We start from the raw sequence: 142,499 nt of genomic DNA on the forward strand, positions 1-142,499 counted from the left end.
AAACTTAACCCTAACCCTAAACCTAACCCTAAACCTAACCCTAACCCTAACCCTAAACCTAACCCTAAACCTAACCCTAACCTAACCCTAAACCTAACCCTAAACTTAACCCTAACCCTAAACCTAACCCTAAACCTAAACCTAAACCTAACCCTAAACGTAACGCTAACCCTAACCCTAATCCTAACCCTAACCCTAACCCTAACCCTAACCTAACTCTAAACCTAAACCTAAACCTAAACCTAACCATAAACCTAACCCTAACCCTAACCCTAACCCTAACCTAACCCTAACCCTAACTCTAAACCTAAACCTTAACCTAACCCTAACCCTAAACCTAAACCTAAACCTAACCCTAACCCTAACCCTAAACTGACCCACAGCTGACTTTCGACCATCATTTGTCAGCTGTGACCAGGGGGGCATTTGCCCAGGTTCGCCTGGTCCGCCAGTTACGACCCTACCTGAACCGGGAGGCCCTCGCAACAGTCACTCGAGCCCTTGTGACCTCTAGGCTGGAATACTGCAATGTGCTCTACATGGGGTTGCCCTTGAAGTGCATCCGGCGACTGCAGCTAGTTCAGAATGCAGCTGCGCGAGTGATAGTGGGCGCACCGCGGTTCGCCCACATAACACCCATCCTCCGCGAGCTGCACTGGCTACCTGTTGATCTCCGGGTGCGCTTCAGGGTACTAATGACCACCTATAAAGCTCTCCATGGTAGTGGATCTGAGTACTTGAGAGACCGCCTCCTGCCGATTACCTCCCTCAGACCAATTAGATCGCACAGACTGGGCCTCCTCCGAATTCCATCCGCCAGTCAATGTCGACTGGCGACTACACGGAGGAGAGCCTTTTCTGTAGCAGCTCCGACCCTGTGGAACGACCTCCCTGTCGAGATTCGCACCCTCACCACCGTACAGACCTTCCGCACAGCCCTCAAGAACTGGCTCTCCCGTCAGGCCTGGGGATAAGTTCCTAATTCGCCCCACCCGAGTGTTGAATGTTGAATGCAAGTTGTGTTTTTATTGTCTTATTTTATTCACTTACTGTTTTTGTTTTTGTATTCGCCCCCCCCCCCTCCCTTTTTGATTGTAAGCCGCCCTGAGTCCCCTCAGGGAAAAGGGCAGCCTATAAATTCCAATAAAATAAAATAAATAAAAATAAATAAACTTAACCCTAACCCTAAACCTAACCCTAAACCTAGCCCTAAACCTAAACCTAACCCTTACCTTAACTTAAATCGATGTGCTGTTGTAAATCGTCCTTCTGTCGCCGCGCTGTTGTCGCCATGTTGATGACGTCGCGGTTTTAGCGACACGGTTTTGTCGGTGCACTTTTGTCGTGCGCGCTTTGGTCGGGTCAAGATTGTACTGGCGCTACGTGTTATCATATATGGTGGACTTGTAAAAAAGTTAAAGCATTTTGGATAAAAATATGGTGGATTATTCAAAATATTCTTAAAAAGAGGATAAAGTTCACTCCCCAGCTGTTCTTGCTAGGTATAATTACAGACTGTGCAGTTACAGAGACTAATTTGATTCTGAACTTAACAATGGCAGCAAGATCGTTGGTGGCGCAGTATTGGAAGAAGGAAGAATTGCCTACTATTCAAGAATGGACGTTAAAGGTAGTGAACTTAGCAGAGATGGCCAAAATCTCAGCATATTTGAAGGATCATTCAGATCAGAAATACAAGCTGGAATGGAGAAGGTGGATTGACTACATTCAAAATAAATATCGGGCTAAGAAATTTCAATTAGTTTATGAATGGATGAACAAGGAATGTTACAATTTATCTAATGTTAGCTTAATCAAAGGGGAGTTAAAGTACAAGAGGGAGGTAGGATGCTACAGTTAGTTCGCTTATCTTAGAGTATGATTGTTAAATGTTTATACCCTGTATTTTGCTCTGGGAGTTTGGGGGTGGGTAGGTTTGGAGGGGGGGTAGGGTTGGGGCAGGGGGAGGGAAGGAGAAGGGGAAACATTTATAAAGTCTATTAAAACTCTTTAATAAAAAAAAAGAATAACAGAGTTGGAAGGGACCTTGGAGGTCTTCTAGTCCAGCCCGCTGCTCAAGCAGGAAACCCTCTACCATTTCAGACAAATTATCTTGATTTATGGACCAAATGGAATCAGAAGTCAAATGCCTTTTTTCCCCCCCTCTTTTTCCATTTTCCCTACAAATTTTCCTTCCCTTTTCCCTCCCTTATTTTTCTACAATTTTCTTTCGCATTTTGTATTATAAACTAATACAGATCCACATGATTGTTTTTTTTTTCTAAATCAACATCTAATTTTAACTGCATGACCAAGCAACCAGTTTGCTTATTATTATCATCATCTTCATTATTTTGACTGTACTAGCAACAAGGAAGGCAGCCGAGTTCTTAAGGATAATGCTGTTACTATGATGAGGGACTGTTGCTAGCACCTTTGAGGAATACAATCAAAGAGAAACAAAACTGCATAAACCTGATCATGCTTTTAACAATTCAAACGGTGCTAATGTCAGTCTTAATTTGGGAGAATAAGTGATGCCAAAGCTGCTGTTTGTGTTTTACTGGGTTGTTGATGGTTTTTTTTCAGCTGAGTTGGTCTCTTTTTTGTGTGAATGAAAATGGAATTATTTATTTATCACACTGTTTTCCTCGTGTCCTGCAGCCAAAGAGAGAGAGAGAGAGTAAGAGAGACGGAGAGTGAGAAGAGACAGGTAGAAAGGGAAAGAAAGAGAGAGAGAGACAGAGAGAGAGAGAGAGACAGAGATAGAGAGAAAGACAGAGAGAGAGACTCATAAAGAGAGAGAGAAAGACAGAGAGAGAAAGACAGAGAGAGAGAGATTGTGCTTTTAACAGTTCAAACGGTGCTAATGTCAGCCTTAATTTGGAAGAATAAGTGATGCCAAAGCTGCTGTTTGTGTTTTTCTGGGTTGTTGATGTTTTTTTTCCGCTGAGTTGGTCTCTTTTTTGTGTGAATGAAAATGGAATTATTTATTTATCACACTGCTTTCCTCGTGTCCTGCAGCCAAAGAGAGAGAGAGACAGAGAGAGAGTGAGAAGAGACAGATAGAAAGGGAAAGAAAGAGACACAGAGAGAGAGAGACAGAGAGAGAGAGACACATGAAGAGAGAGAAAAAGACAGAGAGAGACAGACAGACAGACAGAGAAAAAAGACAGAAAGTGAGAAAGAGAGAGAGAGAGAAAGAGAGACAGAGAGAGAGACAGACAGACAGACAGGAACAGACAGAGAAAGGCAGAGAGAGTGACGGAGAGAGATTTAGAATTTACAGATACGATCCACAAAGAAATCTCTGTTTTTTTTCCTGCTTACATTTTAAAAGGCACAACAGGAAAGAAAAGGGCAGGGGGAAAAAGGCTTAGGTTTACTTCCTTACATTTCTTTCTTTCTTTCTTTCTTTCTGGAAGGAAAAACAATGCTCCCTTTTCACAAATGCCGGTGACCCTGCAATGATAGAGGTTGTTTTAAAAACAAAGGCAATTGTGCAATGGAGACACACCTTTCTTTTACACATGTTGAATGGGCAAAGTAGCTAAATCTGAATAATAGAATTGGAAGGGATCTTGAAGTTCTCTTAATCCAACCCCCTGCTCAGGCAAGAAATATTATCCCATTTCAGACAAATGGTTCTCCAGTCTCTTCTTAAAAACTTCCAGTGTTGGAGCATTCACAACTTCTGAAGGCAAGTTGTCCCACTGATTTATTGTCCTCGCTGTATTTCTCCTTATTTCTAGGTTGGTTCTTCCTTTGATTAGTTTCCACCCATTGCTTCTTGTCCTGCCTTCAGGTGCTTTGGAGAATAGGTTGATCCCTTCTTCTTTGTGGCAGCCCCTGAGATACTGGAAGACTCCTATCATGTCTCCCCTAGTCCTTCTTTTCATCAAACTAGACCTACCCAGTTCCTGCAACCGTTCTTCATATGTTTCAGCCTCCAATTGCCCTAATCCTCTTCGTTACTCTTACAATACAATAGCAGAGTTGGAAGGGACCTTGGAGGTCTTCTAGTCCAACCCCCTGCCTAGGCAGGAAACCCTATACCGTTTCAGACAAATGGCTATCCAACATCTTCTTAAAGACTTCCAGTGTTGGGGCATTCACAATTTCTGGAGGCAACTTCTGTTCCACTGATTAATTGTTCTCACTGACAGGAAATTTCTCCTCTGTTCTAGGTTGCTTCTCCCCTTGATTAGTTTCCACCCATTGCTTCTTGTCCTGCCCTCAGGGGCTTTGGAGAATAGGTTGATCCCTTCTTCTTTGTGGCAGCCCCTGAGATACTGGAAGACTCCTATCATGTCTCCCCTAGTCCTTCTAATTAAACTAGACATACCCAGTTCCTGCAACCTTTCTTCATATGTTTTAGCCTCCAGTCCCCTAATTGTCTTTGTTGCTCTTCTCTGCACTCTTTCCAGAGTCTCAAAATCACTTTTATATTGTGGTGACCAAAACTGGATGCCGTATCCCAAGTGTGGCTTTACCAAGGCATTATAAAGTGGTATTAAGACTTCACATGATCTTGAGTCATGGGCTCATACATGAGGGAAGACATGATTGCAGTATTCCCATATTTGAGGGCCTGCCACAAAGAAGAGGGAGTCAAGCTATTCTCCAAAGCCCCTGAGGGCAGGACAAGAAGCAATGGATGGAGACTAATCCAGGAGAGAAGCAACCTAGAACTAAGGAGAAACTTCCTGACAGTGAAGAAGACAAATTAACCAGTGGAACTACTTATAGCAGTTAGACTTACGGTATATACCGCTTCATAGGGCTTTCAGCCCTCTCTAAGCGGTTTACAGAGTCAGCAAATTGCCCCCAACAACAATCCGGATCCTCATTTTACCCACCTCGGAAGGATGGAAGGCTGAGTCAACCCTGAGCCAGTGAGATTTGAACAGCCGAACTGCAGAACTGCAGTCAGCTGAAGTGGCCTGCAGTGCTGCATTTAACCACTGCACCACCTCGGTGCACCTTATTACCTCCAAAATTTGTGAAGGTTCCAACACTGGAGGTTTTCAAGAAGAGACTGATTTTGTCTGACAGTGTCTCCGGCTTGAGTAGAGGGTTAGACTAGAGGACCTCCAAGGTCCCTTCCAACTCTGTTATTCGGTTATCTGTTGCATATTGGACAATAGGCTTGAAATTAAACGACTATGGACACTAGGGGGCAGTCTGCCCCTATATCTTTAAATTGCATTGGCAAAGGAACAGACATTTGAAAAAAAAAATCTGGGAAACACTTCCCACTTTGTGTGTGTGTGTGTGTGTGTGTGTGTGTGTGTGTTTTCTTGCAAATCAAAGGGAGACTTTTCTCCAGACGTTCTTTGAACCGGAAATCCAGTTTGTTTGCTTGACAATAGAGGAGAAGCAGAGCCTGGCTCGATTCCCGAAACACGCTTAGCCCCTTTTTACTGAATTACCATTTCTTAGCTTTCGCAATGGATGGCTGTGAAGGTTGGACCATAAGGAAGGCTGAGCGCCTAAGAATGGAGGTCTTTGAACTCTGGTGCTGGAGAAGACTCCTGCACTGAGTCCCTTGGACTGCAAGGCCATCCAACCGGTCAGTCCTAGAGGAGATTAAACCCTGACTGCTCTTTAGAAGGTCCTAAATCCTGAAGAGGAAACTCAAAGACTTTGGCCACCTGATGAGAAGGAAGGACTCCCTGGAGAAGAGCCTCATGCTGGGAACGATGGAGGGCAAAAGAAGAAGAAGGGAACGGCAGAGAATGAAGCGGCTGGATGGTCCCCGAAGCAGCCAGCGTGAGCTTAAATGGACTCCGGAGGATGGCAGAGGACAGGAAGGCCTGGAGGAACGTTGTCCATGGGGTTGCGATGGCTCAGACCAGAGGTGGGTTCCTACCAGTTCGCACCTATTCAGTAGAACCGGTTCGTCAAATCTACCGAACCCGCTAGAAGAGGTTCCACCAGTGGACCCGGAAAGCAGGCCACACCTACAGGAGAGGTTCCAAAAAAATTTGAAACCCACCATTCACACAAACACACACACACACACACACACACACACACAGACTGACACAGAGAGAGAGAGAAAGAGAAAGAAAGAAATAAAGAAAGAAAAAAGAAAGAAAAAGTGTGAGAGAGAGATGAAAGAAAAAAAGAAAAAAGGGACAGAGAGACAAAAGGAAGGAAAGAGAGGGGGGGAGAGAGAGAAAAAAAGAGAGAGAGAAAGAAAGAAAACACATGGCCGGCAAGCCACTCCCACCAGGTCACATGGCCAGCAAGCCACCTCCCACAAAGGAGGCCACACCCACAGAGTAGGTTCCAAAAAATTTTGAAACCCACCACTGGGTCAGACACAACTTCGCAAGTAACAACAAAGCTTTTGCACAAGACATCAAATCTTAACATTAAACCAAGGCTTGGATTCACATCTTTCGTTCATTTAATGTTACAAAAGCACTGAAAAACATGACCTTTTTTCACACTTACGACCATTGCAGCATCTCCATGGTCACAGGCATCCGAAAATCAACTGACTCGTATTTATGACGGTCACAGTGTCCCTGGGGGGCGGGGTGTCACGTGATCCCCTATGGCGACCTTCTGACAAGCGAAGTCAATGGGAAAGCCGGATTCACTTAACAACCGAGTGACTCACTTAACAACAAGCAGGGATTCACTTGCCACCCGTGCCAAGGAAGGTCGTCAAATGGGGCAAAATTCGCTTAACAAATGTCTCACTTAGCGACAAAAATTTGGGGCTCCGTTGTGGCCCTTAATCAAGGACTAGTCTTTGACTTACGACCCCAATTTCTGTTGCTAAGTAAGGCAAAGGGAGTTGCACCTGATTTATCACCTCTTTTGCCACGGTTGGTAAGCAAATCATTTCGGTTGTTAAGTGAATCACGGGGTTGTTAAGTGAATCTGGCTTCCCCTACTGGTTTTGCCGATCGGAAGCCAGCTGGGAAGGTCACTGCAACCGTCATAAGTACATGCCAGTTACCAAGTGCTCGGATTTTGATCATATGACCATGGTCATAACAGCGAGGACCAGTCCTAAGTCCCTTTTTTTCAGTGCCATTGTAACTTCGAACTGTCACTAAATGAATGGTTGCACCTCTAGGTATTAATGCAATAGGACCACCAGGGGGCAGCAAAGCAATACCGGTCCTTGCAAATCTGGTACTCATCCTCTTACCACTCTATCTATAAACCCGCCTCAATTCTGGGACTGCTATGATGTCACATAGCTTCTGACCAATCACTGTGCAAGGAAGGGAAAAAGTCTTTTTAGGGCTCCATTCAGAAAATTATTGGATCCCATTGAGTTTCATTTGGAAAGAAAAGCAAAATGGCCGAAGTTTTCTGCAATGGAGAGTCAAGGCGGTGTTTTGGCCTGGCGGAGTGAAATGCATCGTTTCAAGTCTCCTCCCACCCCAAATTATGATTTCTCTCCATCAATTCTCTGCACAGATACTTCCCTCTGCAGCACTGTTTGCCAACCGGCGACTTTTAAGGAATATGGACTTCAACTCCCAGAATTCCCCAGTCATCCATCCATCCAGCCATCTCCATCCATCCATCCATGCTTGCTGGTGAATTCTGGGAGTTGAAGTCCACTTGTCTTAAAATAATGGAGGTTGACAAATACAGTTCTATAGACGTTGTCACTTAGCCATGGTCTTCGTAGGTAGCCAGGACTTTAGCCTCCTGCTCATGAAATAGAAACCAAGGGTATTCATTTGGCTTGCTTCTCTCTCTAACCAGGTTTGTGCCCTATTCGCAGGGAAAACATTTTATCTGGAGAGAAATTCCACATCCTGATGTAGAAAAGTTAGCATCCACCCCTCTCCTAGGAAAATGAAATGTTTTAGGGAATATTAAAAGGGCAAAATGAAGGAGAGAAGGAGAGAAGAAAGGAGGGAAGGAAGGAATGTAGGAGAGAAGGAAGGGGGGAAGAAAGGAGGAAAGGAAGGGGGAAATGAAGGAGAGAAGGAGAAAAGAAAGGAGGGAAGGAAGAAAGGAAGGAGGGAAGGAGAGGAGGGAAGGGGAAGGAGGGAGGGAAGGAAGGAGGGAAGAAAAGAGGGAGGGAGGGAAGAAGAAGTAGGACCGTTGTAAGATAAGATGGATCTATGGTATGTTAAGAAAGCAATCTTCAAGTATATTGTCAACTGTAGGGAAAAATTGTTATAAATACATATTATTAATAACAGTTATGAGATCATATAATTGTGAATGTATATATGAAATTGATAAAATAAAATAAAAAAATAAAAAAATAAAATAAAAGGGCAGAATGTTTTCCCCTAAAAGGGAGGCACAAACTCACCCCTCCAACTTTTGTCAATGGGCCATTAAGGCCCGAGCCGGTCTATTCTATATAACAAAGATCTCTCTCCTTCAGGCAGAACATTAATAGGAATCCCAAAGCCCCTTCATTGCATTATCACTCAGCAAGCGTCAACCAAGCTTGGGGAAAGTGACTTAGGATTGTTTTTCACTCTTACGACCGGTGCAGCATCCCCACGGTCATGTGATCGGAACTCAGATGATTGGCAACTGACTCATATTTATGATGGGCGCAGAGTCCTGGGGTCATGTGATCCCCTTCGGTGACCTTCTGGCGAGCAAAGTCAGTGAGGAAGCCAGATTCACTTAACAACCATGTGACTAACTTAAAATCTGCTGTGATTCACTTAACGATGGTGGCAAGCAAGGTCGAAAAATGGGTCAAAACCCACTTAACAAATGTCTCACTTAATAATGGAAATTTTGGGTTCGATTGTGCTCGTAAGTTGAGGACTACCTGTATTCCAAATTTGGCATTTCAAATTTCAAAGAGTCTGCACTAAAACCTACATGGAATATTCTCCCTCTACCAAGATATTCCATCGCATTCCCATTTTTTTCCACCAAGTTTCCCATTACGACCCCAAATTGAGATTCAGTGAGATTCTACACACACACAAACACAGAAGGGCAAAAAGGGAGTTAATTTTTCCATAAAGATTTTCCTTTTGCACAAAACACAGGAATTTGGATTTTTCTGTCCGCTGCATCGCCATTTTCAGCTTCATAAAGATCGAGAAATGCAGAACAAAGACAGGAGCAGAAATCCATAGCAGATTTAAACAGAGCCATTCACACACACACACACCCAAAAAATCCACCCAGCTTAATCTGTGAAAGCAATTTACTTGCTATTTTTATTATATTTATATTTATTGCATTTATACAGAGTCCTGAGTTATGTTCAGGAGCTCAAGGCAGCATACAGGAAAGGGGGTCCCTGACTTACGACCATATTTCAGGGCAGAATTTCCATTGCTAAGCAGGAGTTGTTAGAGCAAGACTGGAACTCCCAGTCTCCTGGTGATTGGCCCAAAGTCACCCAGCTGGCTTCTGCCCCTAAGGGAGGACTAGAATTCACAACCTCCTGGTGATTGGCCCAAAGTCACCCAGCTGGTTTCTGCCCCTAAGGGAGGACTAGAACTCACAATCTCCTGGTGATTGGCCCAAAGTCACCCAGCCGGCTTCTGCCCCTAAGGCAGGACTAGAATTCACAATCTCCTGGTGATTGACCAAAGTCACCCAGCTGGCTTCTGCCCCTAAGGGAGGACTAGAATTCACAATCTCCTGGTGATTGGCCCAAAGTCACCCAGCTGGTTTCTGCCCCTAAGGGAGGACTAGAATTCACAATCTCCTGGTGATTGGCCCAAAGTCACCCAGCTGGTTTCTGCCCCTAAGGGAGGACTAGAATTCACAATCTCCTGGTGATTGGCCCAAAGTCACCCAGCTGGCTTTTGTCCCTAAGGCAGGACTAGAACTCACAATCTCCTGGAGATTGACCAAAGTCACCCAGCTGGCTTTTGTCCCTAAGGCAGGACTAGAACTCACAATCTCCTGGTGATTGGCCCAAAGTCACCCAGCTGGCTTTTGTCCCTAAGGCAGGACTAGAACTCACAATCTCCTGGTGATTGGCCCAAAGTCACCCAGCTGGCTTTTGCCCTTGCGGCAGGACTAGAACTCCCAGTCTCCTGGGAGTTCAGCCAACTTTCATGCCTAAGGTGGGACTATTACCCCCAGTGTCACAAAACCAACCAGGACTAGAACTTACAGACCCCAGTTTTTTCGCCGGGTGCCTTCACCCTTAGATTAGACCAAAGTGCTTCGTTCCGAGGTAGAGTACCGTTGCACATGGAGGCTCTACCCACATTTGAGAAGGGCAAGAATTGCCCTGCGGGATGATGCCAGCCGAAAAAGAAAGCCATTTTCTTTTCTGGGAAAGCATTTCTGACGGCATCGTCAAGGGGTTTCCTCCCCTGCCCACTTAAATACTTTATAAGGTAAGGCTGAGAGTAAAAGAGGCCCTGGGAGACGATTGTCCTTGTCCTTCCCCACTCTAGTCCTCCCCCCTTTTTAAAGGGTTACTCAAATCCCAGACCTCTAATAGTTCCAAGGTTAGCTAATTATCCTCTCCAATCCTTTAGCTGTTAAGCTGCTCCATCCCCTCCCACTTGGAGAATTAATTCCCTTCCCCTCCAGCCCTTTTAAGCTTTAAATCCCCCCTCCCCTCCCCTCCCTCTGCCTTGGGAAAGAGCAATGCTTCCCCCCCCCACCCCTTTTTAAACTCCACACCCCACTCCAGATCTGCCCCCCTCCACTTCTTCCCTGGGGGTTAAATCAATTCTCACCCCCCCTCCCGTTTCTTTCCATTCCCAGCTTCAGCCCTCCAGACCTTAATCCAATTTTCTTCCCCAGTCCTATTAAATCAATGCACGGAACAAAGGCACTAGTCCTTTTGAGGCGGCCAATCTTCCCTCTCTCTCTCTCTCTCTCACACACACACACACACACACACACGCACACGGACACGGACACGGACACACACAAATAACACAGTTATTTGGAGCCTTAAAAAAACCAGAAGGGTCCAGCCAATTCAGCCGGCTCTTGGCTGTTCAGGGGACGCAGGCAGCCCTCGACTTACAACCGTTCGATTTAGTGACCGTTCAAAGTTGCGACAGTTCACTGAATGACTGTTCAGACTTATAACAGTTCATTTAGTGACCCTTCAGAGTTACAAGGGGCACTGAAAACAGGGACTTGTGACCGGTTCTCACACTTATGACCGATGTAGCATCATCACGTGATCAGAATCCAGACACTTGGCCACGGACTCGTATTTATGACGGTTGCAACGTCACGGGGCTGCCCTTTTGCTTCTTCTGACAAGCAGAGTCAATGGGATAGCCAGGTTCGCTTAGCGACCGAGGGACCAACTGCAGTGATTCATTGAACAACTGTGGCCAGGAAGGTATGGGGCAAAACTTGATGCTTAGCAACAAAACACGATGCTTAGCAACAGAAACTGTGGGCTCAATAGTGGTTGTAAGTCGAAGACTTATGGTAGCTATATGCTTGGAATCCCTGGCCTTACACATTGAAATGGCAAAGAAATAATCTCTCTCTCTCTCTCTCTCTCTCTCTCTCCCCCCTCCCTTCCTCCATCTATCTCTATATCTCTATCTCTATCTCTATCTCTATCTATCTATCTATCTATCTATCTATCTATCTATCTATCTATCTATCTATCTATCTATCTATCTATATCATCTATCTCTATCATCTATCTGTATCTATCTATCTATCTATCTATCTATCTATCTATCTATCTATCTAACTATCTATCTAACTATCTATCATCTGTCTATCTATCTATCTATCTATCTATCTATCTATCTATCTATCTATCTATCTATCTATCTATCTATCTATATCATCTATCTCTATCATCTATCTCTCTCTATCTCTATCTATCTATCTATCTATCTATCTATCTATCTATCTATCTAACTATCTATCATCTGTCTATCTATCTATCTATATCTATCTATCTATCTATCTATCTATCTATCTATCTATCTATCTATCTCTATCATCTATCTCTCTATCTCTATCTCTATCTATCTATCTATCTATCTATCTATCTATCTATCTATCTATCTAACTAACAACTAACTAACTAACTAACTAACTATCTATCATCTGTCTATCTATCTATCTATCTATCTATCTATCTATCTATCTATCTATCTATCTATCTATCTATCATCTGTCTATCTATCTATCTATCTATCTATCTATCTATCTATCTATCTATCTATCTATCTATCTATCATCTATCTAATTTATCAGCAGATCAATTGAAGCTCCCCAGGATTTGAGTCCACCAGGGTGGGTTTTTCCCCACCCACCTCGATTTTCTACATTGTGCTCATCAGAACAACCTACGCATGATTGTGTGAGTCTGTGGTTTTCCGAATTCATCTAGTCCAGGGGTCGGCAAACTTAAACATTCAAAGAGCCGTTTGGACCCATTTCCCACAGAAAAGAAAACACCGGGAGCCACAAAGGTCCTAACCGGAAGCCCCTGTTCAATTCTGGAGCTGACCGGAAGTTCAGTTCCCCCACCATAGAGTCTCCTCCTAGCGCGGCGTCCTTTTTCCTCTACCTGTCATAAGCCCTATCGATTGTGGAGACAACTGGAAAACTCTCCCCTTTGCCATAGAGTCTTCTCCTGGTGCACTGTGCTTCTGTCCGCCCCGCCGGCCACCGGAAGCGCCTCTCAAAATTGTGGCACTGACCGGTGACGGAGCTGCAGCAGAGGGAAGAAAGAGCCACATGCGGCTCCGGAGCCGCAGTTTGCTGACCCCTGACCTAGGGCAGTGTTGGCAAACCTTTTAGGCACCGAGTGCCAAAACGGGAGCCTGTCTGGGTGTGTGCCGTGAACCAGAAAACCAGCCGCCCGGTGCACATGCGCGCACCAGGAAGATGAACTTCTGTTTTCTGGCATGTCCCTATGCATTGACCAGCTGGTCTCCGTGTGCACATGCGCATGCCAGAAACTGGATGAGCATCTTTCCAGCCTGCGCATGCACACCGGGCGGCTGCTTTTCCAGTTTCCGGCACTCCCGCGCGCATGAAGACCATCTGGTCTTCAGAGCAACGGGTGACAGCTTGCGTGGCCAGAGAGATGGCTCTGTGTGCCACTTCTGGCACCCGTGGCCAAGTTCGCCATCACAGACCCAGGGATCGCAATTGCAATTTAGGCCAGCCTGTCTTATAAACCTGCCAATTTCATTCAGGGAGATGATAGAACCAAGCAAAGCGCACTTCGTCCTTGTCTTACACAGCAACGCTTGGGCCCAAAATTTCTGCCGCGAAGCGAGATGGTTGTTAAGTGAGTTTTGCCCCCTTTTACGACTGTCCTTGCCAGAATTGTTAAATGAATCCACTGCCGTTGTTAAGTCAGTAACACAATTGACAAGTGAGTCTGGCTTCCTCATTGGTTTTGCTGGCCAGAAGGTCACAAAAAGGTGATTGCATGACCCAAAGACACTCCTGTTGTGGCCCGCCAGCGGATCTGGCAGCAGATTCGGACAGTGAGGAGGGTTGGGGAGGAACCTGGGCCAGTCCTGGAGTCTGGGGAAGGCTCTGATGAGGGCTCTGTGTTGGAGGCAGAGAGGGGACCAGAGCCATCTGACAGTTCTCAGCTGCCTTCGGAGTCAGACATCAGTGAGGCAGAAGAACAGGTGGAGCCTGTTCCCAGTGTGCGCATGCACAGAGTTGCCAGACGAAGGGAACAGCTAAAGAACAGGAGTCGACTTGGGAGTAAAGGCACAGGTGGACGGTGAATGGCCCCTCCCAGAGGGAATAAAAGAGGAGCGAAAGGGGAGTGGAGTTTGCAGGAGACAATTCGTTCATTCCTGCATTCTTGCCAAGTATTGCGGAGGCGTCTGAAAGATATCGGCCTGGCCTCTCTCCAAGCCTGATGAAGGTCGGGAATTGTGGACTATCTTGAAAGACCGTGGGAGTGGAAAGATTTGGCTGGAGAGGAATCCACTGTCAATGAAATAAAAGGGATTTATCGGGATGAGGACTTGGCTTCGCGCTGCTGGCGAAGCCTCAGTCAGAACAACTGCAACCATCATAAATGTGAGTCAGTTGCCACCTGAATTTTGACCACGTGACCACGTGGGATGTTGCAACGGTCATAAGTGTGAAAAATGGTCATACGTTACTTCATTGTCATTGTAACTTTGAACGGCCACTAAATGAACTGTTGTAAGTCAAAGGCTACCTGTAGATCTCAGACTATATATTTGGGGAATAGGTTTAGTTCTTCTGAAGAAGGATTAAACAAATCTTCCAATCTGTTTCTCAAATTTTCCTGCATCAACACAGCCCAAAAATATACAGCGTTTTTGTCATTTCCAAGATTCTAGTCCTTAAGCTGCAGTCACTAATTTAAGTGGGGATGTCTGTTTCTCCTTGCTCTGAGGGCTTTCAGATTCAATTCTACTTTTTTGTCCAGATTGAATTTTATTTTATTTTATTTTTCTATGAGAAAATATATAAGACTATCTGGATACCTATGCTCCACTACAAAACTATGTGATCGGGCTTGATAAATTGACACTTACAGCTTGAAAATTAATGAGTAGTTATGACCGGCCTCTCCCCTCCCCATCTCTCCCTCAGGCTTGCCCCACAGAGGCCTCTCGATCCTATCCCCTTCTCTCCCTCAGTCTAACTCCTTAGCATTAGAGTGTTTTTCAGAGGGTTGAGGGGGAGTAGAATGTCTAAAGAGGAGTCACATGCTGGCCATGCCCAAGCCCAAGTGGCAGTTGGAACAGAATTCTTTTCAGGTGGGGAGGGGGAGTAGAACGTCTAACTCCTTAGCATCAGAGCATGTTAATAATAATACTAATGATCTGATGGTTGTTTCAGAAAATCCTTTCTTAGTGAGCACCTAGAAGCCAAGAGGAACATACGTGCCATATTTCAAGTTTGTAGACTTTACGGTTCTGGAGATTTAATGATGATGCGTGAGTGGTATTTCGCTTTTATATACTGTACATAGATTGAGGGTTGGTCTGGTTTCCCACTCATCCATTAGTCTCTATTTCAGTGGTGGGTTGCAGGCGGTATGCCCCGGTACGGGTGTACCGGAGCCTGCCCAGAGGGCCCAGAGGGCCCGCCTGCCTGAGCTCCTTACCTGTCCTTTAAAGCCTTCGGCACTTCCGCGCACAGGCATGGTGCGTACAGTGCCTGCACGACGCTCCACCAAGCAGCTGGAGCGTTGTGGAAGCTTGAAGATGCGTTGTTGGCAGGTACGATGCATGTGCGCGCCACTCACGTGTGCGCGTGCTCTGCACGCCTCCCTGTGGGCGACGCCGGGCCCGTTCCAACTGTATCGGTTGGAACGGGATCCGGAACCCACCACTGCTCTATTGCCGCGTTTCTCATCCTAGGACAGTGTTTCTCAACCTTGGCAACTTGAAGATGTCCGGACTTCAACTCCCAGAATTCTGGGAGTTGAAGTCCGGACATCTTCGAGTTGCCAAGGTTGAGAAACACTGTCCTAGGCCATGTTAAGCCGTGTAGACTTCAACTCCCAGAATTCCCCAGCCCGCTTGAAGTCCACACCGCTCTAATAAATTTAATTTTTACTCCCTTTTTCATCCATAATTCCTTCTCACCCTCTGGACAGGTAAGAGTTAATCCTTCTGGGAGATCTTGGAAGGGTTAACCTGGTTGATCTCCTTCTCATTCCCCTGGCCTTGGGGGATTCATTTACCTCCCCCCACTTTATTTCCCCCCCTTTTTCCCCTTTAATCCTGTTTTTTCTGTCTGGTTTGTCCACCCTCCCCCCCCCCATTCTTGATCAAACTGAATCCACAGAGCCCAGCTGTTTGAGAAGCTTGCTGTCCCATGCCCCACAGCCCTTTGGCTTGCACTGGTTTCCTTCTTCTTTCCTTTCCTTTTCAAGGGTTAAAAAAAAAATCACCTTCCTTCCCTAAGTCCAGACTTTGCAGAGTTCAACTGCTCCCCCCTCCCCCCCTCCCCGCTGCTTTTGTCCTGGAAGCTTTCTGGATCCTGAAGGGTTAACTCTGTTCCACATTGGCTTGACCTGTGTCAAGTGAAGCCGAAGGGTCTTTTCCCCTCCTGTTAAGAAAAATCTCTCTTCCTTCTCTCTGCCCTCTTTTCCCCTGTTCCCTGCCCCCCCTTTTCTCTTTGTCCCCTTTCCCCTGCCCCCTTTTCAGCTTCTGTCCCCCTTTTCCCTCTGTCCCCCCTTTTCCCTGTCCCCCTTTTCTCTCTGTTCCCCTTTTTTCCCTTTCCCCCTTTTCACCCTCTGCCCCCTCTTTCCCCATCCCCTTTTCTCTTTTCCCCCCTTTTTTCCTCTGTCCCCACTTTCCCCTGTCCTCCTTTTCTTTCTTCCCCTTTTCCCTGCCCCCACTTTCTCTTTGTCCCCCTTTTTCTCTTTCCCCCTTTTCCCCCTCTGTCCCCCCTTTCCCCATCCTCCTCTTCTCTTTATCACCCTTTCTCCTCTTTCCCCCTTTTCACCCTCTGTCCCCCCTTTCCTCATCCCCCTTTTCTCTTTATCCCCCTTTTTCCCTCTGTCCCCGCTTTCTCTTTGTTCCCTTTTTTCCTGTCCCCACTTTCCTCTGTTCCCCTTTTCTTTCACCCCCTTTTCCCTGCCCTCACTTTCTCTTTGTCCCTCTTTTTCTCTGTCCCCCTTTTCACCCTCTGTCCCCCCTTTCCCTATCCTCCTTTTCTCTTTATCCCCCTTTCTCCTCTTTCCCCCTTTTCCCTCTGTCCCCACTTTCCCTCTGTCCCCCTTTTATCTGTCACCCTTTTCTCTCTGTTCCCCTTTTTTCCCTTTCCCCCTTTTCACACTGTCCCTTTTCCCCATCCCCCTTTTCTCTTTATCCCCCTTTTCCCTCTGTCCCCACTTTCTATTTGTTCCCCTTTTTCCCCTCTATCCCTACTTTCCCCTGTCCTCCTTTTCTTTGTCCCCCTTTTCCCTGTCCCCACTTTTTCTTTGTCCCCCTTTTTCTCTTCCCCCCTTTTCCCCCTCTGTCCCCCCTTTCGCTATCCTCCTTTTCTCTTTATCCCCCCTTTCTCCTCTTTCCCCCTTTTCCGTCTGTCCCCATTTTCTCTTTGTCCCCCTTTTCACCCTGTCCCCACTTTTCCCTGTCCCCCTTTTCACCCTTTGTCCCCCTTTTTCCATCTGTCCCCCCCTTTCGTCTTTCCCGTCCCCCTTTCCCCATCTGCCTTTTTCCCTGCCCTCCTTCTTCCCTTGTCCTCTTTTTACCTTCTGCCCCCCCCCGTTTTCCCTGTCCCTCAATGTCCCCATTTTTCCCTCTGTCCCCCCTTCCCCTGCTCTCTTTTCACACTCTGTGCCCCCCCTGCAGCCCCTCTCCCCCCTTTTCCCTCGGCCCTCCCTTTCTCCTTCCGTCTCCCCTTTCTTCCTCTGCCCCCCCTTTCTTCCTTTCCCTCCTCATCTTAAAAGGGTTAAAACAAATCTTCTCTCCCCCCCCCTTGCAACCCTTTTCCCTCCCCCCCCTCTCAGCTTTTCCACCCTTAACCCCTTTCTCCACTCCTTCCCCCTTTTCAAGGGTTAAACCAATTTTCATCCCCGCCGGCACTTCAAGGGTTAAGCTTAAAAAAGAGAGAGAGAGAGAGAGAGAGAGAAAGAAACGGGGGGAGGCGAAAGAGAGAGAGAGAGCGAGCGCTTCCCTTCTCTCTCTCCCCCCCCCCTCCTCCTCCCCTCTCGGCTACTTCGCGTTCTATCCAGATTGACACATTTGCTACGGGAAGCCGCGCCGGACCAATCAGGCGCGTCCTGGGGTTTTGTGGCTTCCCCCCCCTTCTTTTCCCCCCCTCCTCCTCCCCCCCACGTGGGCCGCGAGCGCCTTATTTATTTCTTCCCTTCCCTTCCCTTCCTTCTCCTCCTCCCCCCGCCCCTCTCCCTCCCCCCCTCCCTTCCCGGCGCTCTGATTGGCTGCGGCGCGTTCGACTGTGGCGAAAGAGAAAGCGGCAGACCCCACGTGGAGCTGGCGGGCGTTCCATTGATCGCTTCTCCCCCGCAAAGCTGCCGCGGGGGGGCGTAAAAGAGAGAGAGAAAGAGAGAGAGAGAAAGCGAGGAAAGGAAGAAGGGGCGTTGAAAAGAGGGGGGCTTCTCTCTCTCTTTCTCTTTCTCTCTCTTTTTTTTTCTTTCTCCCTCTTGCAAACACCCCGACAGGGCAGCCCTGACCCGGAGCCACCCCGCCCACGCTCTCCCTTTCCCCCCCCCCCCGCAAAGGAGGAGGCGCGGGCGAATCCTGCGCCCCCGGGTGAGTGTTTCTCCCCCCCCCCACGCCCGCTCTCGCGCGGTGGAGGTAGATCTCCCCTGTCTCCTTCGGGTCCGTCTCCCCAAAGGGGCTGGGTGGGTGCAGCGCTTTCCAACGGTAGGCGGTGGGGTTTAGGAAAGGGAAGGGTGGATCTCTTTCCTGCTGGGGGGATCTACTCGGTCGTACCTGCTGCTGGACTATTGTTAGGCTGGGAGAAATCATTTGGGGGGGGGGCGATTTTGTATCCGGGACTTGTCTTTTTTTTTAAAGAAGGGCAAGTGGGGGGGCTTCCTAAATCGGATAAGGCGCGAGTTCCTTATTCGTGGGAAAATAGGGGGCGATGGTTAATTGGGGTGCTTGGTGTGTGTGTGTGTGTGTGTGTGTGGTGGGGAGTGCTGTTCCTGTTATTTCTTTCTTTAATACAAAGAGGCATCTGGGGTTAGAAACCCCCCCTCCCCATCCCCCTTGTTTTATCTCGTGCAGCTCCCCTTCCTCTCCAAATACCCACGAATTAAACTGTGATTAATGTTACTTTGCTCCTGGGTTTTTCCCCCTCCCGTTAAGCTGGGTTTCCCTGGGAAGCAAGCAAGAGAGGGCTGGTTGCCAGCTCCAGGGGTGGCAGCATCTCTCTCTTAAGTCCTTGAAATCTCAGCCCAGTGCCTATATTTTTATTTAAATTTTTATTTCCTCCCCCCCCCCCACTCCTCGTGGCACAAGGGATAATAGACCACCCTGAACATGTGCCCAGTGCTTTTTCCTGGTTCCTGAAAAAAGAGAGCCAGTTCTAGCTTCCCACCCATAAGGATTGGATGGATAGGTTGGGTGGGTGGGTGGGTGGGTGGTTGTTGGGACAGGGTGGTGGTGCAGGTTTTAAGATCCTTTAGTCAAGATCCGTAGAGAGGGTTTTGTTCGATGTTGTATACCAGTTTGCAAGAACTTTGGAAAAAACAAGCTTGTATTGTTAATTACCCCACCAAAGACCCCACTGGGTAAGATCAAATCTTAATAGGCGGGCTACACGCATTTTCTGGAAGCTAACATCTGGTGGCCCACAACGTGGTTAGATTGGAGGTTGAGGGTGGGGGAGCGTATTCAGACAATACAGGTAATTCTGGACCTACAATTAAGCCCCCAAATTTCTGTTGCCAAGTGAAACAAACGTTGGTGAAGTGAATTCGATTTTTCTCGCCGCTCGTGTTGTTAAGTGAGTCGCTGCTGCCATTGTTAAGTTGGTAAGACGGTTGTTAAGTGAATCGGGCTTCCCCAGTGAACTTTGCTTCTAAGAAGCTTTGCAAAAGATCACACGGTTCCGGGACACTGCAACCATCGTAAGTATGAGTCAGTTTGTTGCCAAACATCTGGGTTTTTGGAGGCATGTGACCACGGGGATGTTGCAATGGTCGTAAGTGTGAAAAACAGCCGTACATTTGGTTTGTTGCAACGCCGTTGTCACTTTGAATGGTCGCTAAACGAGCTGTTTGTAAGTCGAGGACGTTTAGCTTGCTTAGAGAAATGAACTTTTAGTCTGTTTGTGTGCTTAGCGAATGCATTGATTTTGTTAGGCGGGATTTGCCCAGCAGACAAGAGAAGACTAAATCATCATTAAAGGCAGACTGTCTGAAGCCCACTTTGTTTTCAGATGCTTTATGAGTTGTGCAAATGCTTCCTTTTCAATAATTGTACCTCTTTCCTCTAAATTGGGGGAGAGTAAGATGTGAAGTTTCCATTTGTTGGAACTTTTGGCCTGGGAGATGGAGACTCCAGATGCAGAAGCAGTCTATCTCCCACCCTTTCACTTCTTTTCCCCAATCTGTCCATGCGCCTCCTTATTTTAGTCTCAAATTTCTAAGTTGTAGACAAGATTATGACCAGGGCTGATTTTTTATATGCCCATCTGTTTTTTTCCCCCCCCAATCCCAATTTGGGATTCCAGCTTTTTTATTTCAAAAATTCATTAAGATACGAGTTTTTTCCCATTTGAAGGACAGCTACTCCTCAACTTACAACAGTTTGTTTAGTTACAATGGCACTGAAAAAAAAAAAGACTTAGGACCAGTTTTCACACTTAACGACCGTTGTAGCATCCCCATGGCCACCTGATCAAAATTCAGACCCTCGACCTCGTATTTATGACGGTTGCTGTGTCCTGGGGTCACCTTGGCGACCTTCCAACAAGCAAAGTCGATGGGGAAACCAGATCCACGGAACAACCCTTTAACGACGGCAGTGATTCACTTAACGAAGGCAGCGAGAAAAGGCGTAAAACAGAGCCGAACTCGCTGAAATGTAGCAACATACATTTCGGGGGTCGATTGTGGTCGTAGGTAGAGAGGACGGCCTGTCTGCTTTATCTGCAGGCGACATCTCGCTTTCTGACTGCATCAAAGTTCCAGTTTCAGGTGGTGGTCGTATGTCGAGGATCGCCCCCCGTTCCTGCACGTAGTTAATAAATCGGTGAAAATAATTTGAGTTTAAAACTGGTTTATTGTGGGGGTGTTTTTGTCGTTGTTGTCTGGTTGTTGTTGTTGATTTTTTTAAGGAAAACCCTGCTGGCAATCCCAGTTTGAGCGTCCTTACACACACACACACACACACACACACACACACCTTCCCTTCCCCTGGGGCTGATTTTCAGTTTTTGCACATCCTTCCTGATAAAAGCTGGCTTTGATAGGAGGAATTGGGGAAGGGTGTGTGTGTGTGTGTGTGTGTGTGTAGTGAGGAAGAAGCTGCAGCTGGGAGATTTTTATATCCTTACCTGCGAAGCAGGCAGTAACTTGTGGGGGGGGGAGACGTTAAAATTAATCGAGGGGCGCGTGTAAGGACAGCTGAAAAGAGGGAATGGCGTGTGACATAAAACAAAAAAAAAAGAATTAAATGGAAAAGAGCCGCGTGGGGTCGGGAAGGTGGGAGGTCTCTTTCTTCCTGGACCCTGGAGAAATTAAAAAGGAAAAGGGGGGGGTGAGTTGTGGCTCCTCCTCTCCCCCCCAACCCCTCCCCAGTCACACATGTGTTAAAAAGGAAATTTATGCTTCCTGAAGTCTGCAGCCTTGGGAATTGGAAGCGGGAGGAGGAAGAAAAAAAAATTACACGCCCTTGACATGCCCAGAGGAGGCCTTGTTCGCCCTGTAATTTCCTTTTCAGCAGACAGCCAATATCCTTCCGGTCTGCGAAGGGCCTTGGAGCGGTCAGCATCTCTCAAACCGATGATGTGTTTTGGGTTTTTATCCGGTTAGGGCAAAAAAAAATTAAAAAAAATCTAGCAGGGTGGCTTTCCAGCCCTATCTTTGGAGGTAGTCCTCGACTTACGACCGCAGTTGGGACCAGAATTTCCGTTGCTAAGCAAGGAGGTTGTTTAAATGAGTTCACGCTCGATTTCACAACCTGGTTGTTGTTTTTTGCCTTGGTTGTTAAGTGAATTGGTTGTTACGTGAATCGGGTGGTCGTTAAGCGAATCCGGCTTCCCTCCCCATTGACTTTGCTTGTCGGAAGTCGGACGGCAAGGTCATCTAAATGGCGATCGCGTCGTCATAAATGCAAGCCGGTTGCGAAGCTCCCAAATTTTGATCCTGTGATTGGGGGGGAAATGCTGCAGTGGTCGTAAGTGCGAGGACTGGCCATAAATCATTTTATTCAGCTCCCCCTGTTCAGTCACTAAATGGATGGTTGTAAGTCGAGGACTACCTGTAATTGCTACAGGCCTCAGTGGACACAATTTAGGTTGCTGAAGAAGGGGGGGTCTTGTAATATTTTGTGGCTTGTGGATCTTATTGCTTTTGGTTGTTTTATTGCTTTTAAAAAATAGAGCATTTTAGTGATTTAAACCCCAATTTTCCCCCACGATGGGTTCCTTATTGCTATCCTAAATCAGGATTTAAGCCATGATTGCAAAGAAGAGAATACAATGGATAAACCAGAATCAAATGGTGTAGAAGGGCTTCCTACAAGAGGCGATGACCCCCCCCCCCATACTTTGGAAAGGAGAAGAGAAACGTGTGGCAGGCTTTCTGGGGCGCTAGTCCTCATGAAGCTCTTGTTTTCCCTCACAAACAGAAGGATGACGCTCATCCCCAATACGTGACTTCTGGGTTTCTTTTATTTCTTATTCATCTGTCCCCGTTCGCTTCGACGATGTGGTGTAAAATAAATTAGGTGTAAAATAAATGGATGATGCCGATAGGCAACCCTGTTCGGTCCCAATCACGGCGCATTTTATGACTGCTGGAATAACATTCGCAGCTCATTTTGAAAATCCGGTCCGCCATTTCTAGACTGCTTTTTGCTTATAGCTTTGTACTTAAAAGGTGCTTAAAATTCAGAGTTTCACAACCTTGGCAGGTTTGAAGACGGGTGGACTTCAACGAACAGAATTGCCTCAGACGGCATGGTGGCTGTGGGGATTCTGGGAATTGTAGTTCGGCCATCTTAACATGGCTGAGATGCTCATAATTTCTGACCTTGGACCAGGTCAAGATAACGCATGCTTCCAATTTAACCATCTAATGTCTTATTCTCCCTAGGTTAACCCCAGAACGTGGGTTTTCCCCAAACCGGAGACGTAGTGGCCTTACCTAAAATCACAAACCTATGGTTGATTTACAAGGATGTTCTCCCAGAATCGGCCCCCGGTAAGTTATCTCTGAGTTGTTGTTTTTTTAATTATTATTATTTCCCTTCCACCTCCAATCTTTAGGTTTCCAACTCCATCCGGAAAAATTAAAAATATACTTTATTTTAGGTTGATTTAACTCCTTATCCAAATGTCAGTGCTTCAATGATGTGTTTCAGACGGTTGGGATCTTTAAAAAAAAAAGTTTATTTAATTCAGGTCCCTCCTTTATTACTTTTTTGTTTTAATAAATAACTCCAGCCAGCCAACATCCCCAATACTCTTTCTCTCCTCTCTCTCTCTCTCTCTCTCTCTCTCTCTCTCTCTCTATCTCTCTCTCTCTATCTATCTATCTATCTCTCTCTATATATCTCTATCTCTCTATCTCTCTCTCTCCTTCCCCCCCCCCCCCCGGTTTTCCTCAGCAACAATAGGTGGGACAGACCCAACTGCTTTCAGGGCTAAGGTGGGACTAGAACTCACCATCTCCTGGTGATTGGCCCAAAGTCACCCAGCTGGCTTTCAGAGCTAGGGTAGAACTAGAATTCACCATTTCCTGGTGATTGGCTTAAAGTCACCCATCTGGCTTTCAGGGCTAAGGTGGGACTAGAATTCACCATTTCCTGGTGATTGGCCCAAAGTCACCCAGCTGGCTTTCAGGGCTAAGGTGGGACTAGAATTCATCATCTCCTGGTGATTGGCCCAAAGTCACCCAGCTGGCTTTCAGGCTAAGGTGGGACTAGAACTCACCATCTCCTGGTGATTGGCCCAAAGTCATCCAGCTGGCTTTCAGGGCAAAGGTGGGACTAGAACTCACCATCTCCTGGTGATTGGTCCAAAGTCACCCAGCTGGCTTTCAGGGCTAAGGTGGGACTAGAATTCACCATCTCCTGGTGATTGGCCCAAAGTCATCCAGCTGGCTTTCAGGGCAAAGGTGGGACTAGAACTCACCATCTCCTGGTGATTGGCCCAAAGTCACCCAGCTGGCTTTCAGGGCTAAGGTGGGACTAGAATTCACCATCTCCTGGTGATTGGCCCAAAGTCATCCAGCTGGCTTTCAGGGCAAAGGTGGGACTAGAACTCACCATCTCCTGGTGATTGGCCCAAAGTCACCCAGCTGGCTTTCAGAGCTAGGGTAGAACTAGAACTCTCCATCTCCTGGTGATTGGCTCAAAGTCACCCAGCTGGCTTTCAGGGCAAAGGTGGGACTAGAACTCACCATCTCCTGGTGATTGGCCCAAAGTCACCCAGCTGGCTTTCAGAGCTAGGGTAGAACTAGAACTCTCCATCTCCTGGTGATTGGCCCAAAGTCACCCAGCTGGCTTTCAGGGCTAAGGTGGGACTAGAACTCACCATCTCCTGGTGATTGGCCCAAAGTCAACCAGCTGGCTTTCAGAGCTAGGGTAGAACTAGAACTCTCCATCTCCTGGTGATTGACCTAAAGTCACTCAGCCAATTTTCAGAACGAAGGTGGGAGTAGAACTCACCATCTCCTGGTGATTGGCCCAAAGCTCAGGCTGTGTTTTTAATTGGGGGAGGGGGTGGGCAGAATGAGAATTTAACTGATGACTTTATTTAGACAGGAAAAATAAGCCTTTCATGAAGACTCAACCTTCTGAAATACATGTAGTCCTCGATTTACAACAGTTCATTTATTTCAAAGTTACAATGGCTCTGAGCAGAGTGACTTATGACTGTTGGTCACACTTACGACCATGATAGCAACCCCATGGTCACATGATCAAAATTCAGGCACTTGGCAACCGACTCATACTTTACGACGGTTGCGGCGTCCCGGGGTCACGCGATCCCTTTTTGCGACCGCCTGATGATGAGCAAAGTCAATGGGGAAGCCAGATCCACTTTACCACGAGGTTGCTGATTGAACGCCCGCAGTGATTCACTTAACAACAGTGGCAAGAAAGGTCGTGAAATGGGGCAAAATTCACGTAACAAATGTTTCGCTTAGCGACCGAAATGTTGGGCTCGGTCGCGGTTGTAAGTCGAGGACTACCTGCAGTTTGCTTTGATTGATTGATGATTCATTGATTGATTATGTGCATTGAGCTAGGGTTGACTCTCAGCTCTCGGCTCCACTGTGCATGTGTGCGCCTCCTGCTGGCCAGCTGATTTTTGGGTCTCTGCCGTGTATGTGTGTGGAATGTGTGGGGCGCCTTCGGGAGACATGCGCAGGAGGGCTGCGGGGATGCGCACGCATGCGCGGGTGATGGGAGGAGTGCGGCCTGTTTTTGGTCCCGGGAGGCTGCAGAGATGCTTACTAGACCCAAAATGGGGCGCAGAGGGTAGTCGTGTATGTGCAGGGAGTGGGGAGGTGCGGTCCCCCCCCCCCCACGGCCTGTTTTTTGTTCCAGGAGATCCAAAACGGATCATGGGGGTGTGTATGGCATCCCCCCCGGTGGCTCGTTTCTGCTCCCAGGAGGCTGCAGGGAGGCAGTATTGCACGAGTATTACCTTATGGGGGGTGGAGGCACGCCTTCACCCCGCGGTGACCAAAAATGGGTTATGGGGGTGTGTATGGCATCCCCCCCCTCCCGTGGCTCGTTTCTGCTCCCAGGAGGCTGCAAGGAGGCAGTGTTGTAATATAGTTCCTTGTGTAGGTGTGTGTCACCCATGGCCCAGTTCATACCAGGGCATGCAGAGCCACGCTGAACCACACAGGAGAAAACAAACTCCTAAAACTCCATAACATCCTGATAGTTCATAACATAACATTCTGAGATGTGCCCTACCAATGACGCCCAGGATTTGACCATATATAGACTGAGCAGTAGATTAGAAATTGTACTTTTACAGGCTGTTTTTACTCACATGCTATTGCTCCTCCTGCCTTTGTCCTATCTCAATAAAAGGGGCTCTCAGACCCCCAATCTGGGTCGCTCCATCCCGAGAAAGGTTGTGTCCTGTCTTTTCTCAACATTGGCCTCATGGGCGAACCATGAGTATTACATTATGGGGGGGGGGGGTGGAGGCGCGCCTTCACCCCGCGGTGATCAAAAGGTTCGCCATCACTGACATAGACACATAAACTCCATGAAGATCTCCATATCTGGTCCTTCAGATCTTCCACACCTGCCCACCTTGCCCCTGTAAATCAAGTCCATTCCCCTTGATTCTGACCCTCCTCCCCTTCTTCTTTTTCCTTCCCTCTTTCCCAGGATCAAAACCTTCTGCAGGGAGTTGAGCTTTTGCATCGATTGACCAATTAACTGCATACTAACAAATCACTGTCGGCTCTTAGTGACCAGATAGATGGATTCTGTCCATGGAAATCTCCCTCCAGCCTGGTTCTTTCGGCTCCTCCGATGGTGCCTCCATTTTCACTTTCCTTGTACTGGTGGCCCTCCTCCTCCTCCTCCTTCTTCTTTTTTCCCTTCCACCTTTCCCAACATCAGAGCCTTGGCCAGAGAGCAGAGTGGTCACTTCATATGGCTGAAAACGTAAATAGGAGCCTGTTCAGTGCTGCTGCCACATAGAATTGTTCTGTGCTTTCTTGACTGTCCATAGAATAGAAGAATAGAATAACAGTTGGAAGGGACCTCAGAGGTCTTCTAGTCCAACCCCCTGCTTAGGCAGGAAACCCTACATCACTTTAGACAAATGGTTATCCAACATCTTCTTAAAAACTTCCAGTGTTGGAGCATTCACAGCTTCTGGAGGCAACTTCTGTTCCACTGATTCATTGTTTCTAACTGTCAGGAAATTTCTTCTTAGTTCTAAGTTGCTTCTCTCCTTGATTAGTTTTTACCCATTGCTTCTTGTCCTGCCTTCAGGTGCTTTGGAGAATAGCTTGATTATCTCTTCTTTGTGGCAGCCCCTGAGATATTGGAAGACCTCTATCATGTCTCCCCTAGTCCTTCTTTTCATTAAACATTAGACATACCCAGTTCCTGCAACCGTTCTTCATATGTTTTAGCCTCCAGTCCCCTAATCCTCTTTGTTGCTCTTCTCTGCACTCTTTTTTACATCGTGGTGACCAGAACTGAATGCCGTATTCCAAGTGTGGCCTTACCAAGGCATTATAAAGTGGTATTAACCCTTCACGTGATCTTGATCTTATCCCTCTGTTGATGCAGCCTAGAATTGTGTTGGCTTTTTTGGCAGCTGCTGCACATGGCTGGCTCCTATTTAAATGGTTGTCCACTAGGACAATAGTCTTCTCAAGAGTCTTCTCCAACACTGCCTTCAAAGCCATCAATGTTGTTGTTCTCCAGCTTCTTCAAAGTTCCACTTTTAATTCCATAAAAAGTCGCATGGAAGATCCTATCTTGCACAGTTCTTTATATCTTTGTAGGTATAAACTTTGCTTTAAATCCATTGCAGATTTCTTTTTTCTACAGTGCTTCAGAGGGCATAGAAATAAAAACAGAACGAGCTTGTGGCAAAATAAATAAATAAATTGGCATGTCAATTGCGGATAGTCCTTGACTTACAACCATTCATTTAGTGACCGTTCAAAATTACAACGGCACTGACGGTCATCGCAGCACCCCCCGTGGTCACGTGATCAAAATTCAGACATTTGGCAACCGACTCATATTTATGGCGGTTGCCTGTGTCCTGGGGTCGTGTGATCACCTTTTGTGACCTTTTGACAAGCAGATTCACTTAACAAACATGTTACTGACTTAACAACTGTAATGATTCACTTAACAACTGTGGCAGGAAAAGTCATAAAATGGGGCAGAATTCACTTAGCAATAGCACTTATCTACTGCTTCGCAGTGCTTTTCACAGCCGGTTTACACAGTGAGCCTCTTGCCCCTTCCAACAATCTGGCTCCTCATTTTAACAAACCTCGGAAAGAGTTAACCTTGGACTTAACAAATGTTTCACTTAGCAACAGAAATGTTGGGCTCAACTGTGGTCGTAAGCCGAGGGCTACCTGTATTATATACCTTGCGGTGTAAAGATTTCTAGTGGGAGAACTCCAATGCTTGGAAATTCTTTGTTATGAACTGCCGAAGTGGCAAATGTTTAAGTGGCTGGGATGAACTCATCCCTTAAAGCCAAGCAGAGTTCATTTGGTGGCGCTTGGTTCGTGGGAAATCACCTCCGAGCTGATTGGAACGTCAAAATTAAAAATGTCTTTTGCATCGTTTTGAATGCTGAAAATTAGCCCAGGACATCTGGAGCAGAAAGCAGAGTCATTCATGCACAAACGGTGGGGATGAGTGATGTGCCTTGAAAGCAAATTTTCTGGTGTGGGTTGGTTAAAGCAGCGGTCACCAACTGGTGATCCATGGACCACTGGTGATCCTCGAGAAAATGTTGGTGGTCCACAGACAAATTATTTACATTTTTTTATATTGCACTAAATCAGGGGTTCGTCAAACTACGGGCCCTGGGATGGATATGTGCAGGGAACGCTTGTGTTGCTGCAGAGAGTCTCCCCCTTCGGGATATTTTGGTGTGGATCAGAGAAATTCCGACTTGGGGTCTGCTTCAGCCTCCTGGGGGGGGGGACTTTGGCCGAAGACTGGAAGGAAGCACAGCTGGTGGCAAAGAGCCAGAGGGCCTCGTTCCGATGGGACTGCATCATGGCCTGGAACTGGCTGAGCCTCCAGGAGCCGATACCTGGCCTTGCACTCCCACCAGGTCTTCCCTCTGCTTGGAAAGCCCACGCTCCTAGTCCTCAGTGAGATGCTTCTGCTGAGCCTCCTTCTCGATCAGATCCAATTTGAACTGAGCTGTTTTGACAATTCTTTCTCGTGGGGGCTACATAGCTCCAGCAACTGCTTCCTGTTGGGGCCCTAAGGAGCCCGGGCGAGCATGTGAGGAGAGGCTGGTGAGGGGCCCCTTGATGTGAGTGACATCAAGTTGGCCACACCTACCCAATCACGTGACCACCTAGCCACACCCAGCCAGCCAGTCATTAGGCAGATCATTTTAGTGGTGCGCAAGATTTAAAATTATGAATTTAGTGGTCCCTGAGGTCCGAAAGGTTGGTGACCTGTTCTGGCCCCACTCCATCCGGTAATGAACGCAGACACAGGCTTAGCTGTTTGCCACTCTTTATTCACAGCAATTATAATCCTGTTGGCTGAAAGCCCAGACACGACTCACTGGCAAGACGTTGGCAGTAACCCAGACTCCAACAGACACAGGAACACAAGGCAGATCAGACAAGGAGTTCTCCAGATTATTATGAACGGTTGTGTCCTGCAAAAAGACTCCTCCCAAAGTCTCCTCTTATATAGTCTCTTGGGAGGGGCCAAGCCACAACCACCTGGGCTTGATTATCTCGTATGAGTCTGTCTCCGTAACTGTTGCCTCCATTTCTCTGCCCACCGTTGCCTGGCGTCAGGGACAAACTCCCTTTGATCTTCCCCACTGCTCCATGCCTCAGGTGCCTCCTGGTGGCCAACCAGCCTCTCTGGTCCCTGCTCTGAGTCTGAACCCTGCCCAGAGTCCTCCACATATTCCATAGCAGACTCATAGGGGTCCTCCCTATCGGAGTCCATTGGCAGCTCCAACGGCTCCTGCTGGGCCACAACAGTGACCCCCTGGGTTAAAGCATTTCTAGATTTAAAAAAGTTTTCCTCCAAGCAATTCTTTCATCTCGGGACGTCGAACCATGGCAACTTTTAAGTCTCATGGACTTCAACTCCCAGAATTCTCCATCATGGTTATGTGAATCCAGGTCATGAAGTGACCCCCATTGTTCGCAACGGGCCGATTTGCAGAAGAATTGCATAGGATGCTCCTTTAACAATCATTGTGCGACCGGACAAATGGATGGCCACTTTTATTGCAGTGGTCATTAAGCGAATCACCCTTGGGAAAGAGGGAGGGAGGGGAAGAGGGGGCAGGCAGGCCTCTTTCCAAAGGGGACAACGGAATGGGAGGGGGGAAACGAGGGCCGGCGCATGATGCTTGCTCTGCCGTGGGTCATTTTGCCACTGTCTCTCGCCGTCTCTCTCCCAGGCTCACCTGCAGACGCCGCCTATGGCCACTACGGCTGTTGCCGCCACGGCTGCCGCCAGCGTCGTATCCACCACCCCTCAGTCTTTGAAACTGACTTACCCGGAGATTTTGGACCGGATCAAAGAAGAATTCCAGTTTTTGCAGAACCAGTACCACAGGTAAAAAAAAACAGACGGCCGTTTTCCCAGGGGATATTGAGCTGGATGGTGGGGCTTCTTCCTTTGATCCTGGTGAGTGTGTGCCTGTCCGTGTGTGTGTGTGTGTGTGTGTGTGTGTGCGCGCGTACACACCGAAGCCAGCCTTTCAATTCCTAATTTAATCCTCGGAGCTACCGTGAAGCGTTTGGATGGTTTTGGTCCCTCTGGGTAAGGAGCCTTTTGCAATCCAAAGAGGCTGTGGTCTTTGATTTTAGCAACCACAATTGAACCCTAAATTTCGGTTGCTAAGCAAAACTGTTGCTAAGCAGGTTTTTCCCCGTTTTGTGACCTTTCTTAAAAGGTCTAAGGGACGCGGTGGCTCAGTGACTAAGACGCTCAGCTTGTAGATCAGAAAAGTCGGCCGTTCGAAAAGAGCCAGCGCTGTCCGAAGACGTCTCCGTGGTCATGTAGCTGGCATGACTCAATGCCGAAGGCGCATGGAATGCTGTTCCCTTCCCACCAAAGGTGGTTCCTATTTTTCTACTTGCATTTTTTACATCTTTTTGAACTGCTAGGTTGGCAGAAGCTGGGTCAAGTAACGGGAGCTCACTCCGTTACATGGCGCTAAGGATTCGAACCGCCGAACTGCTTTCTGATCAACAAGCTCAGCCACTGAGCCCTGATTTAATTCATTGATTTATTCATTGTATGTGCCACCCATCTCACCGTTGGAGAGACTCTGGGCCACTTACAAGAGGCTTCAATGCTAAATATCAAACCGGTTAAGCTGAATGAAATTGAGAGTTTTTAAGCTGTTCAAGTTTCTAGGACTCATGACTGCGCATGGTGCGTGAGGACACCGGACAGTGCGAGGAGGGTAGCTAAAATGGGATGAGGGCCGTGGTGGCACAGTGGTTAGAATGCAGTATTGCAGGCAAACTCTGCCGACTGCCAGCAGTTCGATTCTCACTGGTTCAAGGTTGATTCAGCCTTCCGTCCTTCTGTGGTCGGTAAAATGAGGACCCAGATTGTTTGGGGCAATATGCTAACTCTGTAAAGGAGTGGTGTGGTGGCTTACTGGTGGAGCTCTTGTCTCACAATCAGGAGGCTGTGAGTTCACTCCTAGGTAGAGGCAGATATTTCTCTCTCTGGGCGCAAAGGGAATATATCTGCTGGACAAAACTCCGCATTGGCGACAGGAAGGGCATCTGGCCATTAAACATTGTGCTAGCTCCATTCAGTTGCTCAGACTCCACCCCGCAAGGGATTATGGGGTCTTTAAATGATGATGGTGATAGGCTGACTCTGTAAACCGCTTCGGGAGGGCTGCAAAGCACCGTGAAGCTGTATATAAGTCGGAAGCGCTATTCCTTTTGCTTCAAAGCAATTTTGGGGAACGCGGCTCTCTTTGCTGAAGCTGTGAATAGATTATGCAAACTAGACAGGGGCTAGAATACATTATGCAAATGCGGATCTGTATTTGCATGATTTATGCAGGGAACCGCATCGAGGTTTTCTTCCCTGGGAAAACGGTATCTTTGATCGGCACCGTTATTTTGAGTTTTTTTTTTCTAAAAGGGAAAGACAATTTAGCAGGAATGGGGTACAAGGTTAGGCTGGGCTTGTGTGAACCGGGCCCCCTCAAGCGCCTAGAGCAGGGTGTCAACCCTGAAGCTGACCTGACCAAAGCCATCTTGGGGCTTTATTGTTGCCACACTGGAGCCGAGGTATGGGGGGGGGGAATAGAGATAACTGGGGTTTTGTAGCCAAAATGAAATACTTTCTCTTGGGAACCAAGGACATTCTCACCCCTGGGCAGAGGAAGGAGGAGTGATGTCCCCAGGCAACCAGCCAGCGCCTTGATTGGACCACGTGACCGGATTGTTTGGGGTTGAGGGGAAAACTTTCACTTTTAATTAGGTGGAAACCGCGGGAACTTTCAGAGTCGGTTTTCATCAGATCTGCGCCAATAGTTTTTTGGGGAAATAGTGGAAGTTTTTAAGAAGATGTTGGATAGCTATTTGTCTGAAGTGGTGTAGGGTCTTCTGCCTAAGCAGGGGTTGGACTAGAAGACCTCCAAGGTCCCTTCCAACTCTGTTATTCTATTGTAATCTATTGAATTCTATTGTATGCTACCCTATCCTATCTTTATTCTCTATTCTACTCTACCCTACCTGACCCGACCCTCTTGTTCTGTTCTATTCTACTCTACTCTACTCTACTCTACCCTACCTGACCCTCTTGTTCTGTTCTACTCTACCCTAACCTACCCTCTTGTTCTGTTCTATTCTACTCTACCCTACCCTGCCCTGCCCTACCCTACCCTGTTGTTCTGTTCTACTCTACTCTCTTGTTCTGTTCTATTCTATTTTATTCTATCCTACTGTATTCCACCCTACCCTCTTGTTCTGTTATATTCTATTCTACTCTACCCTCTTGTTCTTATCTAATTCTATTCTACTCTACCCTACTCTCTTGTTCTGTTCTATTGTATTCTATTCTACTCTACCTCTTGTTCTGTTCTATTGTACTCTACTCTACCCTACTCTTGTTCTGTTCTACTCTACTCTACCCTCTTCTGTTCTATTCTATTCTATCCTACTCTACTCTACCCTACCCTACGCTCTTGTTCTGTTCTAATTCTGTTCTACTCTACTCTACCTCTTGTTCTGTTCTATTCTACTCTACCCTACCCTACCCTCTTGTTCTGTTGTACTCTACCCTAACCTTACCCTCTTGTTCTGTTCTACTCTACTCTCTTGTTCTGTTCTATTCTACTCTATTCTATCCTACTCTACTCTACTCTACCCTCTTGTTCTGTTCTATTCTACTCTATTCTATCCTACTCTACTCTACCCTACCCTCTTGTTCTGTTCTATTCTACTCTATTCTATCCTACTCTACTCTACTCTACCCTACCCTCTTGTTCTGTTCTATTCTATTCTATTCTATTCTACCCTCTTCTGTTCTATTCTATTCTATCCTACTCTACTCTACCCTACCCTACCCTACCCTCTTGTTCTGTTCTACTCTAATTTACTCTACTTTCTTGTTCTGTTCTATTGTATTCTACCCTATCCTACTCTCTTTTTCTGTTGTATTCTATTCTACTCTACTCTACTTTCTTGTTCTGTTCTGTCCTACCCTACCCTACCTACTCTCTTGTTCTCTTCTCTTCTACTCTATTTTATCCTACTCTACTCTACCCTACCCTACCTCTTGTTCTGTTCTATTCTACTCTACCCTCTTGTTCTGTTCTGTTGTATTCTACCCTATCCTACCCTCTTTTTCTATCCTACTCTACCATACCCTCTTGTTCTGTTCTAATTCTACTCTACTCTACTCTACTGTACTCTACTCTACTCTATATATCCAATAATGCTATTCTTTGAGAAATCTAGCTGCCTTGGAGTTGTGCTTGCTATGCATCTATTACTTGACACCCTGACACAGGGGTCCCCAAAAACCAGGCGGTGGCACGCCAAAAAACCCGGGCCATGCAAACAAGTGAAGTCCCATCCGCGGGATGCAAGCAGCACACGAAACCACGTCCCCTCCGGTCCATGGGAAAATTCTCTCTCTACGGAACCGGTTCCTGGTACCCCTAAGGTTGGGAGGCGGGGATGTATCTGGCTTAGAGGCTCATCCAGACACCTCTGTTTCTTTGAAGGAGCTCGAAGGACGGTGCAATCTGTGGTCTTCCTTTTATCTTCACAGCTTGAAGCTTGAGTGCGAGAAACTGGCCACGGAGAAGACAGAAATTCAGCGACATTATGTCATGGTGAGCAGCTTTTATGGTACTGATTAAATGCCAGGCTGAGCTTGCCAGGAAAGGGAGTTTTAGAGCCCTCCCTCTTGCCTCTTCATTGGCCTGTAGTTGAGGATGATGGGAACTGTAGTAGAAAGCTATTCTGACCCCCCTCGTCCCACACCAACACACACTCCAAGCCAAAGATAAGTTACGGCATTTAATTAACAGACAGACAGGTCCTTGACAGCAAACCGGCACAGATAAGCCTTGGCAGCAATCCAGCCTGCCAAGCTCACCATAATGTTCTCCGACATTCGTTCCTGCGTTGACTTCTGCAAGAGGGGCATGTGCACAAGCAGTCTTTTTATAGTCTGGAGAGGAGCCTAATGACCACCAGCTGAGTGCAATTACCTCCTGTACTTGCGCAACTGTTCCTGACGCCTATTAGCTCTTTGGTGCCGGGCATCCAGGAACAACTCACTACTTCGACTATTCTCCCTTGTCTCCTCCCCACTGGTCCAAGGCTCAGGCGCCTCCTGGTGGCCAACCAGCCTCTCTGCGCCCTGCTTGGAGTCAGAACCCTGTCCAGGGTCCTCCACATCCTCCAGAACCGATTCATAGGGCCCCTCGCTGTCAGAGTCTGGTGGCAGCTCCAACCTCTCCTGCTGGGCCACAACAGAAAACTGTCATCAGGGGAGCGAGTGGGAAGGTTTGGCACTGCTGCCGGGTGTATTTTCCTGTTTTTTGGGGGTACAAGTGCTACGTTTTTCCAGCTGAATCTGTTCTGACCCAGCTCCCCAAACACAACAAACCGTCTGATGTGAACTCAAAAGATTCCTAGATTTTGCCCGAAGCCCCAGGAAAAAGTTTATCTGTTACCATAGGCTAACAAGTCCATCTGGCAAGAAGATAAATAGTTGTCTGCCACCTCTATTCATCTCCGCCCTCTGCCTTTTATCCCCAGAGTTAGGATAGGGCCTTGCTAGCAACGGTAGCTCTTCTATCCCAAGGACCGGCCCATGGATTTCCACTGCTCTCCTCTCCTTGGCCTTCTGCATATCCGTGCATCGGGCACTGGTCCCAGCTGTTCCTCCTCTTCCTCATCAGTCACCTCCAGATTTGGGGGCTGTTGACTCTCCCTCTGAGGGCTGACGGACAGCCCAGGCACCGCCTCTGTCTCTCTCTCTGATGGCTCCATTCCCTCTTCCCCCTCGGAGGTCTCAGGTTGTCTTGATGCCCTCCCTGACTCCCACACCTCCTCCTCCTCCGATTCGGCTGCTGGAGGTGCCGGCGACCGACACGCCCCAACACAGTCATCCCCGACATACGATCACAATTGAGCCCCAAATTTCTGTGGCTAAGTGAGACGTCTTTTAAGTGAGTTTTGCCCCGTTTTACGACCTCACCGGTCACGGGTGCTAAGTGAATCTCTGCAATTTTTAAGTTAGGAACACGGTCGTTAAGCGAATCTGCCTTCCCCCTCGACTTGGCTTGTCAGAAGGTCTCCAAAGGGGATCGCGTGACCTCGGGGACACTGCGACCGTCATAACTACGAGACAACTAGGAGTAAATCACGTGACAGCGGGGATTTCGCAACAGCCGCGAGAGTGTGAAAAACTGTCCGAAGTCATTTTTTTCAGTGCCGTTGTAACTGTGAACGGTCGCTAAAATGAACCGTTGTAAGTCGAGGACTATCTGTGCTGTGTTTGCAAAAAAGGAGAGTAAAGTAGGGCGGGGGGGGGGGACGGGACTGGCTGTGGAGCTCAGTGCTCCCCGGCTTCTCCATCTTGACCCTCCCTTCCAGAAATAACGGTCCTCGACTTACGACCACAATTGAGCTCAACATTTCCGTTGCCCAGCAAGATAGTTGTTAAGTGAGTTTTGCCGCTTTTAACGACCTCTCTAGGTGTAAAAGGAGTCCCTGAAAGTTTGATTTGATTTGACACCTGCAGTTTAATAGGGGTGGGAAACTGGCCTCTTGGCGTTTCAAAATCCTTTATAGAAATTCCATGGCTAACCTTGGGTTACTTTTGTCTTCCAGTATTATGAAATGTCCTACGGGTTGAACATCGAAATGCACAAGCAGGTAAGTGGACACGCGTGTTGGAGGCAGGCGTCGGGAACCTCTTTTACTGCGACGGGGAGTCCTCAACGTACGACCACAATTGGAACCAGAATTTCGGTTGCTAAGCAAAGTATATACCGTATTTTTCGGAGTATAAGACGCACCTTTTTCACCCCAAGAGGGTGAAAATCTGGGTGCACCTTATACACTGAATTACAGTATTTTTGGCCACCCAAAACCCTGCCCTCTTCACAAAACTGGACGTGCAGAGGGTTTGGGAGGCCTGCAAAGTGCTCCTGGGGGCTGGGGAGGGCAAAAACGAGCAGAAAACGTGCCATTTTTTGCTCTTTTGGGGGGGGGGCAGTCCTTAGGAGCACTCTACAAGCCTCCCGAAGCCTATGCATGCCCTGGTTTTTTTTGCAAAAATGGACTCGTTTTTTGCTCTTCTATGCCCCCACTCCCAACCTATAGGATCGCTTGGCAGGACTCTCAAACTCTCTACATTCCGCATTTTTCACAAAAAAGCAAGGCGTGCAGAGTGCAAAAACTTTTTCTTTTTTAATTTAACTCTTCAAAATCTGGGTGCGTCTTATATTCCGGTGCGTCTTATAGTCTGAAAAATAAGGTATATATATAGAGAGAGAGCTGTTAAAGGAATCATGTTTGAATTTACCACGTTTTTCGCCATGGCTGCTAACCAAAACGCTGCCATTGTTAAGTGAATCACACAGTCGTCAACAGTTCATTTAGTGACCGTTCAAAGTTGCAGCAGCACTGAAAAAAAAGGGACTCATGACCATTCCTCATGCTTATGACCGTTGCAGCACGCTCCCACGGTTGTGTGATTTACATTCGGATGCATGACAACTGACTCACATTTATGACGGTTGAGTGATTCCCCTTTTCTTTACGGCCTTCTGACAAGCAAAGTCGAGGGGGTAATGGGATTCACTTAACAACCGGGTTACTAACCTGCATGCCAAGCGCCCCAATTTTTACCATGTTACCCCAGGGAACGCTGCAACGGTCATAGGGGTGAGGACCTGTGTCGTAAGCCCTTCCTTCAGAGCCCTTGTAACTTTGGACAGTCGCTAAATGAATGGTTGTAAGTCAGAGATTTGTCTGAAGTGCTGTAGGGTTTCCTGCCTAAGCAGGGGGTTGGACTAGAAGACCTCCAAGGTCCCTTCCAACTCTTGTTATTCTAAATCAGTGTTTCTCAACCTTGGCAACTTGAAGATGTCCGGACTTCAATTATGGGAGTTGAAGTCCGGACATCTTCAAGTTGCCAAGGTTGAGAAACACTGTTCTAAATAGAACAATGGAAGACTGCATCTATTCTTTTGTTACGTTCAAAATGGGGATGTTTTAATTCCGAACGAGGGACTGTGGCAACTCACCCGATTGGAATTTTCATCCTGATTTGTTCCCCCCCCCCTCTTTTTTTCTCTCCATTTGCTGCAATTTAACCTTTAAAGGTGCAGTCGGGGCCCCCATGCCGGCTTAGCAGCTCGATTTAGATTAATCCTCTCGCCAGTCTGTCGAAAATCACCCCCTCCCTCCATAAATGTGACAGGTTCCGAGGAGCAGAGAAAGGGCATTTAGCCCCCACCCCTCCCCTGTCCGCCGTACGAGAGACAGGCGAACCCAGGTTTTGACTGCATCTGTCTTCCAAATCTGAACCAGCCTCCTGTATGGGGCTTCCCTCTTCCCATCTGGGAATCCCGATGATCCACAGCTGTGATGGATTCTGGATCCCGTCGCAACTGGTACGCTGCGCACGGGGCCGGGCGTCCTAGTTGGGCTCCATGCGACACGCAGCTGCTCGGCGGAGGTCACGCAGGCGCCGAATGCTGTGCCCGTGTGCACAATTGCCCATTTGCATCAAAAAACAGTATGGAATGTGGGCAGGCAGATGGGCCAAACGAGCCTCCGGTACGTTGGCTGCTGCTCCCAGCTACCACTGGTACTCCTGTACCGGGCCGTACCACCTGGATCCCACCACTGAGTCGGAAGGAACCTTGCAGATTTCCTAGTCCAGTGATGGCAAATCTTTTCGGCACCTGCCGAAAAGGGAGCACTTCACACTCATCTGGGCCGCGACCAGGAAGAGGAGCTGCCCAGGAGGGGAGGGATGCGCGTGCTGGAAAATGAACTTCCAGTTTCCGTCACGCGCATGTACATCGGCCAGCAAGTCTTCCGGTTACTGCCGCGCATGCTGACACAATGATCAGCTGGCTGGCGCACATGCTCATCCAGAAACCAGAAGACCAGCTCTTCTGGTTTCCGGCACTGTCGCATGGACAAAGGCCAGCTGATCGTTGCATACACATGCGCACCAGAAACCTGGAAGAGGAACGGATGCCTCCGCACATGCCAGGAGACATGGCTCCATGTGCCACTTTGGGCATGCGTGCCATGGGTTCGCCATCACGGTTCTAGTTCAACCCCCTGCTGAAGCAGAAAACCCTAAATTGTTTCAGACAAGGGGCTGTCCAACCACTTCTTAAAAGCCTCCAGCGCTGGAGCATTCACAACTTCTGGAGGCAAGCAGTTCCACTGGCTAATTGTTCGAACTTTCAGGAAATTTCTCCCTAGTTCTAGGTTGCTTCTCTCCTTGATTAGTTTCCACCCATTGCTTCTTGTTCTATTCTCAGGTGCCTTGGAGAATAGTTTGACTCCCTCTACTTTGTGGCAGCCTCTGAGATATTGGAAGATTGCTATCATGTCTCCCCTAGTCCTCCTTTTCATTAAACATTAGACATACCCAGTTCTGCAACTGTTCTTCATATGTTTTAGCCTCCAGTCCCCTTATCCTCTTTGTTGCTCTTCTCTGCACTCTTTCGAGAGTCTCCACATCTTTTTTTACATTGTGGTGACTAAAAGTGGATTCCAAGTGCGGCCTTATGAAATGATATTAAAAGCCGATGTTCCATATCCGTATCCTCCCTCCCTCTCCCTCTCTCTCTCTCTCTCTCTCTCTCCTCCTGTGTGTTTCCTTGTGATGTTGTGTGCTGTTGCATGGCAGGATTTACAACCAACTTCAGGTGCTGCTGGCCTGGCCAGTTGCCAGAAAGCTGTCACGGCTTCCCTTCCCTCCCCCTGTTTTATTTTAAGGAGAAACTCATAACTCCGGGCTGTGACAGCCTCCAGGTGACAAATGAGAGCAGGCCTGATGTATAAGCTTTGTGGTTATCCCCTCGGCCGGCTGGCCAGCCCGTGCTGCTCGATCCCTTCTCCCCTTTCTCTATTAGAGACCCCCCCTCCTCTCTCTCCCCCAAAGGCTGGCGCCTCCCCTTCGATTAGATTTGCCCAGCAGGTGTCTTTTTAATGTTATTCAAGCCCCCCCCAGACCCCCCCTTTCCCTCATCACCTGCTTTATTGCCAGCATAAAAAGGTCACACCATTCAGTTTGATCCCGGGCGAAGCCTCCTCTTAGAGTTAGCTGCTTGGTGGTCGGGTTGCGGTGGTGATGTGGGTTTCCTGATCTCCACTCCACCCTTCTATTTCTTTTCTTTTTCTTAATTATTTTTCCAAAAGACTCTGCCTTCCTGTCAGGGAAAATGGTGCTCAGGGATGTGCGTAGGCAGGAAAACAGCCTGATGACAAAATATAAAAGAGGGGGAGAGAGACACACACAGAGAGACAGACAGACACAGACAGAGATAGAGGGGGGGACAGAGATAGACAGAGAAATAGAGGGGGGACAGAGACAGACAGAGAGAGAAAGAAAGACAGAGAGAGACAGAGAGAGACAGAAAGAAAGAGACACAGACACACACACACAGAGAAAGAGACAGAGACAGACAGAAAGAGAGAGAGAGAGAGAAAGACAGAGAGAGAGAAAGACAGAGAGACAGAAAGAGAGAGAGAAAGACAGAGAGAGAGAAAGACAGAGAGACAGAAAGAGAGAGAGAAAGACAGAGAGAGAGAAAGACAGAGAGACAGAAAGAGAGAGAGAAAGACAGAGAGAGAGAAAGACAGAGACAGAAAGAGAGAGAGAAAGACAGAGAGAGAGAAAGACAGAGAGACAGAAAGAGAGAGAAAGACAGAGAGAGAAAGAAAGACAGAGAGAGACAGAAAGAAAGAGACACAGAGACACACACACAGAGAAAGAGACAGACAGACAGAAAGAGAGAGAGAGAGAGACAGACAGAGAGACAAAGACAGAGACAGAAAGAGAGAGAGAAAGACAGAGAGAGACAGAAAGAGACAGACAAAGAGACAGAGACAGAGAGAGTCAGAAAGAGACAGAGAGAGACAGAAAGAGAGAGAGACAAAGGGACAGACAGAGAGACAGAAAGAGACAGAGAGAGACAGAAAGAGACAGAGACAGAAAGACAGAGAGGGAGAGACAGGCAGAAAGAAACACAGAGACAGACAGAGAGAGACAGACAGAGAGAAAGAGAAAGAGAGACAGACAGACAGAGAGAGACAGAGAGACAAAGACAGACAGAAAGAGAGATACACAGAAAGAGACAGAGAGAGAAAGAGAGAGAGACAGAGAAAGACACAGAGAGGGAGAGACAGATACACAGAAAGAGACAGAGAGAGAAAGAGACAGAGAGACGGAGAGACAGAGACAGACAGAGACAGAAAGAGAGAGAGAGACAGACAGACAGAAAGAGACAGAAAGAGAGAGACAGACAGACAGAGAGAGACAGAGAGAGAGACCGACAGAGAGAGACAGAAAGAAAGAGAGACAGAGAGAGGGAGACCGAAAGAGACAGAGACAGATGCAAATGAAAGGAATCTCTCTTTTTTGAGAAATGAAAGCTAGGAAATTGAGGGAGGGGTTGTTGAAGTGGTTCTGTTAGCAGAAAATAGGAGAATTGCAATGGGAGAAATTGTCATTCTTAAGGCAAGAGCCTCCGCCCCCAAAAAGGTAAAGGTTCCCCTCACACATATGTGCTAGTCCTTCCTGACTCTAGGGGGCGGTGCTCATCTCTGTTTCTAAGCCGAAGAGCCAGCGCTGTCCGAAGATGTTTCCATGGTCATGTGGCCAGCATGACTAAACGTTGAAGGCGCACGGAACGCTGTTCCCTTCCCACTAAAGGTGGTCCCTATTTTTCTACTTGCATTTTTTACGTGCTTTTGAACTGCTAGGTTGGCAGAAGCTGGGACAAGTCATGGGAGCTCAGTTTAGCCATGGCCATTCGTTAAGCCATTTGGTGTTTAGTCATGCCGGCCGGTTCCACCACAAAACCGCGTTCGACTAAACAGCGCTCGACGAAACCGCGTAGCTGACGTCATCAACAGGGCGACAACAGCGCGGAGACAGAAGCATGCTGTAAACGCTAAACCTAAAATTAACCCCTAACCCTAAACCTAACCCCCCTAAACCTAATCCTATACCTAACCCTTAACCTAACCCTAAACCTAACCCTAAACCTAACCCTAAACCTAACTATCTAGACCCCTTCCAGTCAGGCTTCAGACCCGGTTACAGCACAGAAACCGCTTTGGTCGCATTGACCGATGATCTCTGGAGGGCCAGAGATGGAGGACATTCCTCCATCCTGGTTCTCCTCGACCTCTCAGCGGCTTTCGATACCATCGACCATGGTATCCTTCTGCGACGACTGCGGGAGGTGGGAGTGGGAGGCGCCGTGTTGCGGTGGTTCTCCTCCTACCTCTCGGACAGGTCGCAGTCGGTGTTAGTGGGGGGGCAGAGATCGTCCCCTAGGCCCCTAACTTATGGGGTGCCTCAGGGCTCGGTCTTATCCCCCCTACTATTCAACATCTACATGAAACCGCTGGGTGAGATCATTCGCAGGCACGGGATTAGATACCATCAATATGCGGACGATACTCAACTGTATCTGTCCGCCCCGTGCCAACTCAATGAAGCGGCAGACGTGATGAACCGCGGCCTCGAAGCTGTTATGGACTGGATGAGGGTTAACAAGCTCGTGCTCAACCCAGAAAAGACCGAGTGGCTGTTGTGTTTCCCTCCCAGAGATTCGACCAATATTCCATCACTCAGGCTGGGGGGTCAAATTCTACACCCCTCAGAGAGGGTTCGCAACTTGGGAGTCCTCCTGGACTCACAGCTATCGTTTGACCACCATTTAATGGCTGTGACCAGGGGGGCATTCGCCCAGGTTCGCCTGGTGCGCCAGTTGCGACCCTACCTGAATCGGGAGGCTCTCACAACAGTCACCCGGGCCCTTGTGACCTCTAGGCTGGAATACTGCAACGTGCTCTACATGGGGCTGCCCTTGAAGAGCATCCGGCGACTTCAGCTAGTACAGAATGCGGCCGCGCGAGTGATTGTGGGTGCACCTCGGTTCACCCGCATAACACCTATCCTCCGCGAGCTGCGCTGGCTACCTGTCGATCTCCGGATGCGCTTCAAGGTGCTATTAGTCACCCATAAAGCCCTACATGGCAGTGGATCTGGATACTTGAGAGACCGCCTTCTGCCAATTACATCCCTGCGACCAATAAGATCACATAGATTAGGCCTCCTCCGTATACCATCGGCCAGCCAGTGTCGGCTGGCAACTACAAGGAGGAGGGCCTTCTCAGTAGTAGCCCCGACCCTTTGGAACGAGCTCCCCGTAGAGATTCGCACCCTCGCCACCGTCCAGGCCTTCCGCACAGCCTTGAAGAACTGGCTCGCCCGTCAGGCCTGGGGACAAGGATAATTCCCCTCCCGAATGATGAATGTATGTTGTTTATTATTTTATTATATGTCTTATCTTAATGTCTGTATCTCCCCTTCCCTTATTTTATGTGAGCCGCCCTGAGTCCCCTCAGGGAAAAGGGCGGCCTACAAATATTAATAAATCTCTAAAATCTCTAACCCTTACCTTAAGTTGAATCGGCTTGCTTTCAAAGCACTATTTAAAGCGCCCTTCTTTCTCCGCGCTGGCTGTTGTCGCCCTGTTGATGACGTTAGCGACGCAGTTTAATCGGGCACGGCTTAGTCGAGCGCGGTTTTGTCGTGCCACGAGGCCGGCCACATGACCACGGAGACGTCTTCGGACAGCGCTGGCTCTTCGGCTTAGAAACGGAGATGAGCACCGCCCCCTAGAGTCAGGAACAACTGGCACACGTGTGCAAGGAGAAGCTTGACCTTACATTTAAAGATGTAGCTTGATATGGGTGTTTTTTAAAATTTCAGTATAGGTAGTTTTGACTTAGAACCAATAATTAGCCCAAAATTCCTGTTGCTAAGGGAGACCGTTGTTCAGTGATTTTTGCCCCATCTTATGACGTTTTTTGCCACCTTTGCTAAGTGAATCACTGCAATTGTTAAGTTAGTAACGCCCTTGTGACTTTGCTTTCCAGAAAGTTGCCGTTAGGGGAATCACGTGACCCCCCTCCCAGGACACTGCAACCGTCGTAAATGTGAGTCAGTTACCAAATGTTCTAATTTTGATTGTGACCCTTCCAAGTTACAGAGTCCTGTGAAAAGTGACATTACGACCGTTTTTCACACTTAACGACGGTCGCAGCCTCCCCAAGGTCACGTGATCAAAATTCAGACGCTTGGCAGCTGACTTGTATTTATGACGGTTGCAGTGGTTTGGGAATCAAGTGACCCCCCCCCTTTTGCGATCACCTGACAAACAAGTCAATGCGGTAGCCAGATTGACTTCACAGCGACGTGCCTAACTTAACGACCGCAGCGATACCCTTAACAACTGTGGCCAGGAAACGGAGCAAAAGCCCCTTTGCTAGTGTCCCGCTTAACATCAGAAACCTTGGCTTCAATTGCGGTCGTAAGCTGAGGACTACTTGTATTCCAGGAAGGAGTTAGGACATTTTTTTTGGGGGGGGGGAGTGGGGATGGAAAGGAATCCAGAAAGAAAAGTATTGTGTATATATTTGTGTGTTCCTTCTCCTTCGCACACTGGAAGGGCGGATGGATGGATGGCAAGCAATTTTAGGCCAGGAGCAGGAAATCTGGGCAGGCGGTTTGATCGTTTCTCATCCGGGCAAGCGTTAAAAGGCCACTAAATTGAACATTAACGAGCTGAAAGTGAATTGGAGACAGCTTCCACCCCTGCGCCCCCTCCCCTCCACCGGAGGTGCCTGGCCACAAGTGCATTAGAAAGGCAAATCCATTAAGCAGCCCCCAGGAGAGAATTAAATTTTTCCCAGAAAGTACTTACTGTCTCCGTTTCTCTCTTTTCTCCTTCTCCCTCTCTCTCTTTCTCTCTTCCTTCCACCCTCTCTCTCACTCTCCCTTTCTCTCTCTCCCCCTTTCTCTCTCTCTCTCTCACTCTCTCTCTCTCTCTCCCTTTCTCTCTCTCTCTCATTCTCTCTCTCTCCCTTTCTCGCTCCCTTTCACTCTCTCCCTTTCTCTCTCTCCCCCTTTCTCTCTCTCTCACTTCCCCTTTCTCTCTCTTCCTCTTTCTCTCTCTCTCCCTTTCTCTCTCTCTCCCTTTCTCTCTCTCTCTCTCTCATTCTCTCTCTCTCCCTTTCTCTATCTCTCTCTCTCTCTCCCTTTCGCTCTCTCTCTCTCCCTTTCTCTCTCTCTCTCCCTTTCTCTCTTTCTCTCTCTCTCATTTTCTCTCTCTCTCTCTCTCTCCCTTTCTCTCTCTCTTCCTTTCTCTCTCTCTCTCATTCTCTCTGTGTCTCTCTCTCCCTTTCTCTCTCTCTCCCTTTCTCTTTCTCTGTCTCTCTCCCCCTTTCTCTCTCTCTCTCTCTCTCTCATTCTCTCTCTCTCTCCCCCTTTCTCTCTCTCTCTCTCCCTTTCTCTCTCTCCCCCTTTCTCTCTCTCTCTCTCTCCCTTTCTCTCTCCCCCTTTCTCTCTTTCTCTCTCTCTCTCCCTTTCTCTCTTGCTCCCTTTCTCTCTCTCTCCCCTTTCTCTCTCCCTTTCTCTCTCCCTCTTTCTCTCTCTCTCTCTCTCTCATTCTCTCTCTGTCTCTCCCTTTCTCTCTCTCCCCCTTTCTCTCTCTCTCTCTCCCCCTTTCTCTCTCTCTCTCTCCCCCTTTCTCTCTCTCTCTCTTTCCTGGCAAATGCTATCTTTTTTTAAAATAACAAACAAACTAGCTTTATATCCCTGCCAAAATGAATGCCGATGCTAATGGGGAGGGGGAATATTTTTAAAACCTTGCCCTTTTCCTGACCAGTTTTCCATGCGTTGGGGGGTTCCCATGGCGAAATGAGAGTGAGGCTCTCTGTGCATTCTCAGAAGTCCTCTTACTCCTTAAATCACTGAGGGCGATCCCGTTTTTGCCTTTTGGAGAACTTCAAAGCAGTAACATGCTTCTCTCTGGCAAGGGGGCGAAATACAGGGAGTCCTCAAGTTACAACCGTTTGTTTAGCAACCGTCCGAAGTCACAACGGCACAGGAAAAAGTAATTTATGACCGTTTTTCATGCTCGCGACCGTTGCAACATCCCTCTCCGTTGGCCACGCGATGAAAATTCAGGCGCTTGGCCACTGACTCATACTTATGACGGTTGCAGTGTCTCAGAGTCGTGGGATTCTCTTTTTGCGACCTTCTGACCAGCAAAATCAATGGGGGAAAACTGGAATTTGCTTTACAACCATATTACTAACTGAACGACTGCAGGGATTCACTTAACAACTGTGGCAAGAAAAGTGATAAAATGGGACAAAGCTCGCAAATACAGGTAGTCCTCAACTTATGGCCGCCACAATGGCTGTTAAGTGTCTCACGTAGCAACAGAAAGTTTGGGCTCCATTGTGGCCGTAAATTGAGGACTACCTGTATTTGCAAGATTTGGGGATTAGAATATCATGGAATTATAGAAGTGATACAGATCTTGCAGGAAAGCTAGTCGTTTGATGTGCATTTATTCGTGGCACGACAAAACCACGCTCGACTAAGCCGCGCCCGATTAAACCGCGTCGCTGACGTCATCAACAGGGCGACAACAGCGAGCGCGGAGAAAGAAGGGTGCTTTAAATAGCGCTTTGAAAGCAAGCCGATTCAACTTAAGGTAAGGGTTAGGTTTAGGGTTAGGTTAAGGGTTAGGTTAAGGGTTAGGGTTAGCTTTAGGGTTAGGTTAAGGGTTAGGGTTAGGTTAAGGGTTAGGATTAGGTTTAGGGTTAGGTTAAGGGTTAGGTTTAGGATTAGGTTTAGGGGGGTTAGGTTTAGGTTTAGGGATTAATTTTAGGTTTAGCATTTACAGCGTGCTTCTGTCTCTGCGCTGTTGTCGCCCTGTTGATGATGTCAGCTATGCGGTTTCGTCGAGCGCGGTTTCGTCGAGCGCGGTTTTGTGGTGGAACCCGTTTATTTCATTTTCATTTTTGACGATTTGAATTTTGGAGCTGACCAACGCTGGCGTTGTTTATTTCAAACTAATTTAATTTCAAATAAATTTAATTCAATTGATTTCATTGGAAGGAATCAAACTGCTCGCTACACGGGGCTTGTAACCCTTGCCTCAGAATCTGCGCTTGGTGGCTAGCCAAGGCTCGTGAAACCGCAGGAAATAGAAACAGCCGAGATCATAAAACCTGTCCTCCAATTATGACCGTCAACGGACTCTGACCACTGTGGTTATTTTATAGCCGTCATGACTTAATGACCTTCGCGGGCGGGCTTCCATGACGGTCGTAATTTGAGGAGTACTGGGAAGTTGAACCCAAGATCCCGGAGAAAGGCAGTGGGAAGGCTGTTTTGTCAGGTTGGCGAGTGGGCGAAAGCGTTGAGGTGAATGAGCAGGAGGCTTAGCCTGATTTCAAAAGCAGAAAAATGCAAAGGACGGGTTGTTGCGTTACACTCCCTGTTAGGAATATAATTCTAACGGTTGGGTTGGCAATATATAAATCATGTAACAATGCTATACCTGTTTCTTTAAGTCATACTGTAAAATGTGGATTGGTTGCTGGATTTTCAGATGGCGGGATCAAACTTTGAGGGAAACAAAATAGTCCGTGGACATGTTAAAGTTTAAAAGCAGAAAGTTCTGCATGAAAAGCAGATAAGCACTGGGATCTAAGGAGGATTTTTCTGACAGTGAGAACAATCAAACCATGGAACAGAAGTTGCCTTCGGGGTTGTGGGAGCTTCATCCCCGGAAGCTTTCGAGAAGAGGCTGGACTGCCCTCTGTCAGAAATGGTGTAGGGTCTCCCGCTTGGGCGGGGGGTTGGACTAGATGACCTACAAGGTCCCTTCCAACTCTGTTGGTCTATTCTGTTCTATTCTTTATTTTCTATTCTATTCTATTTTTTTATTTCCTATTCTATTCTTTATTCCCTATTCTATTCTATTTTTTATTTCCTATTCTAGTCTATTCTATATTCCCCATTCTCTTCTATTCTTTATTCCCTATTTTCTTCTATTCTTTATTCTCTATTCTATTCTATTTTTTATTTCCTATTCTATTCTATATCTCCTTTTCTATTCTTTATTCCCTATTCTATTCTATTTTTTATTTCCTATTCTAGTCTATTCTTTATTCCCTATTCTCTTCTATTCTTTATTCCCTGTTCTCTTCTATTCTTTATTCCCTATTTTCTTCTATTCTTTATTCTCTATTCTATTCTCTATTCCCTATTCTATTCTATTTTTTATTTCCTATTCTATTCTATATTCCCTATTCTATTCTCTTCTTTATTCCCTATTCTATTCTATATTCCCCATTCTCTTCTATTCTTTATTCCCTATTCTATTCTATATCTCCTTTTCTATTCTTTATTCCCTATTCTATTCTATTTTTTATTTCCTATTCTAGTCTATTCTTTATTCCCTATTCTAGTCTATTCTTTATTCCCTATTTTAGTCTATTCTATTCTATTCTATATTCCCTATTCTATTCTATTCTTTATTCCCTATTCTATTCTTTATTCCCTATTCTATTCTATATTCCCTATTCTATTCTATATCTCCTATTCTATTCTTTATTCCCTATTCTATTTTTTATTTCCTATTCTAGTCTATTCTTTATTCCCTATTCTAGTCTATTCTTTATTCCCTATTTTAGTCTATTCTATTCTATTCTATATTCCCTATTCTATTCTATTCTTTATTCCCTATTCTATTCTTTATTCCCTATTCTATTCTATATTCCCTATTCTATTCTATATCTCCTATTCTATTCTTTATTCCCTATTCTATTTTTTATTTCCTATTCTAGTCTATTCTTTATTCCCTATTCTAGTCTAGTCTACATTTCCTATTCTATTCTATTCTTTATTCCCTATTCTATTCTATATTCCCTATTCTATTCTATATCTCCTATTCTATTCTTTATTCCCTATTCTATTTTTTATTCCCTATTCTAGTCTATTCTTTATTCTCTATTCCTATTCTATTATTCCTATCCTATTTCTATTCCGTTTTGTGGGAATTCAGACGGATGCACTGTAATGGCGTCCTCCCTTTCTCCTGCCCTCTCCCCCCTCCCCTTTCCCCCTTGCAGACGGAGATTGCCAAGAGGCTGAATGTCATCTGTGCTCAGCTCATCCCCTTCTTGTCTCAGGAGGTGAGTGTCACGATAGGTTTATTCCTTTCTCCCGTCCTACTTGCAGAGAGGATGTAAGATTTTCAGCTTTAAAAAAAACAAAACATACAGGAACCAGTTTGGTCCAGTCATGAAGGCACCAAAGCTAGAAAAAGGGAGGTGGAGAGCTCTAGTCCCATCTTAGCCATGAAAGCCAGCTGGGTGACTTTGGACCAATCACAAGGAGACGGTGAGTTCTAGTCCCACCTAATGCACAAAAGGCAGCTGGGTGACTTTGGACCAATCACGAGGAGACTGGGAGTTCTAGTCTCACCTTAGGTATGAAACCTCTCTGGGTGACGTTGGGCCAATCACCAGGAGACTGGGAGTTCTAGTCTCACCTTAGGTATGAAACCTCTCTGGGTGACTTTGGGCCAATCACCAGGAGACTGGGAGTTCTAGTCTCACCTTAGGTATGAAACCTCTCTGGGTGACGTTGGGCCAATCACCAGGAGACTGGGAGTTCTAGTCTCACCTTAGGTATGAAACCTCTCTGGGTGACGTTGGGCCAATCACGAGGAGACTGGGAGTTCTAGTCTCACCTTAGGTATGAAACCTCTCTGGGTGACTTTGGGCCAATCACCAGGAGACTGGGAGTTCTAGTCTCACCTTAGGTATGAAACCTCTCTGGGTGACTTTGGACCAATCATGAGGAGACTGGGAGTTCTAGTCTCACCTTAGGTATGAAACCTCTCTGGGTGACTTTGGACCAATCATGAGGAGACTGGGAGTTCTAGTCTCACCTTAGGTATGAAACCTCTCTGGGTGACTTTGGGCCAATCACCAGGAGACTGGGAGTTCTAGTCTCACCTTAGGTATGAAACCTCTCTGGGTGACTTTGGGCCAATCACCAGGAGACTGGGAGTTCTAGTCTCACCTTAGGTATGAAACCTCTCTGGGTGACGTTGGGCCAATCACCAGGAGACTGGGAGATCTAGTCTCACCTTAGGTATGAAACCTCTCTGGGTGACTTTGGGCCAATCATGAGGAGACTGGGAGTTCTAGTCCTGTCTTAGGCACAAAAGTCAGCTTGGTGGCTTTCGACTTGTTTAATTTCAAGTTTATTGTCAAATACATTCTTGAAACAATTACTTTATTGCTGGGTTTTGTCCCAGATCCAACCTGGTCCAAACTCAGCATGCAGGTTCCTAGTTCGGTACAGTAATTAAAACACCAGGCTACAAAGTGAGAAATCATGAGTTCAAATCCTGCGTTAGCCATGAAAGGTGGCTGGAGGACTTTGGGCCAGTCACCAAGAGACTGTGAATTCTAGTCCTGCCTTGGGGGTGAATGCCTGTCAGGTGACTTTGAGGCAATCAGCAGGAGGCTGTGAGTTCTAATCCCGCCTTAGGCATGAATGCCGGCGGGGTTACTTTAAGCCAATCACCAGGAGGCTGGGAGTTCTAGTCTATGAAGTGATTCTGGGCATCTTGGACGTAAAGAGGAAGATAAATCCAGTATGACGATGATTTAAAATAGACCCAGAGTATCCAAAGTTTTGTAAATGATAATCATATTTCTCACCCCCCTTTTGTTTTTTCGGTAGCACCAGCAACAAGTAGTCCAGGCGGTGGAGCGGGCGAAGCAGGTGACGGTGGCAGAACTGAATGTGGCAATCGGGGTATGTAGGACTCTCTTTTCTGTCTCTTGTTGAGGTTTTCTTGGTGCCCAGAAGGACTGTGGTGGTTTCTGGTGAATTTGGCATCTGGTACGCTTCTCTGGGTTTAAGGAGAAACTTCTCATTGCCGGGAGTTGTACAAGATGACGCAACTTTGCTTCTAGGCGTTGGGAGTTCACCACCTGTGGTGGTTTTGAGGAGACAGACGGACACTTCTCAAGGGTGACGGAATTGTTTTCTGGGAAGCGCAAAGGTTGGACTAGCCCAGTGGTCAGCAAACTGCGGCTCTGGAGCCGCATGTGGCTCTTTCCTCCCTCTGCTGCAGCTCAGTCACCGGTCGCATGACAGAGAGAGGGGGGAGGGGGAGCTCTCAGAACTCTGTGTGTGTGTGTATGAGAGAGAGGGAGAGCGTGATCGGGGCATTCAAGCTGCTGCAATGGCGGGAAGGTGGAAGGAGCCACCTGAGCAGCCATTTCCCCCTCCTAGTGTGGCAAATTGCTTCAGTCAGGGCATTTAAGCTGCTGGTGGCGGCAGCCACCTAAGCCAGGGGTCAGCAAACTGGCTCTGGAGCTGCATGTGGCTCTTTCTTCCCTCTGCTGCGGCTCCGCCACCGGTCAGTGCCACAATTTTGAGAGGAGCTTCCGGTGGCCGGGGGGGGGGGGGGAAGCACAATGCGCCAGGAGAAGACTCTATGGCAAGGGAGGGTTTTCCAGTTGTCTCCACAATTGATAGGGCTTTCGGTTATGACAGGTAGAGGAAAAAGGATGCCGCGCTAGGAGGAGACTCTATGGTGGGAGAACTGAACTTCCGGTCAGCTCCAGAATTGAACCGGGGGCTTCTGGTTAGGACCTTTGTGGCTCCCGGTGTTTTCTTCTGTGGGAAATGGGTCCAAATGGCTCTTTGAGTGTTTAAGTTTGCCGACCCCTGGACTAGGTGATCTTTAAGGGTGCCTTTCAGCTTCACTATTTTAGAATTCTGGTTTTTTTATTCTACACACCCCTCCCAAGGGCTGCACTAGATGATCTTTAGGGAACCTTCCAACTCCACAACTTTAGAATGGTTTTTTTCCCCTGCATAGTGCAGAGGGTTGGGAAAGGATCAAAAATTGGCTGGAGGCAATAACAGGGGTTAAAATAGAATGGAAACCTGAAGTTTTTTTATTAGGAATGATGTCTGCGAAATACAAAAAAGAAATCCAGTATTTAATACTACATATAATTACGGTGGCAAGGATTGCCTTTGCCCAGAAATGGAAAAACAAATTAATTCCAGCAAAGATGAAATAATAAGAAAAGTTATGGATTGTGCTGAAATGGACAAACCAACTAAAGAAATCCAGGGGAAAGAAGAATCAGAATTCTACCAGATATGGGATAAATGGTATAGGTGGATGGAGGAAAGAAACAGGAATCAATGAAGGAATGTAACAAAACTCAAAAAATAATAGTTATGAGTAAAATAAGAGGGTTAAGAATGGTGAAATCCAAATGGAATACAATAGAAGGGGAAATAATATAAGGTGAGTGGTATGGATTGATAATTGCTATTAGAAAGAACAGGAAGCTCCTGTTCGTATTGTATTGTGTAAATGTGGTGTACGTCTAGGTTTTGTGTGTGTGTATTTTACATGTTTGTTAATAAAAAACAATTTTTTTCAAAAAAAATAGATCAGGGGTGTCAAACTCAATGCCCGCGGGCCGAATCTGGCCCACGATGACGCTGAATCCGGCCCGCGTGGCCCTCCTGGAAGCTGTAAGGGTCCAGCCCGCCTCACTTCGGTCTGGCTCACACCATCCCAGCGTGCATGCGCGCGGTCAGACCCAGTAAGAGCCAAGGTGGCGCAGTGGTTAAATGCAGCACTGCAGGCTACTTCAGCTGACTGCAGTTCTGCAGTTCAGCGGTTCAAATCTCATTGGCTCAGGGTTGACTCAGCCTTCCATCCTTCCGAGGTGGGTAAAATGAGGACCCGGATTGTTGTTGGGGGCAATATGCTGACTCTGTAAACCGCTTAGAGAGGGCTGAAAGCCCTATGAAGCGGTATATAAGTCTAACTGCTATTGCTATTGCTATTGTCCTCCATTGCTGCGTGCAGAGCAGCTAGTCTCTGGGACTACGATAAAAAAAAAAAAATAGTTCAGACCTTCCAAAGTCGCGAGATTATTATATTTTTGTGAGAAGTTGGAAGCTCTGAGCTATTTTCTTTTATCGTAGCCCCACAGAGTATTTTAATTGCTCAGCACGTGGCAGCAGCGGAAAGAGCTGTTAGTGAAGGGATGTGGCTGCCTTGTGAAGGGGGGGTGGGCAAGGATTTGGGCTGGCTGAAGGGCCCACGGGTAAGCTGTGGGGGGGTGGTGGTAGGGCATCTCTGCACCACCACCCCCGCCTCACTTCGTTCTTTGCCACTTCTTCTCATTGCTTGCTGCCGTAACCTAGCAAGGGGCTGAGGAACGCACTGGTGCGACAGTCAAAAAGCGAGGAAATTGGGGGGGTGGGAATATGAAGGAAGGCGGTGGAGGGGTGAGGAGCTTCCCTTCCCCCCCCCAATGCCCTGCAATGGCTTATCTGAGCATCCCACCAGCCTGTCACTGAAGCGCCACAACTGCTGTTGCCACATGGTTAGAGAGAGGGGGGAGCTCTCAAAACTCTGTGTGTGTGTATGAGAGAGAGGGAGAGCGTGATAGGGCATTTAAGCTGGTGGCAATGGCGGGGAGGGGGAAGGAGCCACCTGAGCAGCCATTCCCCCCCCCCTCAGTGTGGCTAATTGCTTCAGTCGGGGCATTTAAGTTGCTGGCGGCGGCAGCCACCTAAGCCAGGGGTCAGCAAACTGCGGCTCTGGAGCTGCATGTGGCTCTTTCCTCCCTCTGCTGCGGCTCCGTCACTGGTTGGCGCCACAATTTTGAGAGGAGCTTCCGGGGGGGGGGGAGAGAAGCACAGTGCGCCAGGAGAAGACTCTATGGCAAGGGGAGGGTTTTCCAGTTGTCTCCACAATTGATAGGGCTTTCGGTTATGACAGGTAGAGGAAAAAGGACACCGCGCTAGGAGGAGACTCTGTGGTGGGGGAACTGAACTTCCGGTCAGCTCCAGCATTGAACAGGGGGCTTCCGGTTAGGACCTTTGTGGCTCCCGGTGTTTTCTTTTCGGTGGGAAACGGGTCCAAATGGCTCTTTGAGTGTTTACGTTTGCCGACCCCTGACCTAAGTGGCCATGATTGCTGCCTCCCCAACCGGCCAGCCAGCCCCACCTGACTTGCTTCCTGCCTGGCCAGCCAGCGCACAACCTCGCCGTTCTCCTCCTCATCGTCGTCCTCCCTCCGGCAGTGGGTTCCGCGGGACAGGCCCTCATTCCTGCTCCAGCGCAGCAAACTCCGGCGGGCTGGATGCGGGTGGGAAGGGCCTGGCTCCACAGTGCTTCCTCGCTCCATTGAAGACTTTGTTCAGCCTTCAAACAGTAAGCCTGGCCCACCTAAGCGAGCAGCGCAACAGGGCCATGGACAGTGTTAGTGTTCTGATCTAGGCTTCCCAGTGGCCTGAAGCCAAGTCCTCGTCCCGATAAACCTCTTTTATTTAATTTACAGTCACAGACCTTATCTAGTTTGGAGAGCTGCCAGGACGATATCTTCAAAACTTGGCCAGGAGTCTCGGAGAGTCAGGAACCAATTAAGCCAACTAATTGTCTCCTGCAAACTCCACTCCCCTTTCGCTCCTCTTTTATTTCCTCTCGGAGGGGCCATTCATTGCCTACCTGTGCCTTTACTCCCAAGTCAACCCTTGTTCCTTAGCTGTTCCCTTCGTCTGGCAACTCTGTGCATGCGCACACTGGGAACAGGCTCCAGCTGTTCTTCCGCCTCACTGATGTCTGACTCCGAAGGCAGCTGATAACTGTCAGATGGCTCTGGCCCCCTCTCTGCCTCCGACACAGAGCCCTCATTAGAGCCTTCCCCAGACTCCAGGACTGGCCCAGGTTCCTCCCCAACCTCCTCACTCTCCAAATCTGATGCCAGCTCTGCTGCCTGTTGAGGGGCCACAACACCCAGTTCCTGCACCCGGTCAATTCCAATTCCTCAGTTGACCATAAACATGAGCGAAACTCACAACCAATTTCTCACTTAGCAACATTACTTTTTGGCCTCGGTGGTGGTCGTAGGTCGAGGGCTACCTGTAGAGAATAGTTTCTGGCGAAAAAGGTTGCGATTCATGATCACACAACGGTGGGACGCCGCAAAGATCAGGGAAGGCAACCTGGTTTGCCGAGTTGCCGAAATTGTAATCCTGTGATGACACGGACGGTTGTTGGTACTTCAAATCTGGGTTGTAAGTAGAGGCAGACCTTACAACAAGCCGTAAGTCGGGGTTTCCTGCTTGGGAGAAAAGGAAATTGTTGATTGCAAGCCCAGGCAGCATTTTCTGCGTTTGATTTCTTTACTTCTATGCTGTCCATCTTGCCCAGAAGCAGTTCTGGAAGATTTACAAACAATAAAATAAAAATTTTCAGTAGGGAAAGCTGTATTCACTTAACAACCGCATGATTCATTTTACAACCGCACTGATTCGCTTACCACCTCTGGCCAAAAGCTCGTGAAATTGAACTCCTCTCACTTAACAACCGCCCTGCTTAGCAACAGAAATTTAGAATGGAATGGAATAAGGAATAAGGATAGAATAGAACACTGATGGCTAATCTTTTCTTCACCAAGTGCCAAAAGCACCCGTGCACCCATAACGTAATGTGCGTGTGCCCCCCCTGTATGTACACCCCCCATGCACCCATCCTCCACTTCTGAACATGTGTATGTGACCCCCATGGAAGCGCAACATGGGGATGGCGTGTGCAAGCCCCGTGTGTGTGCCCCACCCCTTGCAGATGTGCAGCAGAGACCCGGAAACCAGCTGGCCGGTGGGAGGCGCTCGCACATGTACAGTGGAGCTGAGCTGGGGTGGCAGCTCGCGTGCCCACAGAGAGGGCTCTGCATTCCACCTGTGGCACATCTGCCAATAGGTTCACCATCACCGGAGTAGAATATGGAATGGAATAAGGAACAAGGATAGGATAGGATAGAATAAGGAATAAAATAAGGATAGGATAGAATATGGAATTAGGATAGGATAGAAAAAGGAATAAAATAAGTAATAAGGATAGGATAGAATATGGAATTAGGATCGGATAGAATAGAATAAAAATAAGGATAGGATAGAATAATAAAATAAGGAATAAGGATAGAATTGAATATAGAATAAGGATAAGGATAGGATAGAATAAGGATAGGATAGAATATGGAATTAGGATAGGATAGAATAAGGATAGGCTAGAATATGGAATTAGGATAGGATAGAATAAGGATAGGCTAGAATATGGAATTAGGATCGGATAGAATAGAATAGAATATAGAATGGAATAAGGAATAAGGATAGGATGGGATAGAATAAGGAATAAAATAAGGATAGGATAGAATAGAAAAAGGATAGGATAGGAGAGAATAAGGAATAAAATGAACAAGGATAGGATAGAATAGAATATAGAATAAGGAATAAGGATAGGATAGAATAAGGAATAAGGATAGGATAGAATAAGGAAAGGATAGGATAGAATAAGGATAGGATAGGAGAGAATAAGGAATAAAATGAGGAATAAGAGGATAGAATAGAATAGAATATAGAATAAGGATAGGATAGAATAAGGATAGGATAAGATAAGGATAGGATAGAATATAGGCTAAAGAAGATAGAAGGATCTAGAAAATCCAGAAGTTAGGCTAGAAGATCCAGAAGATAGGCTAAAGATACAGAAGGATCTTGACAAACGTGATTGGGCACTATCTAATAAAATGAAATTCAACGGCGAGAAGAGGAAGGTTCTACATTTAGGCAACAAAAACGAAATGCACAGGTACAGTATAGGTGGTACCTTGCTCAGTAGTACTAACTGTGAGAGGGATCTTGGAGTCCTAGTGGACAACCATTTGAATAGGAGCCAGCCGTGTGCAGCAGCTGCCAAAAAAGCCAACACAGTTCTAGGCTGCATCAACAGAGGGAGAGAATCAAGATCACGTGAAGGGTTAATTCCACTTTATAAGGCCTTGGTAAGGCCACACTTGGAATATTTGCATCCAGTTTTGGTCACCACGATGTAGAAAAGATGTGGAGACTCTAGAAAGAGTGCAGAGAAGAGCAACAAAGAGGATTAGGGGATTGGAGACTAAAACATATGAAGAACGGTTGCCGGGACTGGGTATGTCTAGTTTAATAGAATGGAATAAGAATAAAACAGAACAGAAAGCAATAAAAATGGAATAGTAGAATAGGATAGAATAATTTTATTGTCACTTTGAATGTACACTAATCAACATGCATTGAAATGAAATTTTGTGGCGTACAGCTCTCAGAGGGCCACCACTTCCAAAACGTACACCACCTACTAAATTCCGACCCCCAATTGTGGTCGCAAGCCGAGGACCTTCCGTATTTCTCCGCCTCGTTCACTTGTGCAAAACGCTTGCAGGGGTGCGAGGAACGTCCCTCGCATCAGCTACCTTGGCAATTTCCGGGTGCTTCAAACTTCCCCCCCCTTTTTGGAAGTCTTAAAAATGCCTTGTATTTTTGAACGCTCTGCCTGCCTACCTGTTGTACAGGGGAAGAAGAAGGAGGAAGGTTTCTATGCCCTTGGAAATTGCCAACGTAGCTGGCTCCAGCTCAATTGCACCGAGGCCTTTGTGGCGACTCGATTGCTTCTTTTCTTTAATATTTGATTTGAGGGCCGTAATTCGAGGGCGAGAGGTGGCTCGGCTTGGATCCTAATGGATGTCTTGCTTCTTCCTGGCTCCCCCCATCCCCCTCCTCGCCCGATTTGCTGCAAATTCGGGCTGAGCCTTCCTCTTTCTCCCCCCCCCCGTCCTTTTCTTTTTGCAAGCTTCTTTTTGAGATCATTCATTATTTACCGAGCTGAGCCTCTCGTCTCCTGCAAACTTTGATGGATTTTGCTGCGTTTCTCGGGAATTGTATTTTTTTGTTGTTGCTGTTCAAATCGTCTTGGCCTTCATTTTCGTGTCTTTGCATCTTTTATGGGGGATGCACGGGCCGGGTTTGGGGAGGGGGGGGTGTAACTCTCCCTTTGCAGGAAGGTAACTGCAAAATTTAGGGTGGGCAAGTGCAAGTGTGGCCCATAAGCCCCAGCTGGGATACGTAACGGGAGAAAGAAGACACAGCTGTCTAACAGCTAGGTATGAATTCAGTCAAAGGTATTTTGATTTGTGGCATCCTTGGTGGTCTCTGAGCTTGGTTGTTTTCTTCGAGGCGTTTCATGACCCAATTAGGTAACATCATCAGGGCGAGAAAGGAATGGGGTTTGTGCAGAGGAGGAAGAGGACTGTTCTGACCCAGGCTTCCCAAAAGCACAAAGCCGACTCCTCGGCCTGATAAAACCCCTTTTATTGAGTTTAAAGGGAATTCCTCTCCAGCAAAGTCCCGGCCAGGAGTCTTTCAAGAGATTTCACAACTACAGACTTGGGGAGCTGCCAGGCCGATATCTTCCAAACGCCACTCTGTAGCAGGCAATACTTGGCAAGAAGTCAGGAACAGATCTTCACCCTAAGGAATTTGTTAGGGTAAGCTCCCCGTTGGGGGAGCGAGTGCGTTCAGAGAAGCGTTGTGAAGAGTTGTGTCGGAGAACACACAAACCCGCATACAGAGACCCTGCAGTTTAAATAGGCTTTTACTTTCGTGGAAATAGATATATCAGAGTCCATCAAACAGTCCAAGTCATACACGGATAAGACAGTCAGTCATCAGTGTCTTTCAGTTAAGGGATAATCCAAATAACATAGTCCAGTATCATATAATCAGTCTGGTACTCAAAGATTGCTAGCAGTTGCAAAACTTACAATAGCTCATGGCACTTTCTAACAGCCAGCTTCCAAAACACTCAGATCAGATCAGCCCAGCATCTAACAAACAGAGAGCTAACAGTCATTCTGGCTCCCTCTTATGGCCGATTAAAGAAACAGCAGCCAATCACATTTTACAGCATGATTTAAAGAAACGGGTACAGCATTGCTATATGATTTATATATTGCCAACCTAACCATTAGATTATATTCCTAACAGAATTGAACTAATTGTTTCCTATAAACTCCCCTCCTCTTTCGCTCCCATTTATTCTCTATGGGAGGGGCCATTCACTGTCCACACGAAGCCTTACTCCTGAGTTGACCGTTGTTCCTTAGCTGTCTGGCAATTCTGCACATGCGCACACTGGGAACAGGCTCCACCTGTTCTTCTGCCTCACCTGATGTCTGACTCCGAAAGCAGCTGATAACTGGCATACGGCCCTGGCCCCCTCTCTGCCTCCGACACAGAGCCCTCATCAGAGCCTTCCCCAGACTCCAGGACTGGCCCAGGTTCCTCTCCAACTTCCTCACTCTCCGAATCTGCCGCCAGATCCACTAGTGAGCCACAACAAGGACAGCTGTGGGGTCCTTGGTGCTCTCTCTACAGCTGGTTGTTTTCTTTCAGACATTTCATGACCCAACTACATAACATCATCAGGGCTAGTGGGGAGATTAACATTAGCTTGATAATTAAGAAGCGAACAACATCCCAGTCAAGGAATTGCCAAACAAGCCAGCAGTAAATATCCCAACCAAATACCACTCCCACCGATGCTGGCAGGGAGAGCCACTGGGATATAAACTGAGAAGCAAACCCCACTCTCTACTAGCACTGATGATGCTACCTAGTTTGGTAAGGCAACGTTTGCAAGGAAACAACCAAGCTCAGAGAGCACCAAGGACCCCTCATTTCAACCCTAACCTGCAAATGAGGTCGTCCCCGACTTACAACAGTTCCTTTAGTGACCGTTCAAAGCTACAGTGACACTGAAAAAAGTGACTTATGACCACTTTTCACATTTCTGTCCATCACGGCTTCCCCACGGTCACGTGATTTACATTCGGAGGCTTGGCAACCGGTTCATACTTATGACGGTCACAGCGACCCGGGGGTGGTATGATTCCCCTTTTGCGGCCTCCTGACCGGCAAAGTCTAGGGGGAAGCCCGATTCACTTAACGACCGTTGTTGCCGATTTAACAAGCTGCAGGGATCCGCTTAACGAAAGGCGGCAAGAGAAGTCATAAAACAGGGCGAAACTCGCTGAACCCATTTCTCACTTAGCAGCATCAATCCTGGGCAGCAGTTGTGGCTGTATGTCGAGGACTACCCTGTTTCTCCGAAAAATAAGACCTCTGTGGATAATAAGCCCAATCGGGCTTTTGAGCACATGTGCTAAAATAAGCCCTCCCTGAAAATATTGCAACACAGCAGTAGCCATGAGGTGACCACGCTCGCCGCCTCCCAAGGACCGGCCCATAGATTTCCACTGCTCTCCTCTCCTCTGCCTTCTGTGCATCCAGGCATCAGGCACTGGACTCAGCTGTTCCTCTTCTTCCTCATCAGCCGCCTCCAGACCTGAGGGCTGTTGACTCTCCATTTGAGGGCTGACGCCTGGCCAGGATTCGCCTCTGTCTCTCTCTCTCTCTCTCTCTCTCTCTCTCTCTCTGCCAGCTCCATTCCCTCTCCCCTCTCAGAGCTCTCAGGTTGCCTTAATGCTGACCCAGCCTCCTCCCCTGATTCGGCTGCTGGAAGGGCAGACAGTCGATAGGCCGCAACCTGAGGAGATGGGGAGTGTTCTGGCCCAGGATGCAACCAACAATCAAATCTTTCATTGTCCTGCTATCCTGTTTTCCTAAAAATTAAGACCTCCCCAGATCATAAGTCCAATCGGGCTTTTGAGCGAATGCGCTGAAGTAAGCCCTCCCACGAAAATGAGCCCTCCCCAAAAATATTGCAACACAGCAGCAGCCGTGAGGTGACCACGCTCGCCTCCTCCTCCTGCCCCTCAAAAATAATAAGACCTCCCCGAAAATAAGGCCAAGCACTTATTTCGGGGGTCAAAAGAAAATTAAGAGTCTGTCTTAATTTCGGGGAAACACGACACGACCACGACAGACAGGATGTCAGTAAACCTACATCCTGCTTTTCCCCTCAAAAAGTAACCATCCACAGTCAGTGTAACACAGTCACACCAGCTGGGCCCACACGTCGCCAGAACCCAAAGGTGCTTTTTCAAAAGGAAAGTGGGCTTTGTTTTTTCTTGAAGAGGTTTCGCTTCTCATCCAAAAGGGTTCTTCCGTTCTGACTGAATGGCGGGGAATGGAAGGATTTATATTCCTTGCAGTTAGCAGGGAATCTGATCATTAGCATTCTTTCCGAGGGTCCTTGAGCCCCTTGGACATTTATTCTATACAGGTGACCCCCCCCCCTTCCCGAGGGCACAGATAAACCTCCAAGTGGCCTCAACGACTCTCGAGAGCGTTAATGATCAGATGGGATATAAATCCTTCCATCCTCCACCCATTCAGTTACTGCCTTAATCACTGCAGGGATTCGCTTAACAGCTGCGGCAAGGAAAGGTCACGAAACGGGGCGGAAAATCACTGGACTGTCTTGCTTAGCAACGGAAATGTTGGGCTCAATTGTGGTTGTAAGCCGAGGACTCAGGGCGGTATTGGAGCTTGCCCGTTATTAGTCATGACAGTCATAAAGCAGATCGTCACATGACAATTTTTCAACCTTTGTTTGCAAAGGTCGTTAAGTGAATCACCATGATCCACGGGGAACCCCTTACTTGTTATGGGGCATTTTTGCCTAAAACCGTAAATGTGGATTGATTTCCCCAAGGTCCAAAATGTGATCCCGTGACCACGGAAGGCAAGGCGGTGGTGGATTCGTTGAAGCTTTGGAACCTGGTCGTAAGTACAGGTAGTCCTCGACTTACAACAGGTTCATTTAGTGACGGTTGCAGGATCTCCATGGTCGTTTGATTCACATAGAACAGAAGAATAGAATAGAAGAATAACTTCATTGTCACTTTGAAAGTACACTAATCGGCATGCATTAAAATGAAATCTCGCGGCCTACAGCTCTCAAAAGGGTCTCCACCTCTAATATACATGACATAAACAGGAAATCATACACAAAGAAATAAATGCAAAATTATGGCTATACCCACATACGTTATATAACACGGAGTGACAGCACAGTCTTGCTCCGTGATGGCGTGCTTACGGCACAGATGATTTTCGGGTCTCTGCCGTGGATTCGTGGGGCACATGCATGAGATTTGGGAACGGGGGGGGGGCAGCATGCCCCCCCCCCATGCCCCATTTTTGATCCCAGGAGGCTTCAGGGAGGCCTGCTAGGCCCAAAATGGCCTATGGGGGGGAATCGTGCGTGCATGCGCGGGTGATAGGGGAAGCAGGGGGGGGTTGTGTGCACAGGGGTGCGGGATGTGCGAGGGGATGTTGCACGCACAGTGCATTATGGGTGTGGGCGCATGCGCGCACGCGCACACACACACACACACACACACACGACAAAAAGGTTAGCCATCACTTGTCCAGTTTGCTTGACAACTGATTTACGTGACTTAAAACACTTGGAATACGGCATCCAGTTTTGGTCACCACGATGTAGAAAAGATGTGGAGACTCTAGAAAGAGTGCAGAGAAGAGCAACAAAGATGACTAGGGGACCGGAGGCTAAAATTTGGGCAACAAAAACGAAATGCACAGGTACAGGATAGGTGGTACCTTGCTCAACAGTAGTAACTGTGAGAGGGATCTTGGAGTCCTAGTGGAAAACCATTTAAATAGGAGCCAGCCGTGTGCAGCAGCTGCCAAAAAAGCCAACACAGTTCTAGGCTGCATAAACAGAGGGAGAGTGAAGGGTTAATACCACTTTATAAGGCCTTGGTAAGGCCACACTTGGAATACGGCATTCAGTTCTGGTCGCCACAAAAGACTCTAGAAAGAGTGCAGAGAAGAGCAAGAAAGAGGATTAGGGGACTGGAGACTAAAACATATGAAGAACGGTTGCAGGAACTGGGTATGTCTAGTTTAATGAAAAGAAGGACCAGGGGAGACATGATAGCAGTCTTCCAATATCTCAGGGGCTGCCACAAAGAAGAGGGAGTCACAACTATTCTCCAAGGCACCTGAGGGCAGGACAAGAAGCAATGGATGGAAACTAATCAAGGAGAGAAGCAACTTAGAACTGAGGAGAAATTTCCTGACAGTGAGAACAATTAACCAGTGGAACAGAAATTGTCTCCAGAAGTTGTGAATGCCCTAACACTGGAAGTCTTTAAGAAGATGTTGGATAGCCATTTGTCTGAAACGGTATAGGGTTTCCTGCCTAGGCAGGGGGCTGGACTAGAAGACCTCCAAGGTCCCTTCCAACTCTGCTTTTGTATTTGTATGACGGACGCAATGTCCTGGAGTCATGTGACCACCTACAAAGGAAAGCCAAGGGGGGGGGTTCAGATTCACTTAACGACACTACACCGATTTAACAAAGGTGCCGAGGACAGTCGTTGAAATGGAGCAAACTCCCTTAACAAATTTCTCACTTAACAAACACACAATTTTGGGGCTGAATTGTGGTCATTGAGGTTGAGGACAGTCTGTAATTTTTGTGGGGGATCTGTTGTAACTTTGAAGGGTTGTATTTATTTTTTTTAACCACACCCACTGTGGAAATCTTGGGGGACGCTGCCTTGCTCAGATAATCTTCCTTTGAAGGGTTCGCTGACAGCTGTCCCTTATCTTTCTAGCTGCCCATCTCTGCTTGCCATTCAGCTGCCAAGGCTCCTCGCAGCTAATATCTAATTAATAAAAATTAATGTAGCAATAACGGCATAAACCATAAAAGGGGATGCATTAAAACCAGCCCTTGCTGTGTCTCAATGCAAACACGGCTTCATTGTTTTATAGCCGTGTTTTTCAACCGGCGTGCCACACACGTAGTTGTGCCAGGGGATTATTTCTCCCACGCCATGAGGTTCCCCCCCCCCTTTTTGTATTGTGTGTATTCTGCACAATCAGTGGTGGGATTCAACAATTTTTAATACCCCTGGGACGGTGAATTCTAGTCCTATCTTAAGCCCAAAAGCCAGCTGGGTGACCAGTTGGACCAATCACCAGGAGACGGTGAATTCTAGTCCTAGCTTAAGCCCAAAAGCCAGCTGGGTGACCAGTTGGACCAATCATCAGGAGACGGTGAATTCAAGTCCTATCTTAAACTCAAAAGCCAGCTGGGTGACTCTGGACCAATCACCAGAAGATGGTGAATTCTAGTCCTATCTTAAGCCCAAAAGCCAGTTGGGTGACCAGTTGGACCAATCATCAGGAGACCATGAATTCTAGTCCTATCTTGGGGCGCAGGTGGTGCAGTGGTTAAATGCAGCACTGCAGGGTACTTCAGCTGACTGCAGTTCTGCAGTTCGGCTGTTCAAATCTCACCGGCTCAAGGTTGACTCAGCCTTCCATCCTTCCGAGGTGGGTAAAATGGATTGTTGGTGGGGACAATATGCTGACTATGTAAACCGCTTAGAGAGGGCTGAAAGTCCTATGAAGCGATATATAAATCTAACTACTATTGCTATTGCTTAAGCACAAAAGCCAGTTGGGTGACTGGGCCAATCATCAGGAGACGGTGAATTCTAGTCCTATCCTAAGCCCAAAAGCCAGCTGGGTGACCCAGTTGGACCAATCACCAGGAGATGGTGAATTCTAGTCCTATCTTAAGCACAAAAGCCAGTTGGGTGACTGGGCCAATCACTAGGAGACAGTGAATTATAGTCTCTGTTAAGCACAAAAGCCAGCTGGGTGACCCTGGGCCAATCGCTAGGAGACTGTGAGTTCTAGTCCCTCACTCTCAGCTCAACCCACCTCACAGCGTGATGATTGTTGGGAAATTAGGAGGTAGGATTGTTAAAAATGCTAGCTGCCTTGAGTTACTTACAAAGTATTACAGGCAGGATTTAAGAAACCAAATAAGTACTCGAGGCAAACTTCAAAACGTTAAAATGCAAAACATAGAAACAACAGCGCTTTTCTGAACTGTTAAAAAAACACCCAGTTGGTCGACCTCTAAGGCTCTCCAATGACTTTCTGTCTCCCCAGCACCAGCTCCAAGCTCAACACCTCTCCCATCACGCACCCCCCATCCCGTTGACCCCTCACCCGTCCAGCGTCCAGTCTGCCAGCCTGGCGAGCCTTGGTAGCGCTTCTGGGCTGCTGGCACTGTCGGGAGCATTGGGGGCGCAGGCCCATCTGGTGGCCAAGGATGACCGAGGGCTTCTTGATGCCGACCGAGGTAGGTTTCTCCAGATAAGGTTCGTTTCTTTGACGGAGAGCTATGAAAGATTTTCCTGATTGATCAAATTTGCCTAAATGGGGTGGGCGGGGAGGGGAAAGGCTGTGTCTGGCTAGTAGGGCAGCCCTGGCAACTTTAAGGTATGCAGACTTCAATTCCCAGAATTCCCTAGCCACCATTTGTGTACTTCAACTCCCAGAATTCCCCAGACACCATTTGTTGACAAACTCCCAGAATTCCCTAGTCACCATTTGTGGATTTCAACTCCCAGAATTCCCCAGACACCATTTGTGGCTTTCAACTCCCAGAATTCCCCAGACACCATTTGTGGCTTTCAACTCCCAGAATTCCCCAGACACCATTTGTGGCTTTCAACTCCCAGAATTCCCCAGACACCATTTGTGGCTTTCAACTCCCAGAATTCCCCAGACACCATTTGTTGACAAACTCCCAGAATTTCCTAGCCACCATTTGTGGCTTTCAACTCCCAGAATTCCCCAGACACCATTTGTTGACAAACTCCCAGAATTTCCTAGCCACCATTTGTGGATTTCAACTCCAAGAATTCCCCAGACACCATTTGTTGACAAACTCCCAGAATTCCCTAGTCACCATTTGTGGACTTCAACTCCCAGAATTCCCCAGACACCATTTGTGGCTTTCAACTCCCAGAATTCCCCAGACACCATTTGTGGCTTTCAACTCCCAGAATTCCCCAGACACCATTTGTACACTTCAACTCCCAGAATTTCCTAGCCAACATTTGTGGACTTCCAACTCCCACAATTCCCTAGCCAGCATTTGTAGACTTCAACTCCCAGAATTCCCTAGTCACTATTTGTGGACTTCAACTCCCAGAATTGCCTAGGAAATATTAATAGATTTCAGGTCCCAGAATTCTTAAAAATGTCTTAAGAGCCGCCCTGTCTCAGAAACATTGCTGTAAAGCTCCTCTGCTTTCATTGTGGTTCCCCATAGATATGCAGAAACATTGAATGTCTAGTTTAAAACAATTCTCCCAACAGGTGACTAGCTCACATTGTCTGATATTTGGGGAGGAAGGGGGGGGGGGAAGCATGCTGGTTTGGGAATTCTGGAGACTTTAAAGTTTCCTGGTTTGAGAAAATGCAGTACTGGTGTTTTGAGTCGGTTTGAAAGAATGCCTCGATCTTACAAAATCTGTTTGCTCGTCTGCATTAAGGTTGCTATTCCCGGTGAAATGAGCTTTATAAGGTGAGAATTTTGAGGCTCCCAACCAAAAGTTAGAAATGGGGGTAATGAGAAAAAAATGTCAACTCTTCCTAAAAGTAAAAAGAAGTGTAAATGTGGAGCAGTTGGCCCGAAAACTGTTTGAGTTTGCAGTTACTATCTCATTTATTTATTTCATTCAGTGTATTTAGCTCAAGGGTGTCCAACTTGAAGACTTGTAGACTTCAGCTCCCAGAATTCCCTAGCCAGCATGGGGAATTTCCCTAGCACAACAGGTTGGGGAATTCTGGGAATTGAAGTCCCCAAGTCTTAAAAGTTGCCAACGTTAGACCCCTCTGATTAGTTCATGCTAGGTAGTTTATCACCGGGACGCTGTGGCTCAGTGGCTAAGACGCTGAGCTTGTTGATCAGAAAGCAGTTCGGCGGTTCGAATCCCTAGTGCCGCGTAATCGAGTGAGCTCCCGTTACTTGTCCCAGTTTCTGCCAACCTAGCAGTTCGAAAAGCAGGTAAAAATGCAAGTAGAAAAATAGGAACCACCTTTGGTGGGAAGGTAACAGCGTTCCGTGCTCCTTCGGCGTTTAGTCATGCCAGCCACATGACCACGGAGACGTCTTCGGACAGCGCTGGCTCTTTGGCTTTGAAATAGAGATGAACAACGCCCCCTAGAGTCGGGAACGACTAGCACATGTGTGCAAGGGGAACCTTCACCTTTTACTTTTAGGAGTTGACATATGATAGCTTTATTGATTAGCCTATAGGCACAAGGTTCAAATGCATATCACCCAAAAAATCTTATACAAACAATTTAAAAGAAGAGTAAGGTAAAATACAATAGTTATAGGATAAGATTTAGATAATTAATGGACGGTTTATAGGTAGTCCTCGACCTACGACCATTCATTTAGAGACCTTTTGAAGGTAAAACGGGGACGACAAAAGTGATATATGACCAGTTCTTTTAGATATGACTGTTGCAGCATCCTGGAGGGGTGTGTGTGTGTGTGTTGTCACATGATTGCCATTTGTGGCCTTCCTGGCATACTTCCGGCAAGCAAAGCCAATGGGAAAGCTGACAGGGAAGGTTGCAAATCTCTACGGTGTGATGACTCACTTAATGACCGCAGCGATTCCCAGAACCAGACTTAACAGCAAAGAAAAAGGGATCGTAACTTTGCTGAGCTCCGGAAAAACCTCATAAAATCAGATACAGCCCCATGATGCTTTGCGTCACGGCTGCCCTGTATAGCGACACGTTTTCTTGGTCGTAAGTCGAGGACTACCAGTATTTCTTAGATTATCGGCTGCAAAGGTTTACCCATGTCAGTGGTCGAGGAGAAGAGAATTTGGAGTCCTTTTTGTTGCTAATCACCAGGTCCCACTTATTGCTGGCCCAAGGAGGCAAATGCTAGCATTCCAATAGAGATCATTTTAGGGGTGCAACTTTGACAAGGAATGAGAAAAAAATGCATCAATTTTTTGGGGGGGCTCCTCTTTCCCAAATGTCCTTGAAACCGCCCCCCCTTTCCTCCAATTAAAGAGGCGGAGTGCAACCCCGTAATAATTTAATTTTCACCGTTTGTGGGAGAGTGTTTTTATGCACAGTTGCAGGCGGGATGGGTGGCGTTTTCTTCGTGTTTTGATACTAAAACCCTTCTCTTCTTGCCTTGTTGCCGTTCCGTGTTGCCATGGCGACAGAGAGAGACCCCGGACCCGTAAGTCTCTTTGCTTCCCCCACCCCATCCTTTCTTTCTCTGCACCCTGCCCCTCCCAATTGTTTCTCCTTCCTTCGAACCCCCAGCGGGGAAGGGAGGCTCTGAATCAGAGAGAATAGGAAAAGGCTGTTTATCTCCCCAATGGAGTATGAAAATGTGTGTGTGTGTGTGTGTGTGTGTGTGTGTGTTGTATTTGTGCTATTTCAAGCTATTTAGCTCTCATCAGCTAGCCATACCCTTACTGGGATTAGAACCTGTGCTTCTAATTTGGGCATACCAGGGGTTGTGACTTTAAATACACACACACACACACAGACAGACAGACAGACGTATGTATATATGTGTGTGTGTGTATGTATGTATGTATGTATGTGTGTGTGTGTATATATATATATATATATATATATATATATATATATATATACACATACAATATATATATGTACACATACAATATATATATGTGTGTGTGTGTGTATATATATATATATACATACATACATATATATATAGTATGTATTGTATTTGTGCTGATAAATAAATATATATACATATAGTATATATGTATATATGTATATCTATCTATATATATGTGTGTGTGTGTATGTATGTGTATATATACACACCAGGGGTGGGTTTCAAAAATTGTTCGAACCACCTCTGTGGGCGTGGCCTCCTTTGTGGGAGTGGCTTGCCACCCATGTGACCGGATGGGAGTGGCTTGCCGCCCATGTGACCGGATGGGAGTGGCTTGCCACCCATGTGACCGGATGGGAGTGGCTTGCCGCCTATGTGACCGGATGGGAGTGGCTTGCCTCCCATGTGACCGGATGGGAGTGTCCAAGACGATGTTATTACTAGATATTACTAATTACTAGATATTATTAATATTACTAGATCATTATTAATGCATAGATAACTGTGGGACATTACACACCCACCCACACCCACAAACTATGACAGTGCTAGGAAAACACCAAAAAAATACCCCCCCCCCCCAAAAAAAAAGACTGCCAATGAAACCAGTTTTTTTTTTTCCTAAGCCTAAGAACAGGAAAGACAAAGTCACTGGAATAAAAACCATCAAGGCAATGTGGAAAATTATAAAGGACAGGCACTCACAGAACCATCAACCACCTCAGAATTACCTAAACAAGTAAGGTGACCAGATTTTCAGATTGATAAAGAGGGACACCATTGACCGGAGGGGGGGGGGGAGCTAGGCCGCGGCAGTTACTGCCAGCCCGCGACCTCTCTAGGGACGTCTGGTCACCTTAATTATAGACATCCTCTCTCTCTCTATCCATCCATCCATCTGTCTAACTGCCTGCCTATCTAGTTATGGTATCCCTCTCCCTCTTTCCCCCTCTCTTTCTCCATCCATCTATCTGCTTGCCTACCTATCTCTCTCTCTTTCTCTCTATCCATCCGTCTATCTGCCTGCCTATCTGTCTATCTAGTTATGGTCTCTCTCTCTCTCTCCCTCTCCCTCCCTCATTATCATCTATCTCAGTGTTTCTCCACCTTTTTATAAAAATATTTTTTTTAATTCTTTTTGTTACATAGAGGACACATGCCCACAACAATAAAAACAAAACGAAAGAAAAAGAAAAAAACCCATCATCACATATAGCATGTCGTTTGGTTACAAGTGTTTTAACATTTATCATTCTTATACATTTATTATTTCATTTAATAGGTTATAATATACAGTTTGGGTTGCTTTGTTTACCATCCCTTCCTCCTGTTGTAACACCACCTTATTTTCCCTTTCTTTTCTCCCTCCCTCCCTTCTCTACTTTCCTCCTTCTTCCTCTCCTTCCCCTTCCTTCTTCCCTTACCTTTCTCCTACTCCTGCTCTTCCTCTTCCCCTTTCTACCCTCTCTCCCCCTCTTTCTCTCCTTTCCATCCTCCTCTCCTTACCTCTTTCTTCTTTCCCCCATCTTCCTTTCATTCTCTCCTCCTTTCTCCCTTTCTCCCAACTCCCTTTCTGGGAGTTGAAGTCCACACACTTTCAAGTCTCCAAGGTGGAGAAAGACTGATCTATCTAATTAATATAATTATTTCTCCCTCTCTTTTTCACTCTCTTTCCAGCGCATACACGCAAATGCATAGGGCAGCCCACCTCACACACAGGTAACTCCGGGCGGCTTACGGGAAGAGGACAGCTCACCCACGCGGGGGGGGGGGGGCAGGATTTCGCCAAGAAAAGTTAACTTTCCTGCGAAAGGGGCCGGCAGCCTCTCAGCTCTTCCCGGCCGGGAAGACCTCCCCCCACTTCCACTCCTGCGACCCTCCTCCCGCCTCCTCGGAGCTTCAAGCAAGCTAACTGGGAAGGCTGGGGAAGAAGAAGAAATGGCAGCGCGAGGTTAGCGGTCCTTGGGGGCGCGGCGGAAGCCCTGCAAAAGTGCTCCTTTCCCGGCTCGGCTACCATTGCTGCTGCTGCGGGCGGAAGGAGAGGAGGAGGAGGAAGAAAATAAAGCGGCGGGATGGTCCCTGCAGCCGCCGACGTGGGAAAGGTGCGCTTTGACAGCCCTGCCAAAGCGCTCCTTTCCCGGCTCGGCTGCCATTGCTGCTGCTGCGGGCGGAAGGAGAGGAGGAGGAGGAAGAAAATAAAGCGGCGGGATGGTCCCTGCAGCCGCCGACGCGGGAAAGGTGCGCTTTGACAGCCCTGCCAAAGCGCTCCTTTCCCGGCTCGGCTGCCATTGCTGCTGCTGCGGGCGGAAGGGGAGGAGGAGGAGGAGGAAGGTAAAGCGGTGGGGTGGTCCCTGCAGCCGCTGAGGCGGGAAAGGTGCGCTTTGACAGCCCTGCCAAAGCGCTCCTTTCCCGGCTCGGCTGCCATTGCTGCTGCTGCGGGCGGAAGGGGAGGAGGAGGAGGAGGAAGGTAAAGCGGTGGGGTGGTCCCTGCAGCCGCCGACGCGGGAAAGGTGCGCTTTGACAGCCCTGCCAAAGCGCTCCTTTCCCGGCTCGGCTGCCATTGCTGCTGCTGCGGGCGGAAGGGGAGGAGGAGGAGGAAGAAAATAAAGCGGCGGGATGGTCCCTGCAGCCGCCGACGCGGGAAAGGTGCGCTTTGACAGCCCTGCCAAAGCGCTCCTTTCCCGGCTTGGCTGCCATTGCTGCTGCTGCGGGCGGAAGGGGAGGAGGAGGAGGAGGAAGGTAAAGCGGTGGGGTGGTCCCTGCAGCCGCTGAGGCGGGAAAGGTGCGCTTTGACAGAGCTTCCTCTCCGGAGAGGCGTTTTTTAAAAAGAAAAACCCTGCAGGCACCCAGCGACAGGGGCTAGGAGCTAGGAACCCGGAAGTTAATTACTTCCGGGTTCACTGACGAACCGGATCGCAAGAACCGGTGCGAACCGGTAGGAACCCACCCCTGATACACACACACACACACACATACATACATATATGTATGTATATCTATCTATATATCTATATCTATCTATCTATCTATCTATCTATCTATCTATCTATCTATCTCTCTCTCTCTCTCTCTCTCTCTATATATATATATATATATATATATATATATATATATATATATATCACAAGACTCTGATAAAGATGTAAGTAGGGTGATGCTTGCACAAGACAATAAGAACCAAGAAGCTTGTACAAAAATCCTATAATTTGAAATTTGCTTTGGATTTTTTGGCCTTTAATTGAAATAATTGGAGACAATCAAGGAATAAGGACCAAGACACTTGCAAAAACATCTGACAATTTGAAATTTTCTTAGGGTTTTTTGGCCTTTAATTCAAATAATTGGAGATAATCAAGGAATAAGGACCCAAACGCTTGCAAAAACAATTTGAAATTTGCAGGGGGTGGGTGGGTGGGTGTTGGCCCTGAGTGCAAATAACTGAGGCTCTTTCAGGACCCGATTCTGCAGGCTGAGCTCCCGACCACTTTTCTCCACTCAGAGCTCCCTCCGAAAACATCTACACTCGGGGTGACGTGTTCATCAATCCTGTACAACATTTTTTTTTCCTTGCCAAGCAAAGCGAGAAGGCAAAATCAGAAAAAGGAGAAATGACAAATCAATGCTTTGACTTCCTTTATTAACAGCGTTGTGATCATGTTTTAGGACAGTTTTCCCGAAAAATTGATATTTCTGTTTTTTTGGGCAAAACGATGCCCATAGAAAATCACCGATTCACCTAACGACTGCCTTGCTTGCTTAATGACCAATGCAAACAAACAAACAAACAAAAAACAGATTGTAAAATCAGCTCAATGTTGCAATCTGACCATGTTAATGATCCTTCACTGTTTGCGTCCTTTGTGGTCGTAACTCGAAGACTTACTGGCAGCAGAGTCAGCACAGTGCGTGGAAACAGCCTCCCGCTCACACAGAATTTTTAGCACGTTGTTTCTCCCACCCTATTTCGTTTGCGGTTGTCCTCTCCCTGCCTGGCAAACCAAGACAGGAGGAACCCTGGCTTGGCTTTACCGCTATAGTGGGCAGGGGTCTTGGGGGGGGGGGGTCCCAGCCCCTCCTGTTGTAGGTGCTCCATTCTGCACTTCATTTTATTGGGGGCGCTGAACTCTTCTCTCCACTGAACCCGTCTGCAGCCTTTCCGCACGCACGCGCGCACACACACACACACACAAATCCATTTCATGAATGAAATATGGAAAGGATGACAGTCTTGTTTGTTTTACAAGTTCATTGATGGAACTGTGAAATGATGGGCCTTTTGTTTTTGAAAAGGGATTTAAGGCTGCGCTTGGGAAAAGTTCTCTGTCTTGTAAGCAGCCTGGACTCACTTAACAGTGAGATTGGCAGCATATAAATATGATAAATAAATAAACAAATAAACAAATAAACAAACTTCCCTCTCTATTTGCTTCCCTTCTCTTCCTTTCCCTCTTTCCTTCCCTTCCCTATCTTCCTTTCTTTCCTTTCCCCTTCCTCTTCCCTTCTTTTTCCTTGCCTGTCCATTCTCCTCTCCTCCCTATTTTCCCCTTCCCTTCTTCATCAATTGCTTTTCTTTCTCCTCTACTTTTCCCCCCACTCTTTAGTTTGCTTTTGTTCCTCCCTCCCAAGTCAACGATGGAAAGGCAGATGTACTTAACAACCGTGTTACTATTAGTAATCCACTGCAGTGATTCACTTAGCAGCTGTAGCAAGAAAGGTCGTAAAATGGGACAAAACTCACTTAACAAGTGTCGCACTTAACAACAGAAATGTTGGGCTCCTTTGTGGTCATACAGGTGAGGACTACCTGTACAGACTGTGTTTCTCTGCTAAATAACCCACAGATTTTTCACAGCAGGTTAGGCTAGAGTAAAACAGGGCAATAGAATGGAATGGAATAGAACAGAACAGAACGGGATAGAATAGAACAATAAGGGATAGGATAGGATTGAATTGAATTAGGGACAGAATAAGGGATGGATAGGATAGAACAGAATAGAACAGAACAGAATAGAATAGACTAGAATAAGGGATAGGATAGAATAGAATAAGGGATAGAATAGAATAAGGGATGGAATGGAATAGAATAAGGGATAGAATGGAATAGAATAGAATAAGGGATAGAATAAGGAATGGAATGGAATAGAATAATGAATAGAATAGAATAAGGGATAGAATGGAATGGAATAGAATAAGGGATAGAATAAGGGATAGATTAGAATAGAATAAGGAATGGAATGGAATAGAATAATGAATAGAATAGAATAAGGGATAGAATGGAATGGAATAGAATAAGGGATAGAATAGAATAGAATAAGGGATGGAATGGAATAGAATAAGGGATAGAATGGAATGGAATAGAATAAGGGATAGTATAATGGATAGAATAGAATAAGGGATAGAATGGAATGGAATAGAATAAGGGATAGAATAAGGGATAGAATAGAATAAGGGATAGAATAGAATAAGGGATGGAATGGAATAGAATAAGGGATAGAATAGAATAGAATAAGGGATAGAATGGAATGGAATAGAATAAGGGATAGAATAGACTAGAATAAGGGATGGAATGGAATAGAATAAGGGATGGAATGGAATAGAATAAGGAATAGAATAGAATAAGAAATAGAATAACGGATGGAATGGAATAGAATAAGGGATAGAATAGAATAAGGGATAGAATGGAATGGAATAGAATAAGGGATAGAATAGAATAGAATAAGGGATAGAATAGAATAAGGGATAGAATGGAATGGAATAGAATAAGGAATAGAATAGAATAAGGAATAGAATAACGGATGGAATGGAATAGAATAAGGGATAGAATAGAATAAGGGATAGAATGGAATGGAATAGAATAAGGGATGGAATAGAATAGAATAAGGGATAGAATGGAATAAGGGATAGAATGGAATAAGGGATAGAATAGAATAGAATAAGGGATAGAATAGAATAAGGAATAGAATAAGGGATAGAATGGAATGGAATAGAATAAGGGATGGAATGGAGTAGAATAAGGGATAGAATAGAATAAGAAATAGAATAACGGATGGAATGGAATAGAATAAGGGATAGAATAGAATAAGGGATAGAATGGAATGGAATAGAATAAGGGATGGAATGGAGTAGAATAAGGGATAGAATAGAATAAGAAATAGAATAACGGATGGAATGGAATAGAATAAGGGATAGAATAGAATAAGGGATAGAATGGAATGGAATAGAATAAGGGATAGAATAGAATAGAATAAGGGATAGAATAGAATAAGGGATAGAATGGAATGGAATAGAATAAGGAATAGAATAGAATAAGGAATAGAATAACGGATGGAATGGAATAGAATAAGGGATAGAATAGAATAAGGGATAGAATGGAATGGAATAGAATAAGGGATGGAATAGAATAGAATAAGGGATAGAATGGAATAAGGGATAGAATGGAATAAGGGATAGAATAGAATAGAATAAGGGATAGAATAGAATAAGGAATAGAATAAGGGATAGAATGGAATGGAATAGAATAAGGGATGGAATGGAGTAGAATAAGGAATAGAATAGAATAAGAAATAGAATAACGGATGGAATGGAATAGAATAAGGGATAGAATAGAATAAGGGATAGAATGGAATGGAATAGAATAAGGGATAGAATAGAATAGAATAAGGGATAGAATAGAATAAGGGATAGAATGGAATGGAATAGAATAAGGAATAGAATAGAATAAGGAATAGAATAACGGATGGAATGGAATAGAATAAGGGATAGAATAGAATAAGGGATAGAATGGAATGGAATAGAATAAGGGATGGAATAGAATAGAATAAGGGATAGAATGGAATAAGGGATAGAATGGAATAAGGGATAGAATAGAATAGAATAAGGGATAGAATAGAATAAGGAATAGAATAAGGGATAGAATGGAATGGAATAGAATAAGGGATGGAATGGAGTAGAATAAGGGATAGAATAGAATAAGGAATAGAATAACGGATGGAATCGAATAGAATAAGGGATAGAATAGAATAAGGGATAGAATGGAATGGAATAGAATAAGGGATGGAATGGAGTAGAATAAGGGATAGAATAGAATAGAACAGAGAATAACAGAGTTGGAAGGGACCTTGGAGGTCTTCTAGTCCAACCCCCTGCTCAGGCAGGAACCTTCAGATACTTGATGGTTCTCAACCATGATTTGTAAGTCGAGGTATAGTGGTTTACTGACCATTAGAAGTTACAGCAGCCTTGAAAAAAGGGACTTATGGCTACTCCTCCCACTTACGACCGTTGCACATCCCCACAGTGACACGGTCAAAATTCAGGCACTTGGCAATCAGCATGTCTATATGGCATCTGTCCTGTAGTCCTGTAGTCCCCAGTTGTGAGGTCCCCCCATCCAGATTCCAACACGCCAAGTCAATGGGGGGGGGGGGAGCCAGTTCATTTAACAAGCACAGGGTTCGCTTAACAGCTAAAGCGATTCACTTAACAACCGTGCCAAAAAGGTTGCAAAATCGGGGTATGATTTACTTAACAGCTACCTTGCTTAGCGATACTGGAAACGATTGTGGTCGTAAGTCAGACGCCGGCTGTACTTTGAGGGGGGAAAACCACTCCCTGGCTTCGCGTGTTATCTGAATGCTGAGGTTTATGTCCCTTCGGCTTTCTCTTCTGCAGAGCTCTTTAATGCTGTCGAACGGAGAAAGGATGCGAGCCATTTCGGATTACTTGAACAGTAGCAAAAAGAGGAAGTCGGAAAAAGAATACGGCACGGATTACGTGAGTGGCTTCCCTTCTTGGAGCACGCAGGCTTTGGGAACAAGGGTGTTCCGACCGAGGCTTCCCGAGAGCATGAAGCAAACTCCTGGTCTTGACAAAAACCCCTTTTATTGATTGATTGCGAATTCCGCTGCTTCACATCCAGCAAAGTCTTTCCAGGGAGGATTTATGGTCACAGACCTTATCTGGCTTGGAGAGCTGCCAGGCCGATATCTGCAAAACTTGGCAACGAACCAATTCAGCAAACTACTATGTCTCCTGCAAACTCCACTCCCCTTTCGCTCCTCTTTTATTTCCTCTGGGAGGGGCCATTAATCGTCCACCTGTAGCCTCGTGGCACGACAAAACCGCGCTCGACTAAAGCGCGCCCGATTAAACCGCGTCGCTGACGTCATCAACAGGGCGACAACAGCGAGCGCGGAGAAAGAAGGGCGCTTTAAATAGCGCTTTGAAAGCAAGCCGATTCAAGTTAAGGAAAGAGTTAGGTTTAGGGTTAGGTTTAGGGTTAGGTTAAGGGTTAGGTTTAGGGTTAGGATTAGGATTAGGTTTAGGGTTAGGTTAAGGGTTAGGTTAAGGGTTAGGTTTAGGATTAGGTTTAGGGGGGTTAGGTTTAGGTTTAGGGGTTAATTTTAGGTTTAGCGTTTACAGCGTGCTGTCTCTGCGCTGTTGTCGCGCTGTGATGACGTCAGCTACGCGGTTTCGTCGAGCGCCCTTTAGTCGAACGCGGTTTTGTGGTGGAACCCTGTAGCCTTACTCCCAAGTCGACCCCTGTTCTTTAGCTGTTCCCTTCGTCTGGCCACTCTGCGCATGCGCACACTGAGAACAGGCTCCAGCTGTTCTTCTGCCTCACTGATGCCTGACTCCAAAGGCAGCTGGCAGGCCACAACAGAAGGTTTGGGTGCAACTGAACAACTTCTCTGCAATCCAGATGTTTTGCAAGTGGGTGACGGCGTCGGATTGTGTCATCGGTTGCCTAATGTTGCTACCAAAACTTGGATATTTTTCCTCCCTTCTAAAACTTGTAGCTCAGTTTACAGGTAGATTACAGATACAGGTAGACCTTGATTTACGACCACAATTGAGCCCAAGATTTCTGCTGCTAAGCGAGACAGTTGTTAAGTGGGTTTTGTCCCATCTTATGACCTTCCTTGCCACTGTTGTTGAGTGAATCCCTGTGGTTGTTAGTAACACGGTTGTTCAATGAATCCGGCTTCCCCATTGACTTGGCTTGCCAGAAGGTCGCAAAAGGGGATCACATGACCTCGGGACACTGCAACCGTCATAAGTATGAGTCAGTACTCTCGCCCCTCCCGAATGTTGAGTGAATGTTGTGTTTTACCGCTAATTATTTTTACTCACATTTTCTTTTTGTGTTTTGTCCTGCACTCCCCTCCCCTATTGTAAGCCGCCCTGAGTCCCCTCAGGGAAAAGGGTGGCCTATAAATGTTTAATAAAATAGAAATAAATAGAAAAAATAGTTGCTAAGTCTCTGAATTTTGATCCCACGACCATGGAGATGCTGCAATGGTCATACGTGTGAAAAATGGTCATAAGTCACTTTTTTCAGTGCCGTTGTAACTTCAGACGGTCACTAAATGAAGTGTTGTAAGTTGAGGACTGCCTGTAGCATATTGGACAGGTAATTCTTGCCTTAAAGCAACTTGTTTAATGACCGAAATTATAACACCACTGGAAAAAAAAGTGACTTTTTAGTTTGCTTTTGTCCTGTAACATGGTTACAGGATTAAATTTTGGCAGCCAGCCAGCCACCAGCATATATTTAATATTTTATATATTTACCAAATGCATTTGATATGGTTGCAGTGTCCCCAATTCCTATGATCACCATTTTCAACCTTCCCAGACATCTTCCAACGAGCAGAGACAGTGGGGGGAATCATATTCACTTAACGACCATATGATTCGCTTAACAACTATGGTGATTCCCTCAACGACCACGTGATTCCCTTAGCTACAGGGATTCGCTCAACGACCGTGTGATTCCGAACGGATGTGTTTCGAGGAACAACTGTGGCCAAAAAAAAAAGGTCATCAAATCATGCGTGATTCACTTAACGACCGCATTGCCCGGCAAGGAAGTTCTGGTCCCAATTGTGGTTATAAAGTCAACAAGTTTTTTTGCTGTTCTTCGGTAGGTTGCTCCTTTAAACGGGCTCCTGCTCCAATGAGCCAAATGTCCCCTCTTCAGTTTGCGTCCCACCCACCCACCTCCAGCCATCCTGAAATAAATCTCTTTTTTTCTGTTTTTCTGCCCTCCCTTTTTATTTCTTTCAGGGCAGCGATGGGGAGAAAAGTGAAGACAACCTGGTGGTGGATGAGGTTTGTGTGACTATAATTTATTTTATTTTAGAAAATTTATATTGCTGTCTACTCCCTCGTGACCTGTCAAAACCGCGGTCCACAAAAGCGCGCTCGACGAAAGCGCGCATTTGACGTCATCACAGCGCGACGAAAAAAATTAAAAATTGAAATAAAAATAAAATTAAAGCAAGCCGATTCACATAAAGGTAAGGGTTAGGGTTAGGTTAAGGGTTAGGGTTAGATTTAGAGCGTTAGGGTTACGTTTAGCGTTAGGTTAAGGGTTAGCGTTAGGTTTAGGGTTAGGTTAAGGGTTAGCGTTAGGTTTAGGGTTAGGTTAAGGGTTAGGTTAAGGGTTAGGTTTAGCGTTAGGTTAAGGGTTAGGTTTAGGGTTAGGTTTGGGGGGGTTAGGGTAAGGTTTTCGCTTTATTTTTACATTTATCGATCACAGCGCGATGTTTTCGTCGCGCTGTGATGACGTCACATACGCGCTTTCGTCGAGCGCGATTTTGTCGTCCGCGGTTTTCTGGTGGAACCTACTCCCTCAGGTCGGCTTACACAATATATACTGGGGGCGGGGCAGTTTTAAAAAAGCTTTGAAGAGCAAGAAAGCTGGGGGATGGGGGTCTCTTGGCACATGGAGGGGGTTAGACCAGTGAATTTAGGGGGAGCTGGGAGGGTGGGATATACACTGAAGCAACATTGAATGGCTTAAAGGAGCAGTCCTCAACCATTGGCTGCTTTAAGATATTGTGGACTTCAACTCCCAGAATTCCCCAGCCAGCATGGCGGAGTACTTAATGATCTTTATTGTCTCCTTCAACAGGGGTCTCCAACTTTGGCGACTTTTAGACTTGTGGGTTTCAACTCCCAGAATCCCTGGGAAGAAGAGCTGGCTGAGGAATTCTGGGAGTTGAAGTCCACAAGTCTTAACGTGGCCATGGTTGGAGACCCCTGCCCTTCGGTAGGAAGCGGGGTGGGCTTGATGATCTTCATTGCTCCCTTCAGTTTTACAATTCCAAGAAAGGGAGGTAGCAAGGGTCTTGGAAGAATGACACACACACACACACACACACACACAGTGGTGTCTGGGGAGCCGAGGTGGCGCAGTGGTTAGAGTGCAGCACTGCAGGCTACTTCAGCTGACTGCAGTTCTGCAGTTCGGCTGTTCAAATCTCATCGGCTCAAGGTTGACTCAGCCTTCCATCCTTCCGAGGTGGGTAAAATGAGGACCCAGATTGTTGGGGGCAATATGCTGACTCTGTAAAGCGCTTAGAGAGGGCTGAAAGCCCTATGAAGCGGTATATAAGTCTAACTGCTATTGCTATTGCTAAGTCTGGAAGTTGAAGTTGAAACATCTTAAGGTAGCCGAGTTTGGAAAAAAATCACTAGCTTTAAAGGATCTATTGCTGCCTGAAATGTATTCATTTATTTATTGGATTTATAATGCTTTCTTATATTCTGTAGGACATATAACTAGTCCTCAACTTACAGAAGTCATTCTTTGAACAGTGACCATTCAAAGTCGGTGGTGAGATTCAGCCAGTTTGGGCGAACCGGTTCTTATATTACTGGCTGGCCCTGCCCCTTCCTGCCCGGCTCCTTCCAGGAGTTCCCTAGCAGTCCATTTTTGCTACTAGGAGGCTGCAGGGAAGCCTACTAGGCTCAAAATGCAGGAGGCCGAGGGCTGCCTATCACAGCCCATGCCACGCCCACCATGGCCACGCCCACCCAGCAGGTCATTAGGGCAGAGGACCAGTTGTTAAATTATTTCAATCCTACCACTGTATTCAAAGTTACAACAGCATTGGAAAAAATGACTTCTGAGCTTTTTTTCACAGTTATGGCCATTGCAGCATTCCCCCGTGGTCACGTGGTCAAAATTCAGTTGCTCAGCAACCGACTCTCATTTATGACGGTTGCAATTTCTCAGAGCCCCGTAATCCCCCTTTGCAACTAGCAAAGTCGAGGGGGAATAACAACCATGTTACTAACTAAAAGAAGGGGGAGTCAAACTATTCTCCAAAGCACCTGAGGGTAGAACAAGAAGCAATGGGTGGAAACTAATCAAGGAGAGAAGCAACTTAGAACTGAGGAGAAATTTCCTGACAGTAAGAACAATTAACCTGCTTCTAGAAGTTGTGAATGCCCCAACACTGGAGGTTATTAAGAAGATGTTGGACAGCCATTTGTCTAAAACGGTATAGGGTTTCTTGCCTAGGCAGGGGGTTGGACTAGAAGACCTCCAAGGTCCCTTCCAACTCTGCTATTGTATTGCATTGTATTGTAACTTAACCGCTGTGGTGATTCACATAACAACTGTAGCCCCCGCCCAAAAAAGTCGTAAAATGGGACTAAACTCACCGAACAAACGTCTCACTTAACAACAGACCTTTTGGGCTCAATTGTGGTCGCAAGTCGAGGACTACCTGTATAACCTACCTTCTTCCCCTCGACCCCACAGCAGCGACCCTGTTGGGTGAGTGAGGCTGAACCTGGGAGTTCAGTGGATGACACTGGGGCACTCCACTCAGTCTCGGCCTAACCTACCTCGCAGGGTTGTTGTGGCAGGCACCAGCTGCCACCTGCAGCTTTCAGAGAAGAGGAAGAATTCGAATAATGAGTCGGGATAAAACGGTGTTCCTCAAACTAGGCCGCTTGAACCCCCTGAGGACTTCAACTCCCAGAATTCCCCTGTTGGGCTGAGGCATCCTGGGAGTTGAAGTCCACAAGTTGCCAAGGTTGGAGGCCCCAGTCCTTCAGTAGGAAGCGGGGTGGACTTGATGATCTTTATTGTTTTATTGAGTTAGGCTGAAAGAGATCAGCAAGCCTAGGTGACATTGGGGCACTCCACTCGGCCTCAACCTAACCTACCTCGCAGGGTTGTTGTGGCAGGCACCAGCTGCCACCTGCAGCTTTCAGAGAAGGGGAAGAATTCAAATACAATATAATGAGTCAGGATAAAACGGTGCTCCTCAAACTAGGCCGCTTGAACCCCCTGAGGACTTCGACTCCCAGAATTCCCCTGTTGGGCTGAGGCATTCTGGGAGTTGAAGTCCACAAGTTGCCAAGGTTGAAAAACACTGTGGGGTGAATAATGAAATATGAGGGGACGAGGGCAGAAAACGGGGAGATGAGGAAGACTAAAACCTAACCTCTCTTCCTCCTACCACAGGATCCTTCTTCGCCCCACAGCGTCCAGTCTTTCTCCTCCCGAGAAAATGGGATCGATAAAGCCACTCTGCATCGGAAAGAGCTGGGCCATCACAGCCCCACATCCCTGGCGTCTTCCAGCAGTGCCTCCCCAACTCGTCCCGCCAAGGAGCTGACCACAGTGCGTCACAAAGAGGGATGGGTTCCTGGGTGTGCAGGTGTGGGGGTAGACCACAACTTCCGCCTCCCCCAGGCAGATGCGCCGACACATCGTGCAGTAGCATCCCTGTTTGATGTTAATTTTCACCTGCACCCGGTGCCTCCTAGAGGTTGTGGGACTACAATTCCCAGAAGCCTTTGCTGCCTGCCTGGGAAGGTTGGAAGGGCAGGATTCACATATGGGGCAGGGGGGACACCAGCTTGGAGAGAGTGCGGGGTCCTTGGTTCTCTCTGGTTGTTTTTCTTGAAGACGTTTCATTACCAAACTAGGTAACGCCATCAGTGTTAGAAGGGAGTGGGGTTAGGGAGAAGGGAGGGAAGGAAAAGAGGCGGAATGTGGAATCTTTGGTGGTTGTTTTTCTTGCAGAACTTTCATTACCCAAGTAGGTAACGTCATCAGTGCTAGAAGTGGGTGTTTATTCTCATTTTCTAGAACTAGGGGCTTGCCCTGTCAATATTGGGGTAATATTGGTGTGAATGGTGTTTTGTGATTCCTTGATTGGGGCTGTTGTTTATTGCTGACTTGTTTGGCAGTTGTTTAATCGGGGTATTGTTCACTTCTTGATTGTGGGTTAGCAGATGTGAATCTGTGCTTACCTGGGTGTTGATTGCTGGTGGGAAAGCTGTTTGGGCCTTTTGGTTTCCTCTTTGGATTTTGATTGTCCCTTTCCAACGGTATGAAGATGTTGTCTGTCTCTATGTGCCTGTTGATGACCCATTCGTCTGACGGCCAGGCTTACAGGAATTCTCTAGCATTTTTGGACTTTTCGGCTTGGTCTAAGATGGTCACGGTTTCCCAGTTGGAGAAGGTAGCTTTTCACATCTAGATCTTCCATTAAACCAGTGTTTTTCAAACTTGGCAATTGTTGTGACCTGCCGGCAGCCGGCAATTTTCAAATGCATGTGTTGTGGCCTGCTGGCAGCAGAGTCAGACAGTGAGGAGGTTTGGGAGGAACATGGGCCAGTCCCGGGGCTGAGGAAAGCTCAGATGAGGACCCTGCGTCAGAGGCAGAGAGGAAATTAGCCAGCAGTGAGGCAGAGGAACAGCTGGAGCCTGTTCCCAGTGTGCCTGCTGCCAATTACCTCCCACAGACCCATTAGATCACACAGGGTCGGCCTCCTCCGGGTTCCGTCTACCAGCCAATGCCATCTGGCTACTACCGGGGGGAAGGCCTTCTCTGTGGCAGCTCCGGCCCTTTGGAACGAACTCCCCGCAGAGATTCGGACCCTCACCTCTCTCTAGGCCTTCCGGAAAGCCGTCAAAACATGGCTGTGCCGGCAGGCCTGGGGTTGACGAGTTCCCCTCCCCTCTCGACCTGTGTGGCTGTGTGATTCTTGGTTATTTTAACTGCTTGTATTGTGTTCTATGTTCCCTTTCCCCCTTTGAGTTGTTCGCCGCCCTGAGTCCCTCCCGGAAAAGGGCAGCATATAAATAAAACAAATCTAAATCTAATCTAAATCTAAATCTGCACATGCGCAGAGCTGCCAGAAGAGAAGAAGAAGTAAGAAAGCAGGGTTGACTTAAAAGTAAAGCCACACCTGGGAGGTGATTGGCCCCTCCCACAGGAAGCGAAAGAGGAACAAATGGGGAGGGGGCTTTTGCAGGAAACAATTTGTTTCTTCGGTATGGAAAGTTCTGTTTGGGATTATAAGAGACTCTGTGCCACGTTTTGCTGTGTTTGGAAGCTAGTTATCTGGCAGCTCTCCAAGCGAGATAAGGTGCGTGTGGATAAACATTCCTCTGGAAGACTGTTTGCTAAGCCTTGCTGACTGTGAATGAAAGGAATTCACAGTCGTGTAAATGAAAGAAGTTTTGTCGGGACCAAAACTTTGCCTCTTGCTTTCTAAGGAACAGAGTGAACCTCAACTCCCAGAATTCAATTCTGGGAGTTGAAATTCACAGGTTTGAAGAGTTAGGAGTGCTGAGAAACACCTAGAACAGTGATGGCGAAACTTTTCTTGGCTCGCGTGCTAAAAGCAGGGGGAGAGTGCAGGGTGGGAGCCGTGTGCGGGCGTGCCACACCCATAATTCAATGCGCGAACCCCAGCGCGCATGACCAGCGCGAACCCCCCATTTTTTGCATGCTTTTTTCGCCCTCCCCAGGCTCTAGAGCAGTAGTTCTCAACCTTCCCAATGCCGTGACCCTTTAATACAGTTCCTCATGTTGTGGTGACCCCCAACCAGGGGTGGGTTTCAACCGGTTCGCGGCGGTCCCTGCGAACCGGTTGGTCGGCGAACCCGGAAGTAAGTAACTTCCGGGAACGGCGAAGGGCCCACCCACCTGCCCGCGCTCCTTACCCGGTTTTGATGAGCTCTGCGCTTCCACGCATGCGCAGGACGCATACAGCGCCTGTGCGATCCTCCAGGAGCAGCTGGAGCATCGCACAGGCGCTAGTACGCATGCGTGCACCGCGCGTGTGCACGAGGACGCCGCCGGCCCCGTTCCAACCGAACCGGTTGGAACGGGGCGAGAAACCCACCCCTGCCCCCAACCATAAAATATGTGTTTTCCGATGGTCTTAGGCCACCCCTGTGAAAGGGCAGTTCGACCCCCAAAGGGGTCCCGACCCACAGGTTGAGAATCACTGCTCTAGAGACTTTATAGGAGCCTGGGAAAAGTGAAAACAGCCCCCCCTGCCCCCTCCCTGGAAGGGAAGTTCTTGAAACCTCTGGAGAGCCTCCGGGGGCGGGGGGGGGAGACTGTTTTCGCCCTCCCCAGGCTCCTATAAAGCCTCTGGAGCCTGGGGAGGGCAAAAAATGACCTCAAAAAAAAGGCTGAAGTCAGCTGACAGGGCAAGGCCTCGTGTGCCCTGACAAATGGCTCCGCGTGGCACCTGTGGCACCCATGCCACGGGTTCGCCATCCCCGATCTAGATCCAAGTGAGGCCGTCAAATCAAGCCAGCTGGTGACCGGATATCAATTTATCCATTAGGACAAAACAAGGCACAATGCTTAGAGCCCCACAAAACATTTTAATCATTTTAACATTTTAAAAATTAAATGCAACAGTGCATTTAGCGACCTTTTGAAGTTCTGACGGCACTTTTGTCAGTCCCGTTGTAACTTGGAACGGCCACTCGACGCCTTGTCGTAAGTCGAGGACTGGCCTGTATGAGCCCAAAGCCCCAATTTCACAGTACGGGAGAAGGGCAACAGCTGTTTTCTGCTCCCTCGGCCTTCCATACTTAGCTTGCAAAGAGAGAAGGGATGTGGGTTTGTCAGAATCCCTCCCCCAACATCAGGGCTGGAGGGAGGCATCCCTCAAAACGGCTCTCTTGGGGCCCCCGGAGGCTTTCCAGACCCTGATTTTGGCAACGGTGGCGCCGACAGCTGCAGGAAAGTTTGGGGAAGCCGGCTGCTGCTGCTGGAATTTCCACATTTGAAGACATATCTGACTTCTCACCCCTCTCCCTTGCAACTCTCCTGGCCAGCCCCCTCCTCCTCTCTGGCAAGATGCCCCCAAAGTCCTGTCCTTCGTCCAAGACTGAAGCTTTGCTGTGGCGAGAATGCCAAATTCTGGAAAGCCTTTTATGAAGACCTCTGTTCTCTTTCCTTTCCTTTTTCTCTTCCTTTCCTCTCCTCTTCTCCCCTCCTCTCACAGTACATCCATTTCATTAACCCTTTCTTTTCTTTTCTCTTCCCTTCCTTCCCTTTCCCTTCCTTTCCTTCCCTTTCCTTCTTTCTTTCCCCTTCCTTCCCTTCTTTCCTTTCCCTTTCTTTCCTTTCCTTTCCTTTCCTTCTTTCCTTTCCCTTTCCCTTTCTTTCCTTTCCTTTCCCTTCCCTTCCTTTTCCTTCCTTTCCCTTCCTTTCCTTTCCTTCTTTCCTTTCCCTTCCTTTCCTTCTTTCTTTCCTTTCCCTTTCTTTCCTTTCCCTTTCTTTCCTTCTTTCCTTTCCTTTCCCTTCCCTTCCTTTCTCTTCCTCTTTTCCCTCCCCTTTCTTTCCTTTCCCTTCCTTTCCGTTCTGTTTTTGCAACAACTCAAATTTTACTGTGCGTTTTTCATCCCCTGGATCTTACCTACCATGCCTTACAACTAGCTGTTGTAATTTCCTTTTTACCCAATCAGGTGTCGCTCAGCTCTTCTTTATGGGCTACTACAGGTAGTCCTCGATTTACAATGGTTCATTTAAGGACTGTTTGAAGTTACAACAGCACTGAAAAAAGTGACTTAAGATCATTTCCCATCCCTACAGACACTGCAGCACCCCAGATGTGGAGACTCTAGAAAGACTGCAGAGAAGAGCAACAAATATGATGAGGGGACTGGAGATTAAAACATATGAGGAACGGTTGCAGGAACTGGGCATATCTAGTTTAATGGAAAGAAGGACTAGGGGAGACATGACAGCAGTCTTCCAATATCTCAGGGGCTGCCACAAAGAAGAGGGAGTCACAACTATTCTCCAAGGCACCTGAGGGAAGGACAAGAAGCAATGGGTGGAAACTAATCAAGGAGAGAAGCAACTTAGAACTAAGGAGAAATTTCCTGACAGTGAGAACAATGAATCAGTGGAGCAGAAGTTGCCTCCAGAAGTTGTTTAATGCCCCAACACTGGAAGTCTTTAAGAAGATGTTGGATATCCATTTGTCTGAAGTGGTGTAGGGTTTCCTGCCTAAGCAGGGGGTTGGACTAGAAGACCTCCAAGGTCCCTTCCCACTCTGTTATTCTATTTCTTTTTTCTTTTTAACCCTTTCTAACAGGCAGGGCTTCGTTTCAGAGAAGGGCCCTTTGTTTTCCTGGCGTTAGGAGATGAATGGTGGTCGGGAGGCAGATTCCTCCATGTGGTATCTCTCTGCAGATAAATGGAGGATTTGCGCTGCAAGGATTAAAAAGCTTCGTTCGGCTTCTTCGAACGCAAGCTGCGTTCAAGGTCACCGCCGGGGAAAAAAACAGGCTGTTTTTCTCGCGGCCGTTTCCCCAAGCATTTTACCAAGGACGCCTCAACGCCCACGTTCCAACAATACAGCGTGACCACAATTGTCTGCGGTGGTTCTCAGTATGGAGACACTATCTTATAGGTTGCGGTGTGTGTGTGTGTCAAACTGGATTTCTTCGAGGGCCAGATCAGCATTGTAGTTCTAACTCCGCAGGCCGGCTGGGGTGGGGGTAGACGGGATGGATGCCTCCTGCAGCACTTTGCTAGGCCAAAATAGGGAGGGGGGGCTGGCAGAATGCTGCAAGGGGCTGTGTCCAGGCTGAAAACGGGGTTTGTGGGTGCCACGTGCAGGAGGGACACGATACGCACCCCGTTTTGGCTGCCAGAGGCATTGTGGGACAGTACTTTGCTATTTCCAGGCTGGCCAGATTTAAGCACTGAGACTTTAGAAAGAGTGCAGAGAAGAGCAACAAAGAGGATTCGGGGACTGGAGACTAAAACATATGAAGAACGGTTGCAGGAACTGGGTATGTCTAGTTTAATGAAAAGAAGGACTAGGGGAGACATGATAGCAGTCTTCCAATATCTCAGGGGTTGCCCCGAAGAAGAGGGAGTCAAACTATTCTCCAAGGCACCAGAAGGCAAAACAAGAAGCAATGGGTGGAAACTAATCAAGGAGGGAAGCCACCTGGAATTAAGGAGAAGTTTTCTAACAGTGGGAACAATTAACCGGTGGAACAGAAGTTGCCTCCAGAAGTTGTGAATGCTCCAACACTGGAGGTTTTCACGAAGAGTTTTTGGATAGCCATTCCATCTGGAACGGAATGCTTGAGCTGGGGGTTGGACTAGAAGACCTCCAAGGTCCCATCCAACTCTGTTATTCTATTAGAGCACTATGGTATATAATTCTAAGTGCTCTTGCTATTACGAGTGCAGAGAAGAGCAACAAAGATGATTAAGGGATTGTAGAGAAGCAATGGGTGGAAACTAATCAAGGAGAGAAGCAACTTAGAACTAAGGAGAAGTTTTCTGACAGTGAGAACAATTAACCAGTGGAACGACTTGCCTCCAGAAGTTTTGGACGCTCCAGTAATGGAGGCTTTTAAGAGGAGATTGGACAACCATTTGTCTGAAGTGGTATAGGGTTTCCTGCCAAACGGGGTTGGACTAGAAGACCTCAAAGGTCCCTTCTAACTGTGTTATTCTATTCTATTCTGTTATAGGTGGTCCTAAGTTTACAAACCTTGTTTTAATGATCGTTCGAAGCCCCAATGGTATTTAATTTTTTTTTTACTTATGTCTGGTCCTCACACTTACGACCGTTGCAGCATCCCCCATGGTCCCTTGATCAAAATTCAGGCGCTGGGCAGCCGGCATATATTTAAAACAATTGCAGTGTCCCGGGGTCTTATGATCCGTCAATCCATCAGAATACAGCTTGGAAGGGACCTCAGAGGTCTTCTAGTCCAACCCCTTCCTCGAGCAGGAGATCCTGTACCATTTCAGACAAGGGACTGTCCAGTCTCTTCTTGAAAAACAACCTCCAGCGATGATTGGAGTGGAGCACCGTTTTGTGACCTTCCGGGGCGGCTTCTGGACCAGTCAATTCAAATTTGATCACACACATTTGATCAAGTTTGATGATGCAGAAAAGCGGTAAATTTTGGTCAACGTCGTTTATCGGTTCATTCAGCCACTTTTGATGTTCCAACTAATCCTGGGTAAGGTCCCAATCCTTAGCTTCTTATAAAAACCACAAAATACAAACAAAAACCAGACAGGAAGAAATGCAAATGATTTTGAGGGCCGGTGTTGCCCATGGAAAGCTAAGGTGTCAAATAGAAATAAATAAGCATTTTACTTTATTCTCTATTTCCATGGAAATAAATAAGCAGTGTTTTGCAGGTAGAAAAAGCAGTCACGCCCGGTTTGAAGTCGAACACCCCAAATTCCCAAGGCGAAGGGACCATGCCCGGATCTTCTGGCACCCTCTCCCAGTTCCGTCCAGGAGTAACGAAGCAGACGGTGGAATCACTCGGTAATCCTCTTCATTTAACGACCCCATAATCCCTTGCAGGATGGAGTCTGGGCAACTGAATGGAGCTAGCAGAGTGTTCGAATGGCCGGATGCCGTTCCCTGTTGCCAATGCGGAGTTTTGTTTGGCAGATATATTCTCATCGTGCCCAGAGAGAAATACCTGCCTCTACCCAGGATCGAACTCACAGCCTCCTGCTTGTGAGTTCTGTGTTTTAATCTTTTTTAATATTTTTTAAATTGCTTTTATGTAAACCGCCCGGAGTCCTCCGGGATTGGGCGGCATACAAATCTATTAAAATTACAAATTACAATTACAAAATTGTGAGGCGAGAGTTCCACTTCTAGGCCACCGCACCATCCCCGGAGTCGCTTGGTAAGGAGGATGGTGAAAAGGGATGCTGGAAGTGATAGAATCAGGTTTAGGGGGAGATTCAGTGGTGGGTTGCAGGCGGAACACCCCGGTACGGGCGTACCGGAGCTTGCCCGGAGCACTGGGTACCGTTCCGGTACGGTGCTCCGGCGAGCCCATCTGCCCGCCCATCGTCCTTACCTGTATTTGAACTCTTTGGCGCTTCCACGCATGACGCTTCACCGAGCAGCTGGAGCCTTGCGGAGGCTCACGGAGGCGTCACTGGAGGGTAGGACGCATGCTCGCGCTCCGTGCATTCATGTGGTGGACGCCGGGCCCCGTTGCAACATACCGGTTGCAACGGAATCCGGAACCCACCACTGGGGAGATTGCATCTTGCTACATTTTTTAGGCCTCTCCTGTGGTGGTCCATCGGCAGCCTGAGGAGTTGGCCCCAGAGTCAGACAGTGAGGAGGTTGGGGAGGAACATGGGCCAATCTTGGAATCTAGGGAAGGCTCGGAAGAAGGCTTTGCATCGGAGGCCGAGAGGGGGCCGGGGCCATCTGGTAGTTATGTGCTGACGTCAGCAAGGCCAGAAGAACAGTGTGAGCCTGTTCCCAGTGTGCGCATGCACAGAACTGCCAGAAGGCAAGAGCAATTAAGACAAAAAGGGTGACTCGGGAGTAAGGCTTGGAGATGATTGGCCCCTCCCATAAGACATAAAAGAGGAACAAATGGACAGTGAGCCTTTGCAGGAAGCGATTAGTTCATCTAGCCGGTTCAAGCTCTGAGACCTCCTGTTTGACTCTGTGCTATACTACCATATTTTTTGGACGCATTTTTCCTCCCCTAAAAGAGCGTGGAAATCTTGGTGTGTCTTATACACTGAATACAGCCATTTTTGGCCTCCCGACACACACACACACACACACACACGATCTCATTTTTGTGAAAAATGGGCAAAATAACGGGTCGCTTTTCACCAAAACAGGGGGGTGTTTGCCTTCCCCCACCCCTCAGAAGCACTCTGCGGGCTTCAGCGGGGCTGGGGGGGAAGGGGAAAATGCCCCCATTTTGGTGAAAAATGGGGGTGTTTTTGCTTTCCTCCAGCCCTGCTGAATCCTACAGAGTGTCCCTGGGGGCCGGGGAAGAAAAAAAACCTTTTTTCCCCCTTACCTTGTCGAAATCTTGGTGTGTCTTATACACCGGTGCGTCTTATAGTCTGAAAAAATAGGGTAATTGGCAATTAGGTCTCTGGGAGATAAAGGTCGGTTCTTGTCAATTCGAGCAGGCATCTGTCGGGATCTTCACAGAATGTTTGTGGATCATTACGGGCTGTGAATGACCATAATTCACAGCCGTCTAAATAAAAGAGTTTTTTTTGGGGGGGGGACTAAGTTTGAGATTTATGCCTTTTCAGGAAGCCTAGGTAGGAACAACTCCCAGCATTGAGAAAATTAGCACACACTTACTAGTTTTCTAACTGCGGGCTGGGGATTGGTAATAGAGTCCCTGATGAAAAAACAATGCAAAATTTTAGGATCAGGAATGTCTCCTACCTACCTCACCCTTTCTCTCTCTCTTCAGTTTTTGAAACTTTTATTTAAAATTAAGCTATGATTGCTGTGTGAAGCCTTAAGAAGCCGGAATGAGTCATGAATAGTTGTGGAGTCAGCAGTATAACAAATCTCACAAAAAGAGGGCAAATTTCTATACTACCCCTGGGTGAAGAAAAAAAATGTATTTTTGGAGGCAAATAATAATAATAATAATCTGAAGTCTGGAGAACTCCAAAAAATAGTGAGAAAAAGGTTTCCCAGCACATGAAAGATTAGTTAATCAAATTTCTGAATTCTTTTTGCTGTATGGACTAAAGGCTTCAGTTTTCTATTGTCCTTTTAATCGTTTTAAAAACAAGCCAGTATTGAGAAATTGTCCTGGTCCTGTTTCACAAATGTCTGCGTTCATCATAAGGACTAGAAACTTGAAGCAATTCCCATTGGATTAACAAAAGAAGAGTTGCAAGGAGGCTTTTTGTGTGTGTGTGGTGGTGGGGGAAGCATTTGTGGCAGGAAGTCACCACCGTAAGGCTGTTAAGAAGGCAGTAAAACAAATAAAATAAAATGGAGGGCCAAGGTTAGCTGAAGGAAGAGGCAAAACTGATGAAGGGACAGTTTTAAAGCACCCCTGTCAATAAGCTCATAAAAATTACTAGCAGGCTACAGTGGCTGGCCAGAATGTTAATTGGCTTAGAGTGTGTAACTCGCAGCTTACTCATTTTTTAAGGTTGGGCCTGAGAGAGAGGTGTGAGAGAGAGAGAGAAAGGGGAGTTAAATTGAAATGCAGGCCTGCTTTTAAGACCGTATTTCTCAGCTCCAGCAACTTTAAAGAGGTGTGGACTTCAACGCCCATAATTCCTCAGCCCAGATCTATGGACTTCAATTCCCAGAATTCCTCAACCCAGATCTGTGGACTTCAACTCCCAGAATTTCTCAACCCAGATCTGTGGACTTCAACTCCCAGAATTCCTCACTCTAGATCTGTGGACTTCAACACCCAGAATTCCTCAGCCCAGATCAGTGGACTTCAGTTCCCAGAATTCCTCAGCCCAGATCTGTGGACTTAAATTCCCAGAATTCCTCAGCCCAGATCTATGGACTTCAACTCCCAGAATTCCTCAGCCCAGATCTGTGGACTTCAACTTCCAGAATTCCTCAACCCATATCTGTGGACTTCAATTCCCAGAATTCCTCAACCCAGATCTGTGGACTTCAATTCCCAGAATTTCTCAACCCAGATCTATGTATGGACTTCAACTTCCAGAATTTCTCAACCCAGATCTGTGGGCTTAAACTCCCAGAATTCCTCAGCCCATATCTGTGGACTTCAACACCCAGAATTCCTCAACCCAGATCAGTGGACTTCAGTTCCCAGAATTCCTCAGCCCATATCTGTGGACTTCAACACCCAGAATTCCTCACTCTAGATCTGTGGACTTAAATTCCCAGAATTCCTCAGCCCAGATCTGTGGACTTCAACACCCAGAATTCCTCAGCCCAGATCTGTGGACTTCAACACCCAGAATTCCTCAACCCAGATCTGTGGACTTAAATTCCCAGAATTCCTCAACCCAGATCTGTGGACTTCAATTCCCAGAACTCCTCAGCCCAGATCTGTGGATTTCAACTCCCAGAATTCCTCAACTCAGATCAGTGACCTTCAATTCCCAGAATTCTTCATTCAATCTGTGGACTTCAACTCCCAGAATTCCTCTGACTGACTGGGGAATCTTGGGAATTTCAGTCCATACAGTTGCTAAGACTGAAAAACGGGGTGAATTTGAAGCAATTGGGGGAAATGAACCAGAGAATCTTCTCTTTCGGTTTCAGCTTTGAGCCTTCGGAATCCGCTTACCGTCCAGAGCTCCTATCAAGCTGCTTTTAACGTCGCCCACGTTTCAGTCAACGGCGACATGGTGGGCACCGGAGCCTACGCCGGGCTGCACCTGGTCTCCCCCCAGCTGAACGGGGCCGCCGTTGTGGGGACGGGAAGCTACGGGCGTTCCCCCTTGGTGAGTCTGTGGGGAGAAGCCCCCTTGCAGGGGAGGGGTGGGTGGGCTTCCCTGGTATTAACCAGAGTTCCTCTGTCCTTCTAGGTAGCTTATGATCCCCACGTGCATTTGAGGGCTTCCAGCCTTTCGGCGGGGATGCAAGCCAGCATGTCTTCTTCCAAGCCGTAAGTGTGTGCAGGAGCTCAGCCATGTTCCCCCTTTGAGAGCGCAGGGGTCTGCCCCCTGCCCCCCTCTGGGATGGTGGTCCTGGACATAATGCATGGCAAAAAGTTCCCTTCTTTCCTTCTCTCTTTCTTTCCTTTCCTTCCCCCTTCCTTTGTCTCCTTCCCTTCCTTTCCCTCTTTCCTTCCTTTTCCTTCCCTTCCTTACCCTCTTCCTTTCTCTTCCCTTTCTTTGCTTTTCCTCTTCCCTTATTTCTTTCCCTCTTTTCTTCCCTTCCCTCTTCCCTTCCCTCCGTTTCCCTCTTCCTTTCCTTTCTCTCTTCTTTTCTCTTCCCTTTCTTTGCTTTCCCTTTTCCCTTCTCTTTCTTTCCCTCTTTTCCTCCCTTCCCTTCCTTTCCCTCTTCCCTTCTCTTTATTTCCCTCTTTTCTTCCCTTCCCTTTTTCCTTCCCTTCCTTTCCCTCTTCTCTTTCCCTCTTTCTTCCCTTCCCTTTTTCCTTTTCTTCCTTTCTCTTCCCTTTCTTTGCTTTTTCTCTTCCCTTCCTTTCCCTCATCCTTTCTTTTCTCTCTTCTCTTCTCTTTCTTTCCCACTTTCCTTCCTTTACTTTTCTCTTCCTTTCCTTTCTCTCTTCTCTTTCTTTGCTTTTCCTCTTCCCTTCTCTTTCTTTCCCTTTTCTTCCCTTCCCTTTTTCCTTCCCTTCCTTTTCTTTGCTTTCCCTCTTCCCTTCTCTTTCTTTCCCTCTTTTCTTCCCTTCCCTCTTTTCTTCCTTCTTTCCTTCCCTCCCTTCCTTCACCCATCCAGCTGCTATTAAACTGCTCTTAATGTGTGGGGGAGGGGGAGATCCAAAATAAAGAGAAATAGCAAGAGCTGAGACTCTCAAAAGAGTGGAATAGCAACAAGGCCAGCAGTTCAAAGCTTCCGAGAGCTGGGCTTAACATCTGATCTTGCCTTCCAGATGTTGGTCGATTGCAGCCACTCGAGCGGCCCTGTTCCCTGGGGCCCTTCGTGGGCTGCCTGTGTAAGTGAGCCTTCTCTGTCCTCCCACCCAGAGCCTATTCCTTCCACGTGAGCGCTGACGGGCAAATGCAGCCGGTGCCCTTCCCTCCCGACGCCCTGATCGGCTCCGGCATCCCACGCCACGCCCGCCAGCTCCACACGCTCTCCCACGGCGAGGTGGTCTGTGCCGTCACCATCAGCAATTCCACCCAGCACGTCTACACGGGGGGCAAAGGCTGCGTCAAGGTCTGGGATGTGGGGCAGCCGGGCACCAAGACTCCCGTGGCTCAGCTGGACTGCCTGGTAAGCCAAGCGGGAGCCTCCCGGAATGAATGGCCGGGTGCAAAGCGTTGGGGCTGGCTGGATTTTATGATGATGCTTCTCCCTCCTTCTCCTTTCTATCTCTTCCCTTCCCCATCTTTCCTTCCTTCCTTCCTGCCTTCATTCATTCATTCACTTCTCCCCGTTCCTTCCCTCCTTCCTTTCCCTTCTTCTCTTTCATTCCTTCCTTCCTTCTCTCTTCTCTTACCTTCCATCTTCCTTTGCTCCCTCTCTCTTCTCTCCTTCTTTCTTTGTCTATCTTCCTTCCTTCTTCCTTCCTTCTTCCTTCCCTTTCTTCCTTCCTTCCTTCCTGTCCCCAATCTCCTTCTTTTCCTCCCTCCTTCTCCCTCCCTCCCTCCTTGTTTGTTGTCCCCCATCTCCTTCCTTCCTTTTCTTATTTTTCCTTCCTTCCTTCTCTTATTTTTCCTTTCTTCCTTTTATTTTTCCTTCCTTCTCTTATTTTTCCTTTCTTCCTGTTCCTTCCTTCCTTCCATTTTCATTTTTCCTTCCTTCCATTTTCATTTTTCTTTCTTTCCTTCCTTCCTTCCTTCCTTCCTTCCTATAGTAATCAACTGAAAGGAAACCCTCCCACCCCGGCTATTTCCCTAGCTTTAAATCTCTCTGCGCAAAGCTCAGCCTCCCCCCAGAAACGCTTATGGTGTTTTATAGCATCAATTCTTCACGCTGGCATCTAGATTTAAAGTTGGTCTCTCTCTTCTTCCTACGTCTGGCTCCCCTCCCTTTCCTCCTGCTTTCCATCGTCGCTGAAGGAGCTGGGAACTTTTCTTTTGCAATCCCCTCAGATTCTCAAGAAAGGAGGAAGGGAATCTTTTCCCAGAGAGCAAATTGGTGGGGGCCCCAACGCCGCCCCTCGCAAGGGACGGGAATGCCGTTCTTCCCTTTTCCTGATTTTCCTCTTTTCTACCCCCTCCCCCTCTCCAGAATCGAGATAACTACATTCGATCCTGCAAGCTTCTTCCCGACGGCCACAGCCTCATCGTTGGGGGCGAGGCCAGCACCTTGTCCATCTGGGACTTGGCAGCCCCCACGCCCCGGATCAAGGCCGAGCTGACCTCCTCCGCCCCGGCCTGCTACGCTCTGGCCATCAGCCCTGACGCCAAAGTCTGCTTCTCCTGCTGCAGCGACGGCAACATCGTGGTCTGGGATCTGCAGAACCAAACCCTGGTTCGGTAAGGACTCTCGTCTGGGCCGAGGGGCTGCCGTGACCTCTTGGCACGGGGGAGCACCAACTCCGGGCTTCTACTGGTCATAGGCTTTGGCTGTCCTGTCCTCACCTCACCTTAAAACAAAACAGAGTTCTGACCCAGGCTTCCTTAAAAAGCAAGAAGCAGAGTCTTGGTCCCATCAAAACCCCTTTTATTTACACGACCGCAAGGCTTGGCAAACAGTCTTTCCAAGGAATATTTATCAACACGAACCTTATCTCGCTTGGAGAGCTGCCAGATAACTAGTTTCCAAACGCGGGGCAAGGCAACACTTAGCATAGAGTCTTATAGTCACAAACAGAACTTTCCACTCTTTAACCGACCGAAGGAATGAATGGTTTCCTGCAAAAGCCCCCTCCCCATTCGCTCCTCTTTTGTTTTCTGTGAGAGGGGCCAATCACCTCCAAGGTGTGGCTTTACTCCTAAGTCGACCCTGCTTTCTTAGTTGTTCTTGTCTTCTGGCATCTCTGTGCATGCGCACATGGGGAACAGGCTCCCGCTGTTCTTCTGCCTCACTGATGTCTGACTCCGAAGGCAGCTGATAACTGTCGGACGGCCGTGGCCCCCTCTCTGCCTCCAACACAGAGCCCTCGTCAGAGCCTTCCCCAGACTCCAGGGCTGGCCCCTCTTCCCTCCCAACCTCCTCACTGTCCGAATCCGCTGCCAGCTCCGCTGGCCACCAATGGGCCACAACAACTGGGCAGAAGTTGAATTTAATGTTGCAATTAAACAAAAGGGGTTAACTGAATTACTTCCATATTTCTGGATTGTATCAGCGAAAAGGGAACGCATGGGAACGTACAAAATAGTTCCATAACACAACAAACAATCAATCTTCCAAAAGATGCCAATTATTTATAGGGTGTCTCCGATACTGACGATTTCTTTCTAGTTTGGGTATTTCTAGCAGGCATGGCTGTGAAATGCACTTGGGTACACTTTCAGGTCCATAAGGACTAGGAGCTTGTATGAGTTTGGTAAAATGAGTTTCTGAAGATAATTTTACATCCGTGGAATGGGAATGTATTTTTTTTTTTTTTTTGCTCATGAATCTCCTTTCCTTTCTCTTCCTCCATTTTTCTTCTCTTCTTCTTCCTCCTCTTCTTTTTCCTTCTTCCTTCTCTTCCTGCTCCTATTCTTCTTCCCTTTCCTCTTCTTCTCCTCCTCCTTCCTTCTCCTTCTTCCTCCTCTTCCATTTTTCTCTTATTCTTCTCTTTCTCCTGCTCTGCCTCTTCCTCCTCCTCTCTTCCTCCTCCCATGCTTCTATCCTTCCTTCTCTTTGTCCTCCTCTACCTCCTCTTCTCCTAATTCCTCCTCTTCCATCCTCCTATTCATCTTTCTCTCCCTCTTCCTCCCGTGTTTCTTTACTTCCTTTTCTTCTCCTTCCTCCTCTTCCTTTTCCTCCTCTTCCTTTCTGTCCTCCTCTCTCCCTCCTCCCTTGCTTCTTTTCTTCCTTCCCTTTTTCCTTCTCCCTCTTCTCCTCTTCTTCCTCCTTTGTCTTCTCCCCCTCCACTTATTCTCCTCTCCCTCCAGACAGTTCCAGGGTCACACGGACGGGGCGAGTTGCATTGACATTTCCAACGATGGCACCAAACTCTGGACCGGCGGTTTGGACAATACCGTCCGGTGCTGGGACCTCCGCGAAGGCCGGCAGCTGCAGCAACACGACTTCAGTTCTCAGGTCAGCTGGGAGCAAGGAGGGGAAAACCAGGTTGGGGAGCTCAGAGGGATGGCCCAGTTACATCATTGGGGACTTGTGGTATTTCATGTCAGAAAGTCTGCAAAATACAGATAATCCTCAACTTGCGACCACAGAATTTCCGTGGCTGTGAGAAATTTCTTAAGTGAGATTTGACCCATTTTCTTGCCACAGTTGCTAAGTGAATCACTGCAGTTGTTAAATTAGTAACACGGTTGTTAAGCGAATTCCCCGTTGACTTTGCTTGTCAAAAGGTCGCAAAAGGGGATCGCGTGACCCCAGGACACCGCAACTGTCATAAATATGAACCAGTTGTCTTATCATCTGAATGTAAATCCTGTAGCACCTGAGGATGCCACAACAATCCTAATTGTGAAAACGGTCAGAAGTCACTTTTTTTTCCCAATGCCGTTGTAACTTAGAACGGTCACTAAATGGATTGTTGTAAGTGAAGGACAGCCTTCTGCCGTCTTTCTGCTCTTGTTAACTTTGTCTCTCATAAAAAACCACCCTGCCTTTTATCTGGCTTTTGGTCACCTCATTAAGCTTTGGTCCTCATGAGGACTAGGAACTTCGGACTGAAATTTGGGGCCGCTTTTAGTTTCCGTTTCCCCTTTCCTCTGCTCGGGTTGCAAGTCTCCCATCTTTTTCCTCCTCTCTCTCCAGATCTTCTCCCTGGGCTACTGCCCCACGGGGGAGTGGCTGGCCGTGGGGATGGAGAGCAGCAACGTGGAAATCCTCCACGTGACCAAATCGGAGAAGTACCAGCTGCACCTTCACGAGAGCTGCGTCCTCTCCCTGAAGTTCGCTTCCTGTGGTGGGTTTCACTCCTTTCACCCTTGGCATGCCTGTTTCTGCGGGAAGATGCCCTCCCTCCGTGTTTTTCCACTTCTGCCCTCAAAACGACTGCACACCAGAACAACCACCTACAGAGCCGAGGTGGCGCAGTGGTTAAATGCAGCACTGCAGGCTACTTCAGCTGACTGCAGTTCTGCAGTTCGGCTGTTCAAATCTCACCGGCTCAGGGTTGACTCAGCCTTCCATCCTTCCGAGGTGGGTAAAATGAGGACCCCGATTGTTGTTGGGGGCAATATGCTGACTCTGTAAACCGCTTAGAGAGGGCTGAAAGCCCTATGAAGCGGTATATAAGTCTAACTGCTATTGCTATAACTAGCACAAGGACAGTCCCCCCCCCCCAAATGCCATCACTCTGCTAAACAACTAATTCCCACAAATAGTAAAAATATTTACTAAGGCTGTATTACTATTCTTTTTTTTAAATCATAAAAAAACAGCGTTAAAAAATTCTCATCCATTACATATAGCATATTGTTTGGTTACAAGTGTTTTTGCATCCATATTCTCAATTACATATACAATCACAGATTTTCCCTCTAATATAACTAGATACCTCACTTTCATTGTACAACATATTCAGTTATGATTAATATTTCTTTCTTTTCAATTCCCTTACATTCTTGATTGTCTGTTTAATAACAATGTACCTTTATGTAATCACTTATCCCATCCTGAATATTTTTAGAGTATAAAAGAATTTGCCAACTGTTTATATTTAGATATAGCAGTAGACTTATATACCGCTTCATAGGCCTTTCAGGCCTCTCTAAGCGGTTTACAGAGAGTCAGCATATTGCCCCCAACAATCTGGGTCCTCATTTTACCCACCTCGGAAGGATGGAAGGCTGAGTCAACCCTGAGCCAGTGAGATTTGAACCGCTGACCTGCTGATCTAGCAGTAGCCTGCAGTGCTGCATTTAACCACTGCGCCACCTTGGCTCATCACTATCACTATTTTCAATTATGTATAATCCCACCAATCATTCCCTCAAGTATGCTTATGTTCGTTATTGTCCTTGTACATCATACATTCAAACAAAAATGTTATTCCTTCATTTTTCAACAAGATATATATTACTATTCTTCTTCTCGTCCTTCACATTATCTATCTCCTCTTTACTTCCTCTTCATTTATGACTAGTACCATGTTGCTTGCATCTTTACCTTTTGTATTGTTTTATTTAGTTTCCTAGTATGGTTTTGATTGCTTATTTAGTATCCTATGACTATCATTAAGTGTTGTATCTTTTATTCTTGATGAATGTATTCTTATTCTCCTTATGTACACAGAGAGCATCTGCACCAAAGACAAGTCCTTTGTGTGTCCAATCACACTTGGACAATAGAGAATTATTCTTATTCTATTCTATTCTATTATTCTATTTTTGTTCTATTCCATTCCATTCCACTCATTTTTCTTCTTTTTTCTATTCTATCCTATTCTATTCTATTCTTATTTTATTCTAATTCTTATTCTATTCTTCTAGTCTAATCGTATTCCTTATTCTATTCTATTCTGATGTATTATTCTTATTCTATTCGATTCAATTATTCTATTCTTATTTTATTCCATTCCACTCCACTCATTTTTTTCCTTCTTTTTTCTATCCTATCCTATTCTATTCTATTCTATTCTAATTTTATTCTAATTCATATTCTGTTCTTCTAGTCTAGCCTTACTCCTTATTCTATTCTATTATTCTTGTTCTAATCTATTCCATTCCATTCCACTCATTTTTTTCTTCTTTTCTTCTTTTTTCTATTCTACCCTATCCTATTCTATTCTATTCTTATTTTATTCTAATTCTTATTCTATTCTTCTAGTCTAGTCTTATTCCTTATTCTATTTATTCTATTTTATTATTCCATTCTTATTCTATTCCATTCCATTCCATTTCACTCATTTCTTCTTCTTTTTTCTATCCTATCCTATTCTATTCTTATTTTATTCTAATTCTTATTCTATTCTTCTAGTCTAGTCTTATTCCTTATTCACTCTATTCTGTTGTATTTTTCTTATTCTATTCGATTATTCTATTCTATTCCATTCCACTCATTTTTTTCCTTCTTTTTTCTATCCTATCCTATCCTATTCTGTTCTAATCTAATTCTTATTCTATTCTTCTAGTCTAATCTTATTCCTTATTCTATTCTATTCGATTATTCTATTCGATTATTCTCTTCTTAATCTATTCTATTACATTCCATTTCACTCATTTTTTTCTTCTTTTTTCTATTCTATCCTATCCTATTCTTATTCTATTCTTCTAGTCCAGTCTTATTCCTTATTCTATTCTATTCTATTATTCTTATTCTATTCTATTCTATTATTCTTATTCTATTCTATTATTCTTATTCTATTATTCTTATTCTATTCTATTATTCTATTCTATTATTCTATTCTATTATTCTATTCTATTATTCTTATTCTATTCTATTATTCTATTCTATTCTATTCTAGACAAATGGACTTCTGGGAGTTGGAAGTCCACTTGTCTTAAAATGGCAGAATTTGCAAAACACTGCTCTAACTGAAGGATTTTATTGCCCATTGCCCTCGGGTTACCCAGAACCATTGAATAGCGAGTTTCAAACAAACTCCCTAACGGAGTTGGTCTCAGGTTGGCAAAAGCTGGCCAGGATCCGACCTCGAAGAGACCCACAAGCTTGATTCTGTTTCTCTCCTATACAGGGAAATGGTTTGTCAGCACCGGGAAGGACAATCTGCTAAATGCCTGGCGGACCCCTTACGGAGCCAGCATATTCCAGGTAAGGTTGTGAAAGCTTCAACACTGGTTTGGAGATTGGGCAAGCATTTGTCTGGAATGGTATAGAGCAGTGTTTCTCAACCTTGGCGACTTTAAGTCCTGTGGACTTCAACTCCCAGAATCCCCCAGCCAGCACAGCCAAGGTTGAGAAACACTGGTATAGAATATGTCTGTGTGTCCCGGCACCCATAATGCAAAGCGCATCCCCACATGTGTGCCCCCCCTCCACGCGTGCTACACTGCTTGCCTCAAAGCTGAGCTTGCTATTTCCTCCAGGGGAGGCAATTTCCATCCCTCCCAGGCTTCAGGAAAGCCTCCGGGGCCTGGGGAGGGCCAAAAAGAGACCCAACATGCCAAAACCAGAACCATGTTAGGCCAGTTTTCCACCTTCTCCAGGCTCCGAACGCTTTCCTGAAACCTGGGGAGGGTGAAAACCGCCTCTCCCAGCAGTCCTTTGGAAGCCAGAAACGAATTTTTTTCCAATATTCTGGTTGGTCCATTGGGCCCGTTTTTCACCCGGCTCCGGAGGCTTTCCTGAAGGCTGGGGAGGGAGAAAACGGCCTCCCCCAGCCCTTCGGAAGGCCGAAAACCAGCTGGCACATGCGCACTAGAGCTGACAGCTCGTGTGCCAGTGGATTTGGCTCCGCAGGCCACCTGTGACACATGTGCCATAGATTCACCATCACGGATAGAGTTTCCTGCTTGAGCTGGGGGGTGGACTAGAAGACCTCCAAGATCCCTTCCAACTCTGTTATTCTATTCTACTCTATTCCATTCTCTATTCCCTTCCCTTCTGCTCCACTCCACATTCCTATTCTATTCTATTCCATTCTTATTCCTATTCTATTCTATTAATCTTCTACATTTTATCCCGTAAATTGGAACTTTAGTATAGATACACCTTGTATAATTGACAGACTGGATTTTATCACAGATTCCAGTTCGTGTGCCAGTGGATTTGGCTCCGCATGCCACCTGTGACACGTGTGCCATAGATTCGCCATCACGGATATAGAGTTTCCTGCTTGAGCAGGGGGGTGGACTAGAGGACCTCCAAGGTCCCTTCCAACTCTATTATTCTATTCTACTCTATTCCATTCTCTATTCCCTTCCACTCCACGGCACTTTCCTACAGAGCCGAGGTGGCGCAGTGGTTAAATGCAGCACTGCAGGCTACTTCAGCTGACTGCAGTTCTGCAGTTCGTCTGTTCAAATCTCACCGGTTCAGGGTTGACTCAGCCTTCCATCCTTCCGAGGTGGGTAAAATGAGGACCCGGATTGTTGTTGGGGGCAATATGCTGACTCTGTAAACCGCTTAGAGAGGGCTGAAAGCCCTATGAAGCGGCATATAAGTCTAACTGCTATTCTATTCTATTGCAGTCTTATTCCTATTCTATTCTATTAATCTTCTACATTTTATCCCGTAAATTGGAACTTTAATATAGGTACACCATGTATAATTGACAGGCTGGATTTTATCACAGGTTTCAATTGTCATTTATTATCTTCTACTGGAGTTTTTAATTGTATATTTACTGGGTGTTTTTATTTGTTCTGGTCTACGACTTTCATAAACTCAATTGAAATTGGATATATAATCTTCTACATTTTTATCCTGGGAATTGGAAAGTGGGAGGGTCACATCACTGCTCACGAAAAACTCAATTTTGTGGTGCTCGCACTTGTTTTATTGATTAAAAAAGCTAAAAGGTCGCAAAAGGGGAATCACATGACCCCCCGGGATCCTGCTACCGTCATAAGTACGAATCCGTAGCCAAACACCTGAGTTTTGATCTCGGGACCATAAGGAGGCTACAAAAGGTTATAACTCTGAAAAAATGGCCATGCCACTTTTTTCAGCACTGTTGTAACTTTGAACAGTCGCTAAATGAATGGTTGCAAGCCGAGGACTACCTGTAGGAAGTGTCCAATAAGATAATTTTACATCCGTGGAATGGGAATGTTGTTTTTTTTTGCTCATAATTCTCCTTTCCTCTCTCTTCCTCTATTTTTCTTCTTCCTCCTCTTTTCCCCTCTTCCTGCTCCTATTCTTCTTCCCTTTCCTCTTCTCCTCCTCCTCCTTCCTTCTCCCTTCTTCCTCCTCTTCTTTCTCTTCCTCCTCTTCCATTTTTCTCTTATTCTTCTCTTTCTCCTGCTCTGCCTCTTCCTCCTCCCATGCTTCTATTCTTCCTTCTCTTTATCCTCCTCCACCTCCACTTCTCCTAATTCCTCCTCTTCCATTTGTCTTTTCCTCCTATTCATCTTTCTCTCCCTCTTCCTCCTCTGTTTCTTTACTTCCTTTTCTTCTCCTTCCTCCTCTTCCTTTTCCTCCTTTTCCTTTCTGTCCTCCTCTCTCCCTCCTCCGTTGCTTTTCTTCCTTCCCTTTTTCCTCCCCCCTCTTCTCTTCCTCCTCCTCTTCTATTCTATTCTTATTTTATTCTAATTCTTATTCTATTCTTCTAGTCTAGTCTTATTCCTTATTCATTCTATTCTGTTGTATTATTCTTATTCTATTCGATTATTCTATTCTTACTCTATTCCATTCCACTAGCTACAGGTAGTCCTCGACTTACAACTGTCCATTTACTGACCGTTTGAAGTTACAATGGCACTGAAAAAGAAAGGCTTATGACTCTTTTTCACACTTATGGCTGTTGCAGCATCCCCACTGTCACCTGATTTACTCGTAGTTGTCTCGTAGTTATGACGGTTGTAGTGTCCCGGGGTCACGTGATCCCCTTTTGCGACCTTCTGACAAGCAAAGTCAAGGGGGAAACCAGATTCATTTAACAACCATGTGACTCACTTAACAGCTGCAGTGATTCACTTAAGAAAGGCAGCAAGAAAAGTCGCAAGTTGGGACAAAACTCATTTCACAAATGTCTCAGTTAGCAACGTACGTTTTGGGCTCAATGGTGGTCATAAGTTGAGGACTTAGCTGTATTTTTTGGGGTAGGATGGTGGTGATAATTCTTGTAAAATCGGATGGCATCAAAGGCTACGAGAAGGTTAGCTGGAGAGTCTCTTAAACCACCAGTTGGATTGCAGGAACGACTTCCAATGCCCTCAATTTGTTTACTCGAGTTATTCAGGGCAGGAAGAGAACAAAAGACATTGCAAAAAAATGGCCTAAACAAAATTGTTTTGCATCTAACAAAAAAGCACAACCACCTTTGGAATCAAGGTCAACCCCCCCCCCCCCCAATGTTTCCACTAATTGTGAGTTTTGCTGATATTGACCGATGGGGAAATAGATCTTCATATTAAGGGAAATCGTCTGTTAATATGCAGAAGAGAACTGGGTGAAAAGTCAAAATATTAACCCTATCATGTGAGTGGGTGGGTGGGAAGGAAGGAAAAAAACAGAAGGAAGAGGAGAGGGAGGGTGGGGGTGAAAGGAAGAAGGAAAAAGAGGAAGAGAAGAAGAAGAGGGAAGGAGGGAAGAAAGAAGGAATGAAGGAATGGGAAAGAAAGGGAGGGAGGGTCAGAGAAAAGGAAAGAAGGAAAAAAGAGGAAAAGAAGAAGAAGAGGGAAGGAGGGAAGAAAGAAGGAAGGAATGGGAAAGAAAGGGAGGGAGGGTCAGAGAAAAGGAAAGAAGGAAAAAACAGAAGGAAGAGTAGAGGGAGGGTGGGGGTAGAAGGAAGAAGGAAAAAGAGGAAGAAAAGTAGAGGGAGGGAAGAAGGAAGGAAGGAATGGGAAAGAAGGGAGGGTGGGGAGAAGGAAGGAAGGAATAGGAAAGAAAGGGAGGGAGGGTGGGAGAAAAGGAAAGAAAAAAACAGAATGAAGAGATGGGGATAGAAGGAAGGAAGGAAAAAGGAAGAGTAGAAGAAGGGAGGGAAGATAGAAAGAAGGAATAGGAAAAGAGGGAGGAAGGAATGGGAAAGAAAGTGAGGGAGGGAGAAAAGGAAGGAAAAAACAGAAAGGTAGAGGGAGGGGTGGGGTAGAAGGAAGAAAGGAAAAAGGAAGAGCAGAGGGAAGGAGAGAAGACAGAAAGAAGGAATAGGAAAGAAGGAGGGAGGGAAGAAGAAAGGAAGGAATTCCATATTAGCAAAACTTGGAAAACGATTTTAAAAACATCTTTCTGTGAATCTTCATTGTGATGAGGAGTAAGCAGAGCCATCTCCACATGAGACAAGATACTGCAGAACAGGAAAAGACACAAAATCATAATAATTTGGATCAGCACGTATGCTGTGCCGATACATAAGGGCAGCTGCGAGGAACGCAATACCTATAGATAGTCCTCAAGTTACGAACGTAATGGAGCCTGCCCATTACAGTCACAAGTCTTGGCACTTGTAAAGCAGGTCATCGTGTGAACAAACATTTTTTTTTATAGCGGTGCATTAACTGAATCATTACGGTTGTTAAGTGAATCCAAGGTTGTTAAGCAAACCCCCTGTTTACTATGGTGTGTTTTGCCAAAATCCAGAAGTCCATGCCAGTTTGGGCAAAAAAACATTAATTATAACCCATGGGCTACAGATACTCCTTGATTTATGACCACCAAAGCCCAAAATTCCTGTAGATGAGTGAGGCAGTTGTTAAGTGAATTCTGCCCCATTTTACTACCTTTCTTGCCACAGTCGTTAAGTGAATCACTGCAGTTGTTAAGTTAGCCACAGGGTTAAGTGAATCTGGCTTCCCCATTCCCTTTGCTTCTCAGAAGTTTGCAAAAGGGGGGAAATCATGTGACCCCAGGACCCTGCAGCTGTCATAACTATGAGGACTTGCCAAGCGTCTTGAGTTTTGAACACGGGACTGTGCGAATGCTGCAAGGGTCATGAGTCCCTTTTTTTTCAGCGCTGCTGTCACTTGAAATGGTCACTAAGCGAGTAAGTCAAGGGCTTGAAATGCCGTGTCATATAATCCGCTTTTGCGACCTTCGGACAAGCCAAGTCAATGAAAGAAGCCAGATTCGCTTAACAACCCCGTTACTAATTTAACCGTCGCGGGGATTCGCTTAACGTCCGTCGTGGCAGGGAAGCTGGTAGAAATGGAGCCAACCTCACTTAACAAACTGTCTTGCTTAGCAACAGGAATGTCGGGCTCAATCGTTGGAATTAGAATAACCGAGGCGGAAGGGACCTTGGAGGTCATCTAGACCAGGGCTCTCCAACCTTGGCCACTTTTAAGACTTGTGGACTTCAGCAAAGCAAAGCTGGCTGAGGAATTGTGGGAGTTGAAGCCCACAAGTCTTAAAGTGGCCAAAGTTGGAGACCCCTGTTCTAATCCAACCCTTAGATTGAGCAAGAAACCCTATATTCATGATGGAGAGCCTATGGCACACATGCCATTTGTTAGGGCACTCGAGGCGTTGCCCTGTCAGCTCCAGTGCATTGGCCAGCTGACTTCTGCCATTTTTCTTCCTCCGGAGGCTTCGGTCTGTTCCCAAATTTCCAGTGTGCATGTTGAGTTGTTTTTCGTCCTCCGGAGGCTTCAGGGAAGCCTCCGGGTTGGGGGGAGGCTGTTTTCACCCTCCCCAGGCTCCTAGAAAGCTTCTGAAGCCTGGGGAGGGTGAAAAACAGGTCCATCGCGCACCAAAAGCGGGGGGAGGGCGGGAGTCACGCGTGCATGCGCAGGGGTGTGTGTGTGTGTCGTGCGCATAGAATTACGGGCATGGGAACACCCGCCTGTGCTTCTCCCCCCCCCCCCCGCTTTTGGCAGGCGGTGGCAAAAGGGTTAGCCATCACTGCCCTATACCATTTCAGACAATTTTGGTCATAAGTCAATGTTCTGACCGAGGCTTCCCGAGAGCATGAAGCGAACTCCTTGTCCTGACAAAAAAAAACCCTTTTTATTAATTGACTGTGAATTCTACTCATTCACATCCAGCCAAGTCTTTCAAGGGAGGATTTACAGTCACAGACCTTATCTGGCTTGGAGAGCTGCCAGGCCGATCTCTGCAGAACTTGGCCAGGAGTCTCGGAGACTCACGAGGAGAGTCACGAGCCAATTAAGCAAACTAATTGTCTCTTGCAAACTCCACTCCTCTTTTATTTCCTCTGGGAGGGGCCATTCACCGTCCACCTGTGGCCTTACTCCTGAATCGATCCTTGTTCCTTAGCTCTTCCCTTCGTCTAGCAACTCTGCGCATGCGCACATGGGGAACAGGCTCCAGCTGTTCTTCTGCCCCACTGATGTCTGACTCCGAAGGCAGCTGATAACTGTCAGACGGCCCTGACCCCCTTTCTGCCTCCGACACAGAGCCCTCATCAGAGCCTTCCCCAGACTCCAGGACTAGCCCATCTTCCTCCCCAACCTCCTCACTCTCCGAATCTGCCGCCAGCTCCACTGGGTACTGGCAGGCCACAACAGTCGAGGCCCACAGAGCCATCTCTGGCGCAGTGGTTAGGGTGCAGTACTGCAGGCCACTTCAGCTGACTGTTATCTGCAGTTCAGTGGTTCTAATCTCACTGGCTCAGGGTTGACTCAGCCTTCCATCCTTCCGAGGCGGGTAAAATGAGGACCCAGATTGTTGGGGGCAATATGCTGACTCTGTAAACCGCTTAGAGAGGGCTGAAAGCCCTATGAAGCGGTATATAAGTCTAACTGCTATTGCTATTGCTATTGCTATCTCCCTTTGTGTAACCTTCCTTTCGTCCTCTCTCCTCAGTCGAAAGAAACCTCATCCGTCCTCAGCTGCGACGTTTCCACAGACGATCAATTCATTGTCACCGGATCCGGGGACAAGAAAGCCTCCGTTTACGAAGTCATGTACTGACGAGAATCGCGACGTTGCTTCAGAACTGACCCCAAAAGAGAAGTGGGGGGGGCTGCTCGTTGGCGCCCCTTCTCGATGGTTTGTTTTTTTTCCAGCCAAAGAATTCCCCCTCACAATCCAGGAACGGAAGCAGGGATCCGGAACCCACCACGAGGACGCTGGGTGGGTTTGTGGGAAGGCAGCTCCCCCCCACCTCCGTCTTCCACTCAACCTGAGGTTTTCGCGGAGTTTAGTAGTGGTTTTCTCGCCAAGTTGCCCTTATCCTGGCATGGTGGGAGTTAAGGGTTGGCGCTGTCTTTTGGTGTGCGTGTGTTGGGTGGGTGTGGGTGTGCATGTGCGCAAGTGTGTGGGTGTGGGTGTGGGTGTGTCCACATTGAAATTCCTTTGGAAAAGTTTGTTGTGTATTTTAACCTTTTTCTTTTTTTAAAGAAAAATAATAATAATGGACTTTCAAATAAAGAGATGATGGTGTTTGGGTTACTGGCCCATCTGGATCGCTTCTGTTTCTGTGAGGTTCCTTAGCGTGGAAAAAGGGAGTGGGGCTTCCCTCAAACGCTGGGGGCCGCCATCTTGACTCGATTGACCTACCCGGGGTTTTGTGTGGCTCTGAAAACCGCCTGGCTTTCTATTCGTGTTCAGAGGTGCAGGAGAACTGAAAACCTTTCAGGAAGTTGAGGACAGAAAGAACAGCGATAGGGTCAAAATTTTAATCTCTCTCTTTTTTTAAAAAATGCCTCCAATGCTTGGGATCACGAGTGTGGATCCTGGAGGGTTCTGGAAAATTTAAGAAAGCTGTTTCTCTTAAATTAATGCAGATTTTCGGGTAAGGTGATTTGCCGGACTGCAAAGGTTTATAACTTAAATTTTGGCAAATCCAATGAAAAGATTTATTGGAGGGCCCTGGCTGGATGCCCATAATATACAGAGTCAAAGTTAATAAACATTACAGGTCCTATCTTCCTATAACTATCTATGTTTCTGTCTGTCTATCATATGTCTGTCTATCATCTATCTGTCTATTATCTGTCTCTATATCATCTATTATACATACGTCTATATAACTCATCATCATCTATGTCATCTGTCTATCATCTATATGTTTCTGGCAAAGGGCTAGCAAAACAAACTACTTGTAAAAGTGGCATTTGATCACACAAGTGACGTAGAGCTGGCCATCCCCCCCCCCCCAAGGTTAAACAGCCCTGATGCACCCCTGGTCTATCATCTCTCTATTTATCTCTCTATATCATCATCATCACCCTCCCTATCTATCTATCATCTATCCATCTATAATTTATCTATATCTATCATTATCATCTATCATCTATCTATATCATCTATCTATCTAACTATCATCTATATCTATATCATCTATCAATCTATCTATATCTATCATCTATCTATATCTATTTATCATCTATCTATTTATCATCTATATCATCTACCTATCAATATCATCTATCATCTATATCATCTATCTATTTATCTATCTATCTATCATCTATCTATCTATCTATCTATCTATCTATCTATCTATCTATGTCTATCATTTATCATCTCTATCATCTACCTATCTATCATCTATATATCATCTATCATCTATCTATATCATCTATCTATCTATCAACTATATATCATCAGCTATCTATATCTATCATCTATCTATCATCTATCTATCTCTCATCTATCTATCTATCATCTCTCTTCTATCTATTTATATATCTATCATCTATCTATCATCCATCTATCTATCTATCTATCTAACTATCTTTTATCTATATCATCTATCTATTATCTATATATCTATCATCTATCTATCTGTCTATCTATCTATTTTATCTATATCATCTATTATCTATATATCTATATACCTATAATCTATCATCTATATATCTATCATCTGTGTCTGTCTATCTATCTATGTCTTTCATCCATCTGTCATCTATCCATTGATTTTGGTCTAGGAGAGGGGTGGCTAACCTTTTTTTAAAGGTGTGCCAAAACTGTTTGGGTGCTTTATCATGCACGTGCCCACTCACCTGTGCATGCGCGAGCAATCTTCCCAGCCGAGCATGCGCAAGCAGCAAGTCTTAAAGATGTCAAGTTTGAACACCCTGGGGGTTTTTTTCTAAAGGGTTAGGGGTGCAAGAGTCTTGTAACTTGACAGCTTTAAGACTTGTGTTCAAATGCCAGTGTTTCTGAGCCAACATTTTGGTTGCTAAGCAAGAGCGTTGTTAAGTGAGTTTCACCACATTTTACAAGTTGGCCACACCCACCCGGTCACATGGCCGGCAAGCCACTCCCAGCCGGTCACATGGCTGGCAAGCCACTCCCACAAAGCAGGCCACACCTACAGTTTTTTAATTTTTTTTTTAAAAATTAAAATCCACCATTGGTTTGCCATCAGGGGTCTAGGAGATCTCTTCCACGCTGGAATTGTTAATCTGTCAACTACCATTTTGAAAAACATAAAAAAGCAGCAAATAAAATGAGGGGGGAGGGGCGGAAATACTGGACGAAAGGCAAGATGAAAGGGCAGAAATTGGGTTGGGGGGAGGGAACAACTTCCAACTTTTTTTTCCTTACAGATAATAGATCAAAACATATATCTGACTCTTTAACAACAGTCTCCATTACGTCTATTCTAATCTAATCATTCTAATCCTCAAAACCCCAAATCAAAGTTTTGCTTCTCTCGGTGTCTCATAAATAGTCCAAGTCAGAATTAAAAAGTCTTCTTCAATCAAGGCTGTCAGTTTTGCCATTTCTGCCAATTGCATTACGTAACTAAAAGTTTGGATCTGAAGACGACTCGAGGAGGGGCTTCACGATCCCTTTTGAACGCTAAAATTTCTTGCTTTGTTGATTAGCTGGGATTGGATTTTTTCCCATGTGCTCCAGTACAATGTCTTTTGTCTGCTTCAGGACACAAAGGAACTCCCCAGCCAGTAATGGACCTCAACTCCCAGAATTCCCAAAACAACATTAATGGACTTCAACTCCCAGAATTCCCAAAACAACATTAATGGACTTCAACTCCCAGAATTCCCCAAACAGCATTAATGGATTTCACTTCCCAGAATTCCTCAACCAGCATTAATAAACAAATCCCAGAATTCCCCAAATAGCATTAATGGACCGCAACTCCCAGAATTCCCTGAACAGCATTAATGGATTTCACTTCCCAGAATTCCTCAACCAGCATTAATAAACATCAACTCCCAGAATTTCCCAAACAGCATTAATGGATTTCACTTCCCAGAATTCCTCAACCAGCATTAATAAACAAATCCCAGAATTCCCCAAATAGCATTAATGGACCGCAACTCCCAGAATTCCCTGAACAGCATTAATGGATTTCACTTCCCAGAATTCCTCAACCAGCATTAATAAACATCAACTCCCAGAATTTCCCAAACAGCATTAATGGATTTCACTTCCCAGAATTCCTCAACCAGCATTAATAAACAAATCCCAGAATTCCCCAAATAGCATTAATGGACCGCAACTCCCAGAATTCCCTGAACAGCATTAATGGATTTCACTTCCCAGAATTCCTCAACCAGCATTAATAAACATCAACTCCCAGAATTTCCCAAACAGCATTAATGGATTTCACTTCCCAGAATTCCTCAACCAGCATTAATAAACAAATCCCAGAATTCCCCAAATAGCATTAATGGACCGCAACTCCCAGAATTCCCTGAACAGCATTAATGGATTTCACTTCCCAGAATTCCTCAACCAGCATTAATAAACATCAACTCCCAGAATTTCCCAAACAGCATTAATGGATTTCACTTCCCAGAATTCCTCAACCAGCATTAATAAACAAATCCCAGAATTCCCCAAATAGCATTAATGGACCGCAGCTCCCAGAATTCCCTGAACAGCATTAATGGATTTCACTTCCCCGAATTCCTCAACCAGCATTAATAAACAAATCCCAGAATTCCCCAAACAGCATTAATGGACTTCAACTGCATGGTATCGGACCTGGGTACTTGAGAGACCGCCTCCTGCCAATTACCTCCCTGTGACCAATTAGATCCCACAGATTAGGCCTCCTCCGGGTTCCATCAGCTAGCCAGTGTCGACTGTCGACCACTCGGGGGAGGGCCTTCTCTGTGGCTGCTCCGGCCCTTTGGAATGAGCTCCCCGTGGAGATTCGGACCCTTACCACCCTTCAGGCTTTCCGCAAAGCCGTCAAGACCTGGCTGTTCCGGCAGGCCTGGGGTTGATGAGTTCCTAACCCCACTCGAATTGTTGTGGCTGTTGTGGTGTTTTAATCTGTTCTTGTATTTTGCTTTTTGTCTTGTTTGTCTTTTTTGTATTACCCCCATCCCCTTAGTTTGTTAGCTGCCCTGAGTCCCCCTGGGAATAGGGCGGCATACAAGTCTAATAAACTCAACTCAACTCCCAGAATTCCTCAACCAGCATTAATAAACGTCGACTCCCAGAATTCCCCAAACAGCATTAATGGACTTCACCTCCCAGAATTCCCAAACAGCATTAATAAACATCAACTCCCAGAATTCCCCAACCAGCATTAGTGGATTCTGGGAGCTGAAGTCCACACATCTTCAAGTTGCCAAGAATAAATAATACTATTCTAAGACGTCGTCCATAAAAGTTTGTTCTTTTAAAAAAAATAGCTTCACAATTTTTACATATTTTTATGTTTATTTTTCCCTCTATTCACGTAACATTTGGAAAGTTCTTTCCATAAACACTTTGAGCTAACAAATGTTTGCACATTATGTTCAAAAGTGCAAAAAGAACATCGGAGGCATGCATCTGTGGTTTTCCCGTTGCCGCAAAGCAAGAGCCATCGTAATCTGGGCTACCGGTCTTACTGACCAGGATTTGTGAGAATTGGTGGCCAATTTTAACGTTGGCTGGATTCTCATCATGTGCTTAACCAGGTCAGTGGTGGAGATTCTCACGGGGTCCTGCTAACTTGCTGGGTGTTTGGGAAAGCAGCAGACAGGTTCAACTTTAAATCAAGGTAATTATGAATCAAATTAACCTGGGTCAACCAGGCAGACAATCCAAAAGCCTAGACTGGCCCACTCAGTCCTCCAAGAAAAAGAGAGGGTGTTAGAGAGCAGCTGAAACAGCTGTCCAGATTTTAAAAAATGGGCTAACTACAGATAGCCCTTAACTTACAACTCTTAATGGAGCCAATTTGGAGTGATATTTTTTTTGGCCAGAAACCGGTTCCCAGCAAAAACGTAAATCGTGATGATATGACCATGGGGTGCTGCAAATGAAGACCTAGTCAAAAAGTAGTTATTGGTCACAGGACCACAGGGGTGAAGAAGAGGTTGCAACTTTGAAACCAGGTCATAAGTTCTAGGGTCCGTCGTAACTTCGAACAGTCATTAAGCAACCGGTCATAAGTCAGGGACAACCTGTAGATCTATTTGCGAGGTGCAAATGCAGCCTATTTTTTTTTGCTTGCATTCAAAAATGAAAATATGACTGCAGCATTTAGGTGGTTGGAATGTGGGCGGGGCTCAGATGAGCCTGATGTGGATTGGCTACTCAACATGTCAAACTTTGAAGTGATCTTCCAGCCCCTTCTGGGGGATAATGAAAAGATTTTGCTCCATTGGGGATCTGGAAAAAAAATTTGCTTCTTGAGGGAGGAAAAATATCTTCCTGAGACTCTCAGCTCTTTCAAGTTTCTAGTCCTCATGCGTCTGCAAGGAGGGTTGGAAGCGCAAAGGCCGTTTCAGCACCACCGTCTCCGAAGCCAGTGGAGAAAATACATTTTCCCAGGGAAATGAAAGCGTTTGGATCTCCTAGCCGTCCGAAATGAGGAACATGGCTCAGTAGACCAGCTCATAAACCGTGGCTTTCTTGTCTCCTGATCCGGTCACGATAAACTTGTCATTAGCCGAGATGTCGCAGCTCAGAACCGAGGAAGATTCTTTGGACTGCAAAAGGAAGCAGGGAAATGAGAAGAAACGGACTGATTCTGCCAACGTTCAACCGGGAAACTCGCCCGGTTTGCACAAGGCGTCTTGCTTGGCAACGCGGATTATTGGCATCTCCTTTTGGCAACCTAGAACTCACCTTCTCCTAGTGACTGGCCCAAAGGCAACCCAGCTGACTTTCGTGGCTAAGGCAGAACTAGAACTCAATGCCTCTCAGTACCTTAATCACTAGACCAAACTCTTAAACAGAGAAAAAACCAGTCACCAGGAGAAAGTGAGTTCTAGTCCCACCGTCGGTATGAAAGCCATCTGAGTGACTTTGAGCCATCACCGGGAGAAGGTGAGTTCTAGTCCCAAATTAGGCATGAAAACCAGCTTGGTGACTTTGAGCCAATCACTACGAGATGGGGAATTCTAGTCCTGCACCTTAGGCGTGAAATCTGACTGGGTGGCTTTGGACCAATCACCAGGAGAAGGTGAGTTCTAGGCCCAAATTTGGCATGAACACCAGCTTGGTGACTTTGAACCAATCACTAAGAGATAGGGAATTCTAGTCCTGCACCTTAAGCATGAAATCTGGCTGGGCGACTTTGGGCCAATCACCAGGAGATGTTGAGTTCTAGTCCCACCTCAGACATGAAAGAGAGCTGGGTGACTTTGGGCCAATCACCAGGAGTTGTTGAGTTCTAGTCCCACCTCAGACATGAAAGAGAGCTGGGTGACTTTGGGCCAATCACCAGGAAACTGGGAGCTCTAGTCCCTTCCATTCCCCACCATCCTGTCAGAGCTGAAGAAGCTTTTTGCATGAGAAGCGAAACATCTTCAAATGAAAAAAAAAATCCAGAAAGTCCAGTTGCCTCCAGAAAAAAGCACCTTTGGGACAGGTAGCTCTAAGAAGTGAGCCACGCTGCAACCTGGGTCCTCTTAAAACCCAACCTGGCTGAATCGTACAGGTCTCCCTTCCATCCAGAAATCCCGCAATCATTTTGTATTTTCAGCAGAGAGCAAAAGCGTTTAGCCCAGGGGTCTCCAACCTTGGCAAGTTTAAGCCTGGAGGACTTCAACTCCCAGAATTCCCCAGCCAGCCGGCTGGGGAATTCTGGGAGTTGAAGTCCTCCAGGCTTAAAGTTGCCAAGGCTGGAGACCCCTGGTTCAGCCAGCAGCTGTGCAACCCTCAGTCTCCATTACCTGAAAGATGCTGGCACCATAGGGAGCCCGCCATGCGTTAAGCAGATTATCTTTCCCGGTGCTGATAAACCATTTGCCTGCAGCGAGAGAGGAGAGGAAAAACAGAGAAATGATCCGGTCTGTGTGCACAACCTTTACAGATGATAAGAGAGAGAAGGGTCAGGAGTCCCAGGAGCTGTTTAAGGGTCCTCGACTTACAATCATTCCTTTAGTGACCGCTTCAAGTTACAAGTAATAACTCTATAGAAAACAGGCAGGCATATTCCTCAAAGAACAGTTTTATTGGAGATATCGTATTGGCACAAACTGGTGAAAACCGACTCTGAAAGTTCCCACCGTTTTCCCCTTTCCCCAAATAATCAGTCCCATTGTCCAATCAAAGTACTGGCTAGTCGCCTGGTAACTGGACTCCTCCTCTCTCCAGCCATCTGTTGGAATGACCTTGGTTCCCACAAGAAACTATTTTGTTTCGGCTACAAAAAAAACCAATCTGACTATGCTCCCCCTCCCTATCCCATCTTCGCACTGTGGCAACCCAGGCAGGTTCGCTTCAGAGTTGAGAACAAGGGTACTGAAAAGAGTGACTTGCAAACCAGTCCTCGCATTTACGACCATTGCAGCATTCCCAAAGTCACGTGATCAGAACTCACTTGTTTGGCAACCCGCATGTATTTTGTGACAATTGCAACGTCCCGGGGTCATGTGAATTCCCATTTGAGACCTTCCCTTCCGACAAGCAAAGTCAGACCTGCTTAACGACCGCATTATTCACTTAAAAACTGTGGCCAAACAAAAAGGGTGTCACCTCAGGTGCCACTCATTTAACAACTGGCTTTGCACAGCCATGGAAATTCTGTCCCAATTGTGGTCGTAAGTCGAGGACTACTTGTAGTTTTTAAAAAAACTATAGAGGTTACTATAACCTTGACTTACGACCACAACTGAGCCCTGCATTTACGTTGCTAAGTGAGAAATTTGTGAAGTGATTTTTGCCTCATTTTACCGCAACTGTCATAAATATGAGTCAGTGGCCAAGCATTCAAACGTAAATCATGTGACCAAGGGGAAACGGCAACCATCGTAAGTGTGAAAAATGGTCCCAAGTCACTTTTTTCAGTGCTGTTGTAACTTTGAACGGTCAATAAGTGAGATGTTGCAAGTCGAGGACCACCTGTGCTTTCCTGCATTTTATTGCGTTGTCTGTGACTTGGCTAAGCGGGGTTGTGCGAATACAGCCAGGATGACGACAGATGGGGTGAGTAAGGACGCCTGGAGCTCCACCAACTGCCTCGTCTTTCTTACCCACGCAACCTACCACAGGAAGCGAACTTCAGGGAGAGGACGCAGCTCTCGTGAAGGTGCAGCTGGTACTTCTCCGATTTGGTCACGTGGAGGATTTCCACGTTGCTGCTCTCCATCCCCACGGCCAGCCACTCCCCCGTGGGGCAGTAGCCCAGGGAGAAGATCTGGAGAGAGAGGAGGGAGGGGGGAAGGAAGGAAGGAAGGAAGGAAGGAAGGAAGGGAAAAGAAGAGAAGGGAGGGAGGGAAGGAAGGAAGGAAAAAGAAGAGAAGAGAGGGAGGAAGAAAGGAAGGAAGGAAGGAAAGAAGGAAAAAGAAGAGAAGGGAGAAAGAAGGAAGAAAGAAAGGAAGGAAGGAAAAAGAAGAGAAGGGAGGGGGGAGATACAGGAATGCAGGCAAAGGAAGGAAAGAAAGAAGAAAGGAAGGAAAAAGAAGAGAAGAAAGGAATGAAAAAAGAAGCGAGAAGAAGGAAGGAAAGTAGGTAGGTAGGTACAGGAATGTAGGCAAAGGAAGGAAGGAAAGAAGGAAGGAAGGAAGGAAGGAAGGAAAAAGAAGAGAAGGGAGAAGAAAAGGGAGAGAGGTACAGGAAGGCAGGCAAAGGAAGGGAAGGAAGGAAGGAAAGAAAAAGTGTGGAAGGAAGGAAGGAGAAGAAAAAAGAAAGAGAGAGAGAGATAGGGAAAAATAGAACGGAAGGAAGGAGGGGGAGAGAGAGAGAGAAAGAGGGAGGGAAGGAAGGAGAAAGAAGAGAAGAGAGGGAGGGAGGGAAGGAAGGAAGGCAGGAAAAAGAAGATAAGGGAGAAGGAAGGAAGGAAAAAGAAGAGAAGGGAGGGAAGGAAGGAAAAAGAAGAGAAGGAAGGAAGGAAAAAAGAGAAGGGAGAAGGAAGGAAGGAAGGTAGGTAGGTAGGTAGGTACAGGAATGTAGGCAAAGGAAAGAAGGAAAGAAAAGGAAGAGAGGGAGAAGAAAAGGGAGAGAGGGAGGGAGGTACAGGAAGGCAGGCAAAGGAAGGGAAGGAAGGAAGGAAGGAAACAAAGAAAGAAAGAAAGAAAGTGTGGAAGGAAGGAAGGAAGGAAGGAGAAGAAAGAAAGAAAGGAAGAGAGATAGGAAAAAATAGAAAGGAAGGAAGGAGGGAGGGAGGGGAGAGAGAGAGAGAGAGAGAGAGAGATGGGAACAGTTGAAGATTAAAGCTTAAAAAGGTTTGAGGGCCAGGACGGTGCATTTGAAACACACAAAGCAAAAGATTCTAGTCCTGATGCCTGCAAAGTTAACAGCAGGTGAAAGGCTTCATTTACATAAACTAGATTAATTCAAAGTCAAGTGATTACACTTTTACAACATGCTAAATGTAAGGTTTTTTAAAAAAAAACAACAACAACAACACTTCGTCTTCTTTTGGGGAAGGGAGTGACTGACGGGGGTTATAGGAAGTCAGCCCTTGATCACTGGGGAAGCTGGTAGGAAGTTGAAAGTTGCAATATGAAGTCCTCAATTAACTGCCACCCCCACCCCTCCCCGTGTCACAACGGTCATCGATGAACATGATTTTTCAACATACAACCGCCTCACTTAACAGCAGAGTTCCCAGCTCCAATTACTGACCTTAAAGGAGGACCACCCATAATTACAGCAGTCCTCCCTTACTGACCGCCTTCTTTAGCAACCGTCTGAAGTCGCAATGGTGTAAAACAAAGCTTCACAACAGGCCACAGATAACCACAATTCATGAAGAACGTGGAAGCAAAAATAGCAATTTTGGGGAGTGGGAGGGTGTCACATAATGCCTTGGTTAAAAACCGCAACGATTTGCTTCACCACCAAACGGGAGGCGAGATGGTTAAGCCCATTAAAGTCGTGTGATTTTTCCACTTAGTGACAGAGTTGCTGGTCCCATTGTGATCGCTAAATGAAAATCGCCAGCTTGTCCAATATCGGTGTGCCAAAATCCCGCCCCTTCCCAGGGCTGATTGGTTGCCACCGGAGGCCCCAACCACTCAACGGCTGTCCATCAAAGGTCTCCACCCCTTTCCCAGCTGACCTGCGAGGTGAAGTCGTGTTGTTGCAGCTGCCGTCCTTCGCGGAGATCCCAGCACCGGACGGTGTTGTCCAAACCGCCGGTCCAAAGTTTGGTGCCATAATTGGAGATATCAATGCAGCTCGCCCCGTCTGTGTGACCTTGGAACTGCCTGCAAAGGGAGGCAGAAACCAGCCAGAGCTCCCCTTATTTATTTCTGTTAAATCATAATACTGTCCCAAATCTGAACTAAGCTCCGCAATGGCAACAGAAGAGCATCCAGCCAGTAAACACTCAGCCCAATTCAGTTGCTCAGACTCCACCCCACAAGGGATTATGAGGTCATTAAAAGAAGATGATGACACTCGTATAAATCAGGTGGGTCCTTATGATCACCCTTGATTTACAACCGTTGTGACTTAAGGCAGAAATTCCAGCTTCTGTTATATAAAACGAGGACTACCTGTATTTGCTTTGGGGTTGGGAGAAGCTTAGCCAGTGTGGTTTTCTGAATGAACCAGGTTTAAACAATGTGTGGTTTGAATAAATGTCAGGAGAAGAATAAAATTAATAATACGTAAGTCGTGATCCTTGACTTACGACCACAATTGAGCCCCCAATTTTGGTTGTTAAGCATTTGTTAAGTGAGTTTTGCCCCATCTTACGACCTTTCTCGCCACAGTTGTTAAGTCAATCACTGCAGTTGTTAAATTAGAAACACGGCTGTTAAGTGAATCCCCCCCATTGACTTTGCTTGTCGGAAGGTCGCAGAAGCGGATCACATAGGACTCTGCAACTGTCGTAAATGTGAATCAGTTCCCAAGTGCCTCAATTTTGATCATGTGAGCATGAGGATGCTGCAACGGTCGTAAGTGTGAAAAATGGTCATGTCACTTTTTTCGGTGCCGTGGCAACTTCGGTCACTAAGTGAACTGTTGTAAGTTGAGGACTACCTGTAGTGACAGCAACAGCAACATCATATAACCGAAAACTTTTGTTTACTTCTTACTAAGGTTGAAGAAATATTTTAGTTTTTCTGCTTCAGGAAGGAAGGAGGATTTTAAAAACAGGTAGTCCTCAACTTACGACCTCAGTTGAGCCCATAACTTCCACTGCTAAGCAAGACGGTTGTTAAGGGAGCTATCCCACAACCTTTTTTTGCCTCAGCTATTTAGTGAATCACTGCAGCTGTGAAGTGACTCATGCGGTCGTTAAGTGAATCTGGCATCCCCCATTGCTTTGTTTGTCAGAAACCGGCTGTGAGGGTCACAAATGATGATCGCGTGACCCCTGGTCATTGCAACCGTCATAACTATGAGCCAGTTGTCAAGCGCTCTGAATTTTGATCACGTGACCAGAGAGATGCTTGCGATGGTTACGAATGTGAAAACTGGTCGTGTCATTTTTTTTCAGCATCGTTGCAACTTTGGACGGTCACCAAACGAAGGGTTGTAAGTCGAGGACTACCGGTAAGGCTGCCTGCATTCCCTCCTCAGCGTTCCCAACTAGCATCCTGCCGCTAAATGTCTAAAACGATCTTGGGAAAATCCCAGATTAGGCATTCATGGCTCTCTCTCACCTAACCATGGTTTGGTTCTGCAGATCCCAGACCACGATGTTGCCGTCGCTGCAGCAGGAGAAGCAGACTTTGGCGTCGGGGCTGATGGCCAGAGCGTAGCAGGCCGGGGCGGAAGAGGTCAGCTCGGCCTTGATCCGGGGCGTGGGGGCCGCCAAGTCCCAGATGGACAAGGTGCTGGCCTCGCCCCCAACGATGAGGCTGTGGCCGTCGGGAAGAAGCTTGCAGGATCGAATGTAGTTATCTCGATTCTGGGGGGGGGGGGGGGGAGAAATGCAGAAAATGATATCAATCTGGTCAGAGTTTGTGGCAGCCAGAAAGCAAACACAGGTAACAAATTCAGCAGGATTCATTCACTTCTCTTTCTATATAATATAACACATGATGTAAATATACAATACCAAAAGCAGGTTTTCCAACGTGGTAGCAAATAAAAACAAAGACAGGCAGAAGGATAAAAGTTTCAGTTTCAATTCATAGCAGCAGACTACTTCAGAGCTCAGCACAGACTTAGAGCTACAGAGCTACAGTGCAGTGCAGGCTCCTTGCTGTCTCCTTGTTGCTCACAAAGTAAATACTGTTTCTGTTTCCAAACAGCCCTCATTGGCTCACCCAGTTGCCATGTCTCTTCATTGGCTGACCTTGTTGCCCTGTCTCTTCATTGGCTGACCTTGTTGCCCTGTCTCTTCATTGGCTGACCTTGTTGCCCTATCTCTTCATTGGCTGACCTTGTTGCCCTGTCTCTTCATTGGCTGACTTTGTTGCCAAGTGGTGGGTTTCAAAAATTTGTAGAACCTCTTCTGTAGGTGTGGCCTGCTTTGTGGGAGTGGCTTGCCGGCCATGTGACTGGGTGGGTGTGGCCAACTTGTAAAATGTGGTGAAACTCACTTAACAACGCTCTTGCTTAGCAACCAAAATGTTGGCTCAGAAACTCTGGCATTGAAGTGTGCAAGTCTTAAAGCTGTCAACTTACAAGACCCTTGCACCCCTAACCCTTTAGAAAAAAAACCCCAGGGGTGTTCAAACTCGACAGCTTTAAGGCTTGTGGACTTCAGCTCCCAGAATTCCTCCTCTCGCTCTTCATCTTGATGATGTGGGGACGGGCAGGGGGAGGGAGCTGGAACCAGTTCTAAACGGCACGGTAGATTTGTGGAACCTCTTCTAGAGAAGAGGTTAGAACTGGCAGGAACCCATCCCTGCATGTCTCTTCCAGTCATGAACTCTCAATACACTGACAAATCTCATAGCTTGGCTTCCCACCATCCTAATCCCTGGCATCTCTCAAATCACATGGTTCGAAATATTCTTTACACTGCTAAGGACTAGAAACTTGGCGAGGGTTTGTTTTTTTTAAGTGAAAGCACCGAAAGAAGCTAATTTCACAGAATAACCAAGTCGGGACCTTAGTGGTCTTCTAGTCCAACTCCCTGCTTGAGCAAAGAGAATCTATACCAGTGTTTCTCAACCTTGTCGGCTTGGAGATGTGTGGACTTCAACTCCCAGCATTCTATGCTGGCTGGGGAATTCTGGGAGTTAAATATCCCACATCTTCAGGCTGCCAAGGTTGAGAAACATTGCTATGGCATTCTGGAGAAAGAGCTCTCCAATTTCATAGGAGAGGAGAGGATAGAAAATCTGGAATGGAATGGAATAAATAGGAATAACAGAGTTGGAAGGGACCTTGGAGGTCTTCTAGTCCCAACCTCTGCTCAGGCAGGAAACCCTACACCACTTCAGTCCTGCACCACTACTGCAACGTGCTCTACATGGGGCAGCCCTTGAAGAGCATTCGGAGACTCCAGCTTGTCCAGAATGCAGCCGCGCGAGCAATCGTGGGTGCACCTCGGTTCACCCACGTAACACCTATCCTCCGCGAGCTGCACTGGCTGCCTATTGGTCTTCGGATACGCTTCAAGGCGCTAGTCGTCACTTATAAAGCCCTTCATGGTATTGGACCTGGGTACTTGAGAGACCGCCTGCTGCCAATCACCTCCAATAGACCAATTAGATCCCACAGATTAGGCCTCCTCCGAATTCCATCCGCCGGCCAATGCCGACTGGCGACCACCCGGAGGAGGGCCTTCTCTGTGGCTGCTCCGACCCTCTGGAACAAACTCCCCGTGGAGATTCGAACCCTCACCACCCTCCAGGCCTTCCGCAAAGCCCTTAAAACCTGGCTATTCCGACAGGCCTGGGGCTAAAGAGCCTTTGCCCCCTCCCTCGAATGGTATGGTTGTTGTGTGCTTTTTAAATTGTGTATTGTTTTGTTCGTCTTTTTATTCTTTATTTGTACCCCTTCCCTTGACTTGGATTGTGAGCCGCCCTGAGTCCCCTTCGGGGAAAAGGGCGGCATATAAATGAAATAAATTCAAATTCAATTCAGTCCAATCTCTTCTTTAAAACTTCCAGTGTTGGAGCATTCACAAGTTCTGGAGGCAAGTTGTTCCTTCAACTCTCCTCTTGCCTGTCATCATGAAAAGAAAAAAATGTAAAAGGAAAAAGTCGAGAGCTGAGGTCAGGCTGAGCTAGTTGCTGCCGGAGTCACCGTGTGGATGACTCTGCTTAACTGTTTAAAAAAGCCTCTAAAAAAATGGCCTCTACAGGAGGCAGGAGAACGACGTGCCTCACCTACGTCAGGAATTTTTAGGCTTTTAACCCTTGCTTAACTCTGCTCGAGTGATCATACAACGCCTAGTCAGACTAAATGAGGCACGTCGTTCTCTTGCCTCCTCCTGTAGAGGGCGCTATTTTAGAGGCTTTTTTAAACAGTTAAGCAGAGTCCTCCACTGTGACTCTGGCAGCAACTAGCTCAGCCTGACCTCAGCTCTTGCCTTTTTCCTTTTACATTTTTTTTTCTTTTCATGATGACAGTAGTGAGGCTCTGCCTCCCCTGACTGCACGTCCCTGCTCTGAAGTTCCTCAGAAGCTTCTTGGATGAGAAGTGAGATGTCTTCAACGAAAAACCAGAAACTCCAGTTGTCTCTTGGGGGGGGGGGGAAACACCTTTGGGATTGCAGGAATTGGGAATTCTAGTCTAGTGAAAAGGACGAACAGGGGGGACATGAGAGCAGCTTTCCAAAATCTCAGGGCCTGCCCCAAAGAAGAAAGAGTCAAGCTATTCTCCAAAGCACCAGAAGGAAGGACAAGAAGCAATGGATGGAAACTAATCAAGGAGAGAAGCAACCTAGAATTGAGGAGAAACTTCCTGACAGTTAGAACAAATAACCAGTGGGATGATTTGCCTCCAGAAGTTGTGAATGCTCCATCACTGGAGGTTTTTAAGATGATGTTGGAGGATGACCATTTGTCTGAAATGACATAGGGTTTCCTGCCTGAGCAGGGGGTTGGACTAGAAGACCTCCAAGGCCCCTCCCAACTCTCTTATTCTGCTAAGGGCTGTATGAGTACTTGATACAGAAAACCTGAATCCTGAAAAACCAAAGAAAATATCAAGGGAGTCATCCCATTTTCGACCCAAATAGCAATAGCAGTAGACTTATATACCGCTTCATAGGCCTTTCAGGCCTCTCTAAGCGGTTTACAGAGAGTCAGCATATTGCCCCCAACAATCTGGGTCCTCATTTTACCCACCTCGGAAGGATGGAAGGCTGAGTCAACCCTGAGCCGGTGAGATTTGAACCGCTGACCTGCTGATCTAGCAGTAGCCTGCAGTGCTGCATTTAACCACTGCGCCACCTTGGCCAAAACTCAGCCAAACGGCTTGCAGGAATGATAGCAAAACCTTCTCAGGTCAAATCACACCAGACTTGCAAAATAATGGTACGCATGATCACGTGCGTACCATAATTGTCGGACCGTCGTAAAAAGAAGTCTTCCTTGTACGTACCAGGCAGTCCAGCTGTGCCACGGGGATCTTGGTGCCTGGCTGCCCCACATCCCAGAAAATGAAATGAAAATGAAAGGAAGGAAGGAACAGGAAGAAAGGAAAAATAAGAGAAGGAAGGAAGGAAAAATAAGAGAAGGAAGGAAGGAAAAATAAGAGAAGGAAGGAAGGAAAAATAAGAGAAGGAAGGAAGGAAAAATAAGAGAAGGAAGGAAGGAAAAATAAGAGAAGGAAGGAAGGAAAAATAAGAGAAGGAAGGAAAAATACAAGAAGGAAGGAAGGAAAAATAAGAGAAGGAAGGAAGGAAAAATGAGAAGGAAGGAAGGAAAATTAAGAGAAGGAAAGAAGGAAAAATAAGAGAAGGAAGGAAGGAAAAATAAGAGAAGGAAGGAAGGAAAAATAAGAGAAGGAAGGAAGGAAAAATAAGAGAAGGAAGGAAGGAAAAATAAGAGAAGGAAGGAAAAATAAGAGAAGGAAGGAAGGAAGGAAAAATAAGAGAAGGAAGGAAGGAAAATAAGAGAAGGAAGGAAGGAAAAATAAGAGAAGGAAGGAAGGAAAAATAAGAGAAGGAAGGAAGGAAAAATAAGAGAAGGAAGGAAGGAAAAATAAGAGAAGGAAGGAAGGAAAAATAAGAGAAGGAAGGAAGGAAAAATAAGAGAAGGAAGGAAGGAAAAATAAGAGAAGGAAGGAAAAATACAAGAAAGAAAGAAGGAAAAATAAGAGAAGGAAGGAAGGAAAAATAAGAGAAGGAAGGAAGGAAAAATAAGAGAAGGAAGGAAGGAAGGAAAAATAAGAGAAGGAAGGAAGGAAAAATAAGAGAAGGAAGGAAAAATAAGAGAAGGAAGGAAGGAAAAATAAGAGAAGGAAGGAAGGAAAAATAAGAGAAGGAAGGAAGGAAAAATAAGAGAAGGAAGGAAGGAAAAATAAGAGAAGGAAGGAAAAATACAAGAAGGAAGGAAGGAAAAATAAGAGAAGGAAGGAAGGAAAAATAAGAGAAGGAAGGAAGGAAAAATAAGAGAAGGAAGGAAGGAAGGAAAAATAAGAGAAGGAAGGAAGGAAAAATAAGAGAAGGAAGGAAGGAAAAATAAGAGAAGGAAGGAAGGAAAAATAAGAGAAGGAAGGAAGGAAAAATAAGAGAAGGAAGGAAGGAAAAATAAGAGAAGGAAGGAAGGAAAAATAAGAAAAGGAAGGAAAGAGTTGGGGGACAACAAACAAGGAGGGAGGGAGGGAGAGGGAGGGAGGGAGGAAAAGAAGGAGATTGGGGACAGGAAGGAAGAAAGGAAGGAAGAAAGGGAAGAAAGAAGGAAGGAAGATAGACAAGGAAAGAAGGAGAGAAGAGACTGGGAGCAAAGGAAGATGGGAGGTAAGAGAAGGAAAGAGAGAAGGAAGGAAAAAAGGAATGAAAGAGAAGAAGGGAAAGAGAAGGAAGGAGGGAAGGAAAAAGAGAGGAGAGGGAAGGAAGGAAAGGGGAGAAGTGAATGAATGAATGAAGGCAGGAAGGAAGGAAAGATGGGGAAGGGAAGAGATAGAAGGAGAAGGAGGGAGAAGAAGCATCATAAAATCCAGCCAACGCCAACGCTTTGCACCCGGCCATTCATTCAGGGAGGCTCCCGCTTGGCTTACCAGGCAGTCCAGCTGTGCCACGGGGGTCTTGGTGCCCGGCTGCCCCACATCCCAGACCTTGACGCAGCCTTTGCCCCCCGTGTAGACGTGCTGGGTGGAATTGCTGATGGTGACGGCACAGACCACCTCGCCGTGGGAGAGCGTGTGGAGCTGGCGGGCGTGGCGTGGGATGCCGGAGCCGATCAGGGCGTCGGGAGGGAAGGGCACCGGCTGCATTTGCCCGTCAGCGCTCACGTGGAAGGAATAGGCCCTGTCAGGATCCAAGAATTGACCTCCATTACACCTAGTCCTCGGACATACGACCACAATTGAGCCTAAAGTTTACATCGCTAAGCGAGGCAGTTGCTAAGCCCCATTTTTGCGACCATTCTTGCCACCATTGTTAAATGAATCACGGCCGTTGTTAAGTGAGTAACACGGTGGTTAAGTGAATCTGGCTTTCCCGGTGACCTTTCTCGTCAGACAGTCGCAAAATGGGATCGCCTGACTCCAGCACACGGCAACCGTCATAAATATGAGTCAGTTGCTAAGCGTCTCAGTTTTGATCGCATCATCATGGCGATGCTGCAAAGGTCTTAAAGTGTGAAATAAATCACACATTTTTTCGATGGCGTTGTAACTTTGAACGGTCACTAAATGAACTGTTCGTACGTCAAGAAGCACCTGTACTTCTATTTCTTGTTTTACTGATAAAAAGCTGCCTGATCCAAAAGTTTTGGAGATCCCTAGCCTAAATCTCCAATCGTTAATAAACGTTATTCTTTTAATGTTTCAATGTCTTTATCTTTTTGTTTTCATTGGTGATAAATTTTCTAGATCTGTGTTTCTCAACCTTGGCCACTTAAAGATGTCTGGACTTCAACTCCCAGAATTCCCCAGCATTCGCTGGCTGGGGAATTCTGGGTGTTGAAGTCCGGACATCTTCAAGTGGCCAAGGTTGAGAAACACTGTTCTAGATCTTGAGTCCCCTCTGGGCAAGATAGAAATAAGCACAGAAGGAAATAAATAAAATACATAATCACCGAGAAAAATCACATCTCCCCCCCCCCCCATTCTCAATCAGGGAACCGGACTTACGGCTTGCAGCCGGAAATAGCAGGGAGGGAGGCCGAGGGGGGCGATCCCCGCAAATGTGGGTGCGATTCAAAAGCCACCTGTGGAAACCAAGGAAGGAATCAGGGATCAGCTGGGACTCGTGATGAAAATCTGTTTTAGCTTTGGAAGCTCTCCAGCTTAACGCACCGCTTTGATGTTATAGAAACGAAGCGAAGTATGGAAAAAATACAAAATTGTATATATAGACAAAGGACCAAGCTACTGCAATGCAATGCCCTTACTTTATTCACCCCTCTTCTGATTGAGGCTTCCCAAGAGCATGAAGCAAACTAATTGTCTCTCCTGCAAACTCCACTCCCCTTTCGCTCCTCTTTTATTTCCTCTGGGAGGGGCCATTCACTGTCCACCTATAGCCTTACTCCCAAATCGATCCTTGTTCCTTAGCTGTTCCCTTCCTCTGGCAACTCTGCACATGCGCACACTGGGAACAGGCTCCAGCTGTTCTTCTGCCCCACTAATGTCTGACTCTGAAGGCAGCTGATAACTGTCAGAGGGCCCTGGCCCCCTCTCTGCCTCCCACACAGCCCTCATCAGAGCCTTCCCCAGACTCCAGGACTGGCCCATGTTCCTCCCCAACTTCCTCACTGTCCGAATCTGCTGCCAGCTGTGCTGGCCACTGGTGGGCCACAAAAATCCCCTCAGCCAACTTGAACACTCAACAAAGCAGAAAGGGTTCATACACTCAAAACCATGAGAACCAGGGTCTCACGTCTTCCTTAAAAGAAGGAGCGAGGGCCTCGGTTTGATGTGTTTAGCGCAGTGTTTTCTCCAACTTGATCACTTTAAGATGGGTGGACTTCAGTGCCCAGAATCCCCTAGCCACCTCTGTTAGCAATTATTCTCCGACACCTGCGACTTCCCAGTTTCTGAGTTGTAAAGTCAAAGGGAACAAGAAAGATCATCAAGTCCACCCTCTCCTTGTACTGAAGGGCCTTGGCAACTGGAATATGTTATGGCCCACCAGCGGCCAGCAGAGCTGGCATCAGATTCGGACAGTGAGGAGGTTGGGGAGGAACCTGGGCCAGTCCTGGAGTCTGGGGAAGGCTCTGATGAGGGCTCTGTGTCGGAGGCAGAGAGGGGGCCAGGGCCGTCTGACAGTCATCAGCTGCCTTCAGAGTCAGAGATCAGTGAGGCAGAAGAACAGCTGGAGCCTGTTCCCAGTGTGCGCATGCACAGAGTTGCCAGACGAAGGGAACAGCTAAGGAACAAGGGTAGACTTGGGAGTAAGGCCACAGGTGGGCAACGAATGGCCCCTCCCAGAGGAAATAAAAGAGGAGCGAAAGGGGTGGGACTTCACTAGCAGTGGTGGCTCTTCTATCCCAAGGACCGGCCCACAGATTTCCACTGCTCTCCTCTCCTCTGCCTTCTGCGCTTCTACGCGTCAAGCCCTGGACCCAGCTGTTCCTCCTCTTCCTCATCAGCCACCTCCAGACCTGGGGGCTGTTGACTCTCCATTTGATGGCTGATGATGGCCCAGGCTCCACTTCTGCCTCTGTCTCTCTCTCTGTCAGCTCCATTCCCTCTTCCCCCTCGAAGGTCTCAGGTTGCCTTGATGCTCACCCTGACTCCCATGCCGCCTCCTCCTCCTCCTCCGCTGTCGAAGGGACCGGCAGCTGACAGGCCACAACACCTGCTACCTCTGGACTGGGGGATGGCCACTGGCTATTTTTCACCTCGTGGATGAATGATTGTCAGATAATTTGACCTAATTCGGTTTCATCTCAATCTCTCCCCCTCCCTTTTTAGAAACCCAGTCGGGAAGGCTGCCCTGATGCTCACCAGAGGAGACCGTCCATAGCCTCCGGGGCCTGCAGAAAGATGGATGCTGATGTAGGAACTCGGTGCAGACAATTCCCCATTGAGGGTAGCGTGAGGCATCACCCCAAAGGACGAACCAAAATGGCTGGTGAAAGAATTTAGCGGACTCCGCAAGGCTGTTTAAGAGAGAAAGAAGAAGAAGAAGAAGAAGAAGAAGAAGAAGAAGAAGAAGAAGAAGAAGAAGAAGAAGAAGAAGAAGAAGAAGAAGAAGAAGAAGAAGAAGAAGAAGAAGAAGAAAGGTTTGTTCCTTGTTTCAGTTAAAACAGAATCCAGGTAGGCCTCGATTTACGACCACAAATTGAGCCCAAACGTTCCGTTGCTAAGCGAGACCGTAATGAAGTGAGTTTTGTCCCGTTTTACAAGCCTTTTTTGTCACACCCGTTACTCACTGCCGTTGCTCAAACAGCCGTTGTTAAGCGAATCTGGCTTCGACGCTGACGTCCCGTCAGAAGGTTGCAAAAGCGAATCGCGTGACCCCAGGACACTGCAACCATCGTAAATATGAGCCAGCTGCCAAGCATCCCAATTTTTATCGTGCTGAGCATGGGGATGTTGTAATGGTCATAAGTGTAAAAAACAGTCATCCGTCACTTTTTCAATGTCGTTCAGAGGTGGCATTCAGCCGGTTCGTAGCGGTTCACCTGAACCGGTGGCAGGAATTTTACCCAGTTCGGCGAACCCGTAGTGATGGCTGGCTGGCCACGCCCCCGAACTGGTCCCACTGTTACGGGTTGCTCACTCTGCCTAGCTGGTCACCGCGAACTTACAAGGCAATGGGATGCGCATGAGCGAAGAAGATGGCGGTGATGGTAGCCGCTTTTTTTGCTGACCAGAGGACTTTTCAGTGGCCTTCAGCCAGCCGCCGGCCTCTTTGAGAGCCGCTATACCAAAATCCAGTGGCTGGGAGGCTTCTTTGCCAGCCAGCTGCTTCCCAGCAGCAACGGCTGGCTGGGGGCCGCCGAAAACTCCGGTCTGCTTGCCTTCCAGACTGAACCAGCCGACCCGGAATGTAAGCCACCAAAGAGGTGGTGGTGGGGAGGGAGCGCGAAAACGAGGGCGAGTAGTGAAGGGAAGGCGGGGGTAGATAGGGAAAATTTTCCAACCTTTTCCTGTGGGTGTGCCTAGTTAGGGGGGGGCGTGTATGACTAAGTGGGCCTGGGTGTGAGTGATGTCATGTTGGCCACGCCTACTTAGTCACATGCCACCTACCCCCACCTAGCCCTGCCCACCGAATGGCAAAATTTTTTGAATCCCACCACTGGTGCGGTTGGTCACTAAACAAATGGCTGTAAGTCAGAGAACTACCTGGACATTGAAGCAACCTCTGAGCATGCCAAGAGTTCTGCGGAAGTCAAAAAGGTTGCATGTTCTCACAAGAGCCGAGGTGGCGCAGTGGTTAGAGTGCAGCACTGCAGGCTACTTCAGCTGACTGCAGTTCTGCAGTTCGGCTGTTCAAATCTCACCGGCTCAGGGTTGACTCAGCCTTCCATCCTTCCGAGGTGGGTAAAATGAGGACCCAGATTGTTGGGGGCAATATGCTGACTCTGTAAACCGCTTAGAGCGGGCTGAAAGCCCTATGAAGCGGTATATAAGTCTAACTGCTATTGCTAACTGCTATTGCTACATCAAGAACCCCAATACCAGTGGCTGGAAGGAGGAAGGATTTTTTGGGGGGGGAGCGAGCACTAGAGAGGCCCATCGCTGTTGCTGCCCCCCCCCCCAATTTACCCAGCTCAGGGTACAGCAAATGCTGGGCATTATTCAGATGACCTTGGCAAACAACAAGATTGATATACAGAGACTGGCAGAAATTACTGAAGCAGAAACCGGGAAATTAAATCAATGACTCACTGATAACGTCGGTGGTGGATGGTTTTGCAATCTGAGGCACGTAACTCGGGCCAGGCCGGGGAGTGAGTATTTCGGAGACTGGAGACAAACTGGCTGATTTGCAAGGAGCTGGATTGGTTTCATTCTGAAAAGGAAGAGGTTGATTTAAATACTGAAGTCCGCCAAAGGTTTTATCAGTTTGTTTGATGGAACCTCCAGGACCTTTGATAGTCTACCTGAATGGGACAGATTATGGAGGGGTGCGTGTCCCACCTTTATATCCTGATTGAATTATCTCATTGGTCACTTTTGGGAACAGGATGTGGGGACTTTTAACTCCCAGAATTCCCCAGCCAGCATTTGTGGACTTCAGTTCCCAGCATTCCTTAGCCCACATTTGTGGACTTCACCTTCCAGAATTCCCCAGTCAACATGTGGACTTCAACTACCAGAATTCCTCAGCGGTCATGTTTTCCAAATATGGCAACTCATTCAATCTTCCGCAAAGCTGGCTGAGGAATTCTGGGAGTTGAAGTCCACAAATGCCAGTTGAGAAATTCTGGGAACTGAAGTCCACAAATGCCAGTTGAGGAATTCTGGGAACTGAAGTCCACAAATGCCAGTTGAGGAATTCTGGGAACTGAAGTCCACAAATGCCAGTTGAGGAATTCTGGGAGTTGAAGTCCATGGATGCTGGCTGGGGAACTGTCTAGCTGAATCCTGATTTTTACAGCCCTCCTGCCACCTGCTACAACCTTGTGCACCCTGGATACAACCAGACTGGGGATGATGGGAGCTGAAGTCTAGAATACCAGTTGTGTGAGAAACATGCCTTGAAAAGAGGAAACACCCCATAGTCTACATTCCCCTGGCTTCTATTGAACCCCATTCTGTTGGTCCCACACCGCAGGGCTGTGTTTTTTAAAAAATTCAGGGGAAATCTATTTCCAATTCTATCTTTGCCTCCTTGTCTCAGCTGGGACCGATGGTTAGACAGTGCAATCAATGCCATTCTATTTTCCCACTGTTCCCAAGGTTTACAATGGCTGCAATCTTGCCAGCAGCCATCGATCAAATCTGCACAGGGGGGTGCGGTGATCGATGATTGCGGATTTGACCCCTGCACTACCCTCTTAAAAGCTGTGTCCAGGTCAACAGAGCCCATCAAAGTGTATAAGCCTCCTTTTCCTACACCGCCCCAAGGCCTTTCGGTGTCAGTCGGCTTCTGGTAGGTGTAGTAAGCGCAGGATTGGAGTTTCCCCCTCCACATTCCACTGGAGTAGGACAGCCCCGGTGGTGGGATTCAAATAATTTAACAACCAGTTCACCTAGGGTCAGGTTGGCTGTCATGAGAGGCGTGGCCCATCCCCGGCTTCCAGCTCCGCCAGACATGCGGGATGTGCCCCATGAAACAGCAAACTGAACCCTGGGCAAACCGGTTGTTAAATTACACCACCACCCTACACACTATCAAAATGAATCCTTGGCACTGCGCTGAATAGAGAAACAGGAAACGGAGCGGCCGGCATGAGGGAAGAAGGAGGAACAGGGAGAAGAGAGAGGGAAAGCGGCCTTTTTCCCTCACGCCAGTCACTCTGTTGCCCATTTCTCCATTGCAACGCAGCGCCCAAGATTCACTTTGATAGCTGGGGGGAGGGAGCTAATTTAACAACTGGTTTGCCTGAACTGGTGCGAACCGGCTGAATCCCACCACTGGACGGCCTCCACTGCTACATCGCTAGTATCGGCCTGTATTACGAATGGCTCCTCCAGGTTTGGGTGCTTGTGGGTCGGTTCTGTTGTGGCCTATCAGCAGCCAGCAGAGCTGGCAGCAGAGTCGGAGAGTGAGGAGGTTGGGGGGGAACATGGGGCAGTCCTGGAGTCTGGGGAAAGCTCTGATGAGGGCTCTGTGTCGGAGGCAGAGAGGGGGCCAGGGCCGTATGCCAGTTAATAGCTGCCTTCAGAGTCAGGCTGGAGCCTGTTCCCAGTGTGTGCATGCACAGTTTCCAGAGGAAGGAAACAGCTAAAGAACAGGGGTCCACTTGGGAGTAAGGCCACAGGTGGACGATGAATGGCCCCTCCCAGAGGAAATAAAAGAGGAGCGAAAGGGGAGTGGAGTTTGCAGGAGACAATTAGTTCACTTAATTGGTTCATGAGTCTCCGAGGCTCCTTGCCAAGATTTGCAGATATCAGCCTGGCACCTCTCCAAGCCAGATAAGGTCTGTGACTGTAAATCCTCCCTTGAAAGACTTTGCTGGATGTGAAGGAGCAGAATTCACAGCAAATTAATAAAAGGGTTTTTTGTCGGGACCAGGAATTTGCTTCATTCTCTTGGGAAGCCTCACTTAGAACCGGTCCCTCCACAATCATTTCAGCTTTTTGAAAGCCACTTGACATTCCATAGTCCAATTAAGAGGCTGCTCGGTTTGGGCTTTATCCCTGCTCTTCCCATTTTTAGTAGCTCAGTGATGGGCAGGGCTTTTTGTGGGCGGGATGAACAGCCAACAGAAGTTGTCGAAGCCCAAGGAGCTCCGCAGTTCCCTTCTGGTTCGTGGGGCTCGACTGTTGTGGCCTGCCAGTACCCAGTGGAGCTGGCGGCAGATTCGGAGAGTGAGGAGGTTGGGGAGGAACCTGGGCCAGTCCTGGAGTCTGGGGAAGGCTCTGATGAGGGCTCTGTGTCGGAGGCAGAAAGGGGGTCAGGGCCGTCTGACAGTTATCAGCTGCCTTCGGAGTCAGACATCAGTGGGGCAGAAGAACAGCTGGAGCCTGTTCCCCATGTGCGCATGCGCAGAGTTGCTAGACGAAGGGAAGAGCTAAGGAACAAGGATCGATTCGGGAGTAAGGCCACAGGTGGACGATGAATGGCCCCTCCCAGAGGAAATAAAAGAGGAGTGGAGTTTGCAAGAGACAATTAGTTTGCTTAATTGGCTCGTGACTCTCCTCGTGAGTCTCCGAGACTCCTTGCCAAGTTTTGCAGAGATCGGCCTGGCACCTCTCCAAGCCAGATAAGGTCTGTGACTGTAAATCCTCCCTTGAAAGACTTTGCTGGATGTGAAGGAGCAGAATTCACAGCAAATTAATAAAAGGGTTTTTTGTCGGGACCAGGAATTTGCTTCATTCTCTTGGGAAGCCTCACTTAGAACCGGTCCCTCCACAATCATTTCAGCTTTTTGAAAGCCACTTGACATTCCATAGTCCAATTAAGAGGCTGCTCGGTTTGGGCTTTATCCCTGCTCTTCCCATTTTTAGTAGCTCAGTGATGGGCAGGGCTTTTTGTGGGCGGGATGAACAGCCAACAGAAGTTGTCGAAGCCCAAGGAGCTCCGCAGTTCCCTTCTGGTTCGTGGGGCTTCCCACTCTAATATTGTCTTCACCTTCGGATGAGGAGAGCAACTGGACTTTCTTTCTTTGTTTTTGAAGACGTTTTGCTTCTCATCCAAGAAGCTTCTTCTGGAAGGAGAGGCTGCCGAACGGGTGGGATTGCTCTGCGATGAGGGGGTTCCAGGATTTTGGGAATGTGGACGCCAGTGGTGGGTTTCAAAATTTTTTACAACCTCTTCTGTAGGTGTGGCCTGCTTTGTGGGAGTGGCTTGCCAGTCATATGACTGGTTGGGAGTGGCTTGCCAGCCATGTGACTGAGTGGGAGTGGCTTGGCAGTCATATGACTGGGTGGGCGTGGCCAACTTGTAAAATGTGGTGAAGCTCACTTAACAACACTCTTGCTTAGCAACCAAAGTGTTGGCTCGGAAACTCTGGCATTTGAAGCACGCAAGTCAAATTACCAGACCCTTGCAGCCCTAACCCTTTAGAAAAAAAAAAAAAACCAGGGGTGTTCAAACTTGACAGCTTTAAGACTTGTGGACTTCAACTCCCAAGATTCCTCCTCCAGTCATGTTGGCTCAGGAACTCTGGCATTGAAGTGTACAAGTCTTAAAGCTGTCAAGTTACAAGACCCTCGCACCCCTAACCCTTTAAGGGAAAAAAACCCCAGGGGTGTTCAAACTTGACAGCTTTAAGACTTGTGGACTTCAACTCCCAGAATTCCTCCTCTCGCTCTTCGTCTTGATGATGTGCGGATGGGCGGCAGGAGGGAGCTGGAACCGGTTCTAAAAGGCACTGTAGATTTGTGGAACCTCTTCTATAGAAGCGGTTAGAACTGGCAGGAACCCACCCCTGGTGGACGCCTTCCTGGAGGAGCTTTGAGTCAGATTCAAGGACCCCACGCAAGCCTTTATCTGGGGTTCACGTGGCCCAATGATAAAACTTTTTTGTCTGTTTGTTATGGGGACAGTCCATTTCTCCATCGAGCACCTGCAGGGATGACCTTGTCGTTCTGGAGACTTTCACGGGGTCCGTGAATGAAGTCGTGGCATTCCCCGTTTCCTCCCCTAGCATTCCCACCCTCCTCCCCCACCCCCACCCCCACCCCACCTTTTCGTTGGCAAGTTGGATAGCGACAGAAGGTAGGAGGCAATAAAGGGATTCAATCTTGAGACTATTTTTACCTATCAGGAAAGAGGGGAGGGGAGCAATCCTGGAAAGAAGAGAGGAGGGTTTTCCCAGGCTGCAAAATGAGAAATCAAGGTGGGGGGGGGGAACAGGGCTGCAAAATTGATCCCCACTTTGTCCTCTTCCCCCCCCCTTTTTACTCTCCAAGCCAGCCCAGATGGTCTTTCTCTCTCCCTCTCTGTCTCTTTCTGTCTCTCTCTCTCTCTTTCTCTCCCTCTTTCTCTCTTTTCTCTCTCTCTCTCTTCCTGTCTCTCTTTCTCTATCTCTCTGTCTCTCTTTCTATCTCTTTTTCTCTTCTCTCTCTTTCTCTTTCTCTTTCTCTGTCTCTTTCTCTTTCTCTGTCTCTTTATCTCTTTCCCCCTCTTTCTTTGCCCTTCTCTTTCTGTCTTTCACTCTCTCTCTTCCTTTCTATCTCTTTCTCTTTCTTTCTCTCTCTGTCTCTCTCTTTCTATCCCTTTTAATCTTCTCTCTTTCTCCCCCTCTCTTCCTGTTTTTCTCTCTTTGTGTATCTCTCTCTTTTTCTCTCTCTTTTCTCTCTCTCTCTCTTCCTGCTTCTCTCTTTCTCTATCTCTCTTTCTGTCTCTCTTTCTATCTCTTTTTCTCTTCTCTCTCTTTCTCTCCCTCTGTCTCTCTCTTTCTCTGTCTCTTTATCTCTTTCCCTCTCTCTTTCTTTCCCCCTCTCTTTCTGTCTTTCACGCTCTCGCCCGTCTCTCTCCCTTTCTATCTCTTTCTCTTTCTTTCACTCTCTGTCTCTCTCTTTCTATCCCTTTTAATCTTCTCTCTTTCTCCCCCTCTCTTCCTGTTTTTCTCTCTTTCCCCCTATCTCTTCCTTTCTGTCTCTTTCTTTCTCTCTCTCTTCCTGTCTCTCTCTTTCCCTCTCTTTCTCCGTCTCTTTCTATCCCTTTTAATGTTCTCTTTCTCTCCCTCTCTTCCTCTCTCTCTTTCTTTCTCCCTCTTTCTATCTCTTTGTCTCTTTCGCTCTCTCTCTCTTCCTGTCTTTCTCTCCCACTCCCACCCTTTCTCTTTTCCCTCTTTCTCTCCCTCTCTCTCTTTCTCCCTCCCTCCCCCCTGCCTCTCTCTCTGTATCTCTATATATTTCTCTCTCTTTCTCTGTGTCTCTTTCTCTCTCTTTTCTCTCTCTCTCTCTCTTTCTCTCTCTTTCATTCTCTCTCTCTGTCTCTCACACACAGACTAAATAACACAGAGATTCCTTGGCCAGCCCTTCCCTTCCCCCTCCCTTCTGCACGCCTGCCCTAATAGCAATTAATTATACATTAAAATCCTCCCTGGAATTCAAAGCCCTCAGTGGGCTGCTAATTAACGGAGCTCCCCAGCTTTTGAGGAGGGGGCACGGGAAGCCCAACAGAGCCGAAGGGGGGAAACGGGGAAGGGGAGGGAAGAAAAAGGGAAAACAGGCAGAGAGGGAGCCTAGCAACCGGTGTCACCAGCGCCACGGAATTGCAAAAGCATTTTCCCAGCCCAGATGTTCTCTGTCTCTCTGTCTGTCGGGGTCTTTCCATCTTGCCAGCTGCCCCTTATTCACATTTTATTTTTTTTCCAGTTTGTGGGTTTGGATTTTTCACACGGCTGACAATACCTCAATCCTATCTGGTTTATTCGTCCAGGGAGTTGCGTGGACGTAAGTTGGAAACCGGTCTGGATGTAATTCTCCAACGCACGGTTTGCTTTTTGGATCTTTATGCCTTGCGATGGCCGATAGTCCTCAACTTGCGGCCACAAAGGGGCCCAAATGTTCCGTGGCTTAAGCAATTATTAAGTGAGCTTCAAACCGGCCTTTTTATGCAATTCCCTGCAGTCATTAAGTGAATCATGCGGCCCTTAAGTGAATCTGGCTCCCGCCATTGACTTTGCTTGTCGGCAGCCAGCTAGGAAAGATATAAAGGGTGATCCCATAACCCGGGAGAACAGTTCAACCGTCATAAACACATGCCAGTTGCCAAGGGGGCCAAATTTGATCACGTGACCATGTGAAGATGAGTTGTATAAGTCACATTTTCAGCACCGTTCTAATTTGGAATGAAGGGTTCTGAGTCAAGGACTAAAAGTCTGTAGAGATTCTCAGTCACCCAAGGTCCTGGTTTTCCCAAAGGTGCTTTTTTCAAGAGGCAACTGGACTTTTCTTGTTTTTTCTTTTGAAGACATTTTGCTTCTCCTCCAAGAAGCTTCTTCAGCTTTGGACTGGATGGAGGGGAACGGAAGGATTTATGCTCCTTGCAGACAGCTGGTCATTTGCATCCTCTTAGAACAGTGTTTCTCAACCTTGGCAACTTGAAGATGTCCGGACTTCAACTCCCAGAATTCCCCAGCCAGCAAATGCTGGCTGGGGAATTCTGGGAGTTGAAGTCCGGACCTCTTCAAGTTGCCAAGGTTGAGAAACACTGTCTTAGAGGGTCCTTGGAGGATTATCTGTGTCCTCAGGGTCACCCGAGTGGCTCAAATGGCTCCCGTAGTCTGCAATTTATCCTCCGGAAATCCATTCCTACTCCCACACCCTTCAAAGGGGGTCCATCCCAAATTGTATAGCTAAAAATCTGTAGAGATTCTCAGTCATCCAGCCCGTGGTTGTGCCAAAGGTGCTTTTCCAGGAGGCAACGGGACTTTCTTACATTTTCATGGACTACTTCAGAGGTGGGTTCCTACCAGTTCGCACCTATTCGGTAGAACCGGTTCGTCAAATCTACCGAACCGGTTAGAAGAGGCTCCACCAGCGGGCCCGGAAAGCAGGCCACACCTACAGAAGAGGTTCCAAAAAAATTTTGAAACCCGCCACTGGTCCTTGGATATTGTTATTCTACACTATCATGCTCCTATTTATAAAACTCAGTGCCTCTGTGGAAGGTAAGGATGACTCCTGCGTTTGTGGTGCAATCAGAACATTGCGTGTGTTGAAGTTGTTTTAACGCAAACCAAAGATGCCTTTTAAAAAACAAGTTTACATCCTATTCTTATGCAGGCCAGTGCTGTGTGTGAGGTAATTTAAGGTGGTTCTGACAAGTGTCGTCGGCATCTTCATATCCGGTCACATGGGCGGCAAGCCACTCCCATCTGGTCACATGGGCAGCAAGCCACTCCCACAAAAGAGGCCACACCCACAGAGTAGGTTTGAACAATTTTTGAAACCCACCACTGGACTACTTACATTTTGAGTTTTGGTGGGATTCAGCCGGTTCGGGCCAGTACGAGCGAACCGGTTGTTAAATTGCTGGCTGGCCCCACCCCTTCCAGGAGTCCCCCACACACGTCCCATTTTTGCTCTCAGGAGGCTGCAGGGAGGCCTACTAGGCCCAAAATGGGGTCTGGAGGGGAGGTGCTCCCCGCGCAGCCCATTTTTGCTTCCGGGGGGATTCAGGAGGCCAAGTGCTGCCTGTCACACCCCTGGCCACGCCCACCATGGCCACGCCCACCCAGGCAGTCATTAAGGGCAGAGAACCGGTTGTTAAAATTATTTGAATCCCACCATTGTGAGTAAGCCCCCCACCCACCCCCCCCGGAGCCAAATCTGTCAGTCAGTCAATCAATTAGGCTTGAGAAGGATTTTAAAATTTACTTTCCTAAAATAGCATATTTGGGGGTGTGGGCAGCATTTCAAATGCGGATGTTCTTGATATACGGGTAGCCGTCGACTTAACAACAGTTCGCTTAGTGACTATCCAAAGTTACAATGGCACCGAATAAAATGAGTTGTGACTCTTTTTCACACACTAACAACCCTTGCAGCATCCCAATATTCAGGTGATCAAAATTCAGGAGCTTGGCAACGGGTTCGTATTTGTGACGGTTGCCCCGGGGGTCATGGGATTTCCTTTTGTGAACCTGTGACCAACAAAGTCAAGGGGGAAGCCAAATTCACCGTGTGACTCACTTAACAACTGCGGTGAGTCACTTAACACCCGTGGAAAGAAAGGTCGTATAATGGGGCAAAGCTCACTTCACAAATGAGTTTTGCTGAGCAACAAAATTTTGGGGCTCAATTGTAGTCGAAACTCGAGGACTACCTGTATAGCAAAAGTAGGGAAGCGGGGGGGAATAGGAGCCGTGGTGGTGCACTGATTATAATGCTGTATTGCAGGCTAACTCTGCCCAATGCCAGCAGTTCAATCCTGACCGGCTTAAGGTTGACTCAGTCTTCCATCCTTCCGAGGTCAATAAAATGAGGAAACAGATTGATGGGGGCAAGAGGTTGACTCTGTAAACCACAAGAGAGGGTTGGAAAGTACTGGGAAGCAATATGCTACTACTAACTATCTATCTATCTATCTATCATCTATCTATCTATCTATCTATCTATCTATCTATCTATCTATCTATCTATCTATCTCTATCTATCTGGCTCAGTGGTTAGAGTGCAGCACTGCAGGCTACTTCAGCTGATTGCAGTTCTGCAGTTCGGCTGTTCAAATCTCACCGGCTCAAGGTTGACTCAGCCTTCCATCCTTCCGAGGTGGGTAAAATGAGGACCCGGAGTGTTGGGGGGCAATATGCTGACTCTGTAAACCGCTTAGAGAGGGCTGAAAGCCCTATGAAGCGGTATATAAGTCTAACTGCTATTGCTATTGCTATTGCTATTGCTATCTATCAATCATCTATCTATCCATCTATCCATCTATCCATCTATCCATCTATCCATCTATCCATCTATATCTATCTATCTATCTATCTATCTATCTATCTATCTATTTATCTATCATCTATCTATCCATCCATCCATCCATCCATCCATCCATCCATCTATCATCTATCATCTATCATCTATCATCTATCATCTATCTATCCATCTATCTATATCTATATCTATATCTATATCTATATCTATATCTATATCTATATCTATATCTATATCTATATCTATATCTATATCTATATCTATATCTATATCTATATCTATACCTATACCTATACCTATACCTATACCTATACCTATACCTACCTACCTACCTACCTACCTACCTACCTACCTACCTACCTATCTATCTATCTACCATCAATCTACCTACCTACCTACCTATCATCTACCTATCTAACATCTATTTATCTTCTGTCTATCTACAATCTCTGCCTCCCTCCCCCTCATGCTTCTGCTTCCCCCCCCCCCCCCCCGCTCTCTCCATATTGGTTAGAATGCAGTGCTGCAGGCTATCTCTGTTCACAGCCAAGAGTTTTATCCTGAGGGGCTCAAGGCTGACTTAGCCTTCCATCCTTCGGAGGTGGGTAAAATGAGGGCCCAGATTGTTGGGGGCAATTGCCTGATTACCGCTTAGAGAGGGCTGTAAAAGCACTGTGAAGCGGTATATGTCTAAGTGCTGTTGCTATCATCTGCCTGCTTGCCTGCCTGCCTGCCTACTGTATCATTATCTATCTATCTGTTTATTTATCTAGCAATCCATCTATCCCTCCATCCCTCCATCCATCTATCCCTCCATCCCTCCATCCATCCCTCCATCCATCTATCCATTCATCGCCTGACCAACCAACAGGGCCGGATTTAGATGAAAAGAGGCCCTAGGCTATTCCACTTATGAGGCCCTTTCACCTCCCATTTTTAAGTTTGTAAATTACACGAGAGACAATAAAATACATCATTACTGTGATATATATCAATATATATCAATATATATAGCTGGCCTCCCGACGGAGGGCGGCTCTGCTCTGCGGCAAAGGCAGCTAGGCCAGCCGCCTCCCCTGCTGCGCTCAGCTGCCCGGCTCGGCTCCCTCGCTCTCACCTGCCTGGCCGCTGGTGGGCTCCGCGTCGACGGGGCGGCTACTGGGAGCGGCCGCGCCTCTCGCCCAACCGCCGGTGTCGGGAACGTGGGCGGGCTCCCCAACTGCCGCGGCGCTGGAACGATCTTAACCAATACATTTTTATGTTTGTTTATTAGTCATATGCGTAGAATTTCTCCTTATTTTCGGTTCAGTGTTTTAGTGTTCACTGTTTTTGGAATAGTGTAATTTTAATTTTACTAAGAATTTGAATGTAGGCCCCTCTTGATCTTGAGGCCCTAGGCTGAAGCCTAGTTAGCCTATAGGAAAATCCAGCCCTGCCAACCAACCATTTTATCTACCTACCTACCTACCTACCTACCTACCGTATAATCAGTCAGTTGGTCTGTCTGTCTGTCTGTCTGTCCGTCGGTCCGTCTGCCCATCCATCCATCGGCTGACCAACCAACCATTTCATCTACCTACCTACCGTATCATATGTTGGTCTATCTGTCTATCTTTCATTTAATCTGTCTATCTTCTCTCTTCTCTCCGTCCCTCCCTCTCCCTCCATAGTGGTTAGAATGCAGTGCGACAGGGTATCTCTGTTCACAGCCTTCCATCCTTCCGAGGTCAATAAAATGAGGACCCAGATTGTTAGGAAGGGCAATAGGCTGACTCTGTAAACCGCTTAGAAAGGGCTGTAAAGCACTATGGGGCACTATATAAACTCTAAGCGCTATTGCTAAAAGGTAAATCAGCCACCCATTCAAAGAGGAGGGGAGTCATGTTGACCCTGTCCATGAGTTATAACCACCCTTCCACTTACCAAAGTTGGGTCCTTGCCTTTGAGAGGTGTGGGGCTGCAGCTAGATGCCAGCGAGGCTGGACTGTTGGTAAAGCCCCTTTGGCTGGGCAGGAGTTGGGCCGCGGAGGTGCACAGTGGGCTCCCGTGCTCCGAAGGAAGGTCCTGGAAGGGGAGAAAAATAATAGTTTCATGCCTTCGGTTTTGCCGAGATATTCGCCACAATAGGGAACCACTGCAAAAATAAAGGTAGAAATTTTAAAACAAAAAAGATTGGATAGAGCCATTGCAGAATGACAGGCTGACAAAGAGTCTTGGCAACTTTTAGCCTGCAGGACTTCAACTCCCAGAATTCCCCAGCCAGTTTTAAGCCCGCAGGACTTCAACTCCCAGAATTCCCCAGCCAGTTTTAAGCCCGCAGGACTTCAACTCCCAGAATCCCCCAGCCAGCTTTAAGCCTGCAGGACTTCAACTCCCAGAATTCGCCAGCCAGTTTTAAGCCTGGAGGACTTCAACTCCCAGAATTCGCCAGCCAGCTTTAAGCCTGGAGGATTTCAACTCCCAGAATCCCCCAGCCAGCTTTAAGCCTGGAGGACTTCAACTCCCAGAATTCCTCAGCCAGTTTTAAGCCCGCAGGATTTCAACTCCCAGAATTCCCCAGCCAGGTTTAAGCCTGCAGGATTTCAACTCCCAGAATCCCCCAGCCAGCTTTTAGCCTGGAGGACTTCAACTCCCAGAATTCCTCAGCCAGTTTTAAGCCTGGAGGACTTCAACTCCCAGAATTCCCCAGCCAGCTTTAAGCCTGCAGGACTTCAACTCCCAGAATTCCCCAGCCAGGTTTAAGCCTGCAGGATTTCAACTCCCAGAATCCCCCAGCCAGCTTTTAGCCTGGAGGACTTCAACTCCCAGGGCAAAACTAGAACTCACAGACCCCCAGTTTCCAGCCTGGTGCCTTCACCACTATGCTAAAGTGCCTTCTAGTCTAATAGTAAGAAGCACTAAAACCATCAGTGTCAACTTTGGCAGCTTTTAAGATCCGTGGACTTCAGTTCCCAGAATTCCCCAACCACCAGTGGGAAATGCAAAATATCCATCCCCCAAAATAGAAAGAAGGATCAAATTTAACCCCTTTCTTTTTGTGTTTCAAGGAATTTTCTGTTGAACCAAAGTTGCATACAATATTGATTTAGGCTGCAATTTTAGGTGGGGACTGGAGGCTAAAACATATGAAGAACGGTTGCAGGAACTGGGCATGTCTAGTTTAATGAAAAGAAGGACTAGGGGAGACAGGATAGCAGTCTTCCAATATCTCAGGGGTTGCCACAAAGAAGAGGGAGTCAAGCTATTCTCCAAAGCCTGCAAAGGCAGGACAAGAAGCAATGGGTGGAAACTAATCAAGGAGAGAAGCAACTTAGAAGTAAAGAGAAATTTCCTGACAGGGAGAACAATTAATCAGTGGGACAACTTGCCTCCGGAACAGTGGTAGGTTTCCATATATTTTTTTACTACCGTTTTTGCCCGTGCGCACATGTGCCGAAGCATCCAGGCGGATGGGCAGAGCCTCCCACTGGCACATTACCGGTTCGCCCGATCCGGCAGAAACCCACCTCTGCTCCAGAAGTTGTGAATGCTCCAACACTGGAAGTTTTAAATAGCAATAGCAATAGCAGTTAGACTTATATACCGCTTCATAGGGCTTTCAGCCCTCTCTAAGCGGTTTACAGAGTCAGCATATTGCCCCCAACAACAATCCGGGTCCTCATTTTACCCACCTCGGAAGGATGGAAGGCTGAGTCAACCCTGAGCCGGTGAGATTTGAACCGCCGAACTGCAGACCTGCAATCAGCTGAAATAGCCTGCAGTGCTACATTTAACCACTGCGCCACTTCGGCTCTTTAAAGAAGAGGTAGGACAGCTATTTGTCTGGAATGATGTAGGGTCTCCTGCCTGAGCAGGGGGTTGGACTAGAAGACCTCCAAGGTTCCTTTCCCGTTCCCCCCCCCCTTTTTTTTTCTTGCAGAAATTCCAAAGACGTCCAAGGCACCACCTTTTCAGAAGAAAAAAAAATGTCCTCACCTAGGCTCCCCAAGATTATGAATCTGACTCCTTGTCCTGATAAAACCCTTTTTATTTAGGTTAAAGGGAATTCCTCTCCAGCAAAGTCCCAGCCGGGAGTCTTTCAAGAGATTTCACAACTACAGGCCTTGATCAGGCTTGGAGAACTGCCAGGCCGATATCTTCCAAACGCCACTCAGCAGCAGATAATGCTTGGCAAGAAGTCAGGAACAGATCTTCACCCTAAGGAACTGAACGAATTGCCTCCTGCAAACTCCACTCCCCTTTCGCTCCCCTTTTATTCCCTATGGGAGGGGCCATTCATTGTCCACCTGTGGCCTTACTCCTGAGTTGACCCTTGTTCCTTAGTTGTTCCCTTATCCCAGCAGCTCTGAGCATGTGCACATTGGGAACAGGCTCCAGCTGTTCTTCTGCCCCACTGATCTCTGACTCTGAAGGCAGCTGATAACTGTCAGAGGGCTCCTGCCCCACTCTCTGCCTCCGACACAGAGCCCTCATCAGAGCCTTCCCCGGACTCCAGGACTGGCCCAGGTTCCTCCCCAACCTCCTCACTGTCTGAGTCTGCCATCAGGTCCCTTTCAACTCTGTTATTTTGCTAACTGTGGCTAAGAGGGGGTGGATCTCATCTCACCTATCTAGCGATAATCAAATTCAGCCTCTTCCCGATTGGTACCCTCCCTTAGCTGTTGGATCTTAATCTCCAGAATTCCTTGGGATCTTCTGGAACTTCTGGAAGTTGAATCCGAACATCTGGAGATCTACCAAACAATGGAAGGCTGACTTCACTTCTGGGGAATGTGGGAAAGGCCTGCGCACATTTTCTGCTTTGTCTTTCTTCCTCTCCGT

The 142,499-nt window shown here is 46.9% G+C and overlaps 2 protein-coding genes across 8 annotated transcripts in view; one reads left to right on the forward strand and one right to left on the reverse strand.

Annotated features, from left to right (window-relative positions):
* Positions 1 to 17,789: 17,789 nt before the first annotated feature.
* LOC116514163 (transducin-like enhancer protein 1) lies at positions 17,790 to 106,781 on the forward strand. Of its 3 annotated transcripts, none has more exons than XM_032225670.1 (21): positions 17,790 to 18,155; positions 22,673 to 22,780; positions 29,707 to 29,864; positions 33,561 to 33,624; positions 35,636 to 35,680; positions 48,008 to 48,070; positions 49,635 to 49,709; positions 63,719 to 63,911; positions 66,817 to 66,833; positions 74,922 to 75,023; positions 77,319 to 77,363; positions 80,518 to 80,676; positions 87,497 to 87,629; positions 91,368 to 91,549; positions 91,634 to 91,713; positions 92,759 to 93,008; positions 93,969 to 94,216; positions 95,786 to 95,933; positions 96,618 to 96,768; positions 99,502 to 99,578; positions 106,194 to 106,781. In XM_032225670.1, exons 2-21 carry the CDS (start codon positions 22,757 to 22,759, stop codon positions 106,299 to 106,301), a joined length of 2,322 nt encoding a protein of 773 aa, XP_032081561.1. In that variant the 5' UTR covers positions 17,790 to 18,155; positions 22,673 to 22,756; the 3' UTR covers positions 106,302 to 106,781. The 3 variants fall into 3 exon arrangements, with proteins under 3 accessions (XP_032081561.1, XP_032081640.1, XP_032081721.1); XM_032225749.1 differs by lacking the exon at positions 17,790 to 18,155 and adding an exon at positions 18,187 to 18,269; XM_032225830.1 differs by lacking the exons at positions 17,790 to 18,155; positions 22,673 to 22,780 and having other exon boundaries at positions 29,785 to 29,864; positions 33,514 to 33,624.
* A 4,719-nt stretch (positions 106,782 to 111,500) lies between these two features.
* The window catches only part of LOC116514357 (transducin-like enhancer protein 2), a 56,830-nt gene continuing 25,831 nt past the window's right edge, over positions 111,501 to 142,499 (reverse strand). For 4 of the 5 annotated variants that reach the window (XM_032226084.1, XM_032226034.1, XM_032226161.1 and 1 more), the window contains exons 9-18: positions 139,602 to 139,742; positions 128,568 to 128,691; positions 126,678 to 126,832; positions 124,860 to 124,936; positions 123,783 to 124,032; positions 118,319 to 118,566; positions 116,764 to 116,911; positions 114,747 to 114,897; positions 113,432 to 113,508; positions 111,501 to 112,243 (exon numbers count right to left, since the gene is read on the reverse strand). In XM_032226084.1, the coding sequence (XP_032081975.1) occupies positions 112,136 to 112,243; positions 113,432 to 113,508; positions 114,747 to 114,897; positions 116,764 to 116,911; positions 118,319 to 118,566; positions 123,783 to 124,032; positions 124,860 to 124,936; positions 126,678 to 126,832; positions 128,568 to 128,691; positions 139,602 to 139,742 (1,479 nt within the window). In that variant the 3' untranslated portion in view covers positions 111,501 to 112,135. Of the gene's footprint in view, positions 112,244 to 113,431; positions 113,509 to 114,733; positions 114,898 to 116,763; positions 116,912 to 118,318; positions 118,567 to 123,782; positions 124,033 to 124,859; positions 124,937 to 126,677; positions 126,833 to 128,567; positions 128,692 to 139,601; positions 139,743 to 142,499 lie in introns of all 5 variants that reach the window. The other variant, XM_032226242.1, reaches the window with a different exon arrangement.

This window comes from Thamnophis elegans, chromosome 1 (genome assembly GCF_009769535.1).
Source record: "Thamnophis elegans isolate rThaEle1 chromosome 1, rThaEle1.pri, whole genome shotgun sequence".
NCBI lineage: Eukaryota > Metazoa > Chordata > Lepidosauria > Squamata > Colubridae > Thamnophis > Thamnophis elegans.

Coding starts and splice junctions, on each gene's coding strand:
- LOC116514163 (XM_032225670.1), top strand. CDS start 22,757: ATGTTCTCCCAGAATCGGCCCCCG. Junction 22,781..29,706: donor TCTCCCAGAATCGGCCCCCG/GTAAGTTATCTC, acceptor TCTCTCTCCCAG/GCTCACCTGCAGACGCCGCC. Junction 96,769..99,501: donor CCTGAAGTTCGCTTCCTGTG/GTGGGTTTCACT, acceptor TCTCCTATACAG/GGAAATGGTTTGTCAGCACC.